Raw genomic sequence first — 144,179 nt, forward strand, 5'->3', positions numbered from 1 at the left:
TATTTTTCCAGCCGCATGGCCGGGGCTCTGCTCAGGAATCCCCCAGTCCTGGGACCCAAGGGTCCTTGGCGTTATCAGGGAACCCAAACCAACCAATGGGGAATGAATCTGAGCAGGGGCACGGAAACCCCGTGTCTCCCCCCCCAGGGCCCCTCTCCCAGGGCTCCATGGCAGGGGAGGGACCCCAACATCTCACCCGTTTTATTTTAATAAAAGGAGAATGAAAACAACTGGATAAACGTAACAAGAACAGTTTCAGGACAAAACAAGCCACTCTCCTGAGTCTTTAAATGTCCAAACAGATTCTCTGGAACATCTTAGGGCTGACAGAAGGGAGACAGAACTCTCCGGGCATGCTCTGTGGGGAAACTGAGGCAGGAGAGGGTTTAATTTCGTCCCTCCCCCTTTTCATCCCCCCTCGGTAGCGGAGAGGAATTGTAGGGAAATGGAATTGTATAGGGAAGCCATGGGGTGAAAAACGGATTAGGAATAAACTGGGGATAGGGTAAACTTAGGAAGGGGTTCATGTTGGGTATAGGGTAAAAGGGGGAAGTAGGCTGTGGGTAGGGAAATTGCTGGGATGGATATTGTTTATAATTTTGTGCATAACGGCTGCCTTTGACTGGAATACCCGCAGGCCCAGTAACATTTGCTGCTTGTAAACCCTTCTTTCCTTGCACTATATCAAATTGTACAACCTCCCCATCTCCTACACTTTGCAGGTAATTTTTAGGGTTATTCCTTTTAATGGCAGTTCTATGGATGAATAGATCTCCCCCTGTATCATCTCGTGTTATAAATCCATAGTTGTTTTTGACATTGTACCATTTCACAGTTCCTGTGATTTTCGTTGCTATAACTGCTCCTATCACGTGCTTGCGTGTTTGTCGTGGCTGCTGGTCCCGCGTGGCCTCCGCCTCGCCGGCTCTGACGTCTCGGCCGGGCCCCCGCATTGGGGCTACTCCTCGCCCTCCGAGCGGCGCTGCTCCAGCGCATGTCTGGGCTCTGCGCGGCCCCGCGTTGCCATCCCCGCTGGCTCCGCACCCTGTGAGTGGTTCCGCTCGGCAAACTCCACGCTGCTTTGAGTGCGGCCCCGTTCCGGCTCGGTGCTGCGCTGCGCGGCTTCTCGTGTCGCTGTGGAAACTGCCGCTTCTCCCTCCGCAGGGGTCTCTGAGCCAGTCGCTCAGAGCGGCCTGCCACGCCGATGCCCGGTTCCTGGCTGCTCGTGGCCCACGGCACCCGCGGCGCCTGCGGCATCGCTCCCTCACTCGCGGTTGCGTGGCCGGGGACCCCGAGACAGGGATGGGGTCTGCGATAAGGCGCGCGCTCCCGAGGGGGCAGGGCGTATCCAGCACAGGCACCTCCGCCGGCACGGCTGCAGTCATGTGCTCGTGCAATGGCTGCTGCGCGGCCTCGGCCACGGGATTAGTATGATCCTCTGTTTTAGGGGTAATGGGACCACACAAATGCTCCTCAAGAGCTTCCCTGATTATAAGGTATGCACGGAAAGCTTCTCTTTGATCCCATACTTTATCCCAGATCTCGTCCCAGAAACACCCCTCACAAGATACAGGAGGTTCGATATCAAAAAGTAAGTCTTGAGAAATACAGGAGAACCTTTTGAAAAGCCAGATGAAAAAGTGTTCTAGATCTCCCGGTTGCATTACTTTTTTGTTTTGTTGTTCAAGGATTCCTTTTACTTCTAGATACATTTTTCTCTGTGGCTCAGAGAGCCCCATTTCCCACAATTCTTCCATAGTCCAGAGAGAATATCCAAACCAAGATGAGAAGAGAGAGATCTAGAGTGGTTATTTTACTCACGAATCTTCCTCAGGGATCGGTGTCTTGCTCGCATTCCTCCACCAGTTTGTTGCAGCAGGGATTACTGCAACAAGCATATTTCAAACCAGGAGTCCTGTGGAAGCGAAGTATATATGGACAGATTTGTGGTAGATGTTTCAGAGATGTTTATTTTTCCAGCCGCATGGCCGGGGCTCCGCTCAGGAATCCCCCAGTCCCGGGACCCAAGGGTCCTTGGCGTTATCAGGGAACCCAAACCAACCAATGGGGAATGAATCTGAGCAGGGGCACGGAAACTCCATGTCTCCCCCCCCAGGGCCCCTCTCCCAGGGCTCCATGGCAGGGGAGGGACCCCAACAGGACCCCGACAGGAAGCAATGAAATTTGGACCACACATTTGCCCTTAGGAGAATCAAGAGTACAATGGACACTGGAAGTATTAACATTATGTCCCTTGTGGAAGGATTCACCATTGGGAACCCGACTATGGGGGAAAGTTAAACGTGATGAAACTTGGAAGCATTCCAGTAGGGGAACTATAGTGGGATGGATTTTAGAATCCATCTTTACTCCACAAATAACTTCAGGAATAGACTAGTCATACACAATTTGATTCTGCAAATGGAAACTTTAGCAAATGCATGCCAATTGGGGTTTACTGAAATAAAGGAACAATTGCAAGCCACGACTAAAATGACCTTACAGAACAGATTGGCTTTAGACCTATTGCTGTTACATGAACATGGAATATGAGGTTATTTGAATTTAAACAACAATACTTGTGTTCACATTCCAAATGTGACTTCTGAATTGGATGATCAGATAGAGAAGATAAAATATGCTGCGTCTAGCAGAGAATTAAGGGCAGGATTAGAAAGTAATTGGTTCAATAAAATATTTAAAGGATTTGGATTTTCTCTGACTGGTTGGTTGGCCTCACTTTTGCAAAGCATAACTGTGATCATAGTAATAATTGTAATTATGATACTTGCTTTAAGCTGCATAAAAGCCACGATTGCTAATGCAATGCAAAGAATTTATATGATGTTAATAAAGAAGCAAAGTGAGGCTTATGAAGGCTTGAAGGGAAGACAAGCTTCACAAGCCTCAAAGGGGAGGGATATCACCAGATGAAAAATTGTTTACACCTGGTGGGTTAATACAATGCTTATTCTTCAAAAAACCCTGGCCTATGGAACTGAACAATGCTTATTCTGTAGGAAGAAATGGAAAGCAACCAGTCCAGTTATGCCAACTCTTACCAGTTCACCCAGTGGTCAGGTATGACTTTGGGGTTGCAGACCACCAGGGACCACCAAAAAGATCCCTATGGCAGCTGGTGTGGGGTCAGTAGCTCTGACCAAGGAAGCTGTGACCGGTCCGGAGAGATGGTCCCGAAAGAGATCGTCTTCCCAAGGACCGGTGCCTTCCCTCAGCTGCTAGCTGGAGGGCCCGTGCAGAGGCTGTCAGCTCTTTAGTGATTGTCAGCTCGTGATTTCAGCTCAGCTCTGCAGGGCAGCCTCCAAGCCAGACCAGGGAGAGAGAGACTAGAGGCCCGTATAGCTGTTCTGCACGAAGTAGCTTTATTAGTCCGGCGAAGAGGAGGCCAGGGACGAGCTCGCTCTGCCCTTGCAGGGGCAGGGGGCTAGCTCTTATAGGGATACAGGGGGTGTGTATCAGAGGGTAAGGGCCAATGGGTTACAAAGGATCTGCATAGGGTCTCCCAGAGGATTCTAGGTTTGTCTTCTTCTTGCCGTAACTGAAAAGTGGCTCCCTTTCCAGGGGAGTTCTGCTGGGAGGTTAAGCACTCTCCTTATCTCAGCAGACGTCCCTCCAGGACGGGGGCTGGGTATACCCCACAACTTCTGTATTTATTAAAAAGGCATTTCCGGCAGCCTTTCTGCAGCAACGTAGGAGGCATGAGAACATAAGTAACACGACAATAATTGCAATGAATACTCACGAAACTCCCTTAATCAAAGATGCAATCCATCCCGTTATTCCCCATCGTCCTGGATGGATGTTGAGTGGGAAGAGAGATTGAAGCAGCACATCCCTTCAAAGTCTTGGCAGCCATGTCCGTGGGCAAGCAGTAGGTAGTCTATTGCTGCTTGATTCTGTAGGGTTGCGTGTCTGGTAGTCTCCTCATCTTTTAAAAGATCGCTCAAGGCGGCAGATGTCGCATTGGCCTGCTTGCTTAGCCAACACCCTAGGTGATTGATATCCCCAAGGGCTTTGAGTGCAGCCAACAAAGGAGTGAACATGGAAGCTGCGACTTGTTCAGCCTTATTCAAATTGCAAATGCGTCTGTCACAGCTTTCGTCAAACTCAGCAAAGGATCTCTTTTGACGTGTTGATATGTTTGTTTGTCTCCAATTATGTAACAATGTGATATTTGGGGTGAGGGTAGAATCCTTGCCAAGGCTACAGGGGCCTCCTTGGAGGCGTAAGGGGATCCTGGCCCATACTCTGTCACCACAGACAAGAAACACTCCCTGGGGTAACACTTTTGGGTGGAGATTGGACACAGAGAGTATGTGAGTGGTGTAATTGCACCAATCCTGACTATTATAGGCTTTGTTAATTGGTGATATGTCCTTTCTGTATGTGTTTTTTGCCTGGTCAATTCCTGGCCAGCGTTGGCTTTGCTGTCTAAAGTAAAATTTGACACAATATGTTGCTTTGGAGGACCCCAGCAGGTTCAATTCTTGGGGTTCATCTCGAGCATTTGGCAGAATCTTTGCCCACTCATCCCAAGTGTCTACCGGGTTGGGCCTCTTACCTGTGGTGCGGAGGAGCTCTGGGTTAGTTATGGGCCAATCAGCTGCTACCAAGGGAATTCCTACCAGACACGTGGAGAGTGGGTTGTCTATGCTGCCTATGGACAGGCACAGATTGTCTTGATTGAGTGTCTTTGCTAGGGTCACCCAAATATTATGGCTAGGCTGTGGGACAAGCCAACGGAAGGCACGTGGTACAGCGAAGAGCATCCAGGCAGCGGTGAGGACAGCATCAACATAGATAAATTTCATCTTTGGACAAGGATGGGGCTTCTGAGAGGGAATATGAGATTTGTGAGCCTTGTGGTGAGAAGGGAGGTTTTAGGGTTAAGGGAGGTTTGACAAGGGAAGGGGATATTTTGGGGTAAAAAGGGGGTGGTGACATGTAAACTAACGATCAATTTTTTTCAGGCTGTGTCTGGCCTATGGCTTGACTTCTGCCATAGCATCTTGTTCAGCTTTCTGTTTTGTCTGCTGCCGTGTGGTGGGACGATCTTTTCTCTGGATGGTGGGCATTCGGTGACGTCTTTGTCTCCATGCAGAACTGGTCTGGTTTTGGGGAGGTCCTGTATTTGACTCAGGACAGTTCTTGTTGGTATTTGTGGAAGCAGTGTTTGTAGGGCCTAGTTATGGTTTTATATTTTTCCCTGGGAAACACTTCAGGCCAGATGGCAGCTGGACATAGGTGTAACCTCTCCGCCAGGTAATCAATTGGAAAGGCCCAGAGACCTGGTGTGATTCTGGGTCCATCACCGGTACTGGTGGTTTCTCTGTGAGCTTAGCTTGGGTTGAATTTGAGAAGTGGCGGAGTATTGGGGGGTCAGGGTCTGATGAGGTACCATTTAGGAAGTTAATTGTTGGGGTCTCCTCCCCCGCCGTGTAGCCCTGGGAGAGGGGCCCTGAGGTGACAGACACGGGGTTTCCCTGCCCCTGCTCAGCCTCGTTCCCCATTGGTTGTTTTGTGTTCCCCTGAGCGGGCAAAGGACTCTTGGTCCGGTGACTATAAGAGTTCCTCGGCAGAGCTCCGGCCATGCGGCTGGAGAAATAAACATCTCTCTGAAACAGCTATCAAGAATCTGTCTGTCCATATATATTTCCTTTCCACAGGACTCCTGGTTTGGTATATGTATGTTGCAGTATCCCCACTGCAACAGTTAATAACGTAGAGAGCCTTACAGAGTCTTTCAACAGGAGACAAAACTTCTGTTTCTTTCCGTTGCTGATTGAGGACTCTTTTGAGGGTTTGGTGGGTCCTTTCTATGATGGATTGTCCTGTGGGATTGCTAGGTATGCCTGTCTTGGGTTTTATCCCCCCTTGGTACAAGAAATCTTCTAACTTACGAGAGGTGTAGGCAGGCCCATTATCTCTTTTGGTTTCTTCAGGGACACCCAGGGTGGGAAAGGCAAGAAGAAAATGCTTGATGACATGGACGGCATTTTCCCCTGCGTGGGCTGATGCAAACACTGCCCCAGAAAACGTGTCGACTGACACGTGCACATATTTGGATCTCCCAAAGGATGGGAAGTGGGTTACATTGGTTTGCCTCAATTGGCAGCTGTTCAGACTGCAAGGGTTGACTCCAGTACCCATAGATGGTATTTGGTAGTTCTGGCAGTTCGGGCACATTGCAATGAAAGTTTTGCTTGATCTTTTGAAAGCTTGAACATTCTGATGAGGGCAGGAATGTTTTGGTGAAAAATTGCATGTGACAACTTTGCCTGGACAAAGATGTCGGGGACGTTTGCAGTCTCTGCTGGCATGGCCAGGGCATCTGCTCTCCTGTTCACTTCGGCAATGGGACCAGGGAGGTCGGTGTGTGACCTCACATGCATAATGTGTGTCATAGGTTAGCAAGCATAGTCCCGGAAGGGATGTCCTTGCTAAGGGGTGCTTACAGCTTCCTCTGGGAGCAAATAGAACCTATCAGCTGGCCAGTTTGAATATGGACAATTCTTTAAGCCACTTAAAATTGTGACCGTCTCTGTGATACACACTTAAGAATAGACAAATTCCCCCCCAAGCTCTCTCTCGTTTCCGGCGCTGGGACAGGTGGCTGCGGGGCCCAAGTGGGGGCCAGGGGGCCCTGCCCAGGCCCTGCTTGGGCCAGGCCGGGCCAGGCCACGGCCATCCTGAAGCCATGGGCCTGTTCCAGTCGTAGAACCCCCCCCCCCCCCCACTGCCTGGCCATGGGCAGCCGGAGCGGCTCAGCTCTCCCCCTTCTCCACTTCGATAAGAAAAATTCAACATTCCAGCTGCAAAGCTGCAAGGCCGAGGTGAGATTAACCCTTTTATTGCTGTGAAGAGCTGAAAACCTGAGGGAAGAGAGAGAGGAGATGCTTAAAGCTGAAAGTCTGTTTTGAAGCTATGATATATCAGAGTATCCCGTTGTAATTTCATGAAGATCTGGAGGGGGGAGTGTTCAACTCGTGAGCAAAAGCACCTGCACTGAGATAGACAGATGCTGACGCAGCTGTAATTTCATGAGAAGTTTGGACAGGGAGAGATGGACCAGATGAGGACTTTTGCTCCAAATGGGAAAGGAGAAAACCTCACTTCCTAGAGATGCTCCCAGAGATAGTCCTAAAGATGAAGATGAGGAAGACCCTTTGCTCCCAGGGAAGGAGAAGGGCCTCTGTTTTTGTTTCTGAATGGCTCAACCTTAAAATTGCACCCCAAAAAACTTCAAGAGTGGACCCTCGAAAGCAGTTGTGGGAAAAGCTGCAAGTTGGGGGAAGGGACTCACATGCAGGCAGAGAGACTCCTCTTCCTAAATGGACTGAACAATATTTGGAAGTGGGCGGCTGTCTCATTGTGATACTGTTTTCATAGCACGAGCAGGAAGAGACTTCTCATTCTAAATGGACTGAACAAGGTTGTTATGGAAGTGGTAACAGACTGAACATCTCAAGGGTTGTCTTTTTCCATTGTCAGTGGGAGAAGGGAGGAAGGTGGGGGGAGGAGGAGAGTTCTGAAGGTGGTATAATTTTTTTTCCCTCTTTTAGGTCTGTTAATAAACTTCTTTATATTCTTTCAAGTTTGGTGCCTGCTTTGCGTTTCTCCTAATTCTTATCTCACAGAAGATAAACAGTAATGAGTATTTTGGGCCAAACCACTACAATGTGATAAGGTTGTTTTCTGTGGGAGATTAAATTAATTAATGTAGAAACCAATTGGTATAATTTCTGATTTGAGACCTGAGAAAAGCATGTTCAGCCCTCATAGCTATGCCAGCAACATAATCTGAATCTGTGACCAGATTACAAGGTTTGTCTTTAAACTTCTCAAAGGCTCTGACAATGGCTGCTAACTCGGCAATCTGTGGTGATCCCTCTACTATTTGAATATCGGACTCCCATTTTTGAGTATTGGGATGCCTCCAACTCATGACAGACCGATGGGACGAACCAGACCCATTTGTAAAGACGGTCAGAGCTTTGAGAGGCTTTCTACTTGGGATTCATTTTGGGATCAATTTAAAGGCTGCATCACAATAGAAAAGTCTATGTTTTGGCATGTGGATGGAAATTTGACCCGTGTAGCTATCTAGGGCTAACTGGAGGCTCTCATTGGTCTGGAGCAAATGCTTCAGATCTCCAGTGGTCAATGGCAAGTATATGCATGTGAACTCACACCCTGCATGAGAGCGGAGACGAGTTCTGGTCTTTTTTATTAAATGCACCATTACTTCTTGGAAGGTGGTTATTTTTTTGGTAGGTTGATTGCTTGTGAAGACCCATTCAAATATCAGCAAAGGGTCTCTGAGTTGAGAGTCCCATTGGAAGATCAGTCCGTGGAAACAGGGAGCCATACCCAGAACTGCAAACTGGAGACGCAGGCTGCTTTCGACGCGATGGGCTTGGCGTGAAGACAGGGCGTCCTGGACTTTGGTGATGGTATCTCGGGCTTCAGACGTGAGGGCACGTGGAGAGTCCAAGTCTCTGCTGCTGCAGAGGAGGTTGAAGAGGGAGGTGAGGTCTTCTGTTGTGACTCCTAGTAAGGGGCGTATCCAATTTATGGATCCGCACAAGCTGTGCAAGTCTCTTAGGGCCTTTGGATCACCTTGATGGTGAGTTGCTGGGGTACGATGGTTCTCTCACCGATCTGGAGGCCGAGGTAAGTCCATGGGCTGGAGTGTTGAACTTTGTCTTCATGGATCTCGAACCCTGCTTCTTCTATGGCTTCAATTGTTTTTTTAAGAGTTCGGTCCAAATAAGTTTTTTCTGATGCACAGATTAGTATGTCATCCATATAATGGTAGATGATTGCTTCTGGGAAAAGGCTTCTGACGGGGGACAGAATGTGGGCGACGTACCACTGGCAGATGGTCGGGCTGTTCTTCATGCCTTGTGGGAGGATGAGCCAGTGGTATCTTCTGCGGGGGGCTTCATCATTAATAGAGGGGACGGAGAAAGCGAACCGTGATGCGTCCTGGGGATGGAGCAGGATGTTAAAGAAACAGTCTTTTATGTCTATGATGGCAAGCATCCAGTCTCAGGGCAGCATCAATGGTGATGGCAGGCCGGGTTGGAGGGGGCCCATGTCTTTAATGACCTCATTGATCTTCCATAGGTCATGGAGTAGTCTCCATTTGTCTCTGCCGGGCTTTTTCAGCACAAAGACAGGGGAATTCCAGGGGCTCGTGGTCGCGATGATGTGACCTTTGGCGAGTTGCTCTTCCACCAGGGCTTCCAACGAGCTGAGTTTTTCTTCTTCAAGGGGCCACTGTCTCACCCATTTTGGGTTGTCAGTCTTCCAAGTGAGCAGGGCAGTAGATGGAAGCGCACGTTTCTCAGTGGCCCCAGTCAGAAATCCTGGCTGGGAATGGTGAGGGTGGCACCCCACTGGGATAGAAGGTCTCGGTCCCATAGGGTGATGGGGGCCCTTACCACAAATGGTCGGGTGGTCGCTATCTTGCCTTCGGTTCCTTCAATGACAACATTTCGTTTGCTCCTCATGTATACTGCAGCTCCACCAATCCCGGAGATCATACCTGCCACTGGCTCCAGTTCCCAATTTCCTGGCCACTCGGAGCGGGCAATGATGGTCACATCTGCTCTGGTGTCCAGCATCCCTGGACGGTAGATCCTCTCTCCTTTACAGAACAAGCTGCACTCGATGGTTGGTTTGTTTGAGCCCACAATCTCTATCCACACTGTTGTTGGATTGAGAGGAAGCTGTTCTGGGCAGTTCTGTGGGGGCAAAAAGGCTTGGGCAATTGGTGTTCCTTGTGGGAGAGAGAAAGGTATGTCTGTGCAGCAAAGCTGGACAAGAATCTCCTGTCCAGGGTGCACAGTTTGTATCTCAGATAAGACAAAGAGTTGTTCTGGACCATGGATGGTATCACTTAGGATAAGAATGTCCCATGGGCCGTTCTGCGGTCCATACTTTCCCGTGGGGATACGATAAAAATGCTTGTCAACAAAGTTAAGTGACAGTGACCTTATCAGTTGATGCCTGGTTCCCATCGTTACTGCTCCGTGTGTTGGATCCTTCTCATGTGTTCTGGGATCTCCTGGGATGATGGTGCCGGGTGAGGTCCAGCTGTCAGCCCTCGGTGATCCAATGTGGAGTGTGCAGGTGGGGCGGGGTAGTATGGCCTTTGATTTGTTATCTGAGCATGGGGCCTTGATACAGTGCTCTGCTGGAAGTTTTTTGAATGCTGCTGGTGCTGTTGCTGTCTCTGGTGCCTTTGGTAGGTGACACGATGGTCCTGGGTGGGTGACCTTTGTGGGCAGTCCTTTATAAAGTGTCTAAGTTTGCCACAGTAGAAACAGTGGGCATTCTCCTTAGAGACTGCTGCAGCAAATGCACCAGAAACTCCCTCTGTGATGCCTTTTACAACTGCTTGGGTCATTGTGTTTTCTGTGGATGTGTGTCTGGTACAGGTCGCTATCATTTGTTCTATTGTTTGTTCTGTGTCCATGGGTAGGGCTCTCAAGATAATCCTTCCTTTTTCGTTAGCATTTGCCATGGCAAGTTTACCCAACAGTTCTTTTCGTCCATCTGGACTCTCTATTTGTTTCTCTGACCTTGTTTTTAAACAATCAATGAACTTAATGAAACTTTCATTTACTGACTGCTTGATGTTAGAGAAATATTGTGTAGGAACAGAATCATCAGGAGTAAGAAGCAGTGACATCTTTGCTGCAATACCTATGTCTTGTAATGCTACTTGAGATAAGGTTGCAGCTTGGTCTGAGGGTTTCTGGAGGTCACCTTCTCCAGCCAGTTGTTCTATTGTCCAATCTGTCTGATTTGCATCTTTAGCATAACTATCAGACAATGTTTTTAAATGTCTCTTCCAATGCCTTTCCCATGACATATATCTGGCAGGGGAAAGGATGCAATTAATAATGTTTTTGATATCATGTGGTATTAATGTATAGGCGGAGAAGGTGGCTTCCAATAAGTTTCTAAAGAAATGTGACCCTTTCCCATGTTCTTTTGCTACCTTGCAAAGCTCTTTGACTTCTTTGTATGGGATAGGTTCCCGTGTTTTTGTAGTTGATGGTCCATCCCTCCTCCCTTTCTCTATAATGACTGGGAAGGCTGAGATTTTTTTTGGCTAGCTCCCAATCTCCCTCCCGGTTAGCCTCCCTGCGTGTGTACGCCCAGCGGTGCTCAGATTCAGAATCAGAGATGCTGCTACTGTAGTCTAAAAATGAGGAGTTTGTTGTTGCAGGGTTGGGTGGGCTACAGGGGGCGTAGCGCGGCATTTTTGAAATGCCAGCTTTGCTTTAGCAAGGGCGGGAGTGGCGGTGGGTCGGGGGTGTTTTGAGGGATGGGAAGGGGATATATTGTGGCAGCATGGGGGTGGAGAGGCTGTGCAGCAGCAGGTTGTTTTGGGGGTGGTCGGGTTGCCACTGTTGCCAGCTTCGCAACTGTGTGTGGAGTCGGCATGGGCTGTGTGAAGGATACAAAATGCTTTGCTCACTAAATATCAAGTAGCAGGAAACAGAATGTTTTATTCACTAAATATCAACTAGCAGGAAACCAGCTGCCTAGATCTAGATAAAAGCCAGAGACAAATATGTGACAGAGTTGCCCCCAGGGGTCTCCTGAAGAATACTCTTGCTGCCGAGAAGATGGTACCCCTCGTGGCTCGAAGCAACCGAGTTGACGAGCAAGGCAGAAGAGTAGAAAGCTGTGGAGGAAAGAACCCCCAGAATGGGATAATAAAACTATGCTCATGGAAATGCCTCAGGAGTAGGATTAAGAGCAAGGATCCCTGGAGGGAGGGCAGGTCGCAGTATGTAAATTGGAGGAATCCTCGAACATACTTTTGTACTCCCCACGCCTTTAGTGATGCTCGTTGCTTGACCCGGCATATTACCCTTCTTGTACTTACATTGTATTTAAATGAAGCTAGCGCAACAGAATCCCTATCACACCAACCATTTAAATGGTCATTAATACAGTGGGAGGATCAGAAGGTTATACAAACAGTAACTACGCCAAGTAACCCAAGCTTTAGTTGTCAACTCTGTGATCTTATACGGGTAGAACCATGCCTGAACAAAAAAGGATTTTATTTCTGCCCAGCATCTAACCCAGGGAAAACCTATTGTAACTGGCCTGGACACTACTACTGTGCATACTGGGGCTGTGAAACAGTCGCCTTTGGGTTTTCCGCTGGAGGAGGACAAGACAAATATATCAAGGTCGGGTGGAGGCCCAGCGCGTGTCAGCCCCCAGAGGTAGGGTCGGACACAGGAATAAGGCAGAGCGGAAATTGTCACAGAATTCAGATAAATGTGACCAATAAAATGGATTCCGGATGGGCAATAGGAAAAACCTGGGGAGCCAGATTATGGGAATCTGGTACAGATCGGGGTGGGCACTTTCTGATAAAAAGGGAAGAGATACCACCGAGTGTTGAAGCCATAGGCCCCAACGTAGTTATTAACCCCCTTATAGAAATTCAGTCCCAGGGTAATCGAACGGCAGAGGAAGACCACACTGCTCAAACACTGACTATTTATGATCAAACTGAATCAGACCAAAAGGAATTGAGGAAATACAGCACCTTATGGAAAGTAATGCAAGCCAGCTTTGGCATTTTAAATAAGACCAGCCCAGAACTGACAGAAGGATGTTGGCTATGCTATAATATCAGGCCTCCCTTTTATGAGGCTGTCGGAATAACGGGTAAACCACAAAGACTCAACGAGAGCAACCCAAAACAGTGCTCCTGGAAAAAGAACAAAGTGAGTGAGCAGGGGATAACGCTTTCCCAAGTATCAGGACAAGGGCGATGTGTAGGTACTGTTCCCGAAGAGAAAAAACATTTATGCAACATCACAGTGAAAGATCCGAAGCAGAGACAGCCAGCAGCATGGTTAATCCCGGCCGCCAATACCAGATGGGTCTGCCAAAGCATAGGAATAACTCCTTGTCTGTCCCTTGAAGTTTTTAATCATACTCATGACTATTGTATTCTGTTGGGGTCCCTTCCCTGCCATGTAGCCCTGGGAGAGGGGCCCTGAGGGGACAGACACGGGGTTTCCCTGCCCCTGCTCAGCCTCGTTCCCATTGGTTGGTTTGTGTTTCCCTGCGCGGGCAGAAGGACCCTTGGTCCGGTGACTGGAACAGTTCCTCGGCAGAGCTCCGGCCATGCGGCTGGAGAAATAAACATCTCTGAAACATCTAGCAAGAATCCGTCCATATATATTTCCTTTCCACGGGATTCCTGGTTTGATATATGCATGTTGCAGTATCCCCACTGCAACAGTATTCAGGTGACCATCATACCTAGAATCACTTACCACCCTAAAGACTATGTTTTCGAGCAACATACTACCCCTGAACACCACCTGATGAGGAGGGAACCTTTCACCGCCCTAACCATAGCAACCCTCTTAATGGTAGGAGGAGTGGGAGCTGGAACAGGAATAACCTCACTAATTAGCCAGCAAAAAGAGTTTAAAGAACTAAGGATCTCTGTAGATGAAGATTTAAGTAAAATAGAGCAAGCAATTGATGGATTAGTCAAGTCAGTCAGGTCACTGTCAGAAGTGGTCCTACAGAATCGCAGGGGACTAGACTTACTGTTTTTACAACAAGGGGGTCTTCGCGTAGCACTCAAAGAAGAATGTTGCTCCTATGCTGATCACACCAGGGTGGTAATAAACACCATGAATGAATTAAGAAAACAGCTAGAACAAAGGAAACGAGACAGGGAAGCATACCAAAGCCGGTATGAAAACTGGTTTAATCATTCCCCCTGGCTAACTACATTGCTTTCAACCATTGCAGGACCATTGATTTTGTTAGTGCTTGGACTCACCTTTGGACCATGTATATTTAATAAACTAATTTCTATAGTAAGAAGCTGCTTAGAAGCAGCACACCTTATGCTTGTCAGAGCTAAGTATGAACAAATACTTGAAGAAGAAAACTTAGAAACATTAGAACTGGCTAAACAAGAATTACAAAGATTCAGTGAACAAAAATGAATAAAGAAGAGAAATGGGGGATTGTGAAGGATACAAAATGCTTTGCTCACTAAATATCAAGTAGCAGGAAACAGAATGTTTTGTTCACTAAATATCAAGTAGCAGGAAACCAGCTGCCTAGATCTAGATAAAAGCCAGAGACAAATATGTGCTTGCCTAATCCCTATCTGTACTTGCTTAGCCAGCTTTTAGTTCCAGGAACTTGAGCATAATGACCATATAAGGAGGGGTCAACCAAAAGGACACCGGAGGATGACTACTAGCCTTCATCGCTGCGACCACCGGGAGGAAAAAAGACCCCCTAGCAACAAGTCACACATGCGCGGAATACCATAAGAAAAGACACGTCCACCGGAAAAGAGACTGTATAAGAAGGAACTGGAACTGGAGGAAGGCGCGGCAGTTGGTGGAGCGGAGACTCCCCTGCCGCCCAGCGCTGTATTTGCCTTTGACTTGCTCGCTTGCTGTTAATCAATAAAATTGTAATTAGCAGATTGAGTCTCGGAATTTATTACAGGCTGTAAGAGGGTGTGGGGGGGTGGTGGGCTTAAGGGCAGGAGCGGAGGAAGTGGGGATTGCGCAAGAACCCTCAGCAGATCCTTTCAGGGCGGGGTCTGCCAGCGTTTGCCAGGGTGGCAGGGCTATTGGCTGGGGGGGAGATTCTGCTCAATGCGCGGCAGCCTGGGGCAGCGGCATGGATACTTTTTTGCACAATAGCTGCGTCTTACCAGAGGCGAGAGGGGCAGACGCTGGCGGGAGGCATGGCGTTTGCTCTGTGCCCCACAGTGCGGGCGTGGGATTGCGTTGGGCTGGTGGCGCGTTGTACGATGCCGGCTCCATTGGTATGGGGAGGCGCAGGAGCAGTGGAGCGGCTTGCTGGGACAGGGCTGCAGCCGGGAGCAGGGACGCGGCGGCGCCGGGCTGTAGCAGGGACGCGGCGGCGGCGGGGAGCAGGGATGCGACGGCACCGGGCTGGAGCAGGGACACAGTGGGGGCAGGGTGGGGAGTGGAATCAGAGGCACGGTGAGCCGGTGCAGTGGGGGGGGGGGGGGGGGGTAATGTCGCGCGCGGCGGCTTGCGAAATACCAGGGGCACAGGGAGATTGGGCTGAGTGATTCTCAGAGCCATCCATCCTGAGGAGGGGGGATGCGTTTGGGGTGGGTCTTGCGCGCGCTGCCTGGGGGGTGACAGCGGGACCGAAGGGGCTAGGGGGGGGTTGGGTATGGGAGAACTGCTGGAAATAGGGGATTGGGGTGGGGAAGTGGGGTGGCCGGCGCCCCAGCCTGGCTACGGCTGAGGGGGCAGGTGGGCTCCGAACTCTGGCCGCCCGTTGCTGGAGGCAGAGAGGGGGAATGGGAGGGGGGAAGGACAGAGGACAGGTTTGGCTGAGGGTTTTTCACTGCGCGACACGTTATAACCATTAAATGAAATAAAGGAATGAATATGGAAACAGAAAGGTTTCCCGTTGCCTGAAAGGAATTGAGTTTCTTCCCCACTTTGTCCCAGAACAGATCTGAGAGGACAGAGTCTGTGGTGGCATCAGGAAAATTTTGAGATATCCAATTAATGAAAGATTTAAAATTTTTCTTAGAAAGAACACCTTTAGAGAATTTAAAGTCGGATTTTAAGAGAAAGGTTAGAAGAAAGGGGTATCGGTCTCTCTCAGATTGGAAAAGGCTGGGTTTAGCTTGCCTATTTCCCATTTAAGTTCCTCCCTCAGCAGAAAAAAGAGGAAAAAAACCAAAAAGGACTTAATAAATGTTGCGCGCGAGGAAGAGAGGAGAGCCCCGATTTTAAATTTACAAATCCCGTCTTCTGGTGAGGCTGGCTCCTGTTGAAGTCCAAAGAAAACGTCTGCTGGGGGGAGGGTTCTGGCAGTTCGATCCTCAGGGACTTCTGTCCCAGATGAGCGAGGAGGGTCTCTGTCTTGGTTTGAAAGACAGGTGTCTGCTAAGGAAGGCAGGAGCCTCCCTTGGAATGGCATATGCGACCCCCCTTCCCTCCGAGTTATTATAATTTTGAAATCAAGGGGCTTTTAGGCAAAGATGTGGGAAATAGGAATAACAGTTCTTTACTATTATATATCTATATGTGTATAACGAGGCAAACAAATGACAATAACTATGGCAGTAACAGCAAACAATCACAAACCCAGTGCCAGCCTTCTTGGCTGTCAGGCCCTTTCCCCTCGGGTGCAGTTCCGCTCGCAGCCGGCAGGGGTGCTGGTGGCTCCCGGTGAGCAGGGCAGGTGCAATGGATCTTCCACAGCTGCAGGGGGCGCTCTGGAGCGAACTCGGGGAGCACACGGCACTGGTGGCCTGGGATCCCAGGAAGGGATGGGACAAAGGCTTCACAAACCCCCTGGGCAGCTGATCCCAGTGTCCGGCTAGACCCTCAGGAACAGCAGGCTGGAACGGTAGGCTGGAACGGCAGGCTGGACCAACAGGGACGAGCACAAATTCTGGGTGGCAGACAAGATGTATCCAAACTGTGGAGCTGCAGTGGGAACCCCCCAGAGGTCTGGGCAGGCAGGTCGAGCATGTCTACAATGTAGCGAAGGCTCCAAGCAACGGCAGGGCCAGGGTGGCCATGGCCCGGCTCCCAGCAGGGCAGGGAAGGCGGGCTTGGGATCCCGGGGTTTCTTTGGCAGAAGGAAGGAAGGCAGCTGACGAAACAGCCTCCCTCTCCGTCCAAACACCGGGGACCAACTGTCCACACACCCAGGTGAAACAAAAGAGTAGCCAGATGCACCCCACTTCAGTAGCTAGCTCTTTTGTTTTTCTAGAAGTACCCAGCAATTTGTCCCCCTAGCAACACCTATGGGGAAAATTCCTTTAACAGAAAAAAAGCTAGGAGAACTCCTAAAACCCCAACAGTCTCGAACTGTCCCCTTCCAAAAGGCCCTGCTACAACGTAGGTCTTTTTTTCAGAGGATCAGCACACGAACGGCTGGTTCTGTCTTGGCATGCTCAAGACGCAGCTCAAGCCAAAAGTCCATTGGAAGTCCAGGGTCCAATGACTGTTCGGGCGCCGGTTATGGCAGCTGGTGTGGGGTCAGTAGCTCTGACCAAGGAAGCTGTGACCGGTCCGGAGAGATGGTCCCGAAAGAGATCGTCTTCCCAAGGACCAGTGCCTTCCCTCAGCTGCTAGCTGGAGGGCCCGTGCAGAAGCTGTCAGCTCTTTAGTGATTATCAGCTCGTGATTTCAACTCAGCTCTGCAGGGCAGCCTCCAGGCCAGACCAGGGAGAGAGACGAGAGGCCCGTATAGCTGTTCCGCACTAGGTAGCTTTATTAGTCCGGCAAAGGGGAGGCCAGGGACAAGCTCACTCTGCCCTTGCAGGGGCAGGGGGCTAGCTCTTATAGGGATACAGGGGTGGGCGTCCAAGGGTAAGGGCCAATGGGTTACAAAGGATCTGCATAGGGTGTCTCAGAGTGTAGGAACCCAGAGTGCCGAGAATATTTCTCTGCCTGTTTTTAAGGGTTCTTACCCCCCTGAACAACACTGTTTTAGCTTCAAACCTTGGAAAAAATTACCAACGGTCAGACAGGAACTAGAAAATACAGTGGTGCGAATTCGGTGATAGACTACCATGTAAGATTGTCACAGGGTGAAAAATTTAGAGGTTTTGGGCTTCTCTTTGTAGTAAATAGATAAGAGTAAAAAATATCAAAATGGAGGATTGTTGTTGTTCTCTAAACCTTCTTCTTCTACTGCTCCATATTCTGCAGTAAAAGTAGTTTGGAATGACTGGATAGAAAATTCCGCAGTTCCTAGTCGTGTTACTGAATAATTGGTAGGAAAGTGAAAATAATATATGTTTTTAGTAACTATTGGTTAAATTATCTTTAAAAGGCTGTGTAAATCTTGATAAAGAGTCAGAAGACGCTCTCACTCCTACTTTTCTGTCTTCTATGCTGTACCTGGTCACGCTAGTGGCTCTGTTTCTCTGATAAGACTTAATAAACAACTATCTGGAAGCATTGAAACTCAAGGAAAAGTCTTGGTTTATCTTTGAAACTCCTTGCAAGGACTTTCAGCAAATTCTCTCCCATCCGGAGGGACTTGATTTATGGCACGGTAAAGTGTCAAATGGTGCTCCCTGTTTGGCCTCATTGGAACAAAGGAAGCCAGAAACCTTTTGGACAGCAGCGCGCAAGCAGAAACAGAAGAAAAGAAAACCCCAGGGTCGGCCTTGAAACTCCAGGATCTCCTAACCTCGGTGCACAGGGGGGAGGAGGAGCCATGGACTGCTGGACGGAACTCAGACTGGGATTTCACGAGCCAGTAACATATACCAAAAACAAGGTAAGCTGTTCAAAACTAGACCAAGAAACAAATTATGGGTGCAGTTCCATCCCAAGCAGAGGCAAATGTGGTACATAGTTTTGAAAACTTAGTTCGAAACCATCCCTTACCAGCATTTAAAAAAGAAATATGTTGCTTGCTATCCTGGATGTCATACATGAAATCCCTATTTGTGCTTGGTCTTTGCATATTAAATGCTTTAAGGAATTAATTTTGAGTTAATTATTTTTAAATTGAATGTTACAATTAACCCATCAGCCCAGGTACAAAAATCCAGTTCCATTATCAGTGTTTCCACTTTTTTAAAGTTTATTAATAGAGTTGCACCCTTCCCAGTTAAAATTTTCCCAGTTAAAAATCACAAACTTGCCCCTTCTCAAAATTCAAACCACTGGTACACCATAAGAGTTACCTTTCCTGTGTTTACTGTATACTTTTACAAGTGTTTTGAGGTGTGTTGGATGTATTTTAATACTTTTTGTAAGTGTTTCACTTGCATTTTGATTCCAAGGCCAAACCCCCCACCCAGTCTTAATAGCCAGCAGTTATTTTTAACCACAGCCGGGCTGCCACGAGGATTACTGCAGTGGAGAAAGGACACCTCCGGTGGAGAAGGACTTGGAGGTAAGGCTTGAACCCTTCTTAAAGGGGAATTTAATTAGGACTTACCCTTTTTAAGGGCAACTAGCTTTTGGGGAAACTTCTGGGTGGAATTCCTTTTGTGAGAGTGAGTGTGGGTTTGGCCGTCCCCAGTGTGTGTGTGAGTGTGCTTGAAAGGATTCATTTTTAAGGTGCACCACGAGGGATCACCCTTTAGAGACACAGAGGGTAAGATCGAGTGTGGTGGTCAGCCTTTTTTTGGGGGAGGTTTCCACGTTTTAGGGGTGTGCACAGCCCCAAATTCAGTTTTTTCAGCGTCTCAGTCTCCTCGGGTCTAGAACCGAGGAGAAACCTCATTTTGAACCCCTTCTTTTCTTTCTTTTCGGCGGGGGCGCCCGCCATTTTATAATCTTGAATTTCGACGTGGGCGCCCGCCATTTTGTAATCTTGAATTTCGGCGGGAACGGCCGCCATTTTGTAATTTTGAATTTCGGCGCGAACGGCCGCCATTTTGTATTTTCAGCAGCAGCGGCCGCCATTTTGTATTTTCAGCGGCAGCAGCCGCCATTTTGTGTCCTTGTAATCTGAACTGCACCTTTTGTTGTTCTTAGTGAATGTGTGAACTTGTTTTAGTTTGACTCTTTCAGTCAGTGCTATCTAGCACCTTTATACTCTCTGTTAGTTCAGATTGTTTGAGTTATTGGATTATAGTTGTAATTTGCTTTATCTGCTTTAATAATAAGATACCACTTTGCTATTTTGGATTACTATTTGTGTTATTCATTATAATCTTTTTTCTTTAATTCGATTATAAATATTTTAAATTTACCTCTCCTTTGCTCATTAAGACAACTCTTGTATCTTAGTATATATATATAAAGCTATCTAAATTTCAATAATATTTTAAACAATTTAAATGCATATTAATTATTCTTATTTTAATTAAAATTAATTTTTTGTACACCATATTTGTTTTTCTCACAGCCTACCATATTCAATTTTCCCACAGATTCACCGTCATTAATTCTCTTTTACATCTACTATCCCTACTTACTTTTCTCTACATTAGTTGTATTGTAGTTTATGTTTACAAATCTATTACCGTTGTAATTTTATATTGTGATAGTGTATTGATTTTAAGCTATTTCATAATATTATCTTATTTTACAGTATTTTAGTTATTTTATACAATATAATACTTTGGTTTATTTAATATAATTAAAAAAAAAAAATCGTCTTCTGCACAAGCTACTTGTTTGTTCCCCAGTAACAAAATGGGACAAGCAAATAGCAAAAGAAAAGACCCAATGAAGAAATATAAAATCTTCCCAGAGAGTCCATTAGGACAAATGATCCTAAAGTGGGAAGAAAATCTTTTAACTAAAGAAAAAGACCAATGCCAAATGATTAGATACTGTGTTTTTAAGTGGCCAAAACATAAAATTAACAAAGATGGGCTTAAATGGCCCAAGCATGGGTCTTCTGAAAAGTGGCTTTGTGAAGCTTTGCATTCTTATGTACATTACAAAGCTCCAAAACATTCTGATGAATTAGACTATGCTAAAATTTGGTTAAATTATTGGCAAAAACAAAATGAAGAACAAGACAAGAAAAGAAAATTGGAAGAGGAAACAAAATCTAATTCAATTGGACTTAATAAAAATTCAAACCAAATTTTTTCCATTGCAGAAGAACCAAAACAAAAAGAAAAACAAAAAAAACTATATTAAATCAACCAAAGTGGGACCCCCTAGACTACCTTCCTCCAGTAAATCCTCCAGAAAGGAGGGTCCTTCCTTCATCAAGTCACCCAACTGAAAGGGACTCAGAAAGTGAGAATGAAATTGAAAAAGAGATTTCTGTTCCTTCCTGCTCTCACAAAAAGACAACCGGACAAAGGATTTCTTCTAATCAGGATGGCCCAGCATCTTGCACTAGAAAGAAATCATTTAAAACACCTGACTGTCCCACCTGCCTTAGCACTCTCCATGAGTCTAAAATTTTACCTCTTAAAGAGGTACCCATGGGAAATGCTCAAGGAGGAATTGGTTATGTTGTTGTACCTCTGGCTTCATCTGAGGTACGAGAATTTAAAAAAGAAATGAAAAGTCTAATGACTGACCCCATTGGACTAGCTGATCAATTTGATCAATTCCTCGGCCCTAATATTTATAACTGGGGAGAAATACAATCCATCCTACATTCCTTATTTACCATTGAAGAACGAAAATTGATTAGAGCCGTAGGAGTGACAGTCTGGGACAGAGAAAATAATTCTAATCAGGGCCCAATTGGAGAACAAAAACTACCACTGACAGACCCTGAATGGAATCCAAATTCTGAAGAGGGCAGGAGGAACATGAAAGACTACAGAAATCTAATTGTAAAAGGTATCAGAGAAGCTGTTCCCCGAGTTAATAATATGAAAAAGGCATTTTGTGGGGAACAGGAAAAGCATGAGTCCCCAACAGCTTGGATGGCTCGGTTAAGGAACAACATCCAACTTTATTCTGTCATTGATTTAGACAGTGAAGGAGGCAAAACTATGCTAAAAGTACATTTTGTGCTTCACTCCTGGCCTGACATCAGGAGAAAATTGGAAAAATTAGAAAAATGGTCAGAGAGGCAACTGGATGAATTACTGGAGGAAGCCCAAAAGGTCTTTGTTAGGAGGGATGAAGAGAGGATGAAGGCCAAAAGCCGAATAATGAATAACAGCACTAATACCCCAATCCACAACCCTCCTACACAAAGAACTTTCCAAGGGGGCATCCCACAACAACAAACCCAAATTTGCCCTCACCAACAGCCACAAGTTTGCACCTGCAATATACAACCAACCCTACAAACTACCTCAATTGCTCAAGGACCTAAGAGGTTAATCTGCACATACTGTAATAAACAAGGCCACGGGCACTGGTACTGTTTTAAAAGGCAGAGAGACCAAGTGTCATAGGTTAGCAAGCATAGTCCCGGAAGGGACGTCCTTGCTAAGGGGCGCTTACAGTTTCCTCTGGGAACTGATAGAACCTATCAGCTGGCCAGTTTGAATATGGACAATTCTCTAAGCCACTTAAAGTTGTGAACACCTCTGTGATCCACATTTAAGAATAGGCAAACTCCCCCTCCAAGCTCTCTCTCGTTTCCGGTGCTGGCACAGGTGGCTGCGGGCCCGTGTGGGGGCCAGCGGGCCTGGCCAGGCCCTGCTTGGGCCAGGCCGGGCCGGGCCACAGCCATCCTGGAGCCATGGACCTGTTCCAGCCATGGAACCCCCCCCACTGCCTTGCCGTGGGCAGCCGGAGCGGCTCGGCTCTCCCCCCTCTCCACTGCGATAAGGAAAATTCAACATTCCAGCTGCAAAGCTGCAAGGCCGAGGTGAGATTAACCCTTTTATTGCTGTGAAGAGCTGAAAACCTGAGGGAAGAGAGAGAGGAGATGCTTAAAGCTGAAATTCTGTTGTGAAGCTATGATATATCAGAGTATCCTGTTGTAATTTCATGAAGATATGGGGGGTGGAGTGTTCAACTCGTAAGCAAAAGCACCTGCACTGAGATAGGCAGATGCTGACGCAGCTGTAATTTCATGAGAAGTTTGAACAAGGAGAGATGAACCAGATGAGGACTTTTGCTCCAAACGGGAAAGGAGAAAACCTCAGTACCTAGAGATGCTCCCAGAGATAGTCTTAATGATGAAGATGATGAAGACCCTTTGCTCCCAGGGAAGGAGAAGGGCCTCTGTTTTTGTTTCTGAACGGCTCAACCTTAAAATTGTACCCCAAGAAACTTCAAGAGTGGACCCTCGAAAGCAGTTGCGGGAAAAGCTGCAAGTCGGGGGAAAGGACTCACACGCAGGCAGAGAGACTCCTCTTCCTAAATGGACTGAACAATATTTGGAAGTGGGCGGCTGTCTCGTTGTGATAATGTTTTCATAGCATGAGCAAGAAGAGACTCCTCTTTCTAAATGGACTAAACAAGGTTATTATGGCAGTGGTAAACAGACTGAACATCTTAAGGGTTGTTTTTTCACATTGTCAGTGGGAGAAGGGAGGAAGGTGGGGGGAGGAGGAGAGTTCTGAAGGTGGTATAATTTTTTTTTTCTTCCCTCTTTTAGAGTTGTTAATAAACTTCTTTATATTCTTTCAAGTTTGGTGCCTGCTTTGCATTTCTCCTAATTCTTATCTCACAGCAGATAAACAGTAATGAGTATTTTGGACCAAACCACTACACTAAATTGGTGTTTCTGCCCGGTTGCAAACCGAACCCGCGACAAAATGGTGAAGAATGCGGGCAATTGATGAGAGCTGTGAGATAAAGATTGATTAGGAGGAATACCGGGCAAAGCAAGTATTAAGTCATAAGTTAAGTAGCATGATAGTGAGAAACTTATATTGTAATTGTATTGAACTATCTAGGGGTGGAATATAGTAGAAGTTGAATGTAATTTTGACAATAATTCTTAAATGTGTCTTCACAGAGGTGAGGGGTGGAGAATGTCATAGGTTAGCAAGCATAGTCCCGGAAGGGACGTCCTTGCTAAGGGGCGCTTACAGTTTCCTCTGGGAACTGATAGAACCTATCAGCTGGCCAGTTTGAATATGGACAATTCTCTAAGCCACTTAAAGTTGTGAACACCTCTGTGATCCACATTTAAGAATAGGCAAACTCCCCCTCCAAGCTCTCTCTCGTTTCCGGTGCTGGCACAGGTGGCTGCGGGCCCGTGTGGGGGCCAGCGGGCCTGGCCAGGCCCTGCTTGGGCCAGGCCGGGCCGGGCCACAGCCATCCTGGAGCCATGGACCTGTTCCAGCCATGGAACCCCCCCCACTGCCTTGCCGTGGGCAGCCGGAGCGGCTCGGCTCTCCCCCCTCTCCACTGCGATAAGGAAAATTCAACATTCCAGCTGCAAAGCTGCAAGGCCGAGGTGAGATTAACCCTTTTATTGCTGTGAAGAGCTGAAAACCTGAGGGAAGAGAGAGAGGAGATGCTTAAAGCTGAAATTCTGTTGTGAAGCTATGATATATCAGAGTATCCTGTTGTAATTTCATGAAGATATGGGGGGTGGAGTGTTCAACTCGTAAGCAAAAGCACCTGCACTGAGATAGGCAGATGCTGACGCAGCTGTAATTTCATGAGAAGTTTGAACAAGGAGAGATGAACCAGATGAGGACTTTTGCTCCAAACGGGAAAGGAGAAAACCTCAGTACCTAGAGATGCTCCCAGAGATAGTCTTAATGATGAAGATGATGAAGACCCTTTGCTCCCAGGGAAGGAGAAGGGCCTCTGTTTTTGTTTCTGAACGGCTCAACCTTAAAATTGTACCCCAAGAAACTTCAAGAGTGGACCCTCGAAAGCAGTTGCGGGAAAAGCTGCAAGTCGGGGGAAAGGACTCACACGCAGGCAGAGAGACTCCTCTTCCTAAATGGACTGAACAATATTTGGAAGTGGGCGGCTGTCTCGTTGTGATAATGTTTTCATAGCATGAGCAAGAAGAGACTCCTCTTTCTAAATGGACTAAACAAGGTTATTATGGCAGTGGTAAACAGACTGAACATCTTAAGGGTTGTTTTTTCACATTGTCAGTGGGAGAAGGGAGGAAGGTGGGGGGAGGAGGAGAGTTCTGAAGGTGGTATAATTTTTTTTTTCTTCCCTCTTTTAGAGTTGTTAATAAACTTCTTTATATTCTTTCAAGTTTGGTGCCTGCTTTGCATTTCTCCTAATTCTTATCTCACAGCAGATAAACAGTAATGAGTATTTTGGACCAAACCACTACACTAAATTGGTGTTTCTGCCCGGTTGCAAACCGAACCCGCGACAAAATGGTGAAGAATGCGGGCAATTGATGAGAGCTGTGAGATAAAGATTGATTAGGAGGAATACCGGGCAAAGCAAGTATTAAGTCATAAGTTAAGTAGCATGATAGTGAGAAACTTATATTGTAATTGTATTGAACTATCTAGGGGTGGAATATAGTAGAAGTTGAATGTAATTTTGACAATAATTCTTAAATGTGTCTTCACAGAGGTGAGGGGTGGAGAATGTCATAGGTTAGCAAGCATAGTCCCGGAAGGGACGTCCTTGCTAAGGGGCGCTTACAGTTTCCTCTGGGAACTGATAGAACCTATCAGCTGGCCAGTTTGAATATGGACAATTCTCTAAGCCACTTAAAGTTGTGAACACCTCTGTGATCCACATTTAAGAATAGGCAAACTCCCCCTCCAAGCTCTCTCTCGTTTCCGGTGCTGGCACAGGTGGCTGCGGGCCCGTGTGGGGGCCAGCGGGCCTGGCCAGGCCCTGCTTGGGCCAGGCCGGGCCGGGCCACAGCCATCCTGGAGCCATGGACCTGTTCCAGCCATGGAACCCCCCCCACTGCCTTGCCGTGGGCAGCCGGAGCGGCTCGGCTCTCCCCCCTCTCCACTGCGATAAGGAAAATTCAACATTCCAGCTGCAAAGCTGCAAGGCCGAGGTGAGATTAACCCTTTTATTGCTGTGAAGAGCTGAAAACCTGAGGGAAGAGAGAGAGGAGATGCTTAAAGCTGAAATTCTGTTGTGAAGCTATGATATATCAGAGTATCCTGTTGTAATTTCATGAAGATATGGGGGGTGGAGTGTTCAACTCGTAAGCAAAAGCACCTGCACTGAGATAGGCAGATGCTGACGCAGCTGTAATTTCGTGAGAAGTTTGAACAAGGAGAGATGAACCAGATGAGGACTTTTGCTCCAAACGGGAAAGGAGAAAACCTCAGTACCTAGAGATGCTCCCAGAGATAGTCTTAATGATGAAGATGATGAAGACCCTTTGCTCCCAGGGAAGGAGAAGGGCCTCTGTTTTTGTTTCTGAACGGCTCAACCTTAAAATTGTACCCCAAGAAACTTCAAGAGTGGACCCTCGAAAGCAGTTGCGGGAAAAGCTGCAAGTCGGGGGAAAGGACTCACACGCAGGCAGAGAGACTCCTCTTCCTAAATGGACTGAACAATATTTGGAAGTGGGCGGCTGTCTCGTTGTGATAATGTTTTCATAGCATGAGCAAGAAGAGACTCCTCTTTCTAAATGGACTAAACAAGGTTATTATGGCAGTGGTAAACAGACTGAACATCTTAAGGGTTGTTTTTTCACATTGTCAGTGGGAGAAGGGAGGAAGGTGGGGGGAGGAGGAGAGTTCTGAAGGTGGTATAATTTTTTTTTTCTTCCCTCTTTTAGAGTTGTTAATAAACTTCTTTATATTCTTTCAAGTTTGGTGCCTGCTTTGCATTTCTCCTAATTCTTATCTCACAGCAGATAAACAGTAATGAGTATTTTGGACCAAACCACTACACTAAATTGGTGTTTCTGCCCGGTTGCAAACCGAACCCGCGACAAAATGGTGAAGAATGCGGGCAATTGATGAGAGCTGTGAGATAAAGATTGATTAGGAGGAATACCGGGCAAAGCAAGTATTAAGTCATAAGTTAAGTAGCATGATAGTGAGAAACTTATATTGTAATTGTATTGAACTATCTAGGGGTGGAATATAGTAGAAGTTGAATGTAATTTTGACAATAATTCTTAAATGTGTCTTCACAGAGGTGAGGGGTGGAGAATGTCATAGGTTAGCAAGCATAGTCCCGGAAGGGACGTCCTTGCTAAGGGGCGCTTACAGTTTCCTCTGGGAACTGATAGAACCTATCAGCTGGCCAGTTTGAATATGGACAATTCTCTAAGCCACTTAAAGTTGTGAACACCTCTGTGATCCACATTTAAGAATAGGCAAACTCCCCCTCCAAGCTCTCTCTCGTTTCCGGTGCTGGCACAGGTGGCTGCGGGCCCGTGTGGGGGCCAGCGGGCCTGGCCAGGCCCTGCTTGGGCCAGGCCGGGCCGGGCCACAGCCATCCTGGAGCCATGGACCTGTTCCAGCCATGGAACCCCCCCCACTGCCTTGCCGTGGGCAGCCGGAGCGGCTCGGCTCTCCCCCCTCTCCACTGCGATAAGGAAAATTCAACATTCCAGCTGCAAAGCTGCAAGGCCGAGGTGAGATTAACCCTTTTATTGCTGTGAAGAGCTGAAAACCTGAGGGAAGAGAGAGAGGAGATGCTTAAAGCTGAAATTCTGTTGTGAAGCTATGATATATCAGAGTATCCTGTTGTAATTTCATGAAGATATGGGGGGTGGAGTGTTCAACTCGTAAGCAAAAGCACCTGCACTGAGATAGGCAGATGCTGACGCAGCTGTAATTTCATGAGAAGTTTGAACAAGGAGAGATGAACCAGATGAGGACTTTTGCTCCAAACGGGAAAGGAGAAAACCTCAGTACCTAGAGATGCTCCCAGAGATAGTCTTAATGATGAAGATGATGAAGACCCTTTGCTCCCAGGGAAGGAGAAGGGCCTCTGTTTTTGTTTCTGAACGGCTCAACCTTAAAATTGTACCCCAAGAAACTTCAAGAGTGGACCCTCGAAAGCAGTTGCGGGAAAAGCTGCAAGTCGGGGGAAAGGACTCACACGCAGGCAGAGAGACTCCTCTTCCTAAATGGACTGAACAATATTTGGAAGTGGGCGGCTGTCTCGTTGTGATAATGTTTTCATAGCATGAGCAAGAAGAGACTCCTCTTTCTAAATGGACTAAACAAGGTTATTATGGCAGTGGTAAACAGACTGAACATCTTAAGGGTTGTTTTTTCACATTGTCAGTGGGAGAAGGGAGGAAGGTGGGGGGAGGAGGAGAGTTCTGAAGGTGGTATAATTTTTTTTTTCTTCCCTCTTTTAGAGTTGTTAATAAACTTCTTTATATTCTTTCAAGTTTGGTGCCTGCTTTGCATTTCTCCTAATTCTTATCTCACAGCAGATAAACAGTAATGAGTATTTTGGACCAAACCACTACACTAAATTGGTGTTTCTGCCCGGTTGCAAACCGAACCCGCGACAAAATGGTGAAGAATGCGGGCAATTGATGAGAGCTGTGAGATAAAGATTGATTAGGAGGAATACCGGGCAAAGCAAGTATTAAGTCATAAGTTAAGTAGCATGATAGTGAGAAACTTATATTGTAATTGTATTGAACTATCTAGGGGTGGAATATAGTAGAAGTTGAATGTAATTTTGACAATAATTCTTAAATGTGTCTTCACAGAGGTGAGGGGTGGAGAATGTCATAGGTTAGCAAGCATAGTCCCGGAAGGGACGTCCTTGCTAAGGGGCGCTTACAGTTTCCTCTGGGAACTGATAGAACCTATCAGCTGGCCAGTTTGAATATGGACAATTCTCTAAGCCACTTAAAGTTGTGAACACCTCTGTGATCCACATTTAAGAATAGGCAAACTCCCCCTCCAAGCTCTCTCTCGTTTCCGGTGCTGGCACAGGTGGCTGCGGGCCCGTGTGGGGGCCAGCGGGCCTGGCCAGGCCCTGCTTGGGCCAGGCCGGGCCGGGCCACAGCCATCCTGGAGCCATGGACCTGTTCCAGCCATGGAACCCCCCCCACTGCCTTGCCGTGGGCAGCCGGAGCGGCTCGGCTCTCCCCCCTCTCCACTGCGATAAGGAAAATTCAACATTCCAGCTGCAAAGCTGCAAGGCCGAGGTGAGATTAACCCTTTTATTGCTGTGAAGAGCTGAAAACCTGAGGGAAGAGAGAGAGGAGATGCTTAAAGCTGAAATTCTGTTGTGAAGCTATGATATATCAGAGTATCCTGTTGTAATTTCATGAAGATATGGGGGGTGGAGTGTTCAACTCGTAAGCAAAAGCACCTGCACTGAGATAGGCAGATGCTGACGCAGCTGTAATTTCGTGAGAAGTTTGAACAAGGAGAGATGAACCAGATGAGGACTTTTGCTCCAAACGGGAAAGGAGAAAACCTCAGTACCTAGAGATGCTCCCAGAGATAGTCTTAATGATGAAGATGATGAAGACCCTTTGCTCCCAGGGAAGGAGAAGGGCCTCTGTTTTTGTTTCTGAACGGCTCAACCTTAAAATTGTACCCCAAGAAACTTCAAGAGTGGACCCTCGAAAGCAGTTGCGGGAAAAGCTGCAAGTCGGGGGAAAGGACTCACACGCAGGCAGAGAGACTCCTCTTCCTAAATGGACTGAACAATATTTGGAAGTGGGCGGCTGTCTCGTTGTGATAATGTTTTCATAGCATGAGCAAGAAGAGACTCCTCTTTCTAAATGGACTAAACAAGGTTATTATGGCAGTGGTAAACAGACTGAACATCTTAAGGGTTGTTTTTTCACATTGTCAGTGGGAGAAGGGAGGAAGGTGGGGGGAGGAGGAGAGTTCTGAAGGTGGTATAATTTTTTTTTTCTTCCCTCTTTTAGAGTTGTTAATAAACTTCTTTATATTCTTTCAAGTTTGGTGCCTGCTTTGCATTTCTCCTAATTCTTATCTCACAGCAGATAAACAGTAATGAGTATTTTGGACCAAACCACTACACTAAATTGGTGTTTCTGCCCGGTTGCAAACCGAACCCGCGACAAAATGGTGAAGAATGCGGGCAATTGATGAGAGCTGTGAGATAAAGATTGATTAGGAGGAATACCGGGCAAAGCAAGTATTAAGTCATAAGTTAAGTAGCATGATAGTGAGAAACTTATATTGTAATTGTATTGAACTATCTAGGGGTGGAATATAGTAGAAGTTGAATGTAATTTTGACAATAATTCTTAAATGTGTCTTCACAGAGGTGAGGGGTGGAGAATGTCATAGGTTAGCAAGCATAGTCCCGGAAGGGACGTCCTTGCTAAGGGGCGCTTACAGTTTCCTCTGGGAACTGATAGAACCTATCAGCTGGCCAGTTTGAATATGGACAATTCTCTAAGCCACTTAAAGTTGTGAATACCTCTGTGATCCACATTTAAGAATAGGCAAACTCCCCCTCCAAGCTCTCTCTCGTTTCCGGTGCTGGCACAGGTGGCTGCGGGCCCGTGTGGGGGCCAGCGGGCCCGGCCAGGCCCTGCTTGGGCCAGGCCGGGCCGGGCCACGGCCATCCTGGAGCCATGGACCTGTTCCAGCCGTGGAACCCCCCCCACTGCCTTGCCGTGGGCAGCCGGAGCGGCTCGGCTCTCCCCCCTCTCCACTGAGATAAGGAAAATTCAACATTCCAGCTGCAAAGCTGCAAGGCCGAGGTGAGATTAACCCTTTTATTGCTGTGAAGAGCTGAAAACCTGAGGGAAGAGAGAGAGGAGATGCTTAAAGCTGAAATTCTGTTGTGAAGCTATGATATATCAGAGTATCCTGTTGTAATTTCATGAAGATATGGGGGGTGGAGTGTTCAACTCGTAAGCAAAAGCACCTGCACTGAGATAGGCAGATGCTGACGCAGCTGTAATTTCGTGAGAAGTTTGAACAAGGAGAGATGAACCAGATGAGGACTTTTGCTCCAAACGGGAAAGGAGAAAACCTCAGTACCTAGAGATGCTCCCAGAGATAGTCTTAATGATGAAGATGATGAAGACCCTTTGCTCCCAGGGAAGGAGAAGGGCCTCTGTTTTTGTTTCTGAACGGCTCAACCTTAAAATTGTACCCCAAGAAACTTCAAGAGTGGACCCTCGAAAGCAGTTGCGGGAAAAGCTGCAAGTCGGGGGAAAGGACTCACACGCAGGCAGAGAGACTCCTCTTCCTAAATGGACTGAACAATATTTGGAAGTGGGCGGCTGTCTCGTTGTGATAATGTTTTCATAGCATGAGCAAGAAGAGACTTCTCTTTCTAAATGGACTAAGCAAGGTTATTATGGAAGTGGTAAACAGACTGAACATCTTAAGGGTTGTTTTTTCACATTGTCAGTGGGAGAAGGGAGGAAGGTGGGGGGAGGAGGAGAGTTCTGAAGGTGGTATAATTTTTTTTTCTTCCCTCTTTTAGAGTTGTTAATAAACTTCTTTATATTCTTTCAAGTTTGGTGCCTGCTTTGCATTTCTCCTAATTCTTATCTCACAGCAGATAAACAGTAATGAGTATTTTGGACCAAACCACTACACCAAGGAGTCCTCCAAATGGAGGGACAAATTTTGAACAATTGAAGGGGTCAGGGGCTCTATTCTCTGGGGCAAAAACATCTTAAAGAGCCCTTGATAAAATTAGAAGTTGGACCCCAGAGACAGCAAGTAGAGTTTTTAGTGGACACAGGTGCTGAAAGAACCTGTGTCACTAAAATACCTCCAGGATGTTTTATTTCTCAAGAAACATTAGACATATGTGGTGCTAATGGTGAAAGTTTCCCTGTTCCTGTAATTAAAAATGTAACCTTTTCCATACAAGGGCGCACCCATACAGGAGACATTCTATATCTACCTCAAGCTGGGATCAGTCTTTTAGGACGTGACTTCCAAATACCTCTGAGAGTGGGAGTGGTACCGCAAGGTGGAAAAATGACTACTAAATTGTTTGTTTTGTCTTTAGTAGATGAGCAACACATTGACCCGGTAGTGTGGGCCAGACCTGGCAACCAGGGAAAAATGGACATCACACCTCTAACAATTGAGTTGCTCCCAAACAGCCAGCCAGTACGCATACCACAATATCCCCTCTCCAAGGACAAAAGAAAGGGCCTGAAGCCTGTTATCATGGATTTACTACGAGATGGAATTCTCGAGACCTGCAAGTCCACCTACAACACTCCAATTTTGGCTGTCCAGAAACCAGATAAGTCATTCCGGCTGGTACAAGATCTGCGTGAGGTGAATAAGAGAGTCCAAACCAGGTATCCGTTGGTGCAGGACCCCTATACACTCCTGAGTCGGGTACCCCCAACACATGCCTGGTTCTCTGTTATTGACCTTAAAGATGCTTTCTGGTCATGTCCTCTAGATTCTCGTTGCAGAGACATCTTTGCATTTACCTGGGAGGATCCGGACACTGGACGGAAGCAGCAGCTGCGCTGGACTCGCCTGCCTCAAGGTTACACCGAGGCACCCACGCTCTTCGGCCAAGCGCTAGAAGATTTGCTAAGTTCCTTTTCTCCACCCGAAGGGGTTCAGGTAACTCAGTATGTAGACGACCTGCTCCTCTCGGGAGAACAGGAGTCTACGGTAAGAACTGCTACAATTCAGTTACTGAATTTTCTAGGGAGGAATGGGCTGAGGGTGTCAAAACCTAAATTACAATTCGTGCTACAGGAGGTGAAGTATTTGGGACACTTAATTGGCCATGGCACAAAAAAACTCAGTGCCGAAAGAGTATAAGGGATCCTAAATCTACCACCTCCAACTTCAAAATGAGAAATTCGGCAATTATTAGGCCTATTTGGATACTGCAGACTGTGGATCGACCAGTATTCACAATCTGCCAAATTTTTATATGAGAAATTAATGGAAGAGGAACCTTTTAATTGGGATAACTCAGACACACAGAAATTACAAAATTTAAAAGAGAAATTAACAAAAGCACCCGTTTTAAGCCTCCCTTCGCTAGAAAAACCCTTCGATCTATTTGTTAATGTGAAGAAGGGAATTGCCTATGGCATCTTGACCCAGGAGTAGGGTGGAGTCAGGAAGCCAGTTGCTTTCCTTTCCAAATTACTAGATCCAGTGTCCAGAGGATGGCCAGTCTGCATCCAGTCCGTCGCCGCAGCAGCTGTTCTGGTTTCAGAGACCCAAAACCTCATTTTTGGTGGAGATTTGACAGTACATACACCACACTCAATAAAAACCATCTTAGCACACAGGGCTGCAGAGTGGTTAACTGACCCGAGGATGGTCAAATATGAAGCCATTCTCATGCACTTCAGACCACCTGAGGCTAGTTGTATGTGCACACCAAAATCCAGCCCAATTTCTTTATGGGACCCCTTCAGAAAATGAAATAGAACACAATTGCATTGATATAATTGACATCCAGACAAAAGTTAGAGAGGACCTAGTGGACTGTCCCCTCAATGAAGGGGAAATCCTCTTCATTGACGGGTCATCTCGAGTGGTAGATGGAAAACGGTGCTCTGGCTATTCAGTGGTTGATGGACACCAAATGTGCGTGCTAGAAAAAGGCAAATTACCATCAACCTGGTCAGCTCAAGTCTGTGAGCTCTATGCCCTAGAAAAAGCACTCCACCGACTAGCCGGAAGCATTGAGACCATTTACACCGACTCGAGATATGCCTATGGCGTAGTCCACACCTTTGGAAAAATCTGGTCCGAAAGGGGGTTCCTAAACACCAAAGGAAAAGATATCCTACATAAGGAATTGATTCTAAAAATTCTAAAAGCACTACCACTGCCTCAGGTGATCTCAGTGGTGCATATTCCAGGCCATCAATTAGGAACCACAAAAGAAGCCCGAGGAAACAGCCTAGCAGACTTGGCAGCAAAAGAAGCAGCAGTGGAAGAAGAGGTAAAAGTGATGGAAGTGAACCAACTTCCAACCAACACCACCACAACTGACACTATTCCACAAACTAACACTTTACCCACGCCCATTTTTACTGATCAGGAAAAACAAAAATTAGTTTTAATTGGAGCTAATGAGGATTCTCAAGGCCGCTGGTATTTACCAGATAAACGCCAAATTCTAAACAAAAATTTAACCCGAGAAATTCTACAAAATATCCACCAAACCAATCACTGGGGTTCAAAGGCTCTGGCGGACCACTACCTCAGAACTTTTGGATGCATTGGTGTTTATGAAACAGCCAACCAAATAACACGGGACTGTGTCATCTGTCAAAAAGTTAACAAAAAGGTAATGAAAAAGAACACTGGCGGAGGAATTGAATTAGCAATCAGGCCTTTCCAAAACATTCAAATTGACTTTACAGAAATGCCTCCTGTCCAGAGGTGGAAATACCTATTGGTAATTGTTGATCACCTTACTCACTGGGTGGAAGCTATTCCAACTGTCAACGCTACAGCCCAGACAGTGAGTAAGGTGATCCTCGAGCAAATTATCCCACGGTACGGGATAGTCCACCGCATAGACTCAGATCGAGGTACACATTTTACCTCCCAAATTGTACAACAATTAGCTCAGCAATTAGGAACAAATTGGAGATTACGTACCCCGTGGCATCCACAAAGCTCTGGGAGAGTGGAACGGATGAACCAGACAATCAAGAACACCCTCACAAAATTAATGCTGGAAACAAAATGGACCTGGGTAAAATGCCTTCCACTCGCTCTTCTTAGAATTAGAACGCAGCCAAGATCTGATTTGGGTTGTTCACCATACGAGATGTTGTATGGATTGCCCTACCTTGCTACACCACAAGAGCTGAATGCAAAAGAGTGTAGAAACACCAATGTACAACAATATGTACAGTTAATTGCCAAAAATCTGGGGTTGCTAAGGGAAAGAGGTTTTCTTCCACAAACACCCCCACTTGATTTTAATTTACATCACATTAATCCAGGTGACTGGGTGTTAATAAAATCCTGGAAAGAAAAGTCATTAACCCCATCTTGGGAAGGTCCATTTCAGGTCCAGCTAACCACCGAAACAGCTGTCCGAACATTTGAAAAGGGCTGGACACACGTCAAGAGAGTGAAGGGTCCGGTAGCAGCACCAATTGAAGAAAAGAAACCTCCGGACAAACCATCAAACTGAACACCCTGTTTGAAAACTCCACTCAGCATCCCTCAGTCCAAGTTAATAAAACCCTGTTCTCCCAGTTTATTCCCAGTTATACCCCGTTAATAAGTGCAGTTTATCCCCTGTTATACCTCGGTAATAAGTGCTAGCTACAAGTTGTTAAGTTGAAAATGTTTATCTGTTAATTCTGTTCCTTGTTATTCCCTTTTACAGACTCTGCCTTCACATAACCATATTGTCACATCAACTGTATAGTAAGGCTCCATTTGAAGCCAGCATTCTCTTTCAATAACAGTCCAATCAGACTCCAAATTTACGGGCATGATAACTCTAATCTCTGACAAGGCCAACCCCAAAATAAGCATGAGTTTCCAGAAGCCTGAGATCACTGGAGAAGAACCATCTGAAGGTGAGAAGCCTAAAGAAAGGACTAAAGAAGCAAAGATGACAAGCCCCACCAGCAGAGGCAACCCAAATGCTAACAACTGCTTCCGGGTCTGCCTAAAGGGGAAAGTGAGCAACATCCTGCTACTAAATGTCATCTGTCTCTGGGTCCTCTGGCCTCCCTTCACACAAGCAGCTGACAGCCGCTGTAACAAATGTTACAAGACGGTGTATCAGGCAGAAGGAAGCTCATTCCAAATTCGACACTTTTTCCGAGCACATACATTAATCCATCTTGTTACAACATAACAGAGCTGGGTATCTGCTCAGAAAAAGGTCACAAGTATTGGATTGGCAAAAACATTGGCACCCAAACACATAAGCAGAAGGGAGAGTGCCCCTCCCAAGACAATTGGCTCTGTTTCAATTTTAAATACATAACCAGGACAGAAGATTTGTTAAAAAGAAAGACCTATGACACCGACCTGATCCAAGAGGTGGTCATAGAAGAAAAAGAAAAGCAAAAAGAAAACAATCCTTTGATGTCAAGGAAAAACTTATTTATTGACCTGGCAGAAAGGATTGGAAAACAGCTAAATTTAACAAATTGCTGGGTGTGCGGAGGAACTTTAGAATCGGAAAGTTGGCCTTGGCGGGGAGTCAGTCTTGGACCCCCCGATTTACTCCGACTGAGTAATCTTTCCCCCACAACCCGACATGATAATGAAACCTAGCTGCTAAGCAATTCTGTTATTGGAGAAGAATGCATCTGGAGGAAAGGAAGAAAATTCTTAGAAGAAGTTGGTGAGACAATATGCAAAAGGTACCTGGTAACTGATGGGCAAAAACACTGGTGGATACCCCAAGAACCAGATGTATTCTGGTCTGCAGAAAAGATTAAAAACAAAAATTGCATTTTGAATCCCGTTAAAAAACTCTGGCAGTGTTGGGATCAAGGAAATCCATACTCTGTCCTGCCACAAATTTCCAAATACTGGATCACAGCAGCAAGTATACAACCCCACTTCTGGGAAGCACCACAAGACCTCTATTGGATCTGTGGTAACCGAGCTTACTCCAGCTTACCACCTCGCTGGAAAGGGAGCTGCACTCTTGGAGCCATTCAGCCAAACTTCTTCCTACTTGCTGAAAACGCTGGAGCCCACCTTGGAATCTCCCTTTATGATGAACTTTCCCGTTCCAAAAGACATGTAATAGGGGGGACCCAGAGATGGGGAGAGGAAGAATGGCCAGCCGAGAGGATCCTAGAGACTTATGGACCTGCTACATGGGCACAGGATGGGAGCTGGGGGTACCGAACTCCCATCTACATGCTAAACCGGATCATCAGACTGCAAGCACTAATTGAGGTAATCACCAATGAGACCTCCCTTGCTCTTGAACTACTTAACACACAGCAAGGGCAAACTCGAACACCCGTGTACCAAAATCGGCTGGCACTGGACTATTTACTAGCAGAAGAAGGTGGAGTATATGGCAAGTTTAACACCTCAGACTGCTGCATCCACATTGATGATCACGGTGAAGCCATCACCAAGATTACCCAAAACATCAGGAAACTAGCCCATGTTCCAGTGCAGAAATGGCAGCCCTTGATCACTTCTGAATGGTGGGAAAATATTTTCCAAGGACAATGGTGGAAGAAAGCTTTAATTATTGTTGGACTTTCCCTTACAGGACTTATTTTTCTCCCTTGTTTAATCCCTTGTTTCATCCGTTTAATTACCACTGTCGTCCAAAGCATGCCACTGATCCAAGACCTCCAAGGACAACAGCAGCATCCACCATCCACTCAAAAGATTATGTATATCGATAATAATAAGAAAACCAAAAAGGAAAGAAAAATTGCCAAGCAAGTGTGGGACAGTTTTAAACAGCTTGAATCCATCCCTGAAGAAGCTACCCACCTTCACTTAAATGCAAAGACCAAAGATGCGAGCATAAGAGAAAAAGGGGGGACTTGTCATACATGAAATCCCTATTTGTGCTTGGTCTTTGCATATTAAGTGCTTTAAGGAATTAATTTTGAGTTAATTATTTTTAAATTGAATGTTACAATTAACTCATCAGCCCAGGTACAAAAATCCAGTTCCATTATCAGTGTTTCCACTTTTTTAAAGTTTATTAATAGAGTTGCACCCTTCCCAGTTAAAATTTTCCCAGTTAAAAATCACAAACTTGCCCCTTCTCAAAATTCAAACCACTGGTACACCATAAGAGTTACCTTTCCTGTGTTTACTGTATACTTTTACAAGTGTTTTGAGGTGTGTTGGATGTATTTTAATACTTTTTGTAAGTGTTTCACTTGCATTTTGATTCCAAGGCCAAAACCCCACCCAGTCTTAATAGCCAGCAGTTATTTTTAACCACAGCCATTACTCTGCAGGCAAGTTCCATGGCAACCTGAATACCTGAATTTTAATGAAAGTATTGTATTCCCTTATCTCTAACTGATACCACCCCCCTTGACAACGATGAGCCATTGGTGGACGGAGATGATCCATCAAAGGGAAAGCACCAATCGCCTTGGACCGAAGGGGCGGGCTGTGGGCAGACTGGGGGCGGAGCAAAAACTATAAAAAGGACGAAGCTGAGAGGTGGGTTCTCTTCTCTCTTCCCCTCTTGCTCTCTCCAGACTAGCTGTGGGAGACGTCGGTGCTGGGCATTAAAAACCTTACCCCTTTTAAGGGGCTTTTAGTAATTTTTTTAAAGTCAACCCAGCACTGCAAGTTCTTTTTCTCTACCTGAGGTTTAGTGCTGTCTCAGCCAGAAGATCTCATATCCCTGCGCTCCTGGGGCATGCCATCTACCGAGCCATAGGATCCCAAATTTTTATATATTTTTTAATTTCTCTAATTTTTCAATTTTTCTGTTTTCAATAAATTAATCTTTTTAAGAGTTGTCTCATTTCTCACACTGGATAAAAAGAGAATTTTCTGATGCAGTGATTGGAGATTTGTATTCACCATCTTTTTGGGAGAATATTAATTCTATTCTATATAATTACGCCAGTCTAAGAGATGAAACGGCTCAGAAATTAATACTGCCAGCGAGAGTAATTTATGAAACGCTTATAGAGGTGGCACCTCCTACTTCTGATGAAGAGGAGATGTTTAAAACTCCCGCGGAGATTTCGCTGACACCCGTAAGAGCAGCGGGAGATTTTAAAATCCCACTCGAACCCTCCCCACCCTCAGAGACGGGCGGAAAACGCGATGTTCGTGCGAAAGTCCCCGAGGCTTTCAGCAAAAGCGGTTATGAATCCCTACAGTCACCGCAGGCGGCGGGGGGGGGGGGGGGTGGGGAGTGCAGCCATTCCGGAAGCGGAACGGGAATTTTTGCCGGAACCGAAGTTAAAACTTTTGATTGGTCCGACGGAGGAGTATGATACGGCAATTTTAGAGTTCCCTTCACGCGCGCATGCCCGGGGGAGAGACGAGGGGTCCCCGACCACCTCCCTAAAAATGGAGCCTGCCTCGGAGGGCGTGGTTTCCATCTCACCCGAACCACCCGTTACGGCGCAAGTCAGGGGCAGGTCCGTACCTCCCGAACCCGTGGTCCTCCCATCAGATGAACCATGCGCGCGGCCAGGGGCGGTCCCGGAGTTTCCATCTAGCCCTCCCTCTACCTCCGCACGGCACGGATTCACGGCCGCTTCCACGTTTGAACTGCCCGCCGCGGCGGCGGCAGCGCCTGCTGCTGACGTCATCACTCCCGCCGCTGCCGACCCAGCTGTACTTCCGCATTCGGGAGACCTCGCTTCCACGCCTGAGAAGCGCGGCATGAGCCACCCATCCTCAGACACCGCGGTTACCCCGGCAACGCCGCTCGCGACTCGAGCCACTCCTGGTCCCGCCCCCAGCCCTAGCCAGGGCGTCAGCCACGCCCCCGGCTCCGGCCAAGCCAGGCCCCCACTGCCCGGCACCAGCGCTTCTCGGACCAGCCCGGCCCCACCCCCGGTCCTGGCCGCTTGCCCCGCACGGCTGCCAGACACGGACGCCTCGGCTGCTACGCCGGCACAGCTGGTACGCACAGCGCCTCCAGCCAGCTCTGCAATTCCATCGGCTACTGCAGCTCCATCGCACAAGCTTTCAGCAGCTACACCTCCTACCAGCTCTGTGTCAACACAACCCCTGTCTGCACCGCAGCCACGGCCGACGACACACAGCAGAGGCATTTCAGCAACTACCGTGTCACCATCGCATGTACCCCCTATCATCCCTCTGACAACACCACTCAGAGAATTATCACGACAATCACACAATGTTAAACCACATCTCCCACACGGTTTCAACGAGACCAAATCGATTTTATCTCCAGAAGAGAAAGAGGACTTTCTCAACTATACGCTGACACCTTTTCCATCACAGCAGGACCAAGCACGTATTATTCCTATTAAAAGTGAAGTCTCGGAGCGAGACATTCCACTTCATGCGCATTCTTTTCGAACTTCTCAGGGACGCTCAGCTGATTTTATGGGACTTTTTCATCCTCAAGTGCCTATTCAGGACCTCAGTGGGGAGGATATGGTGACTATCACAGCTTCAGAAGGCATTCCTATATCTTCTCTAGCTTCATCTTATTTTTTTACAACAAGCAGTACAACTCCAACTTCTCATATGCGTTCTTCAAAGCTTCGAATTCCACAACAGGCATCTGATCCCTCATTTTTCCACCATCACTTTCAGCTTTCAGATGACTTTGTTCGTCATCTTTATTTCCGACTCAGAGAATGTGCAGGAGATTATCTACCTCAAGAGGTTGATGCACTAGGTCCCCAGCCCTCACCCATCCCGCATGGTGGCAGTACCCTAACCAGATCCACTGTACCCTCTCCTTCAGTATCCATATCAAAGCCACCTGCGATGGCAGGTTCAGCCACTCCTCGTTTATTACCTTACAGTGCACAGCCACGAATACAGCCCCCCATTCCTTATCCAGGAGGGGGAGAAGAAGATGGAATGCATGGATTCTTCGGTGAAGAAGAACCTGCATCCTTGCAGTCCAATCAAGCTGCAAGTTCACAAAATGCTGGTATGGATATGGTTTCACGTGACAAATATGTTTCAAGAGATACGTCTGCTACAACAGACTGGTCAAGTATTAGGAAAAAAGGACTTAGAGATTTTACTATGGCCGAAACAGATAGTATTGTAATGCTGGTTAAGTATTCCAGACAAAATCAAAATCCTCCTGTATGGCAACCTATGGATCATCAAGTTATCAAAGATTTAATGGATGCAGTGAAGAATGATGGACTGGGAAGTCCATACATTAAATAACTTTTGAGAGGCACATTTAACAATTATGATTTGGTACCTTTTGATTGTAAAAGTATTGCCTCAACAATATTTACAGATGCACAACTCCTGCTATGGGATGCAAGATGGAGAAGAGCACTTCATGAGCTGAGAGAAAAATATGTAGGAGGACCACATGCAGCTCTCACATTAGAGCAATTGGCTGGTGATGAACCTCATGCTAGACCTGAAGATCAGGCAGTGGTTTTGCCTCGAAATGTGCTTATAGATATCAAAGAAGCAGCACAAACAGCAATCTTACAAATTCCACCAACTGGAACCCCAGAAGGCATTTACACAGAAATAAAGCAAGGTCTTACTGAAACTTTTACCTCATTCGTCGATAGTCTAACGCAAGCCTTGGACAGACAAGTCAGTGATGAAGCGGCAAAACCATATCTGCTACAAGGTCTTGCTTTTGCAAATGCTAATGCAGAGTGCAAACATATAATCAGTGCTTATTACAGCTGGTGATGGGGTCAGTGGCTCTGACCCAGGAAGAGGTGACCGGTCCAGGGAGATGGTCCCGAAAGGAATTGCCTTCCCGAGGCCCGGTGTCTTCCCTCAGCTGCTGGCAGGAGGGCCCTTGCAGAGGCTGTCAGCTCTTTAGTGATTATCAGCTCGTGATTCCAGCTCAGCTCTGCAGGGCAGCCTCCAGGCCAAGCCAGACCAGAGAGAGAGACAAGAGGCTTGTGTGGCTGGTTCCACACGAAGGTAGCTTTATTATTGGTCCCCTCCGGCGAAGGGGAAAGCCAGGGACAAGAACTCCCTCTGAATCCCACAGGGGCCAGAGGGCTTGCTTTTATAGGGATACAGGGGATCGGTAAAGGCCAATGAGTTACAGAGGATCTGGGATGGGTAAAGGCCAATGGGTTATGAAGGATCTGCATAGGGTCTCCTAAAGGATTGTGGGTCTGTCTTTTCTCGCCGTGACCAAAGAAGTGGTTGCCTTTCCAGGGAGTCCTGCTGGAGGATTGCGAAATCTCTTATCTCAGCAGAGATCCCTTCAGGGCAGGGGCTAGGCAAGGAGAAAATGCTTGATGACATGGACGGTGTTTTCTCCTGCATGGGCTGACACAAACACTGCCCCAGAAAATGTGTCAACTGACACATGCACATATTTGGATCTCCCAAAGGATGGGAAGTGGGTTACATCAGTTTGCCACAATTAGCAGCTTTTCAGACCACGGGGGTTGACTCCAGTACCCATAAATGGTATTTGGTAGTTCTGGCAGTTCGGGCACGTTGCAATGAAAGCTTTTGCTTGATCTTTTGAAAGCTTGAACATTCTGATGAGGGCAGGAATGTTTTGGTGAAAAAATGCATGTGACAATGTCATAGGTTAGCAAGCATAGTCCCGGAAGGGACGTCCTTGCTAAGGGGTGCTTACAGTTTCCTCTGGGAACTGATAGAACCTATCAGCTGGCCAGTTTGAATATGGACAATTCTCTAAGCCACTTAAAGTTGTGAACACCTCTGTGATCCACATTTAAGAATAGGCAAACTCCCCCTCCAAGCTCTCTCTCGTTTCCGGCGCTGGGACAGGTGGCTGCGGGCCCCGTGTGGGGGCCAGCGGGCCCGGCCAGGCCCTGCTTGGGCCAGGCCGGGCCGGGCCACGGCCATCCTGGAGCCATGGACCTGTTCCAGCCATGGAACCCCCCCCACTGCCTTGCCGTGGGCAGCCGGAGCGGCTCGGCTCTCCCCCCCCCTCCACTGCGATAAGAAAAAATTCAACATTCCAGCTGCAAAGCTGCAAGGCCGAGGTGAGATTAACCCTTTTACTGCTGTGAAGAGCTGAAAACCTGAGGGAAGAGAGAGAGGAGATGCTTAAAGCTGAAATTCTGTTGTGAAGCTATGATATATCAGAGTATCCTGTTGTAATTTCATGAAGATATGGGGGGTGGAGTGTTCAACTCGTAAGCAAAAGCACCTGCGCCGAGATAGGCAGATGCTGACGCAGCTGTAATTTCATGAGAAGTTTGGACAGGGAGAGATGAACCAGATGAGGACTTTTGCTCTAAACGGGAAAGGAGAAAACCTCAGTCCCTAGAGATGAACCAGATGAGGACTTTTGCTCTAAACGGGAAAGGAGAAAACCTCAGTACCTAGAGATGCTCCCAGAGATAGTCTTAACGATGAAGATGATGAAGACCCTTTGCTCCCAGGGAAGGAGAAGGGCCTCTGTTTTTGTTTCTGAACGGCTCAACCTTAAAATTGTACCCCAAGAAACTTCAAGAGTGGACCCTCGAAAGCAGTTGCGGGAAAAGCTGCAAGTCGGGGGAAAGGACTCACACGCAGGCAGAGAGACTCCTCTTCCTAAATGGACTGAACAATATTTGGAAGTGGGCGGCTGTCTCGTTGTGATAATGTTTTCATAGCATGAGCAAGAAGAGACTTCTCTTTCTAAATGGACTAAACAAGGTTATTATGGAAGTGGTAAACAGACTGAACATCTTAAGGGTTGTTTTTTTACATTGTCAGTGGGAGAAGGGAGGAAGGTGGGAGGAGGAGGAGAGTTCTGAAGGTGGTATAATTTTTTTTCTTCCCTCTTTTAGGTCTGTTAATAAACTCTATATTCTTTCAAGTTTGGTGCCTGCTTTGCATTTCTCCTAATTCTTATCTCACAGCAGATAAACAGTAATGAGTATTTTGGACCAAACCACTACAGACAACTTTGCCTGGACAAAGATGTCGGGGACGTTTGCAGTCTCTGCTGGCAGGGCCAGTGCATCTGCTCTCCTGTTCCCTTCGGCAATGGGACCAGGGAGGTCAGTGTGTGACCTTACATGCATAATGTAGTAAGGCTGTTTTCTGTGGGAGATTAAATGAATTAATGTAGGAACCAATTGGTATAATTTTTGGTTGGAGACCTCCTTTAGAAAAGCATGTTCAGCCCTCATAGCTATGCCAGCAACATAAGCCGAATCTGTGACCAAATTAAAAGGTTCATCTTTAAACTTCTCAAAGGCTCTGACAACAGCTGCTAACTCAGCAATCTGTGGAGATCCCTCTACTATTTGGATATCAGATTCCCATTTTTGGGTATTGGGTTGTCTCCATGTCATGACAGACTGTTGTGATGAGCCAGACCCATCCGTAAAGACAGTCAGAGCTTTGAGAGGTTTTCTACTTTGGATTAATTTTGGAATCAATTTAAAAGCTGCATCACGGTAGAAAAGTCTATGTTTTGGCATGTGAATGGAAATTTGGCCTGTCTAGCTATCTAGGGCGAACTGGAGGCTCTCATTGGTTCTGGAGCAACAGCTTCAGATCTTCAGTGGTCAACGGCAAGTATATGCACGTGAACTCACACCCTGCAAGAGAGCGGAGATGAGTTCTTGCGTTTTTTATTAAATGTGCCATTACTTCTTAGAAGGTGGTTAATGTCTTTGTAGGTTGATTGCTTGTGAAGACCCATTCAAGTATCAGCAAAGGGTCTCAGAGTTGAGGGTCCCATTGGAAGATCAGTCCGTGTAAACGGGGAGCCTTACCCAAAACTGCAAACTGGAGAGGCAGGCTGCTTTCGACGCGATGGACTTGGCGTGAAGACAGGGCTTCCTGGACTTTGGTGATGGTATCTCAGGCTTCAGGTGTGAGGGCACGTGGAGAGTCCAAGTCTTCGCTGCCGTGGAGGAGGTTGAAGAGGGGAGCAAGGTTGTCTGTTGTGGCTCCCAGTAGGGGCCGTATCCAATTTATGGATCCGCACAGGTTGTGTAAGTCCCTTAGGGTTTTAGGGTCCTTTTTGATGGCGAGTTGCTGGGGTACGATGGTTCTCTCGCGGATCTGGAGGCTGAGGTAAGTCCATGGGCTGGAGTGCTGCACTTTGTCTTCACGAATCTCGAACCCTGCTTCTTCTATGGCTTCAATTGTCTTTTTAACAGTTCTGTCCAAGTAAGTTTTTTCTGATGCACAGATTAGTATGTCATCCATATAGTGGTAAATGATTGCTTCTGGGAATAGGCTCCTGATGGGGGACAGAATGGGGGCGACGTTCCACTGGCAGATGGTCGGGCTGTTCTTCATGCCTTGTGGGAGGACGAGTCAATGGTATTTTCTGAGTGGGGCTTCATCATTAAGAGAGGGGATGGAGAAGGCGAACCGTGGTGCATCCTGGGGATGGAACGGGATGTTAAAGAAACAGTCTTTAATGTCTATGATGGCCAGCAGCCAGTCTCGGGGCAGCATCGATGGTGATGGCAGGCCAGGTTGGAAGGGGCCTGTTGGGGTGGCTCAGCCTGCTCTCGGGCTGAAACCATCAAATGTCAGTCACCAGAAGAGATCACTGAGGTCTAGGTTACCTCCCCCTGGGTGGCTCCCAATCCTAAATTACCTCCCCCTGTTCCAGAAAGTTCTCCCTTTTGTAGTTATTAATTGGTTCCCTGTTATGACTCCTGCCTCCCTGTTTTCCCCATTTGTTCTGAAAAATTGTATCCTCCCCTCTGCTTGTACCCCATTGGTTGTTTTCCCTTTTCCTGCCTTACTCCACCCCCCCATAAAGGGGGCGAGCCTGCGTCTCCTCGGGGCTTTTGCTGGTCCCTGATCCCTCCTGCAAATAAACCTGTTGGAACTCACACCAGAAGCCCCTCCTGCCTTCTTTGCCTCTGGGCTAACGCCAGCCTGATCATCGGCTGCCCGACGTGCTTCCTCTGAGGAGGAGCCAGCACACGCACCCATCTCACGCTGATTCCACTGAGCCGTCCAGCGAGGACGCTGTGGAGGTTAACGCTGCATCCCCTCTGCCCGAGGGCACGTTGGGGCTTGTGGTAACAAGCCCCCGGTTGCGTTAGGTTGGCGCACCGAACAGGGACGACACACACGTGCGTTCCTGCATCGTCCTCGCTGCCAGGAGGCTGCGAGTGTCAGCGATTCGGAGACGCCGGCGCCTCTTGCAGCAGCGCACTCTGTTTTAAAAGCCGCTCTCTGAGAGGAGGCTGCCAACTCCTGCCAGGAGAACAGCCTGTCCCGGAGGACCCCACCATGCCTTTTTGTTTCCAGGACCGGACGCCTGTGTCTTCTTGTAAGTATTCTTGTGATTCCCGGCCCCCGGAAAATTAATTTCTCCTTTTTGCCAGTTGTGGGTGAAGTAGAGGCTGAGGTTAAGATGGGAGCTAAGCTTTCCCAGCCTCAGCGGGAGGTTTATCTCCAAGTTGGGGAGTCCCTGAAGAATTGTGGGTTAAAGTTATCAAAGGGGTTTTTGAAAAGGTTTGTTAAGTGGCTGTTCTTTTATTTTCCCCAGATGTCCCCTGCTAATTTGAAGTCAGCCACATTTTGGCAATTTGTGGGGGACAAAATATTAGAATTAAACCAAAGGGGAGATCCCTCTGGAGAGAGGTTTCTCTACATGGTCTGAGCTTTGAGAGATATACACAAAGCTAATCGGAAAATAAAAGAAAAGCCCCGAGTTCTCCCCAGTTCTTCCCAAGTCCCTCTTTCCCCCCCTCGCGTTCCTCATCCCACTACCCCGTCGCTGAAAAGACCGGGAGTTGTAAAATGCCCAGAGGCACAGGGCTGCCACCGTCTCCCTGACTCTCCTCGATCCTCTCAGCCGCCCTGCCGAAGTAGCTCTGGCCAAGCTGTTTCGGCTTCTACCCAAACCCGCTCTCCTATACCCTCTTCCCCAGTTGTTTGCCCAAAAAGCAGTTCCCAGTTTTATTGCCCTGAAAATGACGGCGAAGGCTTTTCTTTGTCCACCGTTTTGTCCCCTTTCCCTGCTGTTCCTGCACTCCCCCAAAATGGAGGAGACTGCATGGCACAGCCCGCCTTTTTTCCTTCTTCTTCCCAAAATCCTCTTGCCCCCCCTCCTCCTCGCCCTGTCCTGGCCCCGCCCCCTCCTAACGTGACGTCTGTGAGCTCCTCCTTCGTGTCGGGTCCCGTCCCCTGCGTCAGGAGTCCCCGCCTTTCCCGTGGCCACTCCTCTTTGTCCTCAGCCCCCGCCTACCAGGAGGAGCCTTCTGGTTCCCACGCCTTGTCTTCCGGTTCCCATGCTGTGGAAACCGGAACCGACGCCATCTTGAACCCGGAACCGGGAGCCTCCTCCGGTCCCTTCGCCGCTCCGGTTACTTATAACCGAGCTGGTGGCAACCCCACCTGGAAACCCTTTGACCCTGCTGGGCTCAAAGAACTTTGTAAAGCCAGGAAAGAGTTTGGGAGGGAGAGTCCACATTTCCGGAATCTCCTGCGGGCCACCCTCACTAATACAGTGTTGGTCCCAGCAGACCTCCAAAGCATTTTTTCCTGCTTGCTTTCTCCAGCCGAATTTGAGTTGTGGGATGATGGGTGGAGAAAGCAAATAAACCTGTTGGAACTCATACCAGAAGCCCCTCCCGCCTTCTTTGCCTCTGGGCTAACGCCAGCCTGATCATCGGCTGCCCGTGCTTCCTCTGAGGAGGAGCCAGCACACGCACCCATCTCACACTGATTCCACTGAGCCGTCCAGCGAGGATGCTGTGGAGGCTAACGCTGCGTCCCCTCTGCCCGAGGGCACGTTGGGGCTTGTGGTAACAAGCCCCCGCTTGCATTAGGGGCCCATGTCTTCAGTGACTTCACTGATCTTTCGTAGGTCATGGAGTAGTCTCCATTTGTCCTTGCCAGGCTTTTTCAGTACAAAGAAAGGGGAATTCCAAGGACTTGTGGTTTCGGTGATATGACCTCTGGCAAGTTGCTCTTCCACCAGGGCTTCCAGCGCGCTGAGTTTTTCTTTTTCAAGGGGCCACTGCCTTGTCCATTTTGGGTTGTCAGTGTTCAAGGTGAGTGGGGGAGTAGATGGCAGCGCGCGTTTCTCAGTGGCCCCAGTCAGAAATCCTGGCTGGGAATGGTGAGGGTGGCACCCCACTGGGATAGAAGGTCTCTGCCCCATAAGGTGATGGGGGGCTCTTACCACGAATGGTCAGGTGGTCGCTATCTTGCCTTCGGGTCCTTCAATGACAACATTTCGTTTGCTTCTCATGGATACTGCAACTCCACCAATCCCGGAGATCATACCTGCCACTGGTTCCAGTTCCCAATTCCCTGGCCACTTGGAGCGGGCGATGATGGTCACGTGTGCTCCGGTGTCCAGCACCCCTGGGCGGTAGACCCTTTCTCCTTTACAGAACAAGCTGCACTCGATGGTCGGTTTGTTTGAGCCCACAATCTCTATCCACATTGTTGTTGGATTGAGAGGAAGCTGTTCTGGGCGGTTCTGTGGAAGTAAAAAAGCTTGAGCAATCAGTGTTCCCTGTGGGAGAAAGAAAGGTGTGTCTGTGCAGCAAAGCTGGACAAGAATCTCTTGTCCAGGGTGCACTGTTTGTATCTCAGGTAATACAAAGAGTTGTTCTGGACCATGGAGGGTATTGCTTAGGATAACAATGTCCCATGGGCCGTTCTGCAGTCCATACTTTCCTGTGGGAATACGATAAAAATACTTGTCAACAAAGTTAACTGGCAGTGATGTTACCAGTTGGCATCTGGTTCCCATCAGTAGCACTCCATGTGTTGGATCCTTCTCATGTGTTCTGGGATCGCCTGGGATGATGGTGCCGGGTGAGGTCCAGCTGTCTGCTCTCAGTGATCCGATGTGGAGTTCACAGCTGGGGCGGGGTAGTATGGCCTTTGATTTGTTATCTGAGCATGGGGCCTTGATACAGTGCTCTGCTGGAAGTTTTTTGGACGCTGCTGGTGCTGTTGCTGTCTCTGGTGCCTTTGGTAGGTGGCACGATGGTCCTGGGTGGGTGACCTTTGTGGGCAGTCCTTTAAAAGTGTCCAAGTTCGCCACAATAGAAACAGCGGGCATTCTCCTTAGAGACTGCTGCAGCAAATGCACCAGAAACTCCCTCTGTGATGCCCTTTACAACTGCTTGGGTCATTGTGTTTTCTGTGGATGTGTGTCTGGTACAGGTCTCTATCATTTGTTCTATTGTGGGTTCTGTGTCCATAGGTAGGGCCCTCAAGATATTCTTACATTTTTCGTTAGCATTTGCCATGGCAAGTTTACCCAAAAGTTCCTTTTCTCCATCTGGACTTTCTATCTGTTTCTCTAAGCTAGCTTTTAAACGATCAACAAACTGAATGAAGCTTTCATTTGCTGACTGTTTGATGTTCGAGAAATATTGTGTAGGAACAGAATCATCAGGGGTAAGAAGCAGCGATGTCTTAGCTGCAATAGCTGTCTTGTAATGCTACTTGAGATAAGGTTGCAGCTTGGTCTGAGGGTTTCTGGAGGTCACCTTCTCCAGCCAGTTGTTCTATTGTCCAATCTGTCTGATTTGCATCTTTAGCAAAGTATCAGACAATGTTTTTAAATGTCTTTTCCAATACCTTTCCCATAACATATATTTGGCAGGCGAAAGGATGCAATTAATAATGTTTTTAATATCATGTGGTACTAATGTATGGGCAGAGAAAGTGGCTTCCAATAAGTTTCTAAAGAAATGTGACCCTCTTCCATGTTCTTTTGCTGCCTTGCGAAGCATTTTGACTTCTTTGTATGGGATAGGTTCCCATGTTTTTGTAGTTGGACCACCCCTCCTCCCTTTCTCAATAATGACTGGAAAGGCTGAAATTTTCTGAGCCAACTCCCACTCTCCCTCCCGGTTCGCTTCCCTGCGTGTCTGTGCCCATCGATCCTCAGATTCAGAGTCAGAGCTGCTGCTACTGTCATCTGAAAAGGAGGAATAAGCTGTGGCAGGGCGGGGCCGGGATACAGGGGGCGTAGCGCGGCATTTTTGAAATGCCGGCTCTGCTTTATCCAGGGCAGGGGTAGCGGGGGGTCGGGGATGGTTTGAGGGATGGGGAGGGAGTCTGTTGTGGCAGCATGGGGGTGGAGAGGTTGTACAGCAGCAGGTCATTTGTGGGAAGGTCGGGTTGCAGGGAGTGCCAGTTTCGCAATTCCGTGTGGAGTCAACATGGGCTGTGGGAGGGTGTGGGGGGGCAGTAGGCTCTAGCGCAGCAGCGGAGATGGGGATTGCACAAGAACCCGTGGTAGGGGGAGGGAGAGGTGTAGGGAGAGAGGGACTAGTAGCAGGGATTGCGCAAGATGAAGCTGGGGGGGGAGAGAGTGGGTGTGCCAGCGCCTGCCCGGGTGCCAGGGCCATTGGCTGTGGGGGAAGGGGGGAGGGAGATTCCACTCCTGGGGCGGTAGCCCGGGGCAGTGCCGCGGGTAGCTGGGTCCCACCAGCGGCGAGAGCGGCAGACGCTTGTTCCGTGCCCCACAGTGCGTGCGCGGAGCTCTGCGGGACCAGTCCCGTGTTGTACCATGTCTACTCCGTGGGTGCGGGGGAAAGGAAGCAGCGGTGGGGCGGCTTGCTGGAACGGGGCCGCCGCGCTGGGATGTGGGGGGGGGGGGGGGGGCGGGGCAGGGCCGCGTTTAGCAGGGACGCGGCAGGGAGCTGGGACGCGGTCGGGTGGGATTCGGTGGGGTCGGGGGGGTCAGAGGCACCGCGAGCCGGTGCGAGAGGGGGAAGGGTGGTGTCGTGCAGGGAGGGTTGCGGGATACCAGGGGCACAGGGAGATGGGGCTGGGGGGCTCAGAGGCATCCATCCCGGAGAGGGGGGATGGGTCTGGGATGGGTGCCGCGTGCGCTGCCTGGGGGGTGACAGCGGAACCGAGGAGGTGAGCGGGGGGGGGCGGGCACGGGAGGACTGTCGGGAACAGGGGATTGGGGAAGGGAAGTGGGGTGGCTGGCGCCCCTGCCAGGCCAAGGCCGGGGCAGCTGGCTGAGTCCGCGCTCTGGCTGGCCATTGCCGGAGGCGGAGAGGGGGGGTGGGAGGGGGGAAGGGCAGAGAAGGGGTTTGGCTGAGGGGAGGTTTTCGCACAATACATTTTAACCAGTAAATGAAATAAAGGAATGAATTTGGAAACGGAGAGGTTTCCCGAGGCTTGAGAGGAATACAGTTTGTTCCCCACACTGTCCCAGAACGAATCAGAAAGAACAGAATCGGTGGTAGCTTCAGGGAAATTTAGAGATATCCAATTACTGAAAGATTTAAGATTTTTCTTAGATAGAATACCTTTACGGAATTTAAAGTCAGATTTTAAGAGAAGGGTCAGAAGAAAGGGGTATAGGTCTCTCTCAGTTTGGGAAAGGCTGGGTTTAGCTTGCCTATGTCCCATCTTAGTTCCTCCCTCAGCAGAAAAAGAGAAAAAAACCCCAAAATTACCTAAAATGTGTGCAAGAGGAGAGCAGAGCCCCAAATTTAAACTTACAAATCCCGTTTTCTGGTGGGGCTGGCTCCTGGAGAGGTCTGCTGAAGGGGTGGTCTGGCAGTTCGATCCTCAGGGACTTTGTCCTAGGTGGGAGGCGAGGGTCTCGAACTGTCCCTGTCCAAAAGGCCTGCTAAAACGTCGGTCTATCTTCAGAGGATCAGCACACGAACGGCTGGTTCTGTCTTGGTGATCAAGACGCAGCTCCGGCCAGGTCTGGGGTCTGGGGTCCAAGGCTGTTCGGGCGCCAGTTCTTACAGTTGGTGATGGGGTCAGTGGCTCTGACCCAGGAAGAGGTGACCGGTCCGGGGAGATGGTCCCGAAAGGAATTGCCTTCCCGAGGCCCGGTGTCTTCCCTCAGCTGCTGGCAGGAGGGCCCTTGCAGAGGCTGTCAGCTCTTTAGTGATTATCAGCTCGTGATTTCAGCTCAGCTCTGCAGGGCAGCCTCCAGGCCAAGCCAGACCAGAGAGAGACTAGAGGCTCGTGTGGCTGGTTCCGCACGAAGGTAGCTTTATTATTGGTCCCCTCCGGCGAAGGGGAAAGCCAGGGACAAGAACTCCCTCTGAATCCCACAGGGGCCAGAGGGCTTGCTTTTATAGGGATACAGGGGATCGGTAAAGGCCAATGGGTTACAGAGGATCTGGGATGGGTAAAGGCCAATGGGTTATGAAGGATCTGCATAGGGTCTCCTAAAGGATTGTGGGTCTGTCTTTTCTCGCCGTGACCAAAGAAGTGGTTGCCTTTCCAGGGAGTCCTGCTGGAGGATTGCGAAATCTCTTATCTCAGCAGAGATCCCTCCAGGGCAGGGGCTGGGCATATCCCACAAGTGCTATACCTGGTCATGCAACCATAGCTGAAATGATAGAAGCATGCAGTAAGGGGGGCACACCTCAGCATGTTGCAGCAGTCCAAGCAAGTGCTTTTGGACAAGAACTTGGAAAACTTCTTAAAGAGCAAATAGCAGTGTTGGGGTCCCTCCCCCTTGCCATGGAGCCTTGGGAGAGGGACCCTGAGGGGATAGACACAGGGTTTCCCTCACCCCTGGCCAGCCTCATTCCCCATTGGTTGGTTTGTGTTCCCCTGCGTGGGCAAGGACCCTTGGTCCCGTGACTGGAACAGTTCCTGGGCAGAGCCCCGGCCATGCGGCTGGAGAAATAAACATCTCTCTGAAACATCAATAAAAACAAAAAAAAAACCAAACAAAAAAAAACATGCAACGAGGGTCTTCTGCTTACCAGCCGTTCCCTCACCACATGGTGTGGGGGAGGGTACAGGCTGAGGCTCTGGGCTCGATGTTACACAAAAAGAGCTCAACCTCTTACTCGCCAAAAAGGAGGAAAAAAAAGAGAAAGTTTACACCGGCACCAGCTTAAGACAGGAGCCCCTAAACCAGCAGGGAAATACTCACCAGAATTCTGGATTTATCACAGGAAAGCAGGTCCGGAGAAAAAAAACACGCGAGAAGGGTCTTCTGCTTTCCAGCCGTTCCCTCGCCACGTGGTGTGGGGGAGGTTACAGGCTGAGGCTCTGGGCTCGATGTTACACAAAAAGTAACACCTCGCTACACAGAGCTGGCACAGCAGGACGTGTAAGAGCTAACTCCAGCAGACACACAGCTGCCGGGACACCCTGAAAGTCTCTCAAAACCGGAGTTCAGAGATAGCACGTTGGACGCCAAATGTGGAAGGTATCTTTTCAGCTTTATACCGGCTAGTGCTTGTATTTCAATGCCTTAGAAAGCCGCGAGCAGCCTAGAGAGGTAGCACGGGCAATCTAGCACTTTAGTAGCTCTAAAATCGGTACCTGTATCAGCTGCAAAGCAAATACCATCAGCAGAAGCAAAGAGGGAGAAATATAGCTCCCTGGTCGCTCAATTTCCTGCAGTTAGAAGCTTTCAAATGAGACAGAAAACAAGAGATGTTCACAGGAAGATAGCTGAGCTGAGAGAGAGCGCGGAGCCTCCCTCGACCATTTCTTTTATTCGGAGAAGGGGGAAGGGGAGGACTAGGGGCGGACCCGGGGTGACCGGCCAATCAGACACTGCTAAAGAGTCTGAGTTACATTTGGTTTTGCCCGCGCTTAGAACAAAGGAGCTCGGAGCACATGGGCAGGGGCAAGTGTCTTTGGGAGGGGGAGGGGAAGCTCAGAGCAGGCAGCAACATAGCAGCGCTTCGTTCAGATCTATAACGAAGTAACTTCAGAAGAAATGGCAGCAGAACTGTCAAGAAGGCCATGCTTCAGGTGTAGAAAATTTGGATACATCAAAAGATTTTGCCCTGAGTCAGCAGAGGATACAAGAGTACCGAATCACTGCGCAAGATACAGCACTTAGAACCTGCTTCAACAATCTGCAGGATCTACAGTAGCTCTTAGGAACAATAAATTGAAACAGGACAATTTTGGAGACCACCGATGATGGACTTGCTTCAGTTTTTGACTTGCTAAGAGGAGACTGTGACATCATGTCTCCCAGGACACTTACTCCTGAGGCTCAAAAGGTTCTTGACAGAGTGGCAAATGCCAAATACTCATTTTTTGGAGAATATAAAAATATCCATCTGCCAGTGGATATATTTTCCAATGCAGTTTTTGCTTCCTTGCACACAGGAGAAATAGCGAAACATACATGTCAGCATTCTCTGCAAGCATTTGCATCATTAGGTATATTTTAAAAGATAAAAACAAACAATAGTCTAGCTTATATAGCAAAAGAGCTACATTAATTCTTAATGAGTCAGGGTGCAAGTCACTCCTTTGGTATTCCTCATTCTCCTACAGGGTAAGCAATTATTGAAAGAACACATCAAACTTTAAAATCCCCTTTTGGTTAAACAAAAAAAAAGAAGGAGGCACAGGCTATGCCTCAAATGTGCTTGAATGAAGCGCTGTACATTTTAAATTTTTTTTTAAAAAACAGGTTTTTTTGCAGAATCAAATTCGCTTATAATTAGACATTTTTCCAACACCATATAGGCAAAGTTAAAGGCAAACCCTTTGGTTTAGATCAGAAATCCAGAGACAGGGAAAATTGAAAGTCCATTTCAACTAATAACCTAGGGCAAAGGGTATGCTTGTGTCTCAACAGGTACAGGACCGAAGTGGATTCCAGAAAAAAATGTGAAACCTTATCAAGTCCAGAAACAAGCAGGAATCGACTCTGGGAACAAGGAGGCGAGCACGCAGACGTGAATCAGTGTCAACACTTCTGTCGATGCCACAGACATCAGTTGTCTTTCTGTGCAAGAACTGTGGACAGTGTCTTATGTAAAAAGTGGGAAAGTTAATGGTGTAAATTTTGTATGTAAGAGTGTGGTATAAGTCGTGTTACCGATCAGAGATTCCTATGTGGGATAAAGCTGTTGAACATGAAGCTCAATCAGGTATTACACTTGTGCCTTATCATCTCACTGATTGCCTTAAGCAATGCAGCTTTCCCAGTAAAACAACCAAAAGAAAATGTCTGGGAGACTCTGGCCAATGCATCAGGCCTAGATACCATCTGTCTGACTCATACTAGGCCAAAGAAACCATTTTCAACGTGTTTAGTCGGTTTACCAGCAGACAAATGGCCACCTTCCAAACATCCTAACTAAAACTTTCATGATTAGGTTCAAATCCAGTGGAAAGTTGGGATGTTTGGACCAAATCCCTTCCGGAGGCTCCTTATGAACCTCAGGAATTGGAAATTCTTGGTTCAATAAAGATGGAGTTTTGTGTAGTATTCAGTTCTCCAGGGTTGAAACAAAATAAAGACAAGCTAACAGATGTTACTCCAAATTACAAAATATATAGAAATGCAACATCTTGGTGCAATTCAACAGTAAAGATGAGCACACCGTTCAACCAGGATCCATTGCAACTGCCACGAGGAATGTTTCTCATTTGTGGAGACAGAATTTGACCTGCAATTCCCTCAAATGTCAAGGGCGGTCCATGCAGCTTTGGAAAGCTTTCTTTGCTAATGCCTAATGCAAAAATGATAAAAGGACATAAGAGAAGGGAGAAAAGATTTGTTGAGCAATATAAATCTGATTGTAATGACAAATTTGCAGCTTGGAAATTTGGACAAAGGTTTACTGCAGCTCTCCTTTTACCTGGGGTGGCTGCAGGAGCAGCCTTAAGACAATTGGATCAATTGGGCTGTTGGCTAAGTAAGAACTCTCGTGCTGTCTCTCTCGCACTGAGCGATATGTTAACTGATGTTCAGAGTGTGAGACAAGCGACTCTGCAAAACAGAGCGGCAATTGATTATCTTCTATTAGTGCATGGACATGGATGTGAAGAATTTGAAGGTATGTGTTGTATGAATTTGTCAGATCATTTGAAATCCATCCATGAAAGTATACGGCAGTTAGGGGATGGATTAGCTAAACTTGGAGAAGAAAGCGGATCATTGTTGAACGATTTGTTCAATTGGTTTGACCTTACACCCTTACGGAAAAATATTTTGAAGACAGGTTTGTATGTTTTAACTATTGTAATTTTTTTAGTATTTGTACCTTGTATACTCCACTGTGCTAGACGAGCCACGGACAAAGCTAAGGAAGTGTTTTTGGTTCAAACAGGAGGGGGAGATGTAGGAGCCCAGAGTGCTGAGAATATTTCTCTGCCTGTTTTTAAGGGTTCTTACCCCCCTGAACAACACTGTTTTAGCTTCAAACTTTGGGAAAAATTACCAACGGTCATACAGGAACTAGAAAATACAGTGATGTGAATTAGGTGATAGACTACTATGTAAGATTGTCACAGGGTGAAAAATTTAGAGGTTTTGGGCTTCTCTTTGTAGTAAATAGATAAGAGTAAAAAATATCAAAATGGAGGATTGTTGTTGTTCTCTAAACCTTCTTCTCCTTCTTCTACTACTCCATGTTCTGCAGTAAAAGTAGTTTGGAATGACTGGATAGAAAATTCCGCAGTTCCTGCCCGTGTTACTGAATAATTGGTAGGAAAGTGAAAATAATATACGTTTTTAGTAACTATTGGTTAAATTATCTTTAAAAGGCTGTGTAAATCTTGATAAAGAGTCAGAAGACGCTCTCACTCCTACTTTTCTGTCTTCTATGCTGTACCTGGTCACGCTAGTGGCTCTGTTTCTCTGATAAGACTTAATAAACAACTATCTGGAAGCATTGAAACTCAAGGAAAAGTCTTGGTTTATCTTTGAAACTCCTTGCAAGGACTTTCAGCAAATTCTCTCCCATCCGGAGGGACTTGATTTATGGCACGGTACAGTGTCACCAGAGGATTCTGGGTTTATCTTCTTCTCACCGTAAATGAAAAGTAGCTGCCTTTCCAGGGGAGTTCTGCTGGGAGGTTAAGCACTCTCCTTATCTCCACAGACGTCCCTCCAGGGCGGGGGCTGGGTATACCCCACAGATCCCCAGGACAGAAGAATGCATGCACAGAGGAGAGGGAAAATATGTTAGTGATTTCAGGGAAATTATTATCATATTTGTGTTTATTCCAGGAAAATCAATGAATATGTATGTAAAATATAGTAGATAGGATCTTTTTTTATAATCAGCATGTACGCTAGGTGGAGTTATCCCCTGTACATCCAGCTGAATAAAGAATGCCTGCTTCGTAATGCTACATTGGTGTTAAGTTTTATTTTTACCAATTTTGGTAGCACTCTGGGGACTTCTGATTTTTCAATAACATCTATTTTTGGTACTACAGTTCCAGTGGTGCATATTCCCTGCCATTCAGGAGGTAGAGCCTTTCTATCCTGGTTTCCACAAAGCCAGTAGTATCCCATATTATCTGGAATAGACCACCAACATGTATTTAAATTACTCATTCCTGTTACATCTAAATACGAATGACACTTGAGATAATCTCCTACCATCATTCCTTGGTTACGATTAGGTGATTCCATTTTCCAGTGATTTTTGCAGGGGGGGATTCCGAGTGCAGGGGAGCCAGCCAGAGTCACGACACGAACATCGATACAATTTGAACATCATGCTCCACTTTATTGTTTACTTACACTAACTTATATCTACTTTGCAAAGATTCATGCCCCATTCACATGAGACAGCCTCTAAGCAGTGGGGGAGCCGACCAGTGTATAACTTTGCCAAGGATTTTCAAGGCTGTCTACTGCCAGGTGTCTTCCAGGCCTGCCAGCAGCCTGAGGTCAGTACAGGGGTTTTTCCACAGTAACCCTGGGTTGACCAGACTGTGCTGGGGTATCATATGCCCCTGTTCCACAAGGAATCCCTCTACACACCCCCCGTTTTCTTTTTGGGCAACCCAGGCCTGGTCAATGATCTTTTGCAGCCCCACTTTAATGCAAGAAAAAATTTAGCAGGAGGGGTCCCGGGTGCAGGAGAGCCAGCCGGAGTCACAACGCGAACACCGATATGATTTTGAGCATCGTGCTCCAGTTTTATTGTTTACCTTCACCAAGTTATACTTTTTCGAAGTTCACTCCCCTTTCCCACGAGAAAGCCTCTAAGCAGCGGGGGAGCTGACCAGTGTATACCTTTTCCCAAAGCTGTTCAAGGCTGCCAGCTAGCAGGTGCCTTGCAAGCCTATCTAAAGCCTGGGGCCCCGTCAGGGGTACTTCTGCAACAGTCCTGGGATGCCCAAGCTCTCCTGGGGTATCTCATGCCCCTGTTCCACAAGGAATTCCTCTACAAAAAAATGCACCCAAATACTATTAAGCCTAATATAACTACAAATAGGAATTGGCAGCCTTTTACTACCAAGGTACGCAGCCATCCGGTGATACCCAGACCCTTAAGCCAATCTCCAATAGGGTAGTCTGTCTCCCAAAGGTTGTGCAGGCCCCTCTGGAGGTTAGAGAGGTGCTTGTGAATTGAGACAGAGTGGTCAGAAAGATTCATACAGCACATACCTTGGAAATCTTCACAGCCGTGGCGGTGGGCTAATAGTAGAAAATCAATAGCTGCCCTATTTTGTAATACTGCATGCCTAACACTAGTAACATCTGCGCTTAGCTCGTCAAGCATCTGCGAAGTTATGTTTAGTTCATCCCTCACCCAGCAAGCAAGTTTATGCAATATAGTGTGAGCCCTGGCTGCTGAAGCACCAGGTAAAAACATAGATGCTAGCCAAATTATACCACCACTCCAAAAGACCGGCTCTTCATTCTTTTTACATTCGAGCTCATGGATTGAACGCCGGACCCAGGTTTTAGTGCGGTGGGTGATATTTAAGAGTTGATGCAGGCTTGGATGGAACAGGGTGAGTTTCCCTAAGTAGCACGGTCCCCTATGTGGGCTGGCGGAAACCCCATTCCATGCGCAGTCCCCGCATATTAAGAATGCACCACTGGGGAGGCATTTCGGGGCTTGACCCGTGAGGTTGATTAGGTGGTAAATTGCTTTGGGCTCGTAGTTTCTCAGAAACCAGTCTGCAAGAGGGTCAACAGTGGCCCAAAGGCACTTATTAACATTGAATTGACTGGTAGTGGGAGGCTCGAATGTCATGTAACCATCCCCAGTTTAGTTTGTGGAACCCAGTAGATCTAACTCTTCTGGTGTCCCCATGGTGACATTGATGCTTTTCAAGAATGTACCTTGCCAGCAGGCACGCTGCTGCTCAGGCTTGAGTCCGATCAGCCCTGAACAATTGTCATTGTTTGTGGCATTCCCTATCAGGGAGCTATTGTCTAGCATCCCTCGGAAGTCTTGCAGGTTAAAATATGGGTCCCCTGGCGTGGCCAGGCTCAGACACATAGAGTCTTGCCCTGTTAAATCAGCTAGGGTGACCCACATGTTTTGCCTCTTTTGGATTGCTGTCAACATTGCGTGGGACCCGGTTATGATGCTTACAAGAAGCAAACCTCTCAGACTGTTTGGGGGCCCAGCGCTGCTTGGTCGCTTCCCAGCTCTCGGGGGCCACCACATGCTGCCGCGGGACACGAACCTGTGTGCTACTCTCTCACCCTAACACTGCCACACTCCATACTGCCTTCACTCGATCTAAATGGGCAGACAGCCGATTGAAGATGTCCGCCAACGCCCTTGTCTCAAGACAGTCAAAAAACAATTCCCCACTCTACCTCTGTGTCTGGTGCTATATGCAAAAATTTACACAACTCCCTTTCTTGGTTCCGCCTTCGCAGAGGGTTCCCCGACACCCACCACAAGTCACTAGCAACCACCCAGGGCAGCCGTTACATTCACCACAGGGTCTCGCTATTTCCCCCACTATGGAGAGTGGTGGACCTGGCAAGTTCTCAGCCCCCTCACTCAGCCACGTCTGCAGCCTCTCCCAAGGCTTCTTGGGACGGAGGTCCCAGAGTTTCAGCTGTTGTAGTAGTGGCGTCACTTTCCTCAGGAGCCAATGCTGACTGCTCCTTCTCGCTTCGGGGTCCTGTATGTGTAGCAGGGCACCACTTTCTGGGCACCCCTCTGGTCAGTGCTGCAGCGATGACTTGTCCCTGTTGTTGCAGGATGTTCTACAGGGTTGCAGTAAAAGCAGCTGTTTGAGACGACTGCTCCGCACGGCTAGCACGCACAAGCATCTCATCTACTCCTGCTCCCTGGGGCAGCGTGGCAAGAATTATCTTAGTTTGCCTATTAGCATTTTCAAAGGCAAGGGTCCGGAACATTTGCTCTTGGAGCTCTTCAGAGAGCTCAGTTTCGTCCTTCAAGCCTGCTGGCAGACAGTCGATGAACTGACCATATGGTTCTGACAGCCCCTGTCGGACTGCCGCATATGGAGGAGACTTCTTCTTTTCGGGTACTGACAACAAGGCTTTGTGGGCAAGAGTCTGTGACAACTGATGAATGACTATGGGCATGGTCAGCTGTGTCACTGTCGTTCCATAAGCCCCGCTCCCAGTTAGCATGTCAGCTTGGAGTGCATACAGCGGGTCTTGCATATCACCTTGGTGTTTGCTAGCTTCTTCTTGTGCTAGCCGCTTCCACGTTCGCTCCCAGAGCAGGAACTGTGAAGGGGTTAATAACAACTGTGCAATGCTGATGCAATCATTAGGACACAGGACATCTGCTGTAAAGATAAACTGCAGGATTCTCCATGCAGCTTCGGACCGTAAGCCATGTGTGGTGACTGTTTGCTTGGCTTGTTGCAAAAGCTTCCAGTCATGGGGTTCCCACTTTGCAGTGTCCCCTTGTATCAGTACAGGACAGGTCAGGGCATCTATGGTGTGCCAGTCACCTTCAATAATTGCATTACGGCTAACTCCATTCCATCTCCTTTGCAATGGGTCAGTCCTCACCGTCAGGGCTGATGGAGGCGATGGCTGCACCTCCTCTCACGGGAAGGGAGGGGCTGTAGGCACTGTGCCCGGTTCTCCCCACGGGAACAGAGGAGTTCTGGTGGCTATCTTGACCAGTGGGTCCACGGGACGTCACAATGCTGATGGTGTGGTTTCGCAAGCCTTGGACTCCAGCGCGTCCTGACATGTAGACAATTCAGCAAGCTTCTTGATTACTTCATGCATCATCTCTCGGTGGTTCTCCTCCTCTTGGGGCTGACCCCTGGCAGCCCTGGCTGGCTCTGGCTCTGCGGGTGACAAAGGTGTAGAGGCTGCTTCGCAGTCGGACGATGATCCGCTGTCCAGCAGAGAGGGGTTGCGCGCTGCCGTTTTCGGCTGGGCACTAAGACCGCTCGTTTCTCCTCTGCTTGCCTGCGCCCCACCCCCAGGGTCGGGAGCCTGCACTTCCGCCTTTGCAGCCATTTCTCCCTCAGACATTGGAGGGGTAACTTCCTTCCAGCAGCTCCCGCAGCGAGCGGACGGGAAGCAGTTGTGGGAAAAGCTGCAAGTTGGGGGAAGGGACTCGCATGCGAGCAGAGAGACTCCTCTTCCTAAATGGACTGAACAAAGTTATTTGGAAGTGGGCAGCTGTCTCGTTGTGATAATGTGTTCATAGCATGAGCAAGAGAGACACCTCTTCCTAAATGGACTGAACAAGGTTATTATGGAAGTGGTAAACAGACTGAACATCTCAAGGGTTGTCTTTTTACATTGTCACTTGGAGAAGGGAGAAAGGTGGGGGGAGGAGAAGTGTTCTGAAGGTGTGGTATGATTTTTTTTTTCTTCTTCTTTTAGGTCTGTTAATAAACTTCTTTATATTCTTTCAAAGTTTTGTGCCTGCTTTGCATTTCTCCTAATTCTTATCTCACAGAAGGTAAACAGTAATGAGTATTTTGGACCAAACCACTACACTAAATTGGTGTTTCTGCCCGGTTACAAACCCAACCCGCTACATTACCCTATGTTTTTTCCTCTGCAATTTTCCTCATAAGGTGTTTGAGTCGACACAGGTAGGTGGCCAGAACAACCACAAAACCACAGCTGAAATGCAAAGAGTAAATTTATTCAGTTACCTCTTTAACTGGAGGATCCCAAAGCAGCACCTGGGCAGAGGCACACAAGCAGGAATGCAGGCACCATTAAGCTTAGTCCATGGTAGCAGATAGGGGCTGCTGTTTGGGCCCATTTATCAAGGAAAAAAAGGAATAAACATATAATGCTCTATGGTAAATGTCCCAGTCCTCCTGTAAAGGCATTAAACCACTCACATAGCAGGGCACCACCGATAGGTTGCCTTAGTTGATGTCTGAGGTCCTATCAATGTCAAATTTTCCTTTCAATGCAGCGGATTCCGCAGTCGTGTTGAAGCAGCACGTGCTGTCAAACCCAGAATAGTGTATGTGGTATTGAGACAGAAGGTAGCTCATCAGAAACTGGACTGGTAAAGTTCTCAGGTGCAGTGCAGTTACTCCTACACTCCCGGTAACAATTACCTTTGATGTCCTATCTAAACCATAGGTGAAGGCATACCCCAGGTGCTCTGTATTTGCTATGTGGAGAAGAAAAAGGAAAAAAGTTACCACACACAAGTATTTACATAGTTGTACTAGTTTGAAAACAAACCAGTGGGAGATCGCAAGTCAGAATTATAATTTAAGAAGAAAATTAAAATAAATGCAATAGTACAAGAATACTGACAGAGTCAGGATACAACCTGACACCCTGTTAGTCACGGTGGTGGCAGCAGTCCAGATGAAGTGGTTCTGTTGAAGCAGTGATCCTGTAGAAGGGTCTGGTCTTCACCTGAAGGTCCAGTGGTAGCTCTTGTCCTCTGGGAATCCAGTAGGTATTGTTGAATGTGGTGTTCCAAACCTCAGATTATATCCAGGTAGGAATGCTTGGTTCCTCCTCCTGGGCGGAGCATCTCACAATGGGATGATGTAATTTTATGAGTCATGCAGTGAGGCTTGACAGCCCATTAACAGAAGATATCATCCGGAGGGAGTTATCAGGGATGTGTCATGGAAGAGATAAAGAACATTGCCCCACCTGGTTTTAACAGATGGTGATAGAATACATACTTTTGGTTACATCTTACATTGTAACCTAAGACAATAGTAATCCTGCAGAAATGTGTCCAGAGTCTGTGTATGCCATAAAGGTCTACAAAACACAAGGAGCCAACCTATGATAAGGAAGTGTCATAGTAGTTAGCAAGCATAGTCCCGGAAGGGATGTCCTTGCTAAGGGGTGCTTACAGTTCCCTCTGGGAACTGATAGAGCCTATCAGCTGGCCAGTTTGAATATAGACAATTCTCTAAGCCACTTAAAGTTGTGACCACCTCTGTGATCCACATTTAAGAATAGGCAAACTCCCCCCCCCAAGATCTCTTTTGTTTCCGGTGCTGGGACAGGTGGCTGCGGGCCCCGTGTGGGGGCCAGCGGGCCCAGCCAGACCCTGCTTGGGCCAGGCCGGGCCGGGCCACGGCCATCCTGGGTCGATGGACCTGTTCCAGCCATGGAACCCCCCCCACTGCCTTGCCGTGGGCAGCCGGAGCGGCTTGGCTCTCCCCCCTCTCCACTGCGATAAGAAAATTCAACATTCCAGCTGCAAAGCTGCAAGGCCGAGGTGAGATTAACCCTTTTACTGCTGTGAAGAGCTGAAAACCTGAGGGAAGAGAGAGAGGAGATGCTTAAAGCTGAAATTCTGTTGTGAAGCTATGATATATCAGAGTATCCTGTTGTAATTTCATGAAGATATGGGGGTGGAGTGTTCAACTCATAAGCAAAAGCACCTGCGCTGAGATAGGCAGATGCTGACGCAGCTGTAATTTCACGAGAAGTTTGGACAGGGAGAGATGAACCAGATGAGGACTTTTGCTCCAAATGGGAAAGGAGAAAACCTCAGTCCCTAGAGATGCTCCCAGAGATAGTCCTAACGATGAAGATGATGAAGACCCTTTGCTCCCAGGGAAGGAGAAGGGCCTCTGTTTTTGTTTCTGAACGGCTCAACCTTAAAATTGTACACCAAAAAACTTCAAGAGTGGACCCTCGAATGTGGGAAAACCAATTGCTATCTGTGTGTGACCTTGAACAAGCTGCAAGTCGGGGGAAGGGACTCGCAGGCAGGCAGAGAGACTCCTCTTCCTAAATGGACTGAACGATATTTGGAAGTGGGCGGCTGTCTCGTTGTGATAATGTTTTCATAGCATGAGCAAGAAGAGACTTCTCTTTCTAAATGGACTAAACAAGGTTATTATGGCAGTGGTAAACAGACTGAACATCTTAAGGGTTGTTTTTTCACATTGTCAGTGGGAGAAGGGAGGAAGGTGGGGGGAGGAGGAGAGTTCTGAAGGTGGTATAATTTTTTTTCCTCTTTTAGGTCTGTTAAAAAACTTCTTTATATTCTTTCAAGTTTGGTGCCTGCTTTGCATTTCTCCTAATTCTTATCTCCCAGCAGATAAACAGTAATGAGTATTTTGGACCAAACCACTACACTAAATTTGTGTTTCCACCCGGTTACAAACCAAACCGGCGACAAGGTGACCTCCAAAAACTCTTAGATCAAGCTACAACCTTACCTGAAGTAGCATGACAACACATAGCTATTGCAGCTAAGACATCGCTGCTTCTTACCCCTGATGATTCTGTTCCTGCACAATATTTCTCTACCATCAAACAGTCAGCAAATGAAAGCTTCATTCAGTTTGTTGATAGTTTAAAAGCTAGCTTAGAGAAACAGATAGAGAGTCCAGATGGACAAAAGGAACTTTTGGGCAAACTTGCCATGGTAAATGCTAACGAACAATGTAAGAGTATCTTGAGGGCCCTACCCATGGACACAGAACCCACAATAGAACAAATGATAGAGACCTGTACCAGACACACATCCACAGAAAACCCAATGACCCAAGCAGTTGTAAAGGGCATCACAGAGGGAGTTTCTGGTGCATTTGCTGCAGCAGTCTCTAAGGAGAATGCCCGCTGTTTCTATTGTGGCGAACTTGGACACTTTATAAAGGACTGCCCACAAAGGCCACGCACCCAGAACCATCAGGCCACCTACCAAAGGCACCAGAGACAGCAACAGCGCCAGCAGCACCCAAAAAACTTCTATCGGGGCGCGGTATCAAGGCCCCACAACCAGACAACAAATCAAAGGCCATACTACCCCACCCAGGCTGTGGACTCCACATCGGACCACCGAGAGCAGACAGCTGGACCTCACCCGGCACCATCATCTCAGGCGATCCCAGAACACATGAGAAGGATCCAACACATGGAGTGCTACCGATCGGAACGAGACGCCAACTGGTAACATCACTGCCATTTAACTTTGTTGACAAGTATTTTTATCATATTCCCACAGGAAAGTATGGACTGCATGACGGCCCATGGGACATTCTCATCCTAAGCGATACCATCCATGGTCCAGAACAACTCTTTGTATTACCTGAGATACAAACAGTGCACCCTGGACAAGAGATTCTTGTCCAGCTTTGCTGCACGGACACACCTTTCTTTCTCCCATAGGGAACACCGATTGCTCAAGCTTTTTTACTTCCATAGTACTGCCCAGAACAGCTTCCTCTCAATCCAACAACAATGTAGATAGATTGTGGGCTCAAACAAACCGACCATCGAGTGCAGCTTGTTCTGTAAAGGAGAGAGGATCTACCGTCCAGGGATGCTGGACACCAGAGCAGATGTGACCATCATTGCCCGCTCCAAGTGGCCAGGAAATTGGGAACTGGAGCCAGTGGCAGGTATGATCTCCGGGATTGGTGGAGTTGCAGTATCCATGAGGAGCAAACGAAATGTTGTCATTGAAGGACCTGAGGGCAAGATAGCGACCACCCGACCATTCGTGGTAAGAGCCCCCCATCACCTTATGGGGCAGAGACCTTCTATCCCAGTGGGGTGCCACCCTCACCATTCCCAGCCAGGATTTCTGACTGGGGCCACTGAGAAATGCGTGCTGCCATCTACTCCCCCGCTCACCTGGAAGACTGACAACCCAAAATGGACAAGGCAGTGGCCCCTTGAAAAAGAAAAGCTCAGCACGCTGGAAGCCCTGGTGGAAGAGCAACTTGCCAGAGGTCATATCACTGAGACTACAAGTCCTTGGAATTCCCCTTTCTTTGTACTGAAAAAGCCTGGCAAGGACAAATGGTGACTACTCCATGACCTACGAAAGATCTATGAGGTCATTGAAGACATGGGCCCCCTCCAACCTGGCCTGCCATTACCATCGATGCTGCCCCGAGACTGGCTGCTGGCCATCATAGACATTAAAGACTGTTTCTTTAACATCCCGTTCCATCCCCAGGATGCACCACGGTTCGCCTTCTCCATCCCCTCTCTTAATGATGAAGCCCCACTCAGAAGATAAGATAGGCTCATTCTCCCACAAGGAATGAAGAACAGCCCGACCATCTGCCAGTGGAACGTCGCCCACATTCTGTCCCCCATCAGGAGCCTATTCCCAGAAGCAATCATTTACCACTATATGGATGACATACTAATCTGTGCATCAGAAAAAACTTACTTGGACAGAACTGTTAAAAAGACAATTGAAGCCATAGAAGAAGCAGGGTTTGAGATTCGTGAAGACAAAGTGCAGCACTCCAGCCCATGGACTTACCTCAGCCTCCAGATCCGCGAGAGAACCATCGTACCCCAGCAACTCGCCATCAAAAAGGACCCTAAAACCCTAAGGGACTTACACAGCCTGTGCGGATCCATAAATTGGATACGGCCCCTACTGGGAGTCACAACAGACGACCTCGCTCCCCTCTTCAACCTCGTCCACGGCAGCAAAGACTTGGACTCTCCACGTGCCCTCACACCTGAAGCCCGAGATACCATCACCAAAGTTCAAGAAGCCCTGTCTTCACACCAAGCCCATCGCATTGAACCCAGCCTGCCTCTCCAGCTTGCAGTTTTGGGTAAGGCTCCCCGTTTACACGGACTGATCTTCCAATGGGACCCTCAACTCTGAGACCCTTTGCTGATACTTGAATGGGTCTTCACAAACCATCAACCTACAAAAACAATAACCACCTTCCAAGAAGTAATGGCACATTTAATAAAAAAGGCCAGAACTCGTCTCTGCTCTCTTGCAGGGTGTGAGTTCACATGCATGTACTTGCCGTTGACCACTGAAGATCTGAAGCTGTTGCTCCAGACCAATGAGAGCCTCCAGTTCGTCCTAGATAGCTACACAGGCGAAATTTCCATTCACATGCCAAAACATAGACTTTTCTACCGTGATGCAGCTTTTAAATTGATTCCAAAATTAATCCAAAGTAGAAAACCTCTTAAAGCTCTGACCATCTTTACCGATGGGTCTGGTTCATCACAACATGGAGACAACCCAATACCCAAAGATGGGAATCTGATATCCAAATAATAGAGGGATCTCCACAGATTGCTGAGTTAGATGCTGTTGTCAGAGCCTTTGAGAAGTTTAAAGATGAACCTTTTAATTTGGTCACAGATTCGGCTTATGTTGCTGGCATAGCTATGAGGGCTGAACATGCTTTTCTAAAAGAGGTCTCCAATCAAAAATTATACCAATTGGTTTCTACATTAATCCATTTAATCTCGCACAGAAAACAGCCTTAATACATTATGCATGTAAGGTCACACACTGACCTCCCTGGTCCCATTGCCGAAGGGAACAGGAGAGCAGATGCACTGGCCATGCCAGCAGAGACTGCAAACGTCCCTGACATCTTTGCCCAGACAAAGTTGTCACATGCATTTTTTCACCAAAACATTCCTGCACTCATCAGAATGTTCAAGCTTTCAAAAGATCAAGCAAAAGCTATCATTGCAACGTGCCCGAACTGCCAGAACTACCAAATACCATCTATGGGTACCGGAGTCAACCCCCGTGGTCTGAACAGCTGCCAATTGTGGCAAACCAATGTAACCCACTTCCCATCCTTTGGGAGATCCAAATATGTGCACGTCAGTTGACACATTTTTGGGGCAGTGTTTGCATCAGCCCATGCAGGGGAAAGTGCCATCCACATCATCAAGCATTTTCTCCTTGCCTTCGCCACCCTGGGAGTCCCTGAAGAAATCAAAACAGATAATGGGCCTGCCTACACCTCTCACAAGTTAAAAGATTTCTTCAACCAATGGGGAATAAAACACAAGACAGGCATACCTAGCAATCCCACAGGACAATCCATCACGGAAAGGACCCACCAAACCCTCAAAAGAGTCCTCAAGTGGCAACGGAGAGAAACAGAAATTTTGTCTCCTGTCAAAAGACTCTGTAAGGCTCTCTATGTCATTGACTTCCTAAATGGTACCTCGTCAGAGCCTGACCCCCCAGTACTCCGCCACTTCTCAAATTCAACCCAATCTAAGCTCACGGAGAAGCCACCAGTGCTGGTGAAGGACCCTGAATCACACCAGGTCTCTGGGCCTTTCCAATTGATTACCTGGGGGAGAGGCTACGCCTGTGTCCAGCTACCATCTGCCCCGAAGTGGTTCCCAGGAAAAAGTATTAAACCATACTTAGGTATTACAGCTGGTGATGGGGTCCGTGGCTGCGACCCAGGAAGATATGACCGGTCCGGGGAGATGGTCCCGAAAGGAATCGCCTGCCCGAGGTCTGGTATCTTCCTCTCAGCTGCTGGCAGAGGAGCCCTTGCAGAAGCTATCAGCTCTTTAGTAATTATCAGCTCGTGATTTCAGCTCAGCTCTGCAGGGCTGCCTCTAGGCCAAACCAGACCGGAGAGAGAGACGAGAAGACCCGTATGGCTGGTTCCGCACGAAGGTAGCTTTATTGGGGGTTCCCTCCAGCGAAGGGAAGGCCAGTGACGAGCTCTCCCCCACAGAGGCGAACTTGTCTTCTTTTATAGGGATACAGGGGATCAGCAAGGGGACCAATGGGTTACAGAGGGTCTGGGATAGACCAATGGGTTACAGAAAGATCTGCATAGGGTCTCCCAAAGGATTGTGGGTCTACTTTTCCTCACCATGACTCAAAAGTCCTTTCCTTTCTAGGGAGTCCTGCTGGGCGATTGCGAAATCTCTTATCTCAGCAGACATCCCTCCAGGGCAGTGGCTGGGCATATCCCACACTTAGGCCCTACAAACACTGCTTCCACAAACACCAAGAACTCTCCTGAGACAAATACAGGACCTCCCCAAAACCAGACCAGCTCGGCATGGAGACAAAAACGTCGCCGGATGCCCACCAACCAGGAAAAAAGATCGTCCCACCATATGGCAGTAGACGAAACAGAAAGCTGAACAAATAGCTACAGCAAAAAGTCAAGCCGTAGGCCAGACACAGCCTGAAAAAACTGATCCTTAGTTTAAGCCCCATCCCTGCCCAAAGATGAAATGTATCTACGTTGATACTGTCCTCACCACAGCCTTGATGACCTAAAAGTAGACAATGACCTTTTTGGACAATGGGGAATAACAGGATGGATTGCATCTTTGACTAAGGGAGCTTTGTGGGTATTCATTGTAATTATTACTGTGTTACTTATGTTATCTTGCCTCCTACGTTGCTGCAGAAGGGCTGCTGGGAATGCCTTTTTAATAAATACAGAAGGGGGAGTTGTGGGGTATGCCCAGCCACTGCCCTGGAGGGATGTCTGCTGAGATAAGGAGATTGAGCAATCTCCCAACAGGACTCCCTGGAAAGGCAACTACTTTTGGGTCATGGCGAGGAAAGGTAGACCCACAATCCTTTGGGAGACACTATGCAGATCATTCTGTAACCCATTGGTCTGTCCCAGACCCTCTGTAATCCATTGGTCCCTTGCTGATCCCCTGTATCCCTATAAAAGCAAGACCAATTCACTCCTGTGGAGAGAGAGCTCGTCCGTGGCTCTTCCCTTCGCCGGAGGGGACCCATAATAAAGCTACCTTCGTGCGGAACCAGCCACACGAGCCTCTCGTCTCTCTCTCTGGTCTGGTTTTGGCCTGGAGGCTGCCCTGCAGAGCTGAGCTGGAATCACGAGCTGATAATCACTAAAGAGCTGACAGCTTCTGCAAGGGCCCCTCTGCCAGCAGCTGAGAGGAAGACACCAGACCCCGGGAAGGCGATTCCTTTCGGGACCATCTCCCCGGACCGGTCATCTCTTCCTGGGTCACAGCCTCGGACCCCCTCACCAGCTGTAATATATTTCCCTATTATTTTGTGACTCAAGCGAGTCATCCTTCTGATGGGCTAAGACATGTCTTACTTTTAAGGGATGTTCTTGTACATGTTGCCAAATTTGTTGCCATATATCTGCCCCCCTACAGGGTATTTCTGTACATGCCAATCTTCCTGAGCCCAGCAGGATAACCATACTGTGAGACTTTTGTATATAACCCAACTGTCAATGTATAAGTAATGTGCCTGCCCTTCAGAGATGGCAAAGGATGCTGCGACCAATTCATCCCACTGACTAGACGCCTGTACACCCAGAATCAGAGAATCACAGAATCAGCTGAGTTTGAAGAGACCCACCAGGATTGAGTCCAACTCCTGGCCTTGTGCAGGATCATCTGCAAGAGTCACACCATGAGCCTAAGAGCGTTGTCCAAATGCTTCTTGAACTCTGTCAGGCTTGGTGCTGTGACCACTGCCCTGGAGAGCCCGTTCCAGTGCCCAAACACACTCTCTGGGAAGAATCTTTTTCTAATATCTAACCTAAACCTCCCCTGACATAACTTCAGACCATTGCCTCAGGTCCTGTCACTGGTCACCGCAGACAAGAGATTAGTGCCTGCCCCTCCGTTTCCCCTCACGAGGAAGTTGTAAACTGCAATGAGGTGTCCCCTCAGTCTCCTCCAGGCTGAACAGACCAAGTGACCTCAGACACTCCTCATATGGCTTCCCCTCAAGACCCTTCATCATCTTTGTAGCTCTCCTTTGGATGGTCTCTAATATCTTTCTTATATTGCAGCAACCAAAACTGAACACAATATTCAAGATGAGGCCGCCCCAGTGCAGAGCAGAACGGGACAATCACTTCCCTTGACTGGCTGGTCATGCTTTGCCTGATGCACCCCAGGACACATTTGGCCCTCCTGGCTGCCAGGGCACTGCTGACTCATATTCAACTTGCTGTCAACCAGGACCCCCAGGTCCCTTTTCATGGGTGCTACTTTCCAGCATCTCATTCCCCAGTCTGTCCCTACATTCAGGGTTGTCTTGTCCCAGGTGCAGAATCCGGCACTTGCCCTTGTTTAACTCAATATGGTTGGTGATTGCCATAGCAGGATTCCTGGAACTGAAGCATATGCAACTGCTTGCCATCGTCTCTTTCCAGTGGCCTTGTATGTTGCTCTTCCATCGGTAAACCAGTATTCTTTCCTGTACTCTTCTGTTAACTCGTTATAAGGGCACGCTCCCTCCACAAGAGATGCAAAGAAATCCCCAGGGGAAGAAGGTTCCCCCAGCCCAGGGGAAACATCAAAGGACACAGTTCCCAGAAGAGTGGCATGTGGAGTGGTTACATGAGTGTGCCGGTGTCTTGGGGTGACTTTGTGACGTGTATCCCCTATCGCTGCCCCATGCCCAGAAAATTAATTTTGTGCCTTTCTGTGCCTTTAAACTGAGCCTGAGAGGGGGGAGGAAAACCTGAGCAAAACTTCTTCAAAGCAGTTTGCAGCTTGTTCAAGGTCACACAGAGATAGCAGTTTTGTTTTTGCCCAGCTGCAGCAGGGGAGCGAGGAAGCACCCGGCTTGCTGCTTTCCAGTCAGCTTTTGGCCAGTTTTTTTAGTTTCTTGTTCTCCGGAGAGAGAGAACCTCAGGTCATCAAGGCAGAGATGCCACCTATAGGTGGGCACGAGACGGAGGGGTGGATCTAACCATGAACACTATCTCCCAGTTTATCCATGATTGTGAGACATGCGCTGCCATCAAACAGGCTAAGCAAGTGAAACCCCTGTGGTATGGGGGGCGATGGTCCAAATACAAGTGTGGAGAGGCCTGGCAGATTGATTACATCACACTGCCTCAAACGCGCCAAGGCAAGCGCTATGTGTTCACAATGGTAGAAGCCACCACAGGATGGCTGGAGACCAACCCTGTGCCTCATGCTACAGCCTGGAATACCATCTTGGGTCTTGAAAAGCAAGTCCTTTGGAGGCATGGTACCCCTGAGAGAATTGAATCTGACAATGGGACTCATTTCAAGAATAACCTTATGTCGCGGGTTCGGTTTGCAACCGGGCGGAAACACCAATTTAGTGTAGTGGTTTGGTCCAAAATACTCATTACTGTTTATCTGCTGGGAGATAAGAATTAGGAGAAATGCAAAGCAGGCACCAAACTTGAAAGAATATAAAGAAGTTTTTTAACAGACCTAAAAGAGGGAAGAAAAAAAATTATACCACCTTCAGAATTCTCCTCCTCCCCCCACCTTCCTCCCTTCTCCCACTGACAATGTGAAAAAACAACCCTTAAGATGTTCAGTCTGTTTACCACTTCCATAATAACCTTGTTTAGTCCATTTAGAAAGAGAAGTCTCTTCTTGCTCATGCTATGAAAACATTATCACAACGAGACAGCCGCCCACTTCCAAATATTGTTCAGTCCATTTAGGAAGAGGAGTCTCTCTGCCTGTGTGTGAGTCCTTTCCCCCCGACTTGCAGCTTTTCCCCTCAACTGCTTTCGAGGGTCCACTCTTGAAGTTTCTTGGGGTACAATTTTAAGGTTGAGCCGTTCAAAAACAAAAACAGAGGCCCTTCTCCTTCCCTGGGAGCAAAGGGTCTTCATCATCTTCATCGTTAAGACTATCTCTGGAAGCATCTCTAGGTACTGAGGTTTTCTCCTTTCCCGTTTGGAGCAAAAGTCCTCATCTGGTTCATCTCTAGGGACTGAGGTTTTCTCCTTTCCCGTTTAGAGCAAAAGTCCTCATCTGGTTCATCTCTCCCTGTCCAAACTTCTCATGAAATTACAGCTGCGTCAGCATCTGCCTATCTCAGCGCAGGTGCTTTTGCTTACGAGTTGAACACTCCACCCCCCATATCTTCATGAAATTACAACAGGATACTCTGATATATCATAGCTTCACAACAGAATTTCAGCTTTAAGCATCTCCTCTCTCTCTTCCCTCAGGTTTTCAGCTCTTCACAGCAGTAAAAGGGTTAATCTCACCTCGGCCTTGCAGCTTTGCAGCTGGAATGTTGAATTTTTCTTATCGCAGTGGAGAGGGGGGAGAGCCGAGCCGCTCCGGCTGCCCACGGCAAGGCAGTGGGGGGGTTCCATTGCTGGAACAGGTCCATGGCTCCAGGATGGCCGTGGCCCGGCCCGGCCTGGCCCAAGCAGGGCCTGGCCGGGCCCGCTGGCCCCCACACGGGGCCCGCAGCCACCTGTGCCAGCGCCGGAAACGAGAGAGAGCTTGGAGGGGGAGTTTGCCTATTCTTAAATGTGGATCACAGAGGTGTTCACAACTTTAAGTGGCTTAGAGAATTGTCCATATTCAAACTGGCCAGCTGATAGGTTCTATCAGTTCCCAGAAAACTGTAAGCACCCCTTAGCAAGGACGTCCCTTCCGGGACTATGCTTGCTAACCTATGACACCTTATTAACACCTGGGTTAGGGAACATGGCATTGAGTGGGTGTACCATATCCCTTAACCTTGCACCTGCTGCAGGCAAAGTGGAACGGTGCAATGGATTGTTGAAAACCACTTTGAAGGCACTGGGTGGGGGAACTTTCAAAAATTGGGAACAGAATCTAGCAAGAGCCACCTGGTTAGTTAACACCCGAGGTTCCACCAATAGAGCTGGTCCAGCCCAATCTGAACCCCTGCATACAGTAGATGGAGATAAAGTCCCAGTAGTGCAGGTCAGAGGTGTGTTAGGAAAGACTGGATGAATTCTGCCTCGAGTACAGACAAACCCATCCGTGGGGTTGTTTTTGCTCAGGGACCTGGTTGCACATGGTGGATAATGCAGAGAGATGGAACAATATGTTGTATACCACAGGGAGATCTGATTGTTGGGTGAAAACCATCTGTAATGTGGAATGCCTGTATACCACTGCTTGCTGTGTGTCACTGTCACTGTTTGTACATAGCTGTATATATATATATATGTATTAATGTGTGTCTGTAGAGTTAGAATATATTCGTTTGGGCATTGAGCCGACGATATGGGATAAGGGGTGGCATGTCTTGGGGTGACTTGATGTTGTATCCCCTATAACCACACTATGCCCAGAAATTAGTATATATACCTTTCTATGCCTTTAAACTGAGCCTGAGCAGAGAAAGAAAAAAAATCCTCAAGGACATAGAGATAACACACTTGTTCTCTGCATTTTTTTTGGCTTCTGCATTCTGCTACTGGGGGAGAGGAGCAGAGAAGCACCCTGCTTGCTTGTTCAGCCAGATTTCGGGGTTTTTTTCTCCTCCGGAGAGTTGAACTTTGTTTTTCCTTCCCTGGAATTTCAGATTTTTCCCTTTCTCTGCTGGATTGTTTTCAGCATCAGAACCCACTTCAGGACTGTTCTCCACCAAGAGCCCTGGCCCCTGGAGGGGAGGCCTGTTGGGGTCCCTCCCCTTCCATGGAGCCCTGGGAGAGGGGCCCTCGGGGGGAGACACGGGGTCTCCCTGCCCCTGGTCAGCCTCATTCCTCATTGGTTGGTTTGGGTTCCCTGATAACGCCAAGGACCCTGGGGGCCTGTGACTGGCGACTTCCTGAGCTGAGCCCCGGCCATGCGGCTGGAGAAATAAACATCTCTGAAACATCTACCACAAATCTGTCTATATATACTTCGTTTCTACTGGACTCCTGGTTTGAAACATACTTGTTGCAGTAATCCCCGCTGCAACAAACTGGTGGAGGAATGCGGGCAAGACACCGATCCCTGAGGAAGATTCGTGAGTAAAATAACCACTCTAGACCTCTCTCTTCTCATCTTGGTTTGGATATTCTCTCTGGACTATGGAAGAATCGTGGGAAATGGGGCTCTCTGAGCCACAGAGAAAAATGTATCTAGAAGTAAAAGGAATCCTTGAACAACAAAACAAAAAAGTAATGCAACCGGGAGATCTAGAACACTTTTTCATCTGGCTTTTCAAAAGGTTCTCCTGTATTTCTCAAGACTTACTTTTTGATATCGAACCTCCTGTATCTTGTGAGGGGTGTTTCTGGGACGAGATCTGGGATAAAGTATGGGATCAAAGAGAAGCTTTCCGTGCATACCTTATAATCAAGGAAGCTCTTGAGGAGCATTTATATCGTCCCATTACCCCTAAAGCAGAAGATCATACTTATCCCGTGGCCGAGACCGCGCGGCCGCCATCCCGGGAGCACATGACTGCAGCCGTGCCGGCGGAGGTGCCTGTGCTGGGTGCGCCCAGCCCCCTCGGGAGCGCGCACCTTATTGCGGACCCCATCCCTGTCTCGGGGTCCCCGGCCACGCGGCCGGGAGTGAGGGAGCGATGCCGCAGGCGCCGCGGGTGCCGTGGGCCACCAGCAGCCAGGAACCGGGCATCGGCGTGGCAGCCCGCTCTGAGCACACGGCTCGGAGAGCCCTGCGGAGGGAGAAGCGGCAGTTTCCACAGCGACACGAGAACCCACGCAGCGCAGCACCGAGCCGGAACAGGGCTGCACCCAAAGCAGCGTGGAGTTTGCGGAGCGGAACCACTCACAGGCCACGGAGCCAGCGGTGATGGCAACGCGGGGCCGCGCAGAGCCCAGACATGCGCTGGAGCAGCCCCAACGCGGGGGCCCGGCCGAGACGTCGGAGCCGGCGAGGCGGCGGCCACGCGGGACCAGCAGCCACGACGGACACGCAAACGCGTGATAGGAGAAGTTGTAGCCACGAAAGTCACAGGAACTGTGAAATGGTACAATGTAAAAAACAACTATGGGTTTATAACACGAGATGATACAGGGGGAGATCTATTCATCCATAGAACTGCCATTAAAAGGAATAACCCTAAAAATTACCTGCAAAGTGTAGGAGATGGGGAGGTTGTACAATTTGATATAGTGCAAGGAAAGAAGGGTTTACAAGCAGCAAATGTTACTGGGCCTGGGGGTATTCCAGTCAAAGGCAGCCGTTATGCACAAAATTATAAACAATATCCATCCCTGCAATTTCCCTACCCACAGCCTACTTCCCCCTTTTACCCTATACCCAATATGAACCCCTTCCTAAGTTTACCCTATCCCCAGTTTATTCCTAATCCGTTTTTCACCCCATGGCTTCCCTATACAATTCCATTTCCCTACAATTCCTCTCCGGTACCGCAGGGGGGATGAAAAGGGGGAGGGAAGAAATTAAACCCTCTCCTGCCTCAGTTTCCCACAGAGCATGCCCGGAGAGTTCTGTCTCCCTTCTCTCAGCCCTAAGATGTTCCAGAGAATCTGTTTGGACATTTAAAGACTCAGGAGGGTGGCTTGTCTTGTCTTGAAACTGTTCTTGTTATGTTTATCCAGTTGTTTTCATTCTCCTTTTATTAAAATAAAACGGGTGAGATGTTGGGGTCCCTCCCCTTCCATGGAGCCCTGGGAGAGGGGCCCTCGGGGGGAGACATGGGGTCTCCCTGCCCCTGGTCAGCCTCATTCCCTATTGGTTGGTTTGGGTTCCCTGATAACGCCAAGGACCCTGGGGGCCCGTGACCGGCGACTTCCTGAGCTGAGCCCCGGCCATGCGGCTGGAGAAATAAACATCTCTGAAACATCTACCACGAATCTGTCTATATATACTTCGTTTCTATGGGACTCCTGGTTTGAAATATACTTGTTGCAGTAATCCCCGCTGCAACAGAGGCCCACCCCATCCCAGCTCGAAGGAGGAGGACCAAAGGGAAGACTCTAACATTCTCCCCGGTTTTTTCTCCAGAGCAAGAGATTGCATTATTTAGCATTACTATCCTTTTCCTGTGTGTTCGTTAAATAAATAGTTTTTATCTCTTTCACTTTCCTTCAAGGAAAAAGGTTTTTTTGTCCAAACCTGGTGGGGGAGGGGTGGTTTGTAACCTGCCCTCTCTCAGAGGATATATTTATAAATTTGGCCAAACTGACACAGGCTTGAAGCTTACCCTTCTTGCACTAACACAACCAAGGAGGTGGTGAAAGTTTTGCTTAGTCATATAATACCGAGGTTTGGGGCTTCTTTGGGTATGTCCTCGGACAGGGGACCACATTTTGTTGCAACAGTGATTCAAGAGGTTAGCCGAATTTTGGGAATTGCTTCGGATCTGCACACACCTTACAGACCCCAAGCAAGCGGTAAAGTTGAACGCATGAATGGAACCCTTAAAACATAAATTAGCAAAATTTGTCAAGAGACATCCATGACGCGGGTTCAGGCCTTGCCTATAGCTTTACTGAGGATCCACATACATCAGTCCCTATGAAATACTGTATGGCAGGCCATATCAAATTCCACGTGTTCCAGGTGAAATTCACGAGGGGGAAAGTTGATTTACAGAAATATCTAATGGCTTTAGGTTCTACTTTGCAGAAGCTCCAGAATTACATTGTGTTATCCAGACCCATAGGACTGGACACACCTGCCCATCCCTTCCAGCCTGGAGACTGGTGAGGGGTTTTGCAGCTGTGAGCTGGCAGAAGGGTGTTTACCCCTCGCATGCCAACACAAAGAAGTCCGGAGGTCAACGCTGAAACCCCTCTGGAAGGTGGCACACAGTGCCCAACACACAATGAAAAAGGGGTAGAGCTCCTCACCCAAAAGGGGCTGTATCTTCCTGTCGCTGTTAAGCAGGCACGCAGGCGAAGGCAAAGAAGAAAGAGAGGGGACTCTCCGTATGTCTTCCACACAGGTTTATTCCAGTGAAAAGGCAGGGACAAAGAGGCAAATTGGTAGGAGGGTCCAGGGATTTTATACTGGGTACAGAATAGGCAGGGAGAGGGATCACAGCCAATGGGATAGGGGCAAGTAGGTGGGGTTGACAGCAAGGGAACCAATGGGAACAACACATAGGAGGGACTTAGGGAAGGATCCAATGGGGCGTTGAGGAACAAAGAACTTTCTAGAACTGATACATATTAAAAGAGGGAAATGAATATACATAACTTCATCCATAAAACAGGGAGGAGAAAACATTAACCAATTGGGAGAAAACATGCAAAAGACAGAACAGGGGAATCATGGGTTCTCACCATGACTGTAAAGTTACATGCTAAACTTGGGTTGCTGACCACCACAGCTGGTTGTCGGAGTTCTTCTCAGGAGACAGAGTGGTTGGAGCCACTTGTACTACCACAGACTGGGTCTATGTTAAGTAGTGGGATAGTAATCCTCTACAGGCCAAGGGGAGAGGACTATTCCAGATTTTACTGACCATTCTTACCTCAGTCAAAGTTGCTAACAAAGGGCCCTGGATTCACCACTCCAGAGTTAAAAAGGCTTCTGCTCCTGAAACAACTGAGAAAACAGAGACTGATACAAACAAAGATGATGTAGTTTAAATTATTTTTTCCTGTGTTTATTATCTACACAGTTGGTAACCCTGACTCAGGTTTGGAACCAAATTTTGCATATGATTCTAGCCCAAAGTGTATCCAAAGACATTCATTTGGATATAAAACTAATAATTGACATGTAAACTGAAGTGGAAAGATCAACAAAATCTGTTTATAATTTGAGAACTAACTTAGATCTTACATTGGATAACATTCAAAGCTGATTGTATCTTCCACACCCTGGTTTCATGGTTACCAAACTGGGCCTGGATTAAAGATTGTTTATAATGATCGTAATTATAATTCTTGTTTATAGATATATACTGCTGTTAGACACATATTATTAGTAGATATTTAGAATATTTAGAATAGAGTCTCGACAAGGTAGAGGCCTTGTCAAGCCTCTAAAGGGGGGAAATGATGCCTTAGGTTTTAACTTTTATATTTTTCAAATTCTGTACTGCTTGGTGTGTAACTTTGAAGTTTCTTGTAGCCTGTTAATTTCTGCTCTCTCGTGCTAGGAAGACATAACAAAGCCTCTCTGGGCCTTCTCTTCAAGGACACCTGGACGGTCCTAGGCCCAAAAAGTATAAACCAAAAGCCTTTGAGACAGAGGCAAGCTGAGGGGAATTACATCATTAAACTGAAGCTTTAATTGGAGAATTAACCCTGATATGCAAATGAACCAAATCTATAAAAGTGTGAAGAACTCGTGACCTGTCGTCCATCTTGGCAATAGCCTGTGGCTCCCAGGGTGTACCTTTGAAGGCCTTTCAAATAAATACCTACCTTTATTCTATTACTCCTGTCTAGTCTCTGTTTTTAGGTGGCCTCTCAAGGCATCACCACAGTACAGCAACAAAGCAATCCTGATCCCTCTCCTTGCTCTGAAAAATATAATCGTGAAGAGCACATACGGGAATATATACAGGGTTAGGTACCACACCCACATGAACAGACCAAGTGACATTGTGACCAGTGGCTCTGTACCAAATACAACAAATGCTTAGATCAAATTTGTTTCTAACCCACTCTGGGCAGATCTGTTGTTATCTCAACCCTTCTTGCCTCATGTTGGGTACCAGTTAAGGCTGTTGTGATTTAGGAATGGTACTCTGTTGCGGTAGCTAAGTCCACTTTACACCCCCCAAGTTACCCTAAAAGTGATCTCTCCCTACAACACTGTGCTAGAAAGTTCTCCCTTTGTCTAGATTCTGCTGGTCACTGGCCCTCTCCCCCCTCCCATCCCGTTTCGCATTGACCCCTATTATGTCACTCAACCTTGCCTCTGCCCCCTAGCCCTCAGACTATTGGTTTTGGATGCTCTGCCTGCCTTTGAGAGCTCTCAGGATAAAACCGGCACGGGCTTTCAGTTCAGGGTTCTTCTTGCCTCTGCCACCCTTTGGGTGTGTTGCCATTAAATGCCTCGGAGTTGCATGCAGAAAACCCCTCTGTGGAAGGTATCTTTTCAGCTTTATACTGGCTAGCGCTTGTATTTCAATGCCTTAGAAAGCCCCAAGCAGCCTTGAGAGGTAGCAAGGGCGATCTAGCACTTTGGTAGCTCTAAAATCGGTACCTGAATCAGCTGCAGAGCAAATACCATCGGCAGAAGCAAAGAGGGAGAAATATAGCTCCCTGCTCGCTCAATTCCCTGCAGTTAGAAGCTTTCAAACGAGACAGACAACCAGAGATGTTCGCAGGAAAGTCGCTGAGCTGAGTGAGAGGGCGTGGCCTCTCCTCGACCATCTTTTATTAGGAGAAGGGGAAAGGGGAGGACTGGGGGTGGACCCGGGGTGAGCGGCCAATCAGACACTGCTGAAGAGTCTGAGTTACATTTGGCTTTGCCCGCGCTTGGAACAAAGGACCTCTGAGCACATGTCTTTGGGAGGGGGGAGGGGAAGCTCGGAACAGGCAGCAACACCCCTCTTGCCTCTTTATCTCCAGTTCGTGCATGGACTGTGTGTGTGAGTGGCTGTTCGCGACTACCTGCGAAGGTGAGATTGTGTGCATGTGTAAATGCTAGGAGAGTGCCGCCTAAGCCTGTCCATGAGGGACCCTGTAGGAATAAACATGGCATCGATCCACCAAAGCCCACATTCAATACCTGGCGCATCAAACAGGGGCTTTGGCTGAAGTCTTTGGAAGAGTGTCCCCCAGGGAGCGAAAGCCCTGAGGAGTCACCATTCGGAGACTCCACGACACCAACAGGAGATCTAAATTCTATTAGACCTGCCTGGAAGGACAGCTGATAACTCTCTCAGCTTGAGAGAGCCAGCTGATGAACAGAGAACCATCCACCAAGACAGCTTGGGAACCCTGATTAATTGGAGCCAGAGCTCTGCAGTTTTGGGCCAAGTGCCCTGGTTTGCCACACCTGTGACAGACCCAATTAGCATTTCTTTTGTCCTGAGATGCTGTTGCATCTGCAGCGGCTGCCGTTCCTATTAAGTTTTTACCCCTTTTTAAATTTGGCTGGTTAATTGGCACCAATGTGGTGCAAGCACAAATCATTTGACTTAAGGTCGGTGGAGGTTCGAATGGAAGACCCAAAACCACTCTTTTACAAGCATCATTGGCATTAGCTTTTGCAATTTGCAGTATAATATGCTCTCTTGTTTTTGGATCTTCCACTTGTCTTTCCACCACGAGCCTCAGTTTATCCACAAAATCAATAAATGGCTCATTTTGCAGTTGCCGAATCTCAGTATAATTAAATAGAGGTGCTAATTTAGGGGGCATCATTAAGAACTCTTGCTCAGCTGCTTGCTTTACAGCATTCAGGACTGGCTCTGGTGTATTTTGAGCCTGGTTCTGGGGCTTGGCTAATAACCCCTCACTGGTAAGGTGATCCATAGAAACCCCTGCGTTGTTTGGATCCTGCAGTAAAATCAGGAGGACCTCTCCCAGTTGCTTTCTCCAACCTTCTTCCCACATTTGAAACTCGGATGGGGAAAGCAAGCAGGAGAAAATGCTTTTGAGGTCATGTGGCACAAGAACTGTACTAGAGAGAGTTATCTTAAGAAGGTTCTTAAAATACTGACTCTCCCTCCCAAATTCTTTCTGGGCTATGCAAAGCTCTTTGAGCCCTGCAGAATCAAAAGGTTTCCATGTGGGATTATTGCCAATTCGATCATATGTTACAGGAGCAGCAAAGGGTAAGGAAGAGGCTGAGGGGACTGCCGGACCTGATTTCAAGATGGCGTCACTTCCGGTTTCTACCCTGTGGGAACCAGAAGAGGGGGTGTGGGAACCAGGAAGTCCTCCACAGGGGGCAGGGTTGGAGGACCAGGAGGAGTGGTCACAGGATGGGCGGGGATTCCCAATGCAGGGGGCAGTACCCGACATGTGGGAGAAACCCGATGACGTCACGCCTGGGGGCAGGGATAGGAAAGTGTTGGGGGTAGGAGGGCAAAAGGGATTGTGGGAAGAAGAAGAGGGGGGAGGGGTGAACTATGCCATGCGGTTGGCACCATTGTTCAGACACGTGGAGTGGGAACAATGGCAAACAGCATTTAGAACAGTTTTCTGGGCTTACAACTGGGGAAGAGGGCAAGGGATATGGGGTTTGGGAAGAGGTCGAGGTGGCCTGGCTGAAAAGACCGAGAAGGGTCAGAGAGAAGGTAGCAACTCTGTGACTCTTGGCATATGACCCCATTTGGTTTTTCCAACGAAAGGGAAGTGGGATGAGGAGCAGGAGGGGAGGAAGGAGGGATGCAGGAAGAACTGCGAGGGGATTTGCGCTTTTCTTTTACTTTCGGATCCATTTTATGCAAGTCCCAAAGGACTAGAACTAGAGGAAAGAATTTTTCTCCAGACGAGTCCCCTTTTTGCTTTAAATCAGTAATCTTATCCCCCACAGCCTGCCAGAAGGCAGGAGATTTTAAATTTGTGGGAGATACTTGAGGAAGGTAAAAGAAAAGACAGCAAACAAACTGTTTTAATAGACCCTTTGAAAATTTAAAACCACTAACTTGAAGGCATTTCACAACTTGGAGAAAAACCCTCTCTTTGGGGCTGAGAGAGTTTTGATCCCATCTCTCTCTCAGCATTTCTTCCACCCGCCACCCACAAAACGAAAAAAGAAACAATGTATAAGGGACCGGGGATACTCACACACGTTTCAGAAATCAGCACAAATTCGTCTGGTCACAAAAAAAAAGTCACAGGTGGGGTTCTCCGAGCCACGGCTGCCCTCAAAGGTCAGTTCAGTGCAGAATCAGTGGGAGGTAGCAGCCTTCTCTCAGGGCACTGCTACTAAAACAGAGCAGACTGTTCCGAGAGGCGTTGGCAAGTCCAAAGTCACTTTTTCTCACTGTCCACTGACAGCGACGATGTCGCAGGGATCCACTCGCGTGAGCCCCAAGCTTGCTGCGCCAGCCAAACACAGCGTTTGGTGCTCGAGGCACCAACTCTGGCGTGCCCCAGGTCAGAGACAGTCCAGCTGCACTACTCCTGTGGGTCGCTGAAGCGACTTCGGCATCAGGAAAAGAGCTGCTTGCTGGGCTAGCTAGCTGGCTTCTCGACAGAGGAAACACGGCAGGAACCGATGGGATTGGCTCACGTTAGCTAGGAGACAAAGGAAGAGAGAGGCTGTTCGGGTCTGGCTTCTAACAGGTTTATTGTTAGAAGTTCCACAACTCGAACGAGCTCGGAAGGCTGGAATCCGATGTGATGGGAATGATGGGATGTGGTGGGATGGGATCCTCCCTTGAGGCTCATCCTCAGTTTTATAGGGAATTTAAAAACCCCGGTGAAAGGGGAAAACAACCAATGAGTTACAAGCCAGGGGGAGGATACAATGTAACAAGAACCACTGGGGGAAACTGAGAGGCGGGAGTTATAACAGAGAACCAATGAACAACCGAGTAACCGAGAATTTTCCCGGACTGGGGGAGGCGGCTTTTACCTGGGCGCCACCCAGGGGGGTGCGGCTTAGGCTTCTGAGCCGCCCAACAACCCACCCTCGGAGTCTGCCTCTTCGGGAAACTGGATCCAGGGGAGGGGCTGGGATTGATTGGCAATATGCAGCCCCAGCCCCGCAGTGGGCTGGGTCACACCAACACTGGTCCACACTTCCCAGAGCACATCGAGGGGAGAGAGAGTTTGAACCAAGCCACACAGGAGCCCAAGGCTCCCCGCCCTACCCCCGGGTCCATATTAAAGCTACAGCACCTGTTTCTGGGCATAAAGCAGATGATTAGGGAATAGTGTCATCATAAAATCACCCCAAGACACTCCCTTATTATTTGTCCATCAAGTTTGTGCCCTCTTGCTGCCTGCTCCGAGCTGTCCTTCCCCCTCCCCAAAACAAGTCAGGACTTGTCCCTGCCATGTGCTCTGAACTCCTTTGTTCCAAGCGTGAGCAAAACCAAAAGTAACTCAGATGCTGGAGTAGTGTCTGATTGGCCAGTTACCCCGGGTCCGCCCCCCAGTTCTCCCTTTTCCTTTCCCGAATAAAAGAGGACCCCAGAGGGGGCCCACCCTCTTTGGCCCTGCATCCCTTCTGCAAACATCTGTGTGTCTCTGTCTCTTATTGAAAGCAGGACTATAGCTTAAGCCAAGAGCTATATTTCTCCCTCTTTGCTTCTACTGGTGGTAATAGCTTTGCAGCTACCATTTGCTACTTTCAGAGCTACTGAAATGCTAGATTGCCCGTGCTACCTCTCTAGGCTGCTCGAGGCTTTCTAAGGCATTGAACTACGAGCACTAGCCGGTAAAAATGCTGTGAGTATTCCACATTTGGCACCCAATGTGCTATCTCTGAAGCTCTGTTCTGAGAGACGTTTAGGGTGTCCCAGTAGCTGCTTGTCTGCTGGAGTTAGCTCTGCATGTCCTGCTGTGCCAGCTTTTTGTAGCAAGCTGTTACTTTCTGCATAACAGCGAGCCCAGAGACTCAGCCTGTACCCTCCCCCACACCACGTGGTGAGGGAACGGCTAGAAAGTGGAAGACCCACTTCGCTTATTTCTTCTCCGGACCTGCCTTCCTGTGGTAAATCCAGAATTCTGGTGAGTATTTCCCTGCTGGTTTAGGGGCTCCTGTCTTAAGCTGGGTCCGGTGCAAACTTTCTCTTTTTTTTCCTCTTTTTCGTGATTTGGGGCTGAGGTTTGTGGTGCTGCATTCGTAATGGGATCTGAGGTTTCTGCACACCATAGAGAAATATACTACCAAGTTCAAAGCTACCTTTCTTGTACTGGGCATAAATACCCTAAAAATCTAGTTCAGTCTTTTGTGCGATGAATTTTCCAGTACTTTCCTAATCTGACCTCCGATGATATGAAATCTTCTGAATTTTGGGATAAGTTGGGGAGAAAACTCTCCTCTCAGACGATCAGGAGATGAAACAGTTTCAAAATTTTTTCCTCTCTGTTGCAACCGGGATACTGCAACATGCATATACCAAACCAGGAGTCCCGTGGAAAGGAAATATATATGGACAGACAGATTCTTGATAGCTGTTTCAGAGAGATGTTTATTTCTCCAGCCGCATGGCCGGGGCTCTGCCGAGGAACTGTTTCAGTCACGGGACCCGAGCATCCCTCCCTGCGCAGGGGAACACAAACCAACAAATGGGGAACAAAGCTGACCAGGGGCAGGGAAACCCCGTGCCTCCCCCGCAGGGCCCCTCTCCCAGGGCTCCATGGCAGGGGAGGGACCCCAACATCTCACCCGTTTTATTTTAATAAAAGGAGAAGGAAAACAACTGGATAAACATAACAAGAACAGTTTCAAAACAAAACAAGCCACCCTCCTGAATCTTTAAATGTCCAAACAGATTCTCTGGAACATCTTAGGGCTGACAGAAGGGAGACAAGACTCTCCAGGCATGCTTTGTGGGGAAACTGAGGCAGGAGAGGGTTTAACTTCTTCCCTCCCCCTTTCATCCCCTACTCAGCATTGGAAAGGGATTTTTGGAGAAACAATTCGCAAAAGCATGGTTTTGTGAGGGAAACCATGGATGAAAAAAAGGATTGAGAATACACTGGGGGTAATAGGACATAGGGTAAAAGGGAAAGGTGGGATTAGGAAAGGGAGACTGTAGGGGGGGCTTACAATGGAGATATTGCCTAACATGACTACGATTTTTTGCATATATACTGCCTTTTACAGGAACACCTGCGATGCTTGTAACCCTTTTCTACCTTGTATAATTTTGAATTCCACCACCTCTCCATCTCCCAAGCTTGGGATGCATTTTTCAGGGTTATTCTTTTTAATAGCAGTTCTATGCACGAATATGTCTTGCTGGTTGTCACACCTTGTTATAAAACCATAATTTTGCTTGACATTATACGATCTTACTATCCCTAAGATCTTAGTTACTATGATCTTTTCCTTTTTCCGAGTGGCTACAGTTTTCTGTCTCGCTGTGTCTTTGCTCTCTCTTTTGGTTGCTCCCGTGTTGGAATTGTGGGGGCTGCTGGTGCCTGCACGCTCTTCCTGGGGTCGCGTTCGGGGCTGCGTGGGCCGGGCCAGGCCGCGCCACTCAGTTCTCCGTGTGTCGCCTCCTCTGGTCACAGCTTCGCTGCTGATGCCAGCCGCTGTACCCACGTCTCGGCCAGGCTCCCGAGCAACGACCCCCCCCGTGCCCTGCTCCAGCGCGCGTTTCGGCTGGGCGCGGCTCTGCTCCACCGCCACTGCCGCCAGCCGCCGCCCACGTGCCGCCCCTCTCGGTCGGGCGTTCACGGGGCTCGCTCCACCACGCGCTGCGCGCGGCCGGGCGGGCACCACCGGGTCCCGCCGCTCCCGCCGCGCCTTGCTCTGCAGCCGACACTGCGGCTCGCTTGGCTCCGCCCGCACGCGGGAACTGCCTTGCTGCTGCTCGCAGAGCACTCGGTGCACGTGGCCTGGGCCGCACAGTCCCTGAGGCACGCTTCCCTTTGCCAAGACACAGCTGACATTGCTCAACACTCTCGGTAATTAAATAATATTCACGAAAATATTCTTCCATCGGCATATATTTTGACTCCAATATTAACTGTGTCCAAACGGTTTTCCAAAAGTCCTTGGTAAGAATTAAATCCAAAGAAACATAGAAAAAGTTCTTAAACAACCATGCCAGGAAGTGTTTCAGTTCTTTTTGAGCTTGAATCAAGCTAAAATTTACAAATCGTTGTTCAAGAATCATTTTAAGTTTAAGATAAATGTCCATATGCGGCTCTGAGAGCCAAGAGTCTTCCCACGGTTCCTCCATAGTTTAGATATGGAATAGCAAAGCAAAACCGAGAAGAGGAATCCAAAGTTTCTAGGGTTTACTCACACAAATCAGTCACTTAGGGATCGGGGATCGTTCTGCTCTCAAAATTCTCCACCATTATGTTACAGCGGGGATACTGCAACATGCATATACCAAACCAGGAGTCCCGTGGAAAGGAAATATATATGGACAGACAGATTCTTGATAGCTGTTACAGAGAGATGTTTATTTCTCCAGCCGCATGGCTGGGGCTCTGCCGAGGAACTGTTTCAGTCACGGGACCCGAGCATCCCTGCCTGCGCAGGGGAACACAAACCAACCAATGGGGAACAAAGCTGACCAGGGGCAGGGAAACCCCGTGCCTCCCCTGCAGGGCCCCTCTCCCAGGGCTCCATGGCAGGGGAGGGACCCCAACACCTCTCCTGTTACTAAGTTATACTTTGCCAGAGAAAAAAGCAGTACATGAAAAGCCACTGCAAAAAACCCCTGTTAATTCCCTTACACCCTCTTCCAACCCCTGTGTCCCTGACCCCTCTTCCCCTACGCTGGAAAACACGGCTAGAGCAGACTGCTTTTTAGCACAGGAGAGCTATCGTCCTCCTGGCTCACCTGGAATTTGACAACAATTATATCACATTAGACCTTTTATGTGGTGACAATAATATGGCAAATCCTCAAAAACAAGCAATGCTTATCCCTTGTCCAATTCTTAAGGAAATAACATGTGCTGCTGAAAAGGCCTTAACATTACTACCATCTCAGACTCCTGCATCTCATTATACCAACATAAAAAAATTGCCAAAAGAAAATATTATTAACCTTTATAACCGTTTGCGTGAAGCTATCTTTTCCCAGATCCCTAATCCTGACCTCCAACAAGTGCTCCTACTTCAACTGCTCCAAGTGAATATGAATGATGCTTGCAAACAAGTCATCCTGAGTCTTCCCTTGCATCCACTCCCGACTGTTGAAAACATCCTCGAAGTCTGTACAAAGACGGTGCAGCTGAACACAGCTGTTCCCTTTTTGAAAAAAGTGGGGATGGTGGGGGAGGTTGTACAGAATGCTATGGGTACAGGGGAAACTCACTCTCGAGGTAACCTTATATGCTATCATTGTCAGAAAAAGGGACATGTAGCTCGCAATTGCAGAACAATTATAATTGCTGAAAAAACTCTCCAAAAACTGTTTCCCCAGGTCAACAGCAGGGAAACTAGCGACTCAATGTGTCCTAACAGTTCTCCGTTCAGACAAAAATAGAGCTGCAGACAAAGCAACTTGGACTTCTGGACTCAGGTTTAAGGTAACCTGTGATGAAACACCCCATTTCAACAACAACAAACAGACTGCGATACCCATCCCATTCCAAAATGTGGACCACATGCCAGACTTTACATACCTTTTTGTTATTGAGGACACTCAGGAAATACCTGCTGGGATAGAGGTTACACCCACACTCATGAAAGTGAATCAGAATGGGTGTTCTAACCTAATTGTACAATGTATATATCCACCGTACTTTATGCCAAAGGGTCAAGTCATTGCACAGGCCTTTCCACTGCCCAAATACCTGCCCACAGATGGTCATATCCCAGCCATCTGTTGGACTGAGGTTTTGGGAAACGATAAACCTGTAATACAATGTAAGCTCTGCCACGAATCACATAAAATCAGTATAATGGGAATGATAGACACAGGTGCTGATGTGTCTGTCATTCCATTTGATAAGTGGCCTGCGCAATGGGAATTGCAGTCTCAGGGCATCCTACAAGCGATTGGAGGTACCCAAATTGCAAAGCAATCCAAACACACCATTCAAATTGAAGGTCCTGAAGGACAAATAACGACACTTCGTCCATATGTCCTAGACACCAAATTCACCCTGTGGGGAAGGGATGCCATGTCTCAGTGGGTAACAAAAATTGATATCACCCCTAGACATCAAAATTTTCCCTTGTGGCCACTGGAGCCGAGTGCCATCCACAAAAGTTAACTTGGAAAACGGATGAACCAGTGTGGATTGACCAGTGGTTGCTAAAAGAAGGAAACTTAGAGGCACTCAAAACATTAGTAGCTGAACAATTGGCTAAAGGAAATATAGTTCCGACTAACAGCCCATGGAATACACCCATGTTTGTAATACAAAAACCAGGAAAGAACAAATATAGGCTTCTCCGAGATCTTAGAGAAATCAATAAAGTTATTGAAGACATGGGACCCCTTCAACCAGGTATGTCATCACCTTCAATGCTCCCACAACATTGGCATTTAGCTGTTCTTGACATTAAAGATTGCTTCTTTCATATTCCACTCCACCCTGCAGATGCCCCCCGATTTGCATTTTCTGTGCCCTCTATTAATTGTGAAACTCCCATGGAACGTTATCAATGGCTTGTGTTCCCCCAAGGTATGAAAAATTCCCCAACTCTCTGCCAAGAGTATATTGCTAAAATTCTATCTCCCATCCGTGCCAAAGCAGAGAAAGCCATCATCCTACATTACATGGATGATGTGCTGGTGTGTGCTCCCAATAATCAGTATCTTGAGCAGACAATTAACATGGTGATTGAGGCCCTAGAGGCCAAGGGCTTTGAATTACAACCTGAAAAAATGCAGAGAACAAGCCCTTGGAAATACCTCGGACTCAAAATCACAGAAACCTCTATCACCCCAACACCTGTCACCATTAATAATAACCCAAAAACACTAGAGGAAGTGCAACAGATCTGTGGGACACTAACTTATTTAAGAGACTGGTTCGGACTCACCACAGAGGATGTAGCTCCTATTGCAAACCTGCTGCAGGGGGAAGGCAGTCCAGGATCTCCTAGATCCCTGACAGAAGAGGCAAGGCAGTCTCTCAAAAAGATACAGGAGATCATTTCCACCAGACAAGCACACAGGTATCAGCCCTCCCTACCCTTTAAGCTTGTCATTCTAGGGAAGGTACCACGCTTTCATGGCCTCATATTTCAGTGGGACAAAGAGCAGAAGGAACCCCTCATCATAATTGAATGGGTGTTCCTTCCACTCCAACCTCCTAAAACCATCACACAGCCACAGGAACTAATGGCAAAAATTATCATGAAGGGTAGAGCAAGGCTCCGCACCCTGGCAGGATGTGACTTTGCATGCATCTACTTACCTGTAACAACAGACACATTAGATCACCTGCTTCAAAATAATATAAATTTACAATTTGCATTAGATAGTTACTCAGGCCAAATCTCCAATCATTACCCAAAACATGCATTGTTTAATCTGGTATTCTCCTGATACCCCATACCATAGATGTCCTGACTAACCCCCTGAGTTTTAACTGGGGAATTAGTTTAAAGACATCCTAGGTACTGTCGAGTTGTAGGGATGATAGATTCCAATTATGTTTTGCACTGTTGTTTTGTTACTGTTCTATGCACTTTAAGTTACTAAGAGTTACAACCCAGCTTTAAAGAAAAAAAAATAGGGAATTGCTTCTGCCTGCTCTGAGCTGCCCTTCCCCCTCCCCAAAACAAGTCAGGACTTGTCCCTGCCATGTGCTCTGAACTCCTTTGTTCCAAGCGTGAGCAAAACCAAAAGTAACTCAGACGCTGGAGTAGTGTCTGATTGGCCAGTTACCCCGGGTCCACCCCCCAGTACTCCCTTTTCCTTTCCCGAATAAAAGAGGACCCCAGAGGGGGCCCACCCTCTTTGGCCCTGCATCCCTTCTGCAAACATCTGTGTGTCTCTGTCTCTTATTGAAAGCAGGACTATAGCTCAAGCCAAGAGCTATATTTCTCCCTCTTTGCTTCTACTGGTGTGTCGCGGGTTCGGTTTGTAACCGGACAGAAACACCAATTTAGTGTAGTGGTTTGGTCCAAAATACTCATTACTGTTTATCTGCTGTGAGATAAGAATTAGGAGAAATGCACAGCAGGCACCAAACTTGAAAGAATATAAAGAAGTTTATTAACAGACCTAAAAGAAGGAAAAGAAATAAAAAATTATAGCACCTTCAGAACTCTCCTCCTCCCCCCACCTTCCTCCCTTCTCCAAGTGACAATGTGAAAAAACAACCCTTAAGATGTCCAGTCTGTTTATCACTTCCATAATAACCTTGTTCAGTCCATTTAGAAAGAAGAGTCTCTCTTGCTCATGCTATGAAAACATTATCACAACGAGACAGCCACCCACTTCCAAATAACTTTGTTCAGTCCATTTAGGAAGAGGAGTCTCTCTGCTCACATGTGAGTCCCTTCCCCCGACTTGCAGCTTTTCCCGCAACTGCTTTCGAGGGTCCACTCTTGAAGTTTTTTGGGGTACAATTTTAAGGTTGAGCCGTTCAGAAACAAAAACAGAGGCCCTTCTCCTTCCCTGGGAGCAAAGGGTCTTCATCATCTTCATCGTTAAGACTATCTCTGGGAACATCTCTAGGGACTGAGGTTTTCTCCTTTCCCGTTTGGAGCAAAAGTCCTCATCTGGTCCATCTCTCCCTGTCCAAACTTCTCATGAAATTACAGCTGCGTCAGCATCTGCCTATCTCAGTGCAGGTGCTTTTGCTTACGAGTTGAACACTCCACCCCCCATATCTTCATGAAATTACAACAGGATACTCTGATATATCATAGCTTCACAACAGAATTTCAGCTTTAAGCATCTCCTCTCTCTCTTCCCTCAGGTTTTCAGCTCTTCACAGCAGTAAAAGGGTTAATCTCACCTCGGCCTTGCAGCTTTGCAGCTGGAATGTTGAATTTTTCTTATCGCAGTGGAGAGGGGGGAGAGCCGAGCCGCTCCGGCTGCCCACGGCAAGGCAGTGGGGGGGGGTTCCACGGCTGGAACAGGTCCATGGCTTCAGGATGGCTGTGGCCCGGCCCGGCCTGGCCCAAGCAGGGCCTGGCCGGACCCGCTGGCCCCCACACGGGGCCTGCAGCCACCTGTGCCAGCACCGGAAACGAGAGAGAGCTTGGAGGGGGAGTTTGCCTATTCTTAAATGTGGATCACAGAGGTGGTCCCAACTTTAAGTGGCTTAAAGAATTGTCCATATTCAAACTGGCCAGCTGATAGGTTCTATCAGTTCCCAGAGGAAACTGTAAGCACCCCTTAGCAAGGACGTCCCTTCCGGTACTATGCTTGCTAACCTATGACATGGTGATATTAGCTTTGCAGCTACCCTTTGCCGCTTTCAGAGCTACTGAAATGCTAGATTGCCCATGCTACCTACCTCTCTAGGCTGCTCGAGGCTTTCTAAGGCATTGAACTATGAATGCTATAGCCGGTAAAAAAGCTGTGAGTATTCCACAGTGTCCCTGTACGTTCTTGTTTCTGTCTTCCTCCTTTTCTTATTATTCCTTTTTGCACTGAAAAGGACCTTAACCAGATACCCTTAAAGGAGCAAAACCTCTTCTTTCACATACCCTCACTGACAGGTATAGAAAAAAGTAATGCCAGGCATTTTTCCAGTTCAGGTGTGACATCTGCTTTCCCAAATAACTCATGGACACCTCTGGAATCCCTCTGTTATTCCAGGGTCAACAGCTGCTAAGCAAACTAGCAAGATGACCTGGTTCTTATTCGATGTTGCCTTCCTGCCCTGTACAGGGGTCTCTGAGAAGGCCACACACTCCATGAGTTTCTGAAATGAGAGACATTCGAGGTGTGACTCTTGTGTGTGACCTCAGGAAGCCCTGGCTAGGCTCGTTGTGCTGGGGTTTCAGTTCCAGTCCCATCCTGCCCCCCTCAGGATCATGATGTGAACTTTTCCTCCATGGTGCCTTTGGCTGCAGTGTTAAAAGCTGCCACAGTGCTGAGTTCCCTCAGGAGCGATAGTATAATTTGCGCAAACAAGTAAGGCCACCTTCCCAGCAAGGTAGCATCTCCACTGGGGTTTTTGCAAGGACTGTTCAAGACTGGAATAAGTGACATGGGGCCCAGGTCACTGCTGCGGTCAGGGAACAAATCCTGGGTCTGCAGCAGCCCTGTGGGGACTGGATTACTGCTGGGACTGGCACAATGTGAAGGAAGGAGGCTGGGATGAAACCAAGAGCAGGATTGCATTGCCCTCAAAGAAGGGCATTCACGCAGTTCCATCTTCATTCAGCTTCTCCCTCCTGTTTTAATAGGCAATGCAGTTTGAATGTGAACAGAGTAGAAATTCTGCCTTGAGGGAAAAAGTAATGTCCTTTACTCCCAAATTGCAAAATGTATAATTCATGTCTCAAAGCTGTTTCAAAATGCAAGTTTTATGTGAGGGAAGTGTAATAAGGTGTGGGGTAGTTAATGAAAGGGAAAGGCTCAATTATCACTCCTCTTCCCCAGTTCCAGCTTCTGGTTTTCAGTGATAAATTACCAGATAGTACCTCATCAAGTCACCTGTTTTACTGCATTGTCATATAGAGTTTTCTAGCTTGCTGAATGTAATAGTATTTTGATTTGATCATCTAATTTAAGTAGGCCAGATAAGACAAAGAATTATGTTTGGTTACATAATGAAGGCCAGAAAGTGTGAAAGAATTTGTTTCTGGTCCTTTGTTGTATGAAATACCCAGCATGTAGGCATATATGAAAAGAACAAAAAAAGATTTATAGGTGTTTTAGTGTGAACAATGCCAGATCAGTCATCAATGGGTTTTCATAAAGCAGTGACAGCCTTCAGGCCTAAATCTCTAACATCTGTAAGGAGGTTAATGAAATCATTGTAAAAATAAGGTAAATGAGAGCTGAAAAAGATTTGGAAAAGGCTGCCTGTAGAAGGAGTAGAATTCAAGTCTATAAAGCAAGGTGCTTTTCTTCTGAACCAAACCCTGACATTTAAAAAAATAATGGATGTTCAGCATTAAAAAGTGAGGAAAGGAAGCATCATGGAGAAGTGTTATTGAAATTTGTAACATCTGCTTCCTTGTATTAAACAGAAGCATTTCAATCAAGCGCATTCTTAGCTATTAGTTTATACCTTGAAACTTGATAAAATATGACATGATGCCCTCTACGGTAAAGCGTTTCAAAAGCACAAAGTTAAAAAGTAATATAAAATAAAAGTAGACTGTGAGTATTTAAAGTATAAATATAATTCTTGTGCCAGCAACATTGCTGTAACTACAAAGCGATGACAATTGCTTTCTGGGATTACTTCCTGCTGTAAATTCACTTGCTTTGTTTTACATCCAGTAAACTTCCTGTCACAGTTAACTGAGGGAACCTGTTATATAAGTGCACTCTTTTTGTAAGGTATATAAAGCTGTGTATGAACCTATAAGGTAGCATTTGTTCCATTCCGCTCAATATCAAATTCGGCAATATTTTGCTCATCTTTTCTTTATCATTCTCACAGTGGTATTTTGGTAGAGGCAACTGTTCCCTTTGTATCATCACCCAGTTAAGCCCAGAATCTTTGAAGTAACAGGATCAATTGATGTAGATCTATGACAGCAAGAAAGGTAGTCTTCTGTTATTTGTACTTTGGTCATTGTTGTCTGCTGTACAGTTTCTGGTACCTTATGTGGAGAAAATCCACACTGTGAAAAGTCAGTGTCCATGTAGCGGGTTCGGTTTGTAACCGGGCAGAAACACCAATTTAGTGTAGTGGTTTGGTCCAAAAATACTCATTACTCTTTATCTTCTGTGAGATAAGAATTAGGAGAAACACAAAGCAGGCACCAAACTTGAAAGAATATAAAGAAGTTTATTAACAGACCTAAAAGAAGGAAAAAAAATTATACCACACCTTCAGAACACTTCTCCCCCCACCTTCCTCCCTTCTTCCACTGACAATGTAAAAAGACAACCCTTAAGATGTCCAGTCTGTTTATCACTTCCATAATAACCTTGTTCAGTCCATTTAGAAAGAAGAGTCTCTCTTGCTCATGCTATGAAAACATTATCACAACGAGACAGCCACCCACTTCCAAATAACTTTGTTCAGTCCATTTAGGAAGAGGAGTCTCTCTGCTCACATGTGAGTCCCTTCCCCCGACTTGCAGCTTTTCCCGCAACTGCTTTCGAGGGTCCACTCTTGAAGTTTTTTGGGGTACAATTTTAAGGTTGAGCCGTTCAGAAACAAAAACAGAGGCCCTTCTCCTTCCCTGGGAGCAAAGGGTCTTCATCATCTTCATCGTTAAGACTATCTCTGGGAACATCTCTAGGGACTGAGGTTTTCTCCTTTCCCGTTTGGAGCAAAAGTCCTCATCTGGTCCATCTCTCCCTGTCCAAACTTCTCATGAAATTACAGCTGCGTCAGCATCTGCCTATCTCAGTGCAGGTGCTTTTGCTTACGAGTTGAACACTCCACCCCCCATATCTTCATGAAATTACAACAGGATACTCTGATATATCATAGCTTCACAACAGAATTTCAGCTTTAAGCATCTCCTCTCTCTCTTCCCTCAGGTTTTCAGCTCTTCACAGCAGTAAAAGGGTTAATCTCACCTCGGCCTTGCAGCTTTGCAGCTGGAATGTTGAATTTTTCTTATCGCAGTGGAGAGGGGGGAGAGCCGAGCCGCTCCGGCTGCCCACGGCAAGGCAGTGGGGGGGGGTTCCACGGCTGGAACAGGTCCATGGCTTCAGGATGGCTGTGGCCCGGCCCGGCCTGGCCCAAGCAGGGCCTGGCCGGACCCGCTGGCCCCCACACGGGGCCTGCAGCCACCTGTGCCAGCACCGGAAACGAGAGAGAGCTTGGAGGGGGAGTTTGCCTATTCTTAAATGTGGATCACAGAGGTGGTCCCAACTTTAAGTGGCTTAAAGAATTGTCCATATTCAAACTGGCCAGCTGATAGGTTCTATCAGTTCCCAGAGGAAACTGTAAGCACCCCTTAGCAAGGACGTCCCTTCCGGTACTATGCTTGCTAACCTATGACATGGTGATATTAGCTTTGCAGCTACCCTTTGCCGCTTTCAGAGCTACTGAAATGCTAGATTGCCCATGCTACCTACCTCTCTAGGCTGCTCGAGGCTTTCTAAGGCATTGAACTATGAATGCTATAGCCGGTAAAAAAGCTGTGAGTATTCCACAGTGTCCCTGTACGTTCTTGTTTCTGTCTTCCTCCTTTTCTTATTATTCCTTTTTGCACTGAAAAGGACCTTAACCAGATACCCTTAAAGGAGCAAAACCTCTTCTTTCACATACCCTCACTGACAGGTATAGAAAAAAGTAATGCCAGGCATTTTTCCAGTTCAGGTGTGACATCTGCTTTCCCAAATAACTCATGGACACCTCTGGAATCCCTCTGTTATTCCAGGGTCAACAGCTGCTAAGCAAACTAGCAAGATGACCTGGTTCTTATTCGATGTTGCCTTCCTGCCCTGTACAGGGGTCTCTGAGAAGGCCACACACTCCATGAGTTTCTGAAATGAGAGACATTCGAGGTGTGACTCTTGTGTGTGACCTCAGGAAGCCCTGGCTAGGCTCGTTGTGCTGGGGTTTCAGTTCCAGTCCCATCCTGCCCCCCTCAGGATCATGATGTGAACTTTTCCTCCATGGTGCCTTTGGCTGCAGTGTTAAAAGCTGCCACAGTGCTGAGTTCCCTCAGGAGCGATAGTATAATTTGCGCAAACAAGTAAGGCCACCTTCCCAGCAAGGTAGCATCTCCACTGGGGTTTTTGCAAGGACTGTTCAAGACTGGAATAAGTGACATGGGGCCCAGGTCACTGCTGCGGTCAGGGAACAAATCCTGGGTCTGCAGCAGCCCTGTGGGGACTGGATTACTGCTGGGACTGGCACAATGTGAAGGAAGGAGGCTGGGATGAAACCAAGAGCAGGATTGCATTGCCCTCAAAGAAGGGCATTCACGCAGTTCCATCTTCATTCAGCTTCTCCCTCCTGTTTTAATAGGCAATGCAGTTTGAATGTGAACAGAGTAGAAATTCTGCCTTGAGGGAAAAAGTAATGTCCTTTACTCCCAAATTGCAAAATGTATAATTCATGTCTCAAAGCTGTTTCAAAATGCAAGTTTTATGTGAGGGAAGTGTAATAAGGTGTGGGGTAGTTAATGAAAGGGAAAGGCTCAATTATCACTCCTCTTCCCCAGTTCCAGCTTCTGGTTTTCAGTGATAAATTACCAGATAGTACCTCATCAAGTCACCTGTTTTACTGCATTGTCATATAGAGTTTTCTAGCTTGCTGAATGTAATAGTATTTTGATTTGATCATCTAATTTAAGTAGGCCAGATAAGACAAAGAATTATGTTTGGTTACATAATGAAGGCCAGAAAGTGTGAAAGAATTTGTTTCTGGTCCTTTGTTGTATGAAATACCCAGCATGTAGGCATATATGAAAAGAACAAAAAAAGATTTATAGGTGTTTTAGTGTGAACAATGCCAGATCAGTCATCAATGGGTTTTCATAAAGCAGTGACAGCCTTCAGGCCTAAATCTCTAACATCTGTAAGGAGGTTAATGAAATCATTGTAAAAATAAGGTAAATGAGAGCTGAAAAAGATTTGGAAAAGGCTGCCTGTAGAAGGAGTAGAATTCAAGTCTATAAAGCAAGGTGCTTTTCTTCTGAACCAAACCCTGACATTTAAAAAAATAATGGATGTTCAGCATTAAAAAGTGAGGAAAGGAAGCATCATGGAGAAGTGTTATTGAAATTTGTAACATCTGCTTCCTTGTATTAAACAGAAGCATTTCAATCAAGCGCATTCTTAGCTATTAGTTTATACCTTGAAACTTGATAAAATATGACATGATGCCCTCTACGGTAAAGCGTTTCAAAAGCACAAAGTTAAAAAGTAATATAAAATAAAAGTAGACTGTGAGTATTTAAAGTATAAATATAATTCTTGTGCCAGCAACATTGCTGTAACTACAAAGCGATGACAATTGCTTTCTGGGATTACTTCCTGCTGTAAATTCACTTGCTTTGTTTTACATCCAGTAAACTTCCTGTCACAGTTAACTGAGGGAACCTGTTATATAAGTGCACTCTTTTTGTAAGGTATATAAAGCTGTGTATGAACCTATAAGGTAGCATTTGTTCCATTCCGCTCAATATCAAATTCGGCAATATTTTGCTCATCTTTTCTTTATCATTCTCACAGTGGTATTTTGGTAGAGGCAACTGTTCCCTTTGTATCATCACCCAGTTAAGCCCAGAATCTTTGAAGTAACAGGATCAATTGATGTAGATCTATGACAGCAAGAAAGGTAGTCTTCTGTTATTTGTACTTTGGTCATTGTTGTCTGCTGTACAGTTTCTGGTACCTTATGTGGAGAAAATCCACACTGTGAAAAGTCAGTGTCCATGTAGCGGGTTCGGTTTGTAACCGGGCAGAAACACCAATTTAGTGTAGTGGTTTGGTCCAAAAATACTCATTACTCTTTATCTTCTGTGAGATAAGAATTAGGAGAAACACAAAGCAGGCACCAAACTTGAAAGAATATAAAGAAGTTTATTAACAGACCTAAAAGAAGGAAAAAAAATTATACCACACCTTCAGAACACTTCTCCCCCCACCTTCCTCCCTTCTTCCACTGACAATGTAAAAAGACAACCCTTAAGATGTCCAGTCTGTTTATCACTTCCATAATAACCTTGTTCAGTCCATTTAGAAAGAAGAGTCTCTCTTGCTCATGCTATGAAAACATTATCACAACGAGACAGCCACCCACTTCCAAATAACTTTGTTCAGTCCATTTAGGAAGAGGAGTCTCTCTGCTCACATGTGAGTCCCTTCCCCCGACTTGCAGCTTTCCCACAACTGCTTCTGAGGGTCCACTCTTGAAGTTTTTTGGGGTACAATTTTAAGGTTGAGCCGTTCAGGAACAAAAGTTCTCTTCACCCATCTCTGGGAGCATTTCATCTCTAAGAGCAGAGGCCCTTCTCCTTCCCTGGGAGCAAAGGGTCTTCTTCATCTTCATCTTTAGGACTATCTCTGGGAGCATCTCTAGGAAGTGAGGTTTCTCCTTTCCCATTTGGAGCAAAAGTCCTCATCGCTTCCATCTCTTCCTGTCCAACTTCTCATGAAATTACAGCTGCGTCAGCATCTGCCTATCTCGGTGCAGGTGCTTTTGCTTATGAGTTGAACACTCCACCCCCCATATCTTCATGAAATTACAATGGGATACTCTGATATATCATAGCTTCACAACTGAATTTCAGCTTTAAGCATCTCCTCTTTCTCTTCCCTCAGGTTTTCAGCCCTTCACAGCACTAAAAGAGTTAATCTCACCTAGGCCTTGCAGCTGGAATGTGTCTTATCACTGTTGGTCACCTGACCTCTGCTGGACAGCGGTGCTGCTTTTGCTGAAATCTTGACTGCAGTGGGGGGGGGGGGAAGGTGAGCCGCTCCGGCTGCCCACAGCCCTGCTGTGGGGGGGTTCCACAGGTGGAACAGGGCCCATGGGCTCCAGGATGGCCATGGCCCGGCCCGGCCTGGCCCAAGCAGTGCCTGGGCCGGGTCTGGTGGCCCCCGCATGGGGCCCACAGCCACCTGTCCCAGCGCCGGAAAATGAGTGAGAGCTGGGGGGGGGGGGGGGGGGGGGGTTGTCTATTCTTAAGTGTGTATCACAAAGGCGGTCACAATTTTAAGTCGCTTAAAGAATTGTCCATATTCAAACTGGCCAGCTGATAGGTTCTATCAGGTCATGGGGGAAGCTGTAAGCACTCCTTTGCGAGAACATCACTTCCGAGACTCAGCTTGCTAACCTATGACAGTCCACAAAGGAGAGAAGTCCTGGAACTTTATTCTCATAAAGGGAGAGAGTCCACGAGGCCCTACCTCCTCGGGGCCTCTCTCAAGGTTTTTTAGGATGCAGCCTCCTTTTATCCTAAACTCCCAGCAACATGTTTCCCTCTGCCTTTCCCCGTTGGCTGAGGTACTAGGAAGGCACAGCCCTCCCAAACTGCCTACTACATATTCCCCCTTGAACATGTATCCCCTCCCCCCCTCCCCCACATCATGCATCATATGACCATTAAAATGAGATTTAAGCCCACTCTGGGTGAAGAAGTTAATATTCAGAAGTCTATTAAGCTTGCACATTTCCCCCTAAAGTTCAGAACTTCAAACTGTCTGGGTTTTGCAACAAACTTGCTTGGCTTGATGTTTGTGAAGACATTAAGACCCATTCGTAAGACATTAACACCCATTTCTCCTAAAGATCCCCACAGCAATTCTTCCAGAACCTGATTGGTTCTTTCAGATTGAGTTTTTTGTGAAGACATTAAGACTCATTTCTCCTATCACTTACTTGAACTGAATAAAACATTCATCTATTAACAAAATGTGTCAAGAGAACAATTCACATCATAGAATCATAGAATATCTTGAGTTGGAAGGGACCCATAAGGATCATCAAGTCTAACTTCCTGCTCCTTTCAGGACTACCTAAAACTAAACCATATGACAAAGACCATTGTCCAGACGCTCCTTGAACTCTGACAGGCATGGTGTCACTTCCCCAGGGAGCCTGTTCCACTGACCGACCACTACCTCAGTGAAGAACCTTTTTCTAATGTCCAGTCTGAACTTCCCCTGATGCAGCTTCATTCCATTTCCTCGTGTCCTATCTCTGGTCAACAGAGAGGGGTCACCCCTCAGCCTTCTTGAAGTAGAACAAACCCGGTAACCCCAGCCACTCCTCATTAATCTTGCCCTTGAGACCTTTCACCACCTTGGTCGCCCTCCTCTGGACACACTCTATTAGTTTGATGTCCTTCTTTATTAAGGCACCCAAAACTGCATACAGTACTTGAGGTAGGGCCACACCAATGCATTGTAGACTGGGACAATCACCTCCCTTGACCAGCTAGCTAGCTATACTGTGCTCAATGCATCTGAAGACACAGTTGGCCCTTTTGGCTGCCGTTGCACACTATTGACTCATATTCAACTTGCCATCAACTCAAACACCCAGATTTCTTTCCATGGGGCTGCCCTCCAGCCTCTCACCCCCCAATTTATATGTAAAAACAGGATTAGCCTATTCCAAGTAGAGAATCCAGTACTTGTTCTTTTTAAATTCTGTATGGTTGGTGATTGCCCAGTTCTCAAATCTATCTAGATCTCTCTGTAAGGCCTCTCTACCGCTGAGGAAATCCACAGCTCCTCCTAATTTTCTCTTAAAGAATTTTCCCCATACATGTTGCCAGGGGGACAAATTACTGGGTGCTTAAGAAAAACAAAAAACCTGGCCATTGAGGGAGGGGTCCAACGAGCTACTCGTTGTCACCTGAGCTTGTGGGCTGTTAGTTCTCAGCGTTTGGACGGAGAGAGAGGCTGGAAAGAATTCGTCAACACTGCAGGTTTCTGGGGGGTTTTTTTGCTGCCTTCCTTCTACCGGAGAAACCCCGAGATTCCCAAGCCCACTTTTCCCTGTCCCTGCCGTTGCTTTGAGCCTTTGCTACTCTGTAGCCCCGCACATCCTGCCTGCTGAGACCTCCGGGGGTTCCGCTGCAGCTCCGGAACTTCATACATCTCGTCTGCCACCCGGGATTTTTGCTCATCCCTGCTGTTCCAGCCTGCTGTTCCCGAGGGTCCAGCCAGACACTGGGATCGGCTGCCCAGGGGGTTTGTGAAGCCTTTGTTCCACCTCTTCCCGGGATCCCAAGACACCATTGTCACGTGCTCTCCGAACTCGCTCCGGAGCGCCCCCTGCAGCCACAGGGGAACCATCGCACCTGCCCTACTCATCGGGAGCTGCCAGCGCCCCTGCCGGCTGCGAGCAGAACTGCACCCGAGGGGAAAGGGCCTGACAGCCGAGAAGGCTGGGACTGGGTTTGTGTTTCTGTTTGCTGTTACTGCCATAGATATTGTTGTTTGTTTGCCTTGAGATATATATTGTAGGTACAAAAAAGCTGTTAGCGAGGATTTTCTTGTTATTTTTCTAAGTCCGTGAGAGACTTTTCGCTCTCACAGAAGAGGTAGCAGGGAATGTAAACAACCAAGCCACCTGCAACCTTGGAAAGTCTTGTTTATGGTATAGTAGAAAATATTTTGATAATGGATGTTTTAGGATTTTGGCCAATCATCCCCAAGGGATGGCTGGTCCTTTGTCCAATTAGACTATGAAGAAAAAGTCTATAAAAGGTTTGTAAAATAATTAAATAAATCAATCTTGCTGCACAATTCCTGCCTGCTGGATTTTCTCCTCCTCCTCCTCCCTATGGCTGCGGGACACGGTGATATACTGTAGGAACCTAGACTGCGGTAATATTTGGTGCTGCCCGACGTGATTCTGAACTCTCTGACGTGTCCTGCTGCTGCGAGCCAAGCCGAATTCCTCCAGAGGTACGCTGTTCCCCTTCCCCCCCGGGACCGGGAGGTCCAACGTGACTGAGAAATGGCGAACAGGGGCTCACAGAACGACGCTGTGGTACTGGTCTGGAAAGGTGTGTTTAGCATATTGCGCACCTCCATTCCTGAAAACTCAGTTCGGGAATTATTAGACTGGGCTACTTTAAAAGGGATTTCCATGGACAGAGATACTGCCCTGGACTTTTCCTTATGGCAAGAACTCTGCTCTGCTGTCCGACACAAGCTCCTGACTGGGGAGCCGGCAGCGTTAGAATTATACAAAACCTGGCGGTCGTTATTTATTCTGCTGACAGCCCTTGACTGTGATAGCAGGGCTGGATCGCCTATCTCGGTGATGAGTGACGGAGGAATGTCCGAGGGGGGCCCCGCTGACTGGGCTTCCGGGGCAAATGATGGTGGATTCGGAATAACCCTCCCGGCTCCACAGGCAGAGCCTGCGCCGGCTCACCCTGCACAATCACAGGACTCCGCAGCCCCCAGGAACCCCGCGCCGCCAGAGGCGGGAGGGTCAGGGCAGAGAGAGGGCGCACTGCCTGCCTTGCCGTTTGGCTGGACGGCAGCCACGGCTTTTCCAGGGCCGCAGATCAGCGGCTTAGCAACCTGGACGCCCAGAGAGCCTCCTAGCTCGGTTCCGTATGCACCTGGATCTGGCGTTTTAGCGGGCGTAGCGCCGGGCGTGCCTGCTCCGGGACTGCCTGGCTGTGCTCCGCTACCCTCCCTGGCGCTGGACTGTTCTGCGCAGTCGCAGAACCGAGCCATCGACCTTTTAATGCAGCATCTGCCTTTGCTGACAGAGTTGCCGAATCTATCCTGAAGGATGGAGGACCTGCTCAGCCTGTTAGAGCGAGGAATGCCCGAGCGCGCTCCGCCCGGGCCGCCCGCGCCCCCCCCGCCAGCTGCGGGAGACACGGCTCCGAGCCAAGAAACGGCGCGGCCGGCGGCGAAACCGGAAACAGCGCTGCCGCGGGAAAACCCGGAAGCGGCAGCGGCTGTGGAGCGGCGGGCAGAGGCGGCGGCGCCGGGCGCGTCCGCAGAGACGCCAGGCGCAGCCGGGGAGCGCAAAACAGCAGCAGAAGCGGCGACCGCGCCGAACGCGACTGCTGTGAGAGAGACGAGCGCGGCGCCGGCGACAGCGCCGGCCGCGGCGCCGGGCGCAGCCATAGCCCCAGAGACGGTGGCTGCAGCTTCAGTACCGGCTCGGTCGGAACTGGCCGAGACGGCCTCCCGTAAAGAAACTGCTGTAAAAACTGCCGTACAGCCAGCTACACTCTGTGCTGTCTGTTCTGGCACTGGCGAACTTAGCCAAAGTGCCTCTCCTCCCCGTACATTTCTGTTCACTTCCAGCACCCCAAAGTTTCCTTTGCCTGATGATTCCTCGTCAGGCAGTGAGGCAGATGAGGTTCTGGCCCCAGGTCGTCAGGCGGCTGTAGCCGCACGGCAAAGAAAAAGGCTGCGCCGGTCTCGCCCCTGGACCTTTCTGGACGGCACGGTAACAGTACGTCCGACGCATTATAATCGCTTCCTAGAGTCTATTAAGATGCAAGCATTGGAGGAGGGTGACTGGAGGTTATTGGAAATCCTTGGAATGCCAAATAGATCTGAGGATTCTGGGGGTAACTGGGGAGCTGTTACACTCCATCCGCAGGCTGTGCCAGAGGTTCAGGATGGTACTGGTTCCCCAAAAGAGATCCAAGCTTTCCCAGTGTATAAGGCTCTCCCAGATTCAGGAGAGCATGACAAGCATGAGGTAATTGCTTGGAAAGTTGCCCAGGACCTCCAATCCAAGGTGGCACAATATGGGCTAGGTTCTGCTGAGGTTATGCAGATAATAAGGGTGATAAATACAGATTTGCTTTCTCCATTTGATATCAGACACTTAGGTCAAATTCTATTTCAACCTGTACAATTAACAGTTTTTGAGAAAACCTGGAGAAAGCTGGCCGGCAAGACTGCATTAGTGAATATGCAGCTCCCTGCTTCTGATCCTAGACAGACAGCAGGAATGGATGCTTTGATAGGGACTAGTCCCTTCTCTGATCCCAGTCTACAGGGTAACTTGTCCTCTAGCATCCTGCAGCAAGCTCAACAGGTCGGCATGGCTGCCCTGTTGAAAACCATAGAGTTGTCAGCACCCAGAAAGCGATATACTGAAATAGTTCAAGGGAAATTAGAGTCATTCCTCTCTTTTGTAGAGAAAGTCGCTGCTTCTCTCGACAAGCAGGTTGAGGATGATGGGTTAAGACAGTTGTTAAGGCAGTTAGTGAGAGATAACGCAAATGAGGAGTGCAGAAAAATCATAGATGCCTTACCAGGGGATCCTGAGGTAACAGACATGGTTGAAGCCTGCGCTACGGTGGGATCTGGGAACCAGAGAAGGTCTGCTTTGGCTGCGTTCCTGCAGCTTGTTCACACATCTTCTGGTTGTGAACCAAAGCAACCAAAACAGGTGAAGTAACGGAAGCTGCCTAAGCCGAGCCAAAAAGAGAACACACCGATTCCCCAGTGCAAGCAGTGTGGCAGGCCAGGGCATTGCATGGGCTACTGTAGATCCCGGACTCATGCCGGTGGTTGGCCATTGCCGGGAAACTTCCACCGGGGTGCAAGGAGGGGGAATTGCTCTCCGATGCAGTCGCTCCCCCAGAGAGTGGCACAGGTAAAGGCACAGGCCTACCCAGCCACCCTAGAGATGGCACCCAGGGATCAAACGGCACCCACGGATCAGATGGGTTTGACGTCCACACCCCAGCCGCAGTCGTCTTAGACTCTAGCGGTATTTATAAGGTTCCCTTGGATGCATATGGACCCTTAGCCCAGGGATCCAGTGCGATGCTGGTGGGAAAACCTGACGTTGCCCCATCAAGGAATCTTAGTGCACTCAGGAGTTATTGATGCTGACTTTCAAGGTCAGATTTGCGCTATGGTCTCCATGCAAAAACCCCCTGTAACTATTCCTGAAAAGACCTGCCTTGCTAAATTAGTGCCTTTTAAGTCTTGTGTCCCCAGGATAGAGCAACAAACTCACGAAGATAACGGCAGTGGATCTACGGGACTTCCGCAGGCCTTCTGGACTGCAGACATCTCTGACCAAAGGCCACAGATGACATGTACCCTGATCGTGCCGAACACCCGTCCACCCCGGACTCAGCTTCGAGGTTTGATTGATACAGGTGCTGATGTAACTATCATCTCCTTCTCTGCATGGCCTCCCTCATGGCCTTTAGCCCCAGTGGGATCGGCCATCGCAGGATTAGGAGGAACCACACAGAGCTATTTAAGCGAACGGCCTGTGGTGGTGAAGGACTCAGAGGGGCACCCAGCTACGATTAGGCCTTATGTTGCTACCACTTCCCTTAACCTTTGGGGACGGGACGCGTTGGCACTTTGGGGTGTACAGATTGGGACAAAATTTTTAGCAGAGGTCACTGTGTGTAAGGGCGCACAGTATCCTATACTGAATTTGTGGTGGTTGATTAACACACCAATCTGAGTCAGACTCTGTTCAGTTAGTTGAATTAAGGGCTGTTACCATGGCTTTTCAGCGATTCTCACAGGAACCTTTGAATTTGGTTACTGTTCCGGTTTGGCCAAATTTAGAAATATATATACTCTGAGAGAAGGCACAACCACCCCTCCCCCCACCAGGTTCGGGAAAAAAAAAAAATTTCCTCGAAGGAAAGTGAAGAAAATAAAACTATTTATTTAACAAACACACGGGAAAGGAAAATAATGTTAAATGGTAAAATCTTTCGCTGTAGAGGAAAAACCTGGGAAAGTGTTCGAGTCCTCCCTTTGGTCTCCTCGGAGCTGGGGCTTGGCCAGGGCCAGGCCCTCTGTGCCCGGTGGAAAGTCCTCCCGATGTGCTCTGATGTTACAGCAATCAAGCAGTCCAGTAGAAAAGGGAGAAAATCTGAAATTCCAGAGAAGGAAAAGTTCGACTCTCAGTCTCTCTCCGGAGAACAAGAAGAACCGGAAAAAAAAAACTGGCCAAAAAACTGACTGGAAAAGCTGCAAGCCGGGTGCTTCCTCGCTCCCCCCCCACTGCCCCAGCTGGAAAAAAAAACCTGCTATCTTTATGTGACCTTGAACAAATCTCAAACTGCTTTGAGAAAGTTTTGCTCAGTTTTTTTCTTCCCCCTCTCAGGCTCAGTTCAGAGGCATAGAAAGGCCAACAATTAATTTCTGGGCATAGGCAGTGATATGGGATACACATCATAAGGTCACCCCAAGACATTCCACCCCTTATCCCATATTGTTGGCTCAATGCCCAAACTAAGATATTCTAATTCTACACAAACATGAATACATATGTAAATATATATATATACAGCTATATACGAACAGTGACAGTGACAATCAGCAAGCAGGGGTGCACAGGCATTCCACATTATAGGTGGTTTTCACACAACAATCAGATCTCCCTGCGGTACACAATGTGTTGTGCCATCTTTCTGCATTACCCACCATGTGCAACCAGGTCCCTGAGCAAAGACAACCCCACGGACGGGTTTGTCTGTACTCGAGGCAGAATTTATCCACACAGGTTTTCCTAACAGACCTCTGACATGCACTACTGGGACCTTATCTCCATCGGTTGTATGCAGGGATTCAGATTGGGCTGGACCAGCTCTATTGGTGGAACCTCGGGTGTTAACTAACCAGGTGGCCTTTGCTAGATTCTGTTCCCAATTTTTGAAAGTTCCCCCACCCAGTGCCTTCAAAGTGGTTTTCAACAACCCATTACATCGTTCCACTTTGCCTGCAGCTGGTGCATGGTAAGGGATGTGGTACACCCACTCAATGCCATGTTCTCTAGCCCAGGTGTTAATAAGGCTATTCTTAAAATGAGTCCCATTGTCAGACTCAATTCTCTCAGGGGTGCCATGCCTCCAAAGGACTTGCTTTTCAAGGCCCAGGATGGTGTTCCGGGCAGTAGCGTGAGGCACAGGGTAGGTCTCCAGCCATCCAGTGGTGGCTTCTACCATTGTGAGCACATAGCACTTGCCTCGGCGGGTTTGAGGCAGTGTGATGTAATCAATCTGCCAGGCCTCCCCATACTTGTATTTGGACCATTGCCCACCATACCACAGGGGCTTCACCCGCTTGGCCTGCTTGATCGCAGCGCATGTCTCACAATCATGGATAACCTGGGAGATACTGTCCATGGTTAGATGAACCCCTCGGTCTCGTGCCCACTTATAGGTGGCATCTCTGCCCTGATGGCCTGAGGCATCATGGGCCCATCGAGCTAGGAACAACTCTCCCCTGTGTTTCCAGTCCAAGTCTACCTGTGACACTTCTATCTTTGCAGCCTGATCTACCTGCTTGTTGTTTTGGTGTTCTTCATTAGCTCTACTCTTGGGGACATGGGCATCTACATGGCGGACTTTCACAACCAGCTTTCTTACTCGGGCAGCGATGTTTTTCCACTCTGCAGCAGCCCAGATTGGTTTTCCCCTACGCTGCCAATTAGCTTTTTCCCACTTTTCTAACCATCCCCACAGAGCATTGGCTACCATCCATGAATCAGTGTAGAGGTAGAGCTTTGGCCACTTCTCCCTTTCAGCAATGTCCAGGGCCAGTTGAACGGCTTAGAGTTCAGCGAGTTGGCTTGATCCACCTTCTCCTTCAGTAGCTTCTGCAACCCGTCGTGTGGGACTCCATACAGCTGCTTTCCACTTTCGTTTCATCCCTACAATGCGACAAGAACCGTCGGTGAAAAGAGCGTAGCGTGTGTCTTCTGATGGCAGTTGGTTGTACGGTGGAGCTTCTTCAGCGCATGTCACTTGTTCTTCATCAGCGAGACCAAAGTTTTCACCTTCAGGCCAGTTGGTAATTATTTCCAAAATCCCAGGGCGATTCAGTTTTCCGATTCGGGCGCGCTGTGTGATGAGAGCAATCCATTTGCTCCATGTGGCATTGGTGGCGTGGTGGGTAGAGGGAACCTCTGCTTTGAACATCCATCCCAGCACTGGTAGTCGGGGTGCCAGGAGGAGTTGTGCCTCTGTGCCGATTACCTCTGAGGCAGCTTGGACTCCTTCATAGGCTGCCAAGATTTCCTTCTCTGTTGGGGTGTAGTTGGCTTCAGACCCTCTGTAGCTTCGGCTCCAGAATCCCAGTGGTCGACCTAGAGTCTCACCAGGCACCTTCTGCCAAAGGCTCCAGGACAGGCCATGGCTCCCGGCTGCAGAGTAGAGCACGTTCTTCACTTCTGGTCCTGTCCTGACTGGGCCAAGGGCTACGGCGTGAGCGATTTCCTGCTTGATTTGGGCAAAAGCTTGTTGCTGTTTGGGGCCCCAATGGAAATCGTTCTTCTTGCGGGTAACCAGGTAAAGAGGACTCACAATCTGGCTGTACTCAGGAACATGCATCCTCCAAAAGCCTATCGCACCTAGGAAAGCTTGTGTTTCCTTCTTGTTGGTTGGTGGAGACATCGCTGTGATCTTATTGATGACCTCAGTGGGAATCTGACACTGTCCATCTTGCCACTTTACTCCCAGGAACTGGATCTCTTGAGCAGGTCCCTCGACTTTGCTCTTCTTGATGGCGAAACCAGCTTCCAGGAGAATCCGGATAACTTTCTCTCCTTTCTCAAACACTTCTGCTGCAGTGTTCCCCCACACAATGATGTCATCAATGTACTGCAAATGTTCTGGGGCCTCACCCTTTTCTAGTGCAGTCTGGATTAGTCCATGGCAGATGGTGGGGCTATGCTTCCACCTCTGGGGCAGTCGGTTCCAGGTATACTGCACACCCCTCCAGGTGAAGGCAAACTGAGGCCTGCACTCTGCTGCCAAAGGAATGGAGAAAAATGCATTAGCAATGTCAATAGTGGCATACCACTTCGCTGCTTTGGACTCCAACTCGTACTGGAGCTCCAACATGTCCGGCACAGCAGCGCTCAATGGTGGAGTCACTTCATTCAAGGCACGATAGTCCACAGTCAATCTCCATTCTCCTTCAGATTTGCGCACAGGCCAAATGGGACTATTGAAGGCTGAGTGGGTCTTGCTGACCACCCCTTGGCTCTCTAGCTCACGGATCATCTTGTGGATGGGAATCACAGCATCTCGAGTTGTTCGGTACTGTCGGCGATGCACTGTCGAGGTGGCAATTGGTACTCTTTGTTCTTCCACCTTCAGAAGGCCGACTGCAGATGGGTTCTCTGATAGCCCAGGCAAAGTGTTCAATTGCTTAATGCCCTCTGTCTCCACAGCAGCTATTCCAAAAGCCCACTTGAGTCCCTTTGGGTCTCTAAAATACCCGTTCCGGAGGAAGTCTATGCCCAAAATGCACGGGGCCTCTGGGCCAGTCACAATGAGATGTCTCTTCCACTCATTTCCAGTCAGGCTCACCTCAGCTTCCACCAAGGTCAAATTTTGTGATCCACCTGTTACACCAGAAATAGAAACAGATTCTACCCCCACAAGCTGCGATGGAATTATTGTACACTGCGCACCAGTGTCAACCAAGGCATCATATTTTTGTGGTTCTGATGTACCAGGCCAACGAATCCACACAGTCCAAAAAACACGGTTTTCCCTGACCTCTACCTGGCTAGAGGCAGGGCCCCTCTATGCCTGGTTATCCTTCTTTCCCTGGGCCTGTATCTTAGAGGTTCCTTCATGGGAATTGGACATGCCATCGTCTTTTCCATCATTTCCGGCAGTTTGGCTACATGCAACTGGAGCTACTTCCTTTTTGGTAGATCCTCCTTTCTGAGACTTGCGCTCCTTCAATTCACTCACTCGTGCTGCCAGAGCAGAAGTGGGTTGTCCACCCCACTTCCTCATGTTTTCCCCACTGTCACACAGGAAATTCCACAGCTCACTTCGTGGGATGTACCTTCTCTCTGGGGAACATCCACGGAGAAGGCACTCTTTAATCTCCTGGTGATTCCTTTCCATCTTATCTTCCATTTTCTGCATACGTGTTTCCACAGCTGCGATTCTTGCATGTGTTGGGCCATGCACAGAGTCTGCATATGCTCGGAGCTTCACTGCCATATCCTGCACGGTCTCATTTGCACCATAGTCCGGTTTCATTATTGCTAAAGCAGAAGCGTATTCTGGTGGCCCAAGATGTATGAGTTTTCGCCACATGTATGGGATAACTGGCCCGGTCTGGACTTCTCAATCCTGGGTCATTTGTGAAGATAACCTCTACCACCCCTAGTTCTCTCAGGCGCTGGATCCCTTGTTCTATGGTCTTCCATGGGGTTTGCTGCATGTAGAGATCATCTCCACACATATATCTTTCAGCCACGCCTGTCAAAACCCGCCTCCAAAGACTGGCAGAGTCAGCCCCCCTTTTCATCACTTGGTCGATCACTGGATCATGTGACAGGGATCCCAAATGCCTCACTTCAGCACCATCCAGCATCACATCATCACCTGCCGCATCCCAAATATGGACCATCCAACTTATTATGGATTCATCAGACCGTCGGGTGTAATCCTTTCTTAGGCTGTGAAGGTCCTTTATGGACGTGGACTCAGTAATCGTTTCTGTGCCTGAGTCCGTTGGTGGTTTTGAGGTTCCTTCCCCTGCATCTTTTGAGGTTCCTTCCCCTGCATCATCATCATCTTTCACTGGGCGATCAGTTTTGGTTGTGTGCTTTTTCCTTGTGACAGGAGCCACTGTCAGTGGCTTAGAATCTCCATCTGGTTTGGGCTTGCTGTCTGGTTTATCTGCAGCCTGAGTGACTGGGGTATCTGCAGGCTTTGCTGACTGATCTTCCTGCCTCTCTACCATAACCTGCTGCAATGTGCGATAGGCATATGCCAAAGCCCAACATATTGCAAGGAGCTTGTTCTCATTGGAATTGTCATTGTATTTCTCTTTCAGATATTTCGCCACCTCAGCTGGTTTCTGAACTTGTTCAGGGGGAAAATTGCAAACCATTGGGTCAGAGAATTTTTTCAAGATTTGGCCTATATCCTCCCATTCCCCACACCACTCAGGATGTTCCACCTCTGGGTCAGGTGTCTCATCAGTCACCCTGGAAATCTGAGCTCTTATTCTAGACAAGCTGCGAGACATACAGAGCACATAGAGGAAGCTTACCAGATTAAATACCAGGAGGGTGGTCTCTTTAACATCCAGGGGAAACTGAACATTCTCAAAAGATGACCTATCAAATTTAAAGGGAAGGGAAACCCCATCTCCTCCTCCTCTAACAATCTGGGTGCAATTACTAATAAATTCCCAAAACAGGCTACTGAAGCTAGGACTGGGGTTAGGACGGAGAAACCACTTATCATACACACCTCAAACAGCTGCCTGTACCTCTGTCAACTTCTTATAAATCATTATCACTGAGCACAAGAAGATAGAAATCCTGATTCGTCTCCCTGCTCTGTAAAATTTACATATCAGGGACAAAATTGGAGCAAGTTGTGGATAGGCAAACAACCCTAGGGACCAAAAAAAAATCAGTACCTCAATGAAGCCTAAGGACCAAAAAGACATGAGTACATCAAGACAGAGAGACATTATGAACTCAACCAACATGGTGATTACTTTACTCCAACACAGAATAAGTAAATTCAAACCAAAATGTAATTAGCACAGGTTTTTTTTCACTTTCCTTCGAGCCACACAGTTGGGCACCACTAAATTTGTTCCGGTTTGGCCAAATTTAGAAATATATATACTCTGAGAGAAGGCACAACCACCCCTCCCCCCACCAGGTTCGGGAAAAAAAAAAAAAATTTCCTCGAAGGAAAGTGAAGAAAATAAAACTATTTATTTAACAAACACACGGGAAAGGAAAATAATGTTAAATGGTAAAATCTTTCGCTGTAGAGGAAAAACCTGGGAAAGTGTTCGAGTCCTCCCTTTGGTCTCCTCGGAGCTGGGGCTTGGCCAGGGCCAGGCCCTCTGTGCCTGGTGGAAAGTCCTCCCGATGTGCTCTGATGTTACAGCAATCAAGCAGTCCAGTAGAAAAAGGAGAAAATCTGAAATTCCAGAGAAGGAAAAGTTCGACTCTCAGTCTCTCTCCGGAGAACAAGAAGAACCGGAAAAAAAAACTGGCCAAAAAACTGACTGGAAAAGCTGCAAGCCGGGTGCTTCCTCGCTCCCCCCCCACTGCCCCAGCTGGAAAAAAAAACCTGCTATCTTTATGTGACCTTGAACAAGTCTCAAACTGCTTTGAGAAAGTTTTGCTCAGTTTTTTTCTTCCCCCTCTCAGGCTCAGTTCAGAGGCATAGAAAGGCCAACAATTAATTTCTGGGCATAGGCAGTGATATGGGATACACATCATAAGGTCACCCCAAGACAGTTACTGACTCTGCTTATGTAGCAGATATAACCCAACGCTTAGATTGTTCACTTCTGAAGGAAGTGAACAATGCAGCTCTGTTTTCGCTGTTGCAAACCTTGTGGTCTTCAATTCAGGCTCGAGTGCATCCGTATTACATTCTGCACATTCGAAGCCACACCAATTTACCAGGGTTTCTAACAGAAGGCAATGCCAGGGCAGACATGCTGGCCAACCCTGCGTGGGTAGGGCCTAAGCCTGACAAAATTGCACAAGCCAAGGCATCGCACTGTTTCTTCCATCAAAGTGCACATACCCTGCAGAAGCAGTTTCATTTAACGCCAACCGAGGCGCGGGACATTGTCAGCGCTTGTGCTGTCACGGACTCGCTGCGCCTTTGCCAGTGGGGGTAAACCCCAGAGGGCTAAAAGCCTTGCAGATTTGGAAAACGGATGTAACTCACATCCCAGAATTTGGTCGGCTGAAATATGTGCACGTGTCTATTGACACTTTCTCCTCAGCTATATGGGCTACTGCTCACACTGGAGAGTAGGGCCGTGATGTCATTGCCCATCGGAAATTGGCTTTCTCAGTCCTGGGCGTGCCAGCTTCAGTGAAAACCGATAATGGTCCTGCCTAAGCCTCAGAGAAGACTCGGCAGTTTTTACACATATGGGGTATGGACCATACCTTTGGTATCCCACATTCTCCTACTGGCCAAGCCATTGTCGAACGCGCTCATGGTACCTTGAAGCGTGTTTTGGACAAACAGAAAAGGGGAATGCATGGAGAAACCCCACAGAGCCGACTAGCAAAAGCTTTGTATACAATTAATCACCTTACAGTACCACAAAATTCAAATAATCCTGTTATTCTGAATCATTTTCTCTCATTGCAGTCTGCAGGTGAGACACAACTGCCCCGGGCAAAAGTCTGGGTGCGGAATTTACTCACTAATAGTGGGAAGGCCCTCATGAGCTTATCGTTTGGGGTCGTGGGTATGCTTGCGTTTCCACAGATACTGGGGTACGGTGGCTACCTTCAAAATGCATTCGCCCTGACCTACGGCACCAGAGGCAGAACAGGCAACCTCCAAATGATGACCAGAACACCAACCATCCAAATGGCGACCAGAATGTAGATCATTAGCCTAATGACTCTTCTGATGATGACCAGGATGTTAACCATCAGGCGGATGGTCCTTCTAGAAGCAGAGACTGGGATGGTCCTTCCACAAGCAGAGACTGAACTTTAAATTTCTTGTTATGGAGTCAGATAGTTAAAGCCTTAAGGACATATTTAGAATTAATAACTGATGTAGATTTCTATTTCGGATTAATAGTAGGGTTGTTATCTTATAAAACAAAAAGGGGGAATTGTAGATACAAAAATGCTGTTAGCGAGGATTTTCTTGTTATTTTTCTATGTCCGTGAGAGACTTTTCTCTCTCACAGAAGAGGTAGCAGGGAATGTAAACAACCAAGGCACCTGCAACCTTGGAAAGTCTTGTTTATGGTATAGTAGAAAATATTTTGATAATGGATGTTTTAGGATTTTGGCCAATCACCCCCAAGGGGTGGCTGGTCCTTTGTCCAATTAGACTATGAAGAAAAAAGTCTATAAAAGGTTTGTAAAATAATTAAATAGATCAATCTTGCTGCACAATTCCTGCCTGCTGGATTTTCTCCTCCTCCTCCTCCCTATGGCTGCGGGACACGGTGATATACCCTAGGGCCCAGGCCTGCGGTAATATTATATATATATAACAGTAAAGAACTGTTATTCCTATTCCTCATATCTTTGCCTGGAAGTCCCTTAATTTCAAAATTATGATAATTTGGAGGGAAGGGAGTTGCATTTTTTTTTTTTTTTTTCATTTCAAGGGAGACTCCTGCCTTCCTTGACAGACACCTGTCTTTCAAACCAAGACAACTGGCTATGACTGCACTGTCTCTCAGGTATTTTTCAATAGCACTGGAATGCCTGGTAAATGGACTGACAGACTTGTAATAACTAGGGTCTTCCTTCTTACCGTTCTTGAAAAATGGGACAACATTTGCCAGCTTCCAGTCTACTGGGACCTCTCCAGACTCCCAAGACACTTGAAATATAATGGAGAGAGGTCCCATGATAACATTAGCCAGTTCTTTCAATACCCTGGATGAGTTCCATCAGGCCTCATAGACTTACGTGCATTCAGCTAGAGCAGCAAGTCTCAAACAAGTTCAGAGTCAGCTGGGAGCTTATCAGCCCCCCAGTCACAGTCTTTCAATACAGGGCTTTGGGGGTCCCAGGATCCATCACTGGTGATAAAGACAGACGCAAATAAGAAATTAAACATCTCTTTTTTGTCTATGCCCCTATTCTTGAGATGAACGACCTCATGAAGTAGCAGACCAATCTTATCTCCTTTTGCTGTTAACATATTTAAAAAAGACCTTTTTGGTGTCCTTCATAGTACAAGCCATCTTGAACTCTAATCAAGATTTGGCTGTATAAATTTTCTCCCTATAGTGGCAAACAGCATCTCTCTAGTCCTCTTTTGTCACCTGTCTTTGCTTCCAAGACTCAGAGGACTTCATCACCTCTAAGCCAGTGGTCTCCAAACATTTTTGTTTGCACACGCCATCAGTAAAATTTTTTGAGCACACAACCTGCATATATATATATATATTTATTTATTTAGAAATTATATACATTTACCACCTTATCAAAATATTATGTAAATTATGAAAGATAAAAAAAAATAGAAATTAAAAAGGATGAGGTAGAGATAAACAATATTTTAATTTTAAAAAATTTATTTATTTATGTACAGGAAACCTTTTTGCTCTTCCTAAATTATAATGCTTACTAAAAATAATATTTTTTAGTGAGAGCAATGTGATTAAATATGCTTCAATAATTTTTAAATCTTGGTTTAGCACTTTGTGATACAGCAATTCAAAGGTCTGGTTCTAAGTTCAGTTTATTTCAATACTTGCTTTTACCGGCTGTCATAGTCAAAAAAAGATACGTCAATCCAATTGGAAGAAATGCATCATTGGCTGTGATTACTGAATTGTGACACTCATTTTTCAATTCTATCCACCAATTATGTGAAGGTTTTGTTGAAACTCGGCTAGCAAATTTCCTTCTTCCCTTATGTCAATCACTTGTTCTTGCAAACTAATTGGAGGTTGTTCAAAACCCATCAAAACACTTAATTTTGACTTTAAAAAAAAAAAGTTTTAAGAACTCCATTTCCAAGTTTTTTAAGTGTACAGATATGAGAGTTTTTATAAGTGACATACTTTCATTGTTTTGGGCATGTCGGTCTAAGACAATTATACAGGGTGGACACTCCAAAATGAGTTACCTCCCCTTTTAGTTTTAATCACTCCCTTTTCACCAATAAGGAGAGATGAATGTGAGAAGATATAAGTGAAAAAATAACAGTTTACTAAAAAACGAAACAGCAACAGGCAAAATAAGAGTAATATTCACTAGATAAAAAGGTGCTGAATCCCACAGACTCCCCAGAAACAAAGAAAAACAAAATGGCGGAGAAGCCTATCCTCCCAAGATGGCAACCTCCATAGACGACTGCCTGGTCCAAGAGACAAAGGTAAAATGATGGATATGCCCCTTTCTCCCATCCACGTGTAGAAAGAGAGAACAGAGATAAACAACACAGCAACCAAACCTCTGCTATTACAAAAACTCCTTCTTCCCCCAAACAACAACCAACAGGGACAAGGACAAAACAAAAAGAAAACTTGGAGCCCAAAACCAGTCAAATGCCCCTCAAGCCACGCCACCCAACTGGGTCTTTCTCTTCTGACTGTGGCAGCTCTGTCGACAATGACGGCTGAAGCTCGGGCAGCGACAGGAAACTGGGAACAGGGGCAGCAGTGAACTTGCAGTGTGAATTTTTCTGCTTCTTTTTTGGCTGTCTGGACCCATTTGGTGTCGGCACTGCAGCTCTGAGTTGTTGGTGCGTTGCCAGGGGAGGAAGAACCTGTCCTGACAAGCACCAAAAAATGGCAACCCCCACTCTGCAGGCCTGTCTCCAGAGAAAAGGGTTGCCCCTGGGAACTGTGACCAAAAAGGTGCTGCCAACTATTCCAAAGGTCTGTGAAAAAACGAAAGAGAGCCTCTGCCTCCTGGCAGGAATGAAAAAGAATGAGAGCCTCTGCTTGAATGTCCCATCACTTAAAGGGAGGCTGGTACCTCCCGCCTTCCTTAACCTGGGGCCAGACACCCCGGTTCTGTTTCGGGACCCCAGGTCTTTAAAGGGACAGTTACAATTTTGGGATATGGAATACAATACACATTTTTGGAGTTACCTAGGACAGGACAACAAAATCACATACTGATGGAAACATTTTCAGATATTTATTTTCAAAATACTCCCTCCACAGTACTAGTGTCTTTCAAAAAGCAGTTATGATACTACACCTTGACCTTGAGAAGACAGACTGTTGATTTTTTCCAAAATATGTGCTGTGTAGTACACTACTGACAGCCACTTGTCATCACACGTAAGGTCAGCAAATTTGGAACACTTGTCTTCTAGTAAAAGAAAAATGTGTAACTCATGTTTAAGTTCAGCAACTCTCCTATGCACTTGCCATGAGATAACCAGCAAACCTCTTCAAAAGATTTTAATGGACACCCCCCTGTGGATACAATATTGCAGCTAGCAAAAATTCTCTTGCTTCTTTCTAAGCCGTGGGATACTTTTCTCTCTCACGAAGAGATTAGCAGAAGTTCTATAAACTATGAACACCTGCGACCTTGTAGAACTATGTTTATGGTACAGTAGAAAAATATTTTGACAATGGATGTTTTAGGATTTTAGCCAATCACCCCAAGGGGTGGCTGATCCTTTGTCCAATTAGACTATGAAGAAAAAAGTCTATAAAAGAGTTTGTAAAATAATTAAATAAATCAATCTTGCTGCACAATTCCTGCCTGCTGGATCTTCTCTCCTCTCCTCCCTATGGCTGCGGGATACAGTAATATTTGGTGCATGCCAACGTGATCTGCATGCTGCAACGTGTCCTGCATGCTGCGAGCCAAGCCAAATTTCTCTAGAGGTACACTGTTCCCTTCCCCCCCCCCAGACCGGGATGTCCGACGGGACTGAGAAAACGGCCAACAGCGGTTTAAAAACCGACGCTGTGCTATCAGTCTGGAAAGCTGTTATCAGTTCAATGAATGCCTCTGTTCCTGAGAATTCACTTTGTGAGTTATTAGACTGGGCTGCCCTGCATGGCATTTCCCCGGACAGAGACACCGCCCTGGATTTTGGGCTGTGGCAGGAGATAGGCTGTGCTATACGACGCAAGCTCCCATCTGGGGAGCCGGAAGTGGCGGAATTATTATGCACTTGGCGTTTGCTGTTCGTTCTGCTGATAGACCTTGGCTGTAGCAGTAAAGCTGGCTCGCCTGCCTCAATGGAATGTGAAGGAGAGACATCCGAAAAATCCGCCACGGCTCCACAGGCGGGGGATGCCCTGGAGCCTGCACCGGGTCACCCTGTGCTGCTGCAGGACCTCACACCACCCGAGGGCACTGGGCCGGCAGAGCAACTGGCGGGAGTGTGTGGGCAGCGAGGTGGCCCGCAGCCCTCCTTGCCATTCGGCTCAGTGGCGGCCACCGTGTTTCCGGGGCCATGGTATAGTGGCCTGACATCTTGGATGCCTGGATGGACGTTGTTGGCTGTCATGGTGATGGACGGTGCTGTGGAAAAGCAGAATCAAGCAATTGACCTTCTAATACAGCATCTGCCTTTGCTGACAGAGCTGCCGAACATATCATGGCAGCTATCGCAACTGCTCAGCTTGCAAAAGCAGCTGCTGTAGCTGCCGGAGGCACCTCACAGCGCGTGGCGCCCCGCGTCCGTGCGGGCCATGCCCCCCGTGCCCCCCACGAGAGATGTGGCCCCAAACCTGGAAGTGGCGCGACCAGCAGCTCCAAACCCGGAACCCACGGTGGCGGTGGTGCCAGTCCCGGCGTTATCCGCCGGCGCAGCGCCAGCACTCCAGCCACCAGCAAAGCCAAGACCAGCGACAGAAGCGGTGGACGCAGTGGCTGCCTCCCTGCCGGTGGCAGCCCCAGGCGTCACCGCAGCACAGGACACGGCCGCAGCTCCGGGCGCGGCTGCAGCACCAGAGACGGCAGCAGCAGCTTCAGCGCCAGATCGGTCAAGACCGGCTGAGGTCGGGTCCCGGAAACAGGCTGCAGTTCAAACCACAGTGCAGTCGACTGCAGCTTGAGCTGCCAGTTTCTCTTCTGGTCAGTCCATCCCTCCCCGCCTGACTTTTTTCACTCACGGCACCTCAAAGTTGCCTTTAACGGACGATTCATCATTGGGCAGTGAGGCAGAGGAGGCTTTGGCCCCAGGTCGTAAAGCGACTGTAGCCAGGAGGCGAAAGAAAAGGCTGCTCCAGTCTCGCCCCTGGACCTTCCCGGACTGCACTGTGACAGTGCATCCAAGACACTAAAACTGTTTCTGGGAGTCACTAAAGATGCGGGGTCTGGAGGAGGGAGATTGGAATTTATTGGAAACTCTGGGAATGCCAAACAGAGTTGAGGATTCTGGGAGTAATCGGGAAGCTGTTACACCGCATCCACAGGCTGTGCCAGAAGTTCAGGATTGTAGTGACACCCTGAAAGGGGAGATCCAAGCTTTCCCAGTGTATAAGGATCTCCCAAATTCAGGCCAGCATGATAAGCATGGGGTAATTGCCTGGAAGGTTGCACAGGATCTACAATCCAAGGTTGGGCAACATGGGCTCGGTTCTGATGAGGTTATGCAAATAATAAGGGTGATAAATACAGATTTGCTTGCTTCATTGATATTAGACACTTAGGTCAAATCATATTTCTCTCGAGAAGCAGGTTGAGGATGACGGGTTAAGGCAGATGTTGTTAAGGCAGTCAGTGAGAGATAACGCAAACGAGGAGTGCAGAAAAATCATAGATGCCTTACCAGGAGAACCTGAACCCACAGACATGGTCGAGGCCTGTTCTAAGGTGGGATCTGGAAACAAGAAAAGGTCTGCGTTGGCTGCGTTTCTGCAGCCTGTTCACACATCTTCTGATAGTGAACCAAAGAAACCAAAACGTGAAGAAACGGAAGCGGCCCAAGCCGAGACAAAAAGACAACACAGCGATCCCCCAGTGCAAGAGGTGTGGCAGATCAGGGTATTGCTCGGACGATTGTAGATCTCAGACTCATGCCGATGGTCGGCCGTTGTCAGGAAATTTCCACCAGGGTGCAAGGAGGGGGAATTGCTCTCTGATGCAGTCGCTCCCCCAGAGGGTAGCACAGGTACAGGCACAGGCCTACTCAGCCACCCTAGTGACAGCACCCAGGGATCAGACGGTTTTGACATCCATACCTCAGCCGCAGTCGTCTTAGTCTCTAGCAGTATTTATATGGTTCCCTTGGATGCATATGGACCCTTAGCCCAGGGATCCAGTGCAATGCTGGTGGGAAAACCTGACGTTGCCCATCAAGGAATCTTAGTGCACTCAAGAGTTATTGATGCTGACTTTAAAGGTCAGATTTGCACTATGATCTCCACGCAAAAACCCCCTGTCACTATTCCTGAAAAGACCTGCCTTGGTAAATGAGTCCCTTTTAAGTCTTCTGTCCCCAGAATAGAACAACAAACTCACGGAGATAGCAGCAGTGGATCTACGGGACTTCCGCAGGCCTTCTGGACTGCAGACATCTCTGACCAAAGGCCACAGATGACATGTACCCTGATCCTGCCGAACGCCCGTCCACCCCAGACTCAGCTTCGAGGTTTGATTGATACGGGTGCTGATGTGACTGTCATCTGCTTCTCTGCATGGCCTCCCTCATGGCCTCTAGCCCCTGTGGGATCGGCCATCGCAGGATTAGGAGGAACCACGCAGAGCTATTTAAGCAAACGGCCTGCAATGGTGTGGGACCCAGAGAGGCACCCAGCTACAATTAGGCCTTATGTTACTGTAGCAGGGGCGGGTCCCGGGAACTGGAGAATCCAGCCAGAGTCACGATACGAACACCGATACGATTTGAGCATTGTGCTCCAGTTTTATTGTCTGGTTACACCAAGTTATATTTTTTTTCCCAAAGTTCACACCCCTTTCCCATGAGAAAGCCTCTAAGCAGCGGGGGAGCTGACCAGTGTATACCTTTTCCCAAGGCTGTTCAAGGCTGCCAGCTAGCAGGTGCCTTGCAAGCCTGTTTTCAGCCTGAGGCCCCGTCAGGGGTACTTCTGCAACAGCCCTGGGATGCCCAAGCTCTCCTGGGGTATCCTATATTCCACAAGGAATCCCTCTACACATCCCCCGTTTTCTTTTTGGGCAACCCAGGTCTGGTCGATGATTTTTTGCAGACCCGCTTTAAGGCAAAAAAAAATACACCCAGGTATTATTAAACCTAATATAACTACAAATAGCAATCAGCAGCCTTCTACTACCAAGGTACACAGCCATCTGGTGATATTCAGACCCTTAAGCCAATCTCTAATATGGTCATCTGTCTCCCGAAGGATGTGTAGGCCCCTCTGGAGGTCAGAGAGGTGCTTGTGAATTGGGACAGAGTGGTCAGAAAGATTCATACAGCACATACCCTGGAACGCTTTGCAGCCGTGGCCATGAGCTAGTAGTAGAAAATCAATGGCTGCTTGATTTTGTAATATTGTATGTCTAACACTAGTAACATCTACGCTTAGCTTGTCAAGCATCTGCGAAGTTATGTTTAACTTATCCCTCTCCCAGCAAGCAAGTTTATGCAAAATAGCGTGAGCCCTGGCTGCTGAAGCACCAGGTAAAAACATAGATGCTAGCCAAATTAACTGCCTTCACTCGATCTAAATGGGCAGACAGCTGATTGAAAATGTCTGCTCATGCTCCTGTCTCAAGACAGTCAAAAAACAATTTCTCACTCTACCTCTATGTTTGGTGCTATACCCAAAAATTTATGCAACTCTCCTTCTTAGTTTTGCCTTTGGAGAGGGTTCCCCGACACCCACCACAAGTCACTAGCAACCACCCAGGGCAGCTGTCACATTCGCCCCAGGGTCTCGCTATTTCTCTTGCTACGGAGAGTGGTGGATCTGGTAAGTCCTCAGCTCCCTCACTCAGCCACATCTGCAGCCTCTCCCAAGGCTTCTCGGGACGGGGGTCCCAGAGTTCCAGCTGTTGCAGTAGTGGCATCACTTTCCTCAGGAGCTGATGCTGACTGCGCCTTCTCGCTTTGGGGTCCTGCATGCGTAGCATGGCACCACTTACTGGGCACCCACAATGGTCCTTCTGGGGTGGAAACACACATATATCCTCAGCCGTTAAATAGCACTGGGCTGGGACCCTCCCACAAACCCGTTCAAGGGTTACGGTATGACACACTTATTCCTGGAAGGGCCTGCTCAATTCCCCTATGAACTGTCTGATGATGGATTACCACTGGAGGCTCCTCCTCATCTCCAGCCAGAGAGAGGAAGGTCAATGTAAACAGCACCTTGCTTAACCGCTTACTTGGTTCCATCTCTCCCCCTTTCTGTCGGCCTAGATATTCTTTTAGTGTACGATGGGCTCTGTCTACAACTGCCTGACTGGTGGGCGAGTGTGGGATCCCCGTGATATGTTCTACCCCCCAATTCTGCATAAATCTGGCTAGGCGACCGCTAGTGTATGCTGGCCCATTATCCGTTTTAATCTTTTTGGGTACCCCCATTACTGCAAAGCATGAGAGCAGATGCTGCTCCACATACAATGCCTTCTCTCCTGTCTGAGCGGTAGCCCACAGGTAGTGTGAAAAGGTGTCAATTGTTACATGGACATAGCGCTGTCGGCTGAACTCAGGGACGTGAGTGACGTCCATTTGCCAGAGTTTGAGGGCTTTGAAACCCTTGGGGTTAACTCCCACACTCAACCCCAGGCCATGATGGCTACAGGGGGGACAAGCCCGCACTATGCCTTTCGCTCCTGTCAATGGGATCTTAAACTGTCTCTGCAGAGATTTTGCGTTTTGGTGGAACAAACCATGGCTACATCTGGCTTGCTCAAAAGTGCTCGCAGGCGGGAGATGCGCTATGGGGGCACAGGTCACCGCCTCATCTGCACGGGCATTGCCGTCTCCCAGCCCGATGTTCCACTGGTGGCTTCGAACGTGCAGGATAAAGTAGGGGTGCGTCCGTTGTTGCAGGGTGTGCCGCAATGTAATGAGCAGTCTGCCCAGATGTTTGTTGCTGGTACGCCGGATTTCTGCATCATGGATCTGTAGGGCTACTCCAATGACATATAGAGAATCGCTGACTACATTCACCGGTTCTTTCGACCACTGTTGTAAGGCCCATATCACGGCACGCAGTTCGAGTGTTTGCAAGCTGTCGGCCGGTTCTCCCGCTATGACATGAGTCTTCCAGTGGTCATTCTCTTTCCACGCACAGGCGGCCCACTTTGTCTTCCTCCCCGCATCTGTGAACACTGTGCGCCCTAGTACTGGCCATTCTACATTCAGTGGCCGGTCCAGCCACTCATAGCGCCCCAGCAACTGCGCCAGCCTTCCCTCTGGACGCTTGTTATGGACCACGCCGGTGAATCCGAGCAGAGCTTCCTGCAGTGCCTCTGCATGGCGTAGCATCCACTCCAAGTCCCCTGTCCAGACCGGTATACTGATGTCCTCTACCTCTCTGCCGTCCAACTCCACCACTCGATCACGACTCTTTCGGATTAAAAACTCCACCATCTCTACCCTGGACTGCAGTCTGAAGAGTGGCTGAGTCGGCGGGAAGATCCATTCGAGAATCTGGATGTCCTCCCCCTTTTTCTTTTGCCATTGATGGATGATGGCATGTGAACCTGCTGCACTGATCAGGGTGATAAGGACGGCAAGTGGAACTCCTTCTTCTCTGCGTGATACCCATGCGTGCCGCAGCTTATCTGTGACTTTGGCAAGAGCCGTTGCTTGGTCTGGGGAGCATTCTCGAGGTTCGGCAGCATTCGTCCCGTGCAGCCATGGCAGGAAGGGGGCGAGGTCGGCGTTCGTGATTCCCGCGACCCCGCGGACCCATTGCAAATCTCCTAACAGCCGTTGTGCATCATGGAGCGTGGAGATTTCTGTGTGTAGCTCGATCTTTTGGGGCCTAATTTGTGAATCTGATATGAGCCAGCCCAGGTACTTCCATGGTGCAGTCCGCTGGATCTTCTGGGGGGCAATCTCTAATCCAGTCCTATGCAAGTGTTCTCTGACCCATTGCATCTCTTGGTCTGAGAACTCTGTGGCAGTAGCTATCAGGATGTCATCCATGTAATGGTAGATGAGTGCTTCTGCGTAACATCGTCGAATCGGACGGAGCACCCAGTCAACATATAGCTGACACAGTGTGGGGGAATTTTTCATTCCCTGGGGTAGGACAACCCACTCGTAGCACTTAGCAGGCTCACTGCGATTCTTTGTGGGCACTGTAAAGGCAAAACGTTCTGTGTCCTTTGGATGCAGTGGGATTGTAAAAAACCAGTCTTTTAAGTCAATTACAGTGATTTGCCATCTTTCTGGAATCATTGTAGGAGCTGGTAGCCCAGGTTGCAGTGCCCCCATAGCTTGCATGCGCGCATTCACTTGGCAAAGGTCATGAAGGAGGCGCTGTTTTCCCTGATTTCTTTGGGATCACAAAGATGGGGGTGTTCCATGGGCTGACTGACGGCTTGATGTGTTCTGCTGCTAGCTGTTCTGCAACAAGTTGTTCTACTATCTTCAGCCTTTCGCCTTTTACTGGCCACTGCTCAACCCAAACAGGGTCATCTGTTAACCAGGTGAGAACCCGTATGGGTGGCTGATCGGCAGCGGCCATCAGCATAAATGCTGGTCTGTGGTGAGCACAAGGCCTAGCTGCGCAAGGATGTCATGTCCAATCAGGCCTTGTAAAGTGTGAAGCAGCTTCATAACATAGGGGTGACACACAATAGTTTGATTGTCCTCAAATTCCAGGGTAACTAGGGTTGCACTTACTTGGGGGATTTGTATTCCTCCCATCCCTACCAGTGTGGCTGCCGGTTTTTCCAGTCCCCAACCAGGTGGCCATACCGCTTGGTTGATTTTGGTAACGTCAGGACGTGTGTCGAAAAGCAGCTGTATTTTGATGGCTTCTGCCCCCCTTCGCAGGATCACTTGCCGCTGAGGTCTCTGGGCTAAGTTCAATGTCCAAAACACTTCGAATCCAGAGGACCCAAAACCGTGGTCTCCACGGACATTGCTGTTGCTGGTCCCCCCGTTGGTCATTAGGGGAATGGGGACGATTTGGGCAATGCTACTGCCCTGTAGGATAGTCACGGGTGGTTGCAGCGCGTAGGCCATGATCTTAATTTCACCGGCGTAGTTGGCGTCAATGACTCCAGGGAGCACCACTACTCCCTGCCGACTGGTCGATGACTGCCCTGTTGGGGTGGGTCAGCCTGCTCTCGGGCTGAAACCATCAAATGTCAGTCACCAGAAGAGATCACTGAGGTCTAGGTTGCCTCCCCCTGGGTGGCTCCCAATCCTAAATTACCTCCCCCTGTTCCAGAAAGTTCTCCCTTTTATAGTTATTAATTGGTTCCCTGTTATGACTCCTGCCTCCCTGTTTTCCCCATTTTTTCTGAAAAATTGTATCCTCCCCTCTGCTTGTACCCCATTGGCTGTTTTCTCTTTCCCTGCCTTGCTCCACCCCCCCATAAAGGGGAGAGCCTGCGTCTCCTCAGGGCTTCTCTGGTCCCTGGACCCTCCTGCAAATAAACCTGTTGGAACTCACACCAGAAGCCCCTCCCGCATTCTTTGCCTCCAGGATAACGCGAGCCATTCCAACGGCTGCCCGACATGTTTCCTCTGAGGAGGAGTCAGCGCACGCACCCATCTCACACCTATTCCACTGAGCCATCCAGCGAGGACGCTGTGGAGGCTAATGCTGCGTCCCCTCTGCCCGAGGGCACACCGGGGCTTGTGATAACAAGCCCCAGGCTGCGTTAGGTTGGCGCACCGAACAGGGACGACACACACGTGCGTTCCTGCATCATCCTCGCTGCCAGGAGGCTGCGAGTGTCAGCGATTCAGAGACGCCGGCGCCTCTCGCAGCAGCGCACTCTGTTTTAAAAGCCGCTCTCTGAGAGGAGGCTGCCAACTCCTGCCAGGAGAACAGCCTGTCCCGGAGGACCCCACCATGCCTTTTTGTTTCCAGGACCGGATGCCTGTGTCTTCTTGTGAGTATTCTTGTGATTCCCGGCCCCTGGGAAATTATGTTTAATTTCTCCTTTTTGCCGGTGGTGGGTGAAGTTGAGGCTGAGGTTAAGATGGGAGCTAAGCTTTCCCAGCCTCAGCGGGAGGTTTATGTCCAAGTTGGGGAGTCCCTGAAGAATTGTGGGTTAAAGTTATCAAAGGGGTTTTTGAAAAGGTTTGTTAAGTGGCTGTTCTTTTATTTTCCCCAGATGTCCCCTGCTAATTTGAAGTCAGCCACATTTTGGCAATTTGTGGGGGACAAAATATTAGAATTAAACCAAAGGGGAGATCCCTCCGGAGAGAGGTTTCTCTACATGGTCTGGGCTTTGAGAGATATACACAAAGCTAATCGGAAAATAAAGGAAAAGCCCCAAGTTTTCCCCAGTTCTTCCCAAGTCCCTCTTTCCCCTCCTCGCGTTCCTCATCCCACTACCCCTTCGCTGAGAAGACCAGGAGTTGTTAAATGCCCAGAGGCACAGGGGTGCCACCGTCTCCCTGACTCTCCTCGATCCTCTCAGCCACCCTGCCGAAGTAGCCCTGGCCAGGCTGTTTCGGCTTCTACCCAAACCCGCTCTCCTATGCCCTCTTCCCCGGTCGTTTGCCCAAAATGTGGTTCCCAGTTTTATTGCCCTGGAAATGACGGCGAAGGCTTTTCTTCGTCCACCGTTTTGTCCCCTTTCCCTGCTGTTCCTGCACTCCCCCAAAATGGAGGAGACCGCATGGCACAGCCCGCCTTTTTTCCTTCTTCTTCCCAAAATCCTCTTGCCCTCCCTCCTCCTCGCCCTGTCCAGGTCCCGCCCCCTCCTAACGTGACGTCTGTGAGCCCCTCCTTTGCCTCGGGTCCTGCCCCCTGTGACAGGAGTCCCCGCCTTTCCCGTCGCCACTCCTCTTTGTCCTCAGCCCCCGCCTACCGGGAGGAGCCTTCTGGTTCCCACGCCTCGTCTTCTGGTTCCCACGCTGTGGAAACCAGAACCGACGCTATCTTGAACCCGGAACCGGGAGCCTCCTCCGGTCCCTTCGCCGCTCCGGTTACTTATAACCAAGCTGGCAGCAACCCCACCTGGAAACCCTTTGACCCTGTTGGGCTCAAAGAACTTTGTAAAGCCCAGAAGGAGTTTGGGAGGGAGAGTCCATATTTCCGGAATCTCCTGCGGGCCACCCTCACTAATACAGTGCTGGTCCCAGCAGACCTCCAAAGCATTTTTTCCTGCTTGCTTTCTCCAGCCGAATTTGAGTTGTGGGATGATGGGTGGAGAAAGCAACTAAGAGAGGTCCTCCCAATCCTGTTGAAAGACCCTAATAATGCAGGGGTTTCCATGGACCACCTTACCGGTTAGGGGTTGCTTGCCAAGCCACAAGACCAGGCCCGAAACACCCCAGAGGCAGTCTGAAATGCTGTAAAGCATGCGGCAGAGCAAGCATTTTTAATGATGCCCCCTATATCGGCGCCTCTACTAAATTTTACTGAACTTCGGCAACTCCCAAATGAGCCATTTATTGACTTTATTGACAAATTAAAATTAGTGGTGGAGAAGCAAGTGGAAGATATAAGAATTAGAGAAAGCATAATCACTCAAATAGCAAAAGCTAATGCAAATGAACCTTGTAAGAGAGTGATTATGACCCTTCCACTTGATCCTCCACCAACATTAAAGCAGATGATTCGACACTGCATAACCTAAGTTCCAATTGGCCAACCAAATTTAAAAATGAGGGGGAATGTGGTAGGAGCTGCAGGTGCCGCTGAGGCAACGGCACCTCAGGACAAGAGGATGACAAACAGAACCTGGACTTGTCACAGATGTGGCAAGCCAGGACATCTGGCCCAGAACTGCAGAGCTCCAGCCCCAATTAATCAAAGTTCCTGAGCTGTTTCCCCAGGGCAAGTACCATCACCCACTCCCATGGAGGTACAGCCGGGAAACTGAGGACTCAGCGCGGATCTGCGGCCCCGCATAAATAAAGAAGCCGCAACCAGGAAAACTGTTACTACAGCCACTGCAACCACGATGGACTCCATCACACCTCAACGGGTCCTCGTGAGCTGCAAAGGACTGAAAGACTGCTGCTTGTTTATAATAGGAGACACCACGCGTACACCACCAGAGATCTCAATAACAGCAGAGATCATCCTAGTAGGATCACAAGGACTCTTTACCATTAACATACAGTGTATTAACCCACCTTTCTTTCTTGCAGCTGGCCAGGTTCTCGCCCAGGCCATCCTCATGCCCAGAAGTTCACCAGAAAACTACAACCCATCTGTCTTCTGGGCTGAGGTGGTAGGGGAGGATAAGCCGATGCTAAGCTGCAAGATTTCATGCCAGGGCTCGGACATCAGCCTAGCAGGGATGATGGACACGGGGGCAGACGTGACGGTCATCGCCTCCAACAACTGGCCGTCACATTGGGGGTTGCAACTGGCAGAAGGTATTGTTACGGGTGTGGGAGGATCCGTGGCTGCCCAGAGAAGCAGGACTCTTGTCCAGACTGAGGGTCCAGAGGGGCGGATTGCAACAGTCCATCCATTGTTATTAACTCTGGGTTTACATTGTGGGGCAGGGATCTCGTGTCCCAGTGGGAAGCCAGGGTTGAGATCCCATCTCAACCCCGGGATTTTTAGTAGGGGCCACTGCCGAGCGCCCCACCCATAAATTGAATTGGCTCACCAATAAAAGGGTCTGGATGGATCAGGGGCCTTTAAAAGGACACCAATTGAGAGCGCTCACTGCACTCGTCGAGAAGCAGCTGGGGAAGGGGAACATTGAGCCTTCCAACAGCACTTGGAACTCCCCAGTCTTTGTGATCTGGCAGCCGGGGACAGACAAGTGGAGACTCCTTCACGACCTGCGGAAAATTAATGAGGTCATTGAGGACATGGGACCCCTGCAGCCCGGAATGCCATCACCCTCTATGCTCCCTAGGCAGTGGAAGCTAGCAGTCATAGACATCAAGGACTGCTTCTTCTAGATCCCCCTGCATCCGGACGATGCTCCCCGGTTTGCCTTCTCGGTGCCTTCCCTCAACCCAGAGGCTCCCATGCAGCGCTACCACTGGTGAGTTCTGCCACAAGGCATGAAAAACTCGCCCACCATCTGCCAGTGGTATGTCGCTCGCATTCTGTCCCCTGTCCGGAAAAAGGCAGTTAGAGCTGTGATCCTACACTACATGGACGATGTTTTGGTGTGTGCGCCCACGCAGCAGTACCTGGACTGGACTCTGGGGGAGGTAATCAGGGCTTTAGAGGCTGATGGATTCAAAATCCATCCCGAAAAGGTCCAGAAGACCTCACCTTTTAAATATCTAGGACTCAAAATTGAGAAGCAGACAGTGGTGCCGCAACCATTAAAGATCAATGATAACCCCAAGACTCTGCAGGAACTCCATCAACTCTGCGAGTCCATCAACTGGGTGAGGCAGCTCCTGGGACTGACGACTGAGGACCTTGCCCCTCTGTTCAACCTGCTTTGTGGGAATGAGGATCTCAAATCCCCGAGGCAGTTGACAGAAGAGGCAAGAAACTCCCTCATCAAAGTCCAGGAGGCGCTGTCATCTCACCAAGCCCATCGTTATGTGCCAGGTCTGCCCTTTCAGTTCATAGTGTTGGGGAAAATGCCATACCTCCATGGGCTGGTTTTCCAGTGGGACAAGGTGCAGAGGGATCCCCTTCTGATTATTGAGTGGGTTTTCCTCTAGCAGCAGCCATCCAAAAGTATTACCACGCCACAGGAGCTCATGGCTCAGTTGGTGATAAAGGCTAGGTCTCGCCTCCGTACCCTTGCGGGGTGTGATTTCACATGTGTTTACCTGCCACTAACAACCAATGCACTGGACCATCTCCTTCAAAATAACAATCATCTCCAATCTGCCTTTGATAGTTATTCAGGACAAATATCGGCTCACAACCCCAAACACAAATTGTTCAATTCGGCCTTTAAATTAATTCCAAAAGAAATTCAGACTCGTGAACCCCTCAATGCCCTGACGATCTTTACAGATGGTTCTGGAGCATCTCACAAGTCTGTCATCGCTTGGAGAAATCCTTGCACTCAGAAGTGGGAGTCTGATGTGCAGGTGGTCGAAGGATCACCGCAGGTTGCGGAGCTTGCCACAGTGGTCAGAGCATTTGAGCGGTTCAACGAACCTTTTAATTTGGTAACAGATTCCTCATATGTAGCAGGAGTGGTGTCCAGAGCAGAAAGAGCATCACTCAGAGAGGTGGCAAATCCAAAAATCTATAACTTGCTTTCGAAGCTAATCCAAATTGTCTCCCACCGAAAGCAACCCTTTTGCGTAATGCATGTGAGGTCACACACTGACCTGCCAGGATTTATTGCCGAAGGGAACAGGAGAGCTGATGCCCTAGCTATGCCCATCGAGTTAGCGAATCTGCCTAACAGATTCCAGCAAGCCCAGTTGAGCCATTCAATGTTCCATCAAAATGGTCCAGCTCTCATTCGAATGTTCCACCTCACTAGAGATCAGGCGAAAGCCATTGTGGCAACATGCCTCAACTGCCAAAAACATCAGCTTCCATCACTAGGTCAGGGGGTTAACCCCCGAGGCCTAGGCAGTTGTGAGGTATGGCAAACAGATGTCACCCACTTCCCCCAATTTGGCCACCAGAAATATATTCATGTTTGTGTGGATACTTTTTCTGGTGCAACCTTTGCCTCAGCTCACCGTGGGGAGAGGGCCAAAGATGTCATCAACTACCTGGTACAGGCCTTCGCTGTGTTGGGGACACCAAATAAATTAAAAACTGACAATGGCCCTGCGTACACCTCTGCAGAGTTGAACAGATTCATGAGTGGGGTGTGGATCACATCACTGGCATCCCTCACTCGCCCACAGGCCAAGCCATCGTGGAGAGGAAACATCAGACACTAAAAAGACTGCTTGAACAACAAAAGGATGGCAATGAGATCGCTGCCCCCACCATAAGACTGTCCAAAGCGTTGTTCACTTTGAACTTTTTAAACTGTTCCTATGAGGAACCTGATCCTCCCATCCTGAGACACTTCACAAACTCTGCCAAACATAAACTGACTGAGAGACCTGAGGTCCTAATAAAAGACCCTGACACTTTACAGATACATGGCCCGTACCCCCTAGTCATCCAGGGTAGAGGCTATAGGTGTGTTTCCACCCCAGAGGGTCCAAGATGGATCCCTGGGAAGTGGATCAAATCCTTTTTGAAACCACCTGCAGATGCCAGGCGAAGGAAAGAAGCTGCCACAGCCTGGAAAAGGAGAAGAAACAAGACCTCCTGAATAAACAAGAAATTCTCCTCCCAGGCTGCAAAGACAAACATTCCCTTTCCACCTTCTCTGTGTTTCCCTCCCCTAAGTGGCCCTTTGTTTTGAAAGAGGGGGAGTCCAAGGGAGCCATTGTTATTTAAGTTAATTGTATTTGTATTAATTTTATTTATGTTACACTGTCCTTAAAGTTATCTCCCATAACTGCATGATGACATCCTACATGCTGCTGTCCCACCTGCTGCTGCAGCTCCTCCTGTACACTGGGAGCTCCAGTAGCCGGATTCCTTCAATTATCAAGGACATTGTATGGGGTTTCTTTATGGAGTTGTTAATTTTATTAGCCCTTCCCATTTTTAAGTGTTTGGTTTTGAAATCCCTTAAGCCTTTCCCCTCATTTCAATGTAATAAAGAAGGGAGAGATGTTGGGGTGGCTCAGCCTGCTCTCGGGCTGAAACCATCAAATGTCAGTCACCAGAAGAGAGCACTGAGGTCTAGGTTACCTCCCCCTGGGTGGGTCCCAATCCTAAATTACCTCCCCCTGTTCCAGAAAGTTCTCCCTTTTGTAGTTATTAATTGGTTCCCTGTTATGACTCCTGCCTCCCTGTTTTCCCCATTTTTTCTGAAAAATTGTATCCTCCCCTCTGCTTGTACCCCATTGGCTGTTTTCTCTTTCCCTGCCTTGCTCCACCCCCCCATAAAGGGGCGAGCCTGCGTCTCCTCAGGGCTTCTCTGGTCCCTGGTCCCTCCTGCAAATAAACCTGTTGGAACTCACACCAGAAGCCCCTCCCGCCTTCTTTGCCTCCAGGCTAATGCGAGCCATTCCAAGGGCGTTTCCTCTGAGGAGGAGCCAGCGCACGCACCCATCGCACACCTATTCCACTGAGCCGTCCAGCGAGGACGCTGTGGAGGCTAACGCTGCGTCCCCTCTGCCCGAGGGCACGCCGGGGCTTGTGATAACAAGCCCCCGGTTGCGTTACCGCCCCAGGAGTAGGCCACCCAGACAAGGGCCATCTGATGACAGGGGGCCCTTGGCTATGGTCGGGATCAGGGTGGCCTGGCAGTCTGTCAGCGTGACTTCTATTGAGGTTGCCACGTCCACTCCAAGGCTCCCTCGGGTGGCTGGCTGGTTCTGGTGAAGGAAACCACTGGAGTTGCACTCGACTCGTGGCTCTTTGGGGCGCTCATTTGTGTCCTGGCGCGAGACCCCATCGCGCTGTGCTGGCCGTTTCCCACACGATGGCATGCCATGGTGGCATGGTTGCCACAATTGCAGTTGTGGCACCACACCGGTTTCTGGCAAGTGCGCCTCAGGTGCCCCTCTTCACCGCATCGAAAACAGGTTACTTTGCCTGTCTGGGGACCAGGAGGTAGGCCAGCAGCCTTCACCCCCTTTCTTTTGCGCCCCTCCGGTCAGTCCTGCGGCGATGACAAGTCCCTGTTGTTGCAGCACATTCTGCAGTGTTGCAGTAAAAGCAGCTGTTTGAAATGATGTTCTGCACCGGTAGCACGTACGAGCATCTCATCTACACCTGCTCCTTGGGGCAGCGTGGCAAGAATTGCCTTAGTTTGCCTATTAGCATTTTCAAAGGCAAGGGTCCAGAGCATTTGCTCTTGGAGCTCTTCAGAGAGCTCGGTTGCGCCCCTTAAGGCTGCTGACAAACGGTCGATGAACTGACCATATGGTTCTGACAGCCCCTGTCGGACTGCTGCATACGGGGGAGACTTCTTCTTTTCAGGTACTGACAACAAGGCTTTTGTGGGCAAGAGTCTGTGACAACTGATGAATGACTACGGGCATGGTCAGCTGTGTTACTGTCGCCCCGTAAGCTCCGCTCCCAGTTAGCATGTCAGCTTGGAGTGCATACAGTGGGTCTTGTGTGTCACCTTGGTGTTTGCTAGCTTCTTCTTGTGCTAGCTGTTTCCACGTTCGCTCCCAGAGCAGGAACTAAGAAGGGGTTAATAACAGTTGTGCAATGCTGATGCAATAATTCGGACACAGGACATCAGCTGTAAAGATAAACTGCAGAATGCTTCGTGTAGCTTCAGACTGCAAGCAATGCTTGGTGACTGCTTGGCTTGCTGCAAGATCTTCCAGTCATGGGGTTCCCACTTTGCAGTATCCCCTTGTATCTGTACAGGGCAAGCGAGGGCATTCACTGCTTGCCAATCACCCTCAATGATTGAATCACAGATAACTCCATTCCATCTCCTTCTCAATGGGTCAGTCCTCTCCGTCGGGGCTGATGGAAACGACGGCTGCACCTCCCCTCGAGGGAAGGGAGGGGCTGTAGGCACTATGCTTGATTCTCCCGACAGGAACCTAGGAGCTCTGAGTGCTAACTTGACCGGTGGGGCCACGGGATGCCACGGTGCTGATGGTGTAATATCACAAGCTTTGGACTCTAGTGCATCTTGCCGTGTAGATAAGTCAGCAAGCTTCTTGATTACTTCATGCATCATTTCTTGGTGCTTCTCCCCCTCTTGGGGCTGACCCCCGGCAGCCCTGGCTGGCTCTGGCTCTGCAGGCGACAAAACCGCAGAAGCTACTTCGCTGCTGGACTTTGCTCCGCTGTCTCGCAGAGGGGGCTTGCGCTCTGCCGCTTTTGGCCTGGAGTTAGGACCGCACGTCTGCTCTGCCGCTTTCGGCCGGGCACCAGGACTGCCTGTGTCTCCTTGGCCCGCCTGTGCCCCGCCCCCTGAGTCAGGCGGCTCTGCTCCCGCTTTCGCAGCCATTTCTCTCTCGGCCATCGGAAGGATACCATCCTGCCCTGCTGAGTCCAGCAACGCCTGCAGTGACCGGACGGGTGCTGCTGTCTTTAATCAGTCTTCTTGCGGCCAGCCCGAAGAACTGTGCTACCCTGGACTCTGCTCTGGTCTCTGGCCGCCGCTCCATAAGACCCCCGTCTGTTTCTTTCCCGGAGCTGCTACTCTCTAAAGCCTCTATGGCAGCCTTGGCCACCGTCCTCTCTGTTTTCATCTCTGCGAGAGTGCTAGCTACTGCCCTCCAGGTTAAGCCGAGAGCTTTAGCTTCTTTAGCTTCCTTTCCTCCCTCAATCGTAGACAGGCACAATTTGTATCCAACTTCCCCCCATGCTTCGGTTGAGAACAAACGCGAAGTGTATTCCTCACACCCATGTTCCCGGGCCCACGTAAGGAGGGCATTTAGATCTCGATCTTTCACAATCTGACCTCTCTTAGAGAGGAGGCTAGCTAGGAGTCGAGTCCCCGCCCCGTGGTCCATAGCTTTTGTGCTGCGGGCACCCGCTCGGCTGTGCGAAGATACGGTCTCCGGCCACTCGGCTTTGAGGTCTAGCCCCCGGCTTTACTCCGCTTTGGGACTTATCCCCCGGCTTTCTATTCCGCTTTGAGTCCGGGCCCCCAGCCTTACTCGGCTTCGGGGCCACCCGCTCTGGTTCCCCTGGCTCCGCCACACCGATACGATGAAATTCGGAGTCTTACCGCGTTTAAGTGAACCTGCATGAAGCAAAACTCACTTGGGTCCCTGTTCGGGCGCCACGTGTAGCAGGGGGGGTCCCGGTAGCAGGAGAATCCAGCCAGAGTCACGATACAAACACCGATATGATTTGAGCATCATGCTCCAGTTTTATTCTCCGGTTACACCAAGTTATACTTTTTTCCCAAAGTTCACACCCCTTTCCCATGAGAAAGCCTCTAAGCAGCGGGGGAGCTGACCGGTGTATACCTTTTCCCAAGGCTGTTCAAGGCTGCCAGCTAGCAGGTGCCTTGCAAGCCTGTTTTCAGCCTGAGGCCCCGTCAGGGGTACTTCTGCAACAGCCCTGGGATGCCCAAGCTCTCCTGGGGTATCCTATATTCCACAAGGAATCCCTCTACATGTTACTACCACTTCCCTTAACCTTTGGGGACGGGATGTGCTGGCAGCTTGGGGCGTACGGATTGGGACAAATTTTTAGTAGGGGTCACTGTGCCTAAGGGTGCACAGTATCCTTCGCTGCCTTTGCAGTGGTTGACCAACACACCAATCTTTGAACCGCAGTGGCCTCTACCAAAGGAGAAGTTAGACACCCTTCATCAGCTGGTTCAGGAACCGTTACAACAGGGGCACATTGAGCCTTCCACTAGTCCCTGGAATACTGCTGTTTTCATAATTAAGAAGAAATCAGGGACATGGAGATTGTTGCAGTATCTCCGAAAAGTTAATGCAGTAATGGAAGGTATGGGGGCATTGCAGCCTGGCATGCCCTCTCCTACCATGATTCCTACGGGTTGGGACATCCTGATAATTGATTTAAAGGATTGTTTTTTCACAATTCCTTTGCATCCTGATGACAAACCAAAATTTGCCTTTACTGTGCCTGCCATTAACAATGCTGAACCTGCTAAGAGATACCAATGGAAGGTCCTCCCTCAAGGGATGAAGAACAGCCCAATTATCTGTCAGTAGTATGTCGCCCAAGCTTTAGCCGGAGTTCGCAAGCAGTTTCCTGATGCATGCTGCTACTATTACATGGATGATATCCTGGTGGCAGCATCCACCTGGGACGAGCTGCTGAGAATACAGCCTCACCTGCTCGCTGCTCTGCATGCCTATGGATTAGAGGTAGCTCCGGAGAAAGTTCAACAGCATCCTCCTTGGAAATATTTAGGAGTGAAAATTTTGGACCAAACTATCCAACGCCAAGAGGTGCAATTCTCGGATTCGATTAAAACCTTGAATGATGCTCAGAAACTGCTGGGTTTCATCAGTTGGTTATGACCTTTTCTAGGTCTAACTCCAAAATACTTTCCCAGCTTTTTAATATATTAAAAGGGGACCCTGATCTGAATTCACCTCGGGAGTTGACTCCGGAAGCACGACGAGCCCTGCAAGAGGTCCAACGGGCTGTTTCCGCTCGTCAGGTTTATCGAGTGGATCCCTCCATTGCTATCACTGTTTACATTACTATTCCAGACCTCCATCCTACAAGTATCATTGGCCAGTGGAATGCACAATGGCCTGATTCTTTGCATATCCTAGAATGGGTCTTTTTGACACATCAGCCAAAAAGGACTGTGACCACAGTGTTTGAATTGGTCGCTTCTCTGATAATCAAATGCCACCAACGGTGTTTGCAACTGATGGCTGCAGACCCTGCAGTAATTGTCATTCCGATCTCGAGGGAATACGTTGAGTGGAGCCTCATCCATAGTGCTCCTTTGCAAAGTGCGCTGCAAAACTTTTCAGGGCAGATCACTTACCATCTGCCCAGCCATAAATTACTGCAGTTGGCAAAATCGACCATACTTTCCTTGTGGCCGAGAAATAAAGTGCCGGTGCAAGGACCCACCATCTTTACAGATGGTTCTGGGAAAACAGGAAAAGCCATTGTTACCTGGAAGGAGGGATCGGAATGGCAGGTGCTGAAGGAACATGAGTCAGGCTCTACTCAGTTAGTTGAATTAAGGGCTGTTACCATGGCTTTTCAGCGATTCTCACAGGAACCTTTGAATTTGGTTACTGACTCTGCTTACGTAGCAGATATAACCTGTCTTGGGGTGACTTTATGTATCCCATATCGCTGCCCTATGCCCAGAAATTAACTTTGTGCCTTTCTATGCCTCTAAACCGAGCCTGAGAGGAGGAAGGAAAAACTGAGCAAAACTTTCTCAAAGCAGTTTGCAGCTTGTTCTAGGTCACACAGAGATAGCAACTTTTGTTCTCTCAGCTGCGGCAGGGGAGGGAGTAAGCACCTGGCTTGCTGCTCCCGGAGTCAGTTTTTGGCCAGTTGTTCAGCTTCTTTTTCTCCGGAGAGAGACTGAGAGTTGAATTTTTTTTCCTTCCCTGGAATTTTGGATTTTCTCCCTTTTCTCCTGGACTGCTTCAATATTGGAACATATCGGGAGGACTTTCCACTGGGCACAGAGGTCCTGGCCCTGGGCCAAGCCCCAGCTCCGAGGAGACCAAAGGGAGGACTCTAACACTTTCCCAGGGTTTTTCTCCACAGCGAGAGATTTTATTATTTAGCATTATTTTTCTTTCATGTGTGTTTGTTAAATAAATAGTTTTATCTCCTTCACTTTCCTTCGAGGAAAATTCATTTTTCCCGAACCTGGTGGGGGAGGGGTGGTTGTGTATTACCGCAGGCCTGGGCCCTAGGGTATATCACCGTGTCCCGCAGCCATAGGGAGGAGGAGGAGAGAAGATCCAGCTCGCAGGAATTGTGCAGCAAGATTGATCTATTTAATTATTTTACAAACCTTTTATAGACTTTTTTCTTCATAGTCTGACAAAGCATAAGCCACCCCTTGGGGTGATTGGCTAAAATCCTAAAACATCCATTGTCAAAATATTTTTCTACTATACCATAAACAAGACTTTCCAAGGTTGCAGGTGGCTTGGTTGTTTACATTCCCTGCTATCTCTTCTGTGAGAGAGAAAAGTCTCTCACAGACTTAGAAAATAGCAAGAAAATCCTTGCTAGCAGCATTTTTGTATCTACAATTCCCCCTTTTTGTTTTATAAGATAACAACTCTACTATTAATCCTAAATAGAAATTTACACCAGTTATTAATTCTAAATATGTCCTTAAGGCTTTAACTATCTGTTGGGGTTTTAGTTTAGTTCTAGTTTTTTTTCTGTTAAAGGAATTTTTTCCCATATGCATGTTGCTAGGGGACAAATGGCTGTACTTAAGAAAGACAAAAGAGCTGCCCATTGAGAGTGGGGTGGGCCTGGCTACTCCTTTGTTTCACCTGGGTGTGGAGTCAGTTCGCTCTCAGCGTTCTCGGAGGGAGAAGCTGCTGGTGCTTCTCGGCCGTTTTTCTTTCTGCGGAGAAGAGATCCCAGGACCCCCAGCCCACTTTCCCTGCCCTGCTGGAGGCCTGGCTGTGTCCTCCCTGCCCCGCCGGTGATTCGAGCCTTCTCTGCGTTGTGGCTGTGCTTGCCCTGCCTGCCTAGACCTCCGGGGGGGTTCCCCGCTTGGATACATTGCGTCTGCCACCCGGGATTTGTGCTCATCCCTGCTGCTCCAGCCTGCCGCTCCAGCCTGCTGTTCCCGAGGCTCCGGCCGGACACCGGGGCCAGCCGTCTGGGGTTTGTGAAGCCTTTGTTCCATCCTTCCCCGGGGTCCCGGGCTGCCGGTGCCGCGTGCTCCCCGAGCTCGTTCCTGATCGCCCCCTGCAGCCGTGGGGAAGCCATTGCATCTGCCCTTCTCAGCAGGAGCCACCAGCACCCCTGCTGGCTGCGAGCGGAACTGCACCCGAGGGGAAAAGAGCCTGACAGCTGAGAAGGCTGGGACTGGGTTTGTGACAGTTTGCGGTTACTGCTATAGTTATTGTTGTTTTGTTTGACTGGTTATATATATATATATAATAGTAACGAACTATTATTCCTATTTCCCACATCTCTGCCTAAAGGCTCTTGATTTCAAAATTATAATAACTCGGAGGTAAAGGGGTTACATCTGCCAATTCAAGGGAGGCTTCTGCCTTCCTTAGCAGACACCTGTCTTTCAAAACCAAGACACTAACTGACTCCATAACAAGAATTTTAAAGTTCAGTCTCTGCTTGTAGAAGGACCATCTGCCTGATGGTCGACATCTTGGTCATCATCAGAAGAGTCATTAGGCTTATGATCTACATTCTGGTCGCCATGTGGATGGTTGGCGTTCTGGTCATCATTTGGAGGTTGCCTGTTCTGCCTCTGGTGCCGTAAGTCAGGGCGAACGCATTTTGAAGGTAGCCACCGTACCCCAGTATCTGTGGAAATGCAAGCATACCCACGACCCCAAACAATAAGTTCATGAGGGCCTTCCCACTATTAGTGAGTAAATTCCATACCCAGACTTTTACCCGGGGCAGTTGTGTCTCACCTGCAGACTGCAATGAGCGAAAATGATTCAGAATAACAGGATTATTTGAATTTTGTGGTACTGTAAGGTGATTAATTGTATACAAAGCTTTTACTAGTTGGCCTCAGTAACCAAATTCAAAGGTTCCTGTGACAATCATTGAAACGCCATAGTAACAGCCCTTAATTCAACTAACTGAGCAGAGTCTGACTCAGATTGGTAGGTTAATCAACCACTGCAAAGGCAGCGTAGGATACTGTGCACCCTTACGCAGTGACCCCTGCTAAAAATTTGTCCCAGTCCGTACGCCCCAAGCTGCCAACATGTCCCGTCCCCAAAGGTTAAGGGAAGTGGTAGCAACATAAGGCCTAATCGTAGCTGGGTGCCCCTCTGAGTCCTTCACCACCACAAGCCGTTCGCTTAAATAGCTCTGTGCGGTTCCTCCTAATCCTGTGATGGCCGATCCCACTGGGGCTAAAGGCCATGAGGGAGGCCATGCAGAGAAGGAGATGATAGTTACATCAGCACCCGTATCAATCAAACCTCGAAGCTGAGTCTGGGGTGGACGGGCATTCGGCAGGATCAGGGTACGTGTCATCTGTGGCCTTTGGTCAGAGATGTCTGCAGTCCAGAAGGTCTGAGGAAGTCCCGTAGATCCACTGCTGCTATCTCCGTGAGTTGGTTGTTCTATTCTGGGGACACAAGACTTAAAAGGCACTAATTTAGCAAGGCAGGTCTTTTCAGGAATAGTTACAGGGGGTTTTTGCGTGGAGACCATAGCGCAAATCTGACCTTGAAAGTCAGCATCAATAACTCCTGAGTGCACTAAGATTCCTTGATGGGCAACGTCAGAATTTCCCACCAGCATCGCACTGGATCCCTGGGCTAAGGGTCCATATGCATCCAAGGGAACCTTATAAATACCGCTAGAGTCTAAGACGCCTGCGGCTGCGATGTGGACGTCAAAGCCATCTGATCTGTGGGTGCTGTCTCTAGGATGGCTGGGTAGGCCTGTGCCTGTACCTGTGCTGCTCTCTAGGGGAGAGACTGCATCGGAGAGCAATTCCCCCTCCTTGCACCCCGGCCGAAGTTTCCCGACAAGGTGTATTGGGTTGACCCTGAGTTGATGGACAGTCTTTAAGACCAATTACGCTTCTCACAATTTACATATTTAAACCGCACAGAAAGGCGGGACTTCCCCTTTTGGTCGGAGCTCGCTTGCTGGGAGCTGGGGGCAGCTCGGAGCCTCCCGGCCCCGCCGGGCCGGGCCGGGGCCACTGCCCTTTTCCCCCTTTCCTAATGCTGCGGCACGGACCCTGGGTGGCTGGCGGGGACTGTCCCAGAGCCACAGGCAGCTCAAACCAGCCATGGACTGCTGACAGCTAAACCCATCCAGCACGGCTTCTGGGGACCGGCGGGTCCCTCTCCTCTCCATGCGGAGCCGGCGGAGTCAACGGGAGCCGGCAGAGCCTCCTGTCTGCAGCCAGCACACTTCGTGCTGAACTGAAGAAGACACCACGCAGCCACCAGCACAAAGGGAGCGAGGCTTTCCCCACCGTAAAGCCTGAACAAAAACACTCTTCAGCATGGCGGCGTCAGAGTCAGAGAGAAAGAGAAGTGAGTCACGTGGGACGGAGCTGAGCATGGCGACGGGAGAAAAGAGGGCAGTGCCGCGATTCTGGCGCGCAGCTTAAAAGAAACCTTCTTGCATGCCGTGGTAAGAAACTGTAATACCACAAACTGTTTGTCTCTTTAATCCATTTGAAGAACATGGGGGGATGGAGTATCTTCGTGTGCCTGTGAAGATTGTGAAGAATGCCGATGCCAGGCTATATAGTAGTAAGAGGCTGCTAGAGACTTGTGGCGAAGAAGAGCCTTTGTGTGCAGGCCAAAAGAACTTATCCTTAAAAAGATGAATAACCCCATGTGATGGCCCATGTTTTGCAGTGTGAAGGAACTGTGAGATTTTTCATGGGAGAGATGTTCTACACACAGCAGATCGTTTGTTTCCGGGCGGATCTGCTGTTGGTAGCAGTTTGGGAACCACGTGCAACTGAAGGAAAAACCCTTTTTTTCCCTTAAGCATAAGAGAGAGACTTTTCAAGAACTGGAACACTGACTAACATCCCATGTTCTGTTATCCCTTGTGTGAGCTAGGTAAAAAGAGAGAAGTGCTGGAGGGGGGGGGGGGGGAGGGGGATTTGCTTTAATTTTGTTTTGTTATTGTCTCTTTACTTTTAATTCTATTAGTAATAAAACTCTTTCATTGTACTGCAACTGTTTAAGGTTTGTGCCTGCTTTGCTTTTCTCCTAATTCTTATCTCACAGAAGGAAAAGAAGTAAGTAATGAATATTTTGAACCAAAACCACTACATTTAATTGGTGTTTTCTGCCCGGTTTCGAACTCAACCCGCTACACAAGGGCTGACCATCGGCATGAGTCTGGGATCTACAATAGTCCGAGCAATGCCCTGGCCTGCCACACCTCTTGCACTGGGTGATCGGTGTGTTCTCTTTTTGGCTCGGCTTAGGCCGCTTCCGTTTTTTCGCCTGTTCGCTATCAGAAGATGTGTGAACAGGCTGCAGGAACGCAGCCAAAGCAGACCTTCTCTGGTTCCCAGATCCCACCTTAGCGCAGGCTTTAACCATGTCTATCACCTCAGGATCCCCTGGCATAGCATCTATGATTTTTCTGCACTCCTCGTTTGCGTTATCTCTCACTAACTGCCTTAACAACATCTGCCTTAACCCGTGATTCTCAACCTGCTTCTCGAGAGAAGCAGCGACTTTCTCTACAAAAGAGAGGAATGACTCTGACTTCCCTTGAGCTATTTCAGTATATCGCTTTCTGGGTGCAGACGACTCTATGGTTTTCAACAGGGCATGCCGACCTGTTGAGCTTGCTGCAGGACGCTAGAGGACAAGTTACCCTGTAGACTGGAATCAGAGAAGGGACCAGTCCCCATCAAAGCATCCATTCCTGCTCTCTGTCTAGGATCAGCAGCAGGGAGCTGCATATTCCCTAATGCAGCCTTGTCGGCCAGCTTTCTCCAGGTTTTCTCAAAAACTGTAAATTGTACAGGTTGAAATAGGATTTGACCTAAGTGTCTGATATCAAATGGAGCAAGCAAGTCCGTATTTATCACCCTTATTATCTGCATAACCTCAGCAGAACCTAGCCCATATTGTGCCACCTTGGATTGGAGGTCCTGGGCAACTTTCCAAGCAATTACCTCATGCTTGTCATGCTCCCCTGAATCTGGGAGAGCCTTATACACTGGGAAAGCTTGGATCTCTCCTTTTGGGGAAGCACTACCATCCTGAACTTCTGGCACAGCCTGTGGATGAAGTTTAACAGCTTCCCGGTTACGCCCAGAATCCTCAAATCTATTTGGCATTCCAAGTGTTTCCAATAACCTCCAGTCACCCTCCTCCAATGCTCGCATCTTAACTGACTCTAAGAAGCGACTGTAGTGGGTTGGACGTACTGTTACCATGCAGTCCTGAAAGGTCCAGGGGCGAGACCGGCGCAGCCTTTTTCTTTGCCGTGCGGCTACAGCCGCCTGACGACCTGGGGCCAGAACCTCATCTGCCTCACTGCCTGACGAGGAATCATCAGGCAAAGGCAACTCAGAGACGCTGGGAGTGAACAGAGATGGACGGAGAGGGGCACTTCGGCCAAGTTCGCTAGAGGCAGAACAGACAGTACAAACTGCAGTTGGCTGCGCTGCAGTTTGGACAGCAGCTTCTTTACGGGAGGCCGTCTCAGCCAGTCCCGACAGAACCGGTACTAGAGCTGCTGCAGCCGTCTCTGGAGCAACGGCCACGCCCCCGCAGCGCTTGTCTCTTGCACCGCGGCATCGTTCGGCGCGGTTGCTGGCCCATGCGCTGGAGCCGCTCCCAGCGCCGCCGCTGGCCCTTGCTCCGCAGCCGCGTTCGGCGCCTCTGCCCCCAACCACCGCTCCGCAGCCGCCGCTGCTTCCAGGTTTTCCCGTGGCAGTGCTACTTCCGGGTTCGCCGCCGGCCATGCCGCTTCCTGGTTTGGTGCCGCGGCTCCCGCGGGCGGCGCGGGCGGTGCTGGCGACACGGGCCCAGCGCACCCCGCACGGCAGGGTGGCTCTGGCATCCACACCAGTAGCAAGCTGAACAGGTCTTCCAGCCTTCGGGATATGTTCGGTAACTGTGTCAGCAAAGGCAGATGCTGTATTAAAAGGTCCATGGCGCTGTTCTGCGACTGCGCAGAACAGTCCAGTGCCAAGGAGGGCAGCGGACCACACCCAGGCAGTCTCGGTGCAGTCTCGCCTGGCGCTATGCCGGCTAAGAAGTTAGATCCAGGCAATTTTGGCTCTGCCGGTGCATACACAACCAGGCTAGGAGCCTCTCTGGGGGTCCAATTCACTAAGCTGCTAATTTGCAGCCCTGGATAAGCCGTAGCTGCCACCGAGCTGAGCGGCAAGGCAGGCTGTGCGCCCTCCTGCTGCCCCGACCCCCCCGCCTCTGCCAGCGCAGGGTCCCTGGGGGCCGTGAAGTCCTGCGACTGTGCAGGGTGAGGCAGCGCAGGCTCTGCCTGTGGAGCTGGGGGGTTTTTTCTGAATCCACCATCATTTGCCCAGGAAGCCCAGTCAGCAGGGTCCCCCTCAGACATTCCTCCATCACTCATCACCGAAATAGGCGAGCCAGCTCTGCTGCTACAGTCAAGATCTGTCAGCAGAAAAAATAACGAACACCAGGTTTGATATAATTCTAACGCTGCTGGCTCCCCATACGGGAGCTCGTGTCGGACAGCACAGCCAAGTTCCTGCCATAAGGCAAAGTCCGGGGCAGTATCTCTGTCCATGGAAATCCCTTTTAAGGTAGCCCAGTCTAATAATTCCCAAACTGAGTTTTCAGGAATGGAGGTGCGCAATATGCTAAACACACCTTTCCAGACCAGTACGACAGCGTCGTTCTGTGAGCCCCTGTTCGCCATTTCTCAGTCACGTTGGACCTCCCGGTCCCAGGGGGGAAGGGGAACAGCGTCCCTCTAGAGGAATTCGGCTTGGGTCATAGCAGCAGGACACTTTGCAGTGTGCACATCACGTCAGGAAGCACCAAATATTACCGCAGGCCTGAGCCCTAGGGTATATCACCGTGTCCCACAGCCATAGGGAGGAGGAGGAGAGAAGATCCAGCTCGCAGGAATTGTGCAGCAAGATTGATTTATTTAATTATTTTACAAACTCTTTTATAGACTTTTTTCTTCATAGTCTAATTGGACAAAGGACCAGCCACCCCTTGGGGGTGATTGGCCAAAATCCTAAAACATCCATTATCAAAATATTTTCTACTATACCATAAACAAGACTTTTCAAGGTTGCAGGTGGCTTTGTTGTTTACATAACTCTGCTACCTCTTCTGTGAGAGAGAAAAGTCTCTCATGGACTTAGAAAATAGCAAGAAAATCCTTGCTAGCAGCATTTTTGTATCTACAGTTGTGCCTTCTCTCAGAGGATATATTTCTAAATTTGGCCAAACTGGAACAGAGAGAAAATCAGAAAAGTAAGAAAATTCATGAGTTGAGATAAAGACAGTTCAATAGGTAAAGAAAAAGCCATGCACACAAGAAAAGCAACAAAAGGAATTCATTCACTACTTCCCATGTGTAAGCAGGTGTTCAGCCACTTCCAGGAAAGCAGGGGTCTGTCACGCATAATGGGGACTTGGGAAGACAAAATGTCATAACTCTGAACTTCTCTCCCTTTCTTCTTCTTTCACAAGCTTTACGTGCTTAGCATGATATTATTCCGGCTGGGTTGGGGTCTGTGGCTCAGACCCAGGAAGCCATGACCGACCCAGAAAGAGTATCCTGCAAGGGACAGTCTTCCAGAGGTCTACAGCATTCCCTCAGCTGCCAGGGTGCCTCCACAGAAGGGTGCCTGTCTCAGCAGGCTGTCAGCTCTCTAGTGATTTCAGTGAGAGTGATTTCAGCTCTTGTTCTGGGAGGCAAACCCCAGGCTAAACCAGGAGGAGAGAGACGAGAGGCTCGTTTAGCAGTTCCACATGAGGCAGCATTATTAGCCCCGCACCCCACGAAGGGTAGGCTAGGGACGAGTTCTCCGATCTCAAAGGGGGAGTAGGGTAGATCTTATAGGGATACAAGGGTGGGTGTGAGAGGTGTATTGGGGCAACCTTATGATGTGTATCCCATATCGCTGCCTATGCCCAGAAATTAATTTTTGTGCCTTTCTATGCCTCTAAACTGAGCCTGAGAGGAGGAAGGAAAAAAACGGAGCAAAACTTCTTCAAAGCAGTTTCCAGCTTGTTCAAGGTCACACACAGATAGCAATTTGTTTCCCAGCTACGGCAGGGGAGGGAGGAAGCACCCAGCTTGCTGCTTTCCCAGGACAGTTTTTTTTGGCCAGTGGTTCAGCTGCTTTTTCTCCAGAGATAGACTGAGAGTTGAATTTTTCCTTCCCTGGAATTTCAGATTTTCTCCCTTTTCTACGGGACTGCTTGGTTGCTTTAACATCAGAGCACATCGGGAGGACTTTCCACTGGGCACAGAGGGCCTGGCCCTGGGCCAAGCCCCAGCTCCGAGGAGACCAAAGGGAAGACTCTAACATTTTCCCAGGTTTTTTCTCCACAGAGAGAGATTTTATTATTTAGCATTATTTTCCTTCTCCTGTGTGTTTGTTAAATAAATAGTTTTATCTCCTTCACTTTCCTTCGAGGAAAATTTATTTTTTCCCTAACCTGGTAGGGGAGGGGTGGTTGTGCCTTCTCTCAGAGGATATATTTCTAAATTTGGCCAAACTGGAACAGAGGGTAGAAGCCAATGGGTTACAAAGGATCTGCATAGGGTCTCCCAGAGGATCATGGTTCCATTTTTCTCTCACCCTCACCGAGAAGTGCTGCCTTTTCCAAGGGGATCTTGCTGGGAGGTTATGCAATCCCTCCAAGGACGGGGCTGGGTATACCCCACAATTCCCCCTTCTGTATTTAGTAAAAAAGCATTTCCGGCAGCCTTTCTGCAGCAACGTAGGAGGCATGAGGACATAAGTAACACGATAAGAATTACAACAAATATCCACAAAACACCCTTAATCAGAGATGCAATCCATCCCGTTAATCCCCATCGTCCGAAAAGTTCATCAACCCAGTCTAGGCTCTTATCTACTTTTATTTCTTTTACTAGTCCTAGTTTCTGAATGTTCGCCTGGATGGATGTTGAGTGCGAAGAAA

This window comes from Coloeus monedula (assembly GCF_965178545.1).
Source record: "Coloeus monedula genome assembly, chromosome: W".
In the NCBI taxonomy this organism is placed as follows: domain Eukaryota; kingdom Metazoa; phylum Chordata; class Aves; order Passeriformes; family Corvidae; genus Coloeus; species Coloeus monedula.